This window comes from Anomaloglossus baeobatrachus, chromosome 2, assembly GCF_048569485.1.
Source record: "Anomaloglossus baeobatrachus isolate aAnoBae1 chromosome 2, aAnoBae1.hap1, whole genome shotgun sequence".
Taxonomy (NCBI): domain Eukaryota; kingdom Metazoa; phylum Chordata; class Amphibia; order Anura; family Aromobatidae; genus Anomaloglossus; species Anomaloglossus baeobatrachus.
The window spans coordinates 452260770-452404948 of NC_134354.1; the positions used below are offsets into that span (position 1 = coordinate 452260770).

At 45.5% G+C, this 144179-nt stretch overlaps 1 protein-coding gene across 1 annotated transcript; it reads left to right on the forward strand.

Annotated features, from left to right (window-relative positions):
* Positions 1-54710: 54710 nt before the first annotated feature.
* LIAT1 (ligand of ATE1) lies at positions 54711-103479 on the forward strand. Its single transcript, XM_075333760.1, has 2 exons — positions 54711-54891; positions 103121-103479. Exons 1-2 carry the CDS (start codon positions 54711-54713, stop codon positions 103477-103479), a joined length of 540 nt encoding a protein of 179 aa, XP_075189875.1.
* Positions 103480-144179: the final 40700 nt, after the last annotated feature.

Below are 144179 nucleotides of genomic sequence, written 5' to 3' on the forward strand. Positions count from 1 at the left end.
AACTGTCATTACTCCATAATGGCAGCCCCCAGTGTTTCAGTATTCAGTAAAACTAGAATTAGGCGGGCTTTGCACGTTGCGGCATCACAAGCCGATGCTGCGATGTTGCACGCGATAGTCCCCGCTCCCTTTGCAGGTACGATATCTTGTGATAGCTGGCGTAGCAAAAATTATCGCTACGCCAGCTTCACATGCACTCACCTGCCCTGCGACCATCGCTCTGGCCGGCGACCCGCCTCCTTCCAAAGGAGGCGGGTCGTGCGGCGTCACAGCGACGTCACACGGCAAAAGAATCATTCTTTAGAACACTTAATTACGAGATTCAGCTACCACGTTTTTCCAAAAATAAGACACTGTCTTATATTTTTTTTCCTCCCAAAAAAGCACTAGGGCTTATTTTTGGAGGAGGTCTTATTCTTGGAGAAACACGGTTTGGGGGTAAGTTTACTCCCAAAAAAGCAGACCCCCCACTTCCCAGGAGACTCATACTCACTAGACCCGGAGGTCTGCGTGGCTTCCAGGTCCTTCTGTGATCTCCAGTGGTTGCTGCACGCCGTTCTCCCTTGCTGCTGGCTGACACGCTGACACACACAGCAAATCACACACACTGCAGATTGCAGACACACATAGCAAATCACACACAGCAGATCCCAGACACATACAGCAAATCACACACAGCAGATCCCAGACACACACAGCAAATCACACATACAGCCGATCGCAGACACACACAGCAAACCACACACACAGCAGATTCCAGACACACACAGCAAATCACACACAGCCGATCGCAGACACACACAGCCGATCGCAGACACACACAGCCGATCGCAGACACACACAGCCGATCGCAGACACACACAGCCGATCGCAGACACACACAGCCGATCGCAGACACACACAGCAGATCGCAGACACACACAGCAGATCGCAGACACACACAGCCGATCGCAGACACACACAGCCGATCGCAGACACACACAGCCGATCGCAGACACACAGTCGATCGCAGACACATACAGCCGATCGCAGACAGCAGATCACAGACACACATAGCCGATCTCGCACACACACACACACAACCGATCGCACACACACGCACACACACAGCCGATCGCACACACACACACAGCCGATCGCGCACACACACAGAGCCGATTGCACACACAGCCAATCGCACACACACACAGCCGATCACACACACACACACAGCCAATCGCACACACACGCACACATCACATCCAGCTCTTCTGGCCGCAGGGAATGATAAGAGCAAGTCCCGTGTCTGGCCGCAGGTCCTGTTCTGCGGGTTGTTGCGCTCCACCGCACAGCCTCTCAGGATTCTGTCGGCGAGAAAAGATCGGTGTCACTGGATGAGGTAAGTGTGTATGCGATCCGATCTGTGTGTGATCCAATGTTTGTATGTGCGATCTGTTTGTGTGTGAGATCGGATGTTTGTGCAGGGCTGTATTTTGCCTTCGTGCTGCCCTAGGCACTTTAAGTGGTCGCGCCCCTTAGTGACAACATAACACTGAGTTTTCGCACACGACATCTGTTTAAGGCAGATCTACTCTGTAAAACACTTGAAAAAGTATCAATGAGAAACGAAGGGCACTAACCCCCTCCCCCCCCATGGGGATCACCACAGGCACATCAAACGAGAAAGCTGTGGAAAGAAAGCGCATATAGGGTCTTACCCCAGTATGTGAGGGGTGGGAGGAGGGTGAAACTACTCACCAGATATCGTTGTGAAAGTCACAACCACTGTAATCGCATGTAGAGTTTGATCAAAGGCTGCAGCCACCCAAAACGGCAGATAACAGAGAGAAAAAGAAAGGAGTGTTCAATACTGCGCCAAAAGATCACTGGGACAGATGTTGTTGTGGATGTTTGTCTTTCCTGACGGTCCTGAGGAAGGGGGCAGTGGCTCCGGAAACGCGTAGACCTGGATGAAAATAAAGATACATTAATCTAAACATCTGTCCCAGTAATCTTTTGGCGCAGTATTGAACACCCCTCTCTTTTGCTCTCTGTCACAGGCACATCAAAACATAGCATGAGTATAAAATATTCCCACCACACCATCCACACTTATATACTGTGACTGTCACACTGCCCCTAATAAACTACACACTGCCCTCCCTTATAAATTATACCCACCACACCTTCCTCAATTATGAAATATGATCTGCACATTGACCTCACATCATGCTGCCCCCTCCTCACAATGTCCCATGCATGCTGCCCCCTCCTCACAATGTCCCATGCATGCTGCCCCCTCCTCACAATGTCCCATGCATGCTGCCCACTCCTCACAATGTCCCATGCATTCTGCCCCCTCCTCCCAATGTCCAATGCATGCTGCCCCTTCCTCACAGTGTCCCATGCATGCTGCCCCCTCCTCACCATGTCCCATGCATGCTGCCCCCTCCTCACAGTGTCCCATGCATGCTGCCCCCTCCTCACAATGTCCCATGCATGCTGCCTCCTCCTCACAATGTCCCATGCATTCTGCCCCCTCCTCCCAATGTCCCATGTATGCTGCCCCCTCCTCACAGTGTCCCAAGCATGCTGCTCCCTCCTCACAATGTCCCATGCATGCTGCCCCCTCCTCACAATGTCCCATGCATGCTGCCCCCTCCTCACAGTGTCCCATGCATGCTGCTCCCTCCTCACAATGTCCCATGCATGCTGTCCCCCCTCACAATGTCCCATGCATGCTGCCCCTCCTCCCAATGTCCCATTCATGCTGCTCCCTTCTCACAGTTTCCCATGCATGCTGCCCCCTCCTCACAATGTCCCATGCGTGCTGCCCCCTCCTCACAATGTCCCATGCATGCTTCCCCGTCCTCACAATGTCCCATGCATGCTGCCCCCTCCTCACAATGTTCCATGCATGCTGCCCCCTCCTCAAAATGTCCCATGCATGCTGCCCCCTCCTCACAATGTGCCATGCATGCTGCCCCCTCCTCACAATGTCCCATGCATGCTGCCACCTCCTCACAGTGTCCCATGCATGCTGCCCCCTCCTCAAAATGTCCCATGCATGCTGCCCCCTCCTCACAATGTCCCATGCATGCTTCCCCCTCCTCACAATGTCCCATGCATGCTTCCCCCTCCTCACAGTGTCCCATGCATGCTGCTCCCTCCTCACAATGTCCCATGCATGCTGCCCCCTCCTCACAATGTCCCATGCATGCTGCCCCCTCCTCACAGTGTCCCATGCATGCTGCTCCCTCCTCACAATGTCCCATGCATGCTGTCCCCCCTCACAATGTCCCATGCATGCTTCCCCTCCTCACAATGTCCCATGCATGCTACTCCCTCCTCACAGTTTCCCATGCATGCTGTTCCCTCCTCACAATGTCCCATGCATGCTGCCCCTCTCCATGAGCTCCTAATGCTGCCTTCCACTTTTCCATAATGACACCTCCATGCTGCCCCATTCATCATACTAAGACCACCACACTAACGCTTATGCTGAGACACCCCTCCCACACACACACACTACCCCACTCTTGATATTGACTCCCCTACATTGCTCCACTCCATACTGAGCCCACACATGCTGCCCCTTCTCCATAATGAGCTCTCAATGCTGCCCCCCTCTCATTCTGAGTCCTTACAGTCCCCCCCCATCGATTTTGTCATTGCACTATCCCTCAGCCCTTGTCCTCTGTCTCTTGGATTGGCCCCTCTCTCCCATTCCCCCAGCAGCAGCCGCTCTCTCCCGGCTTCACCAGCAGCCTCTCCCCCAGCATCAGCCTCTCTCCCCCCAGCATCAACCTCTCTCCCCCCAGCGTCCCTCCAGCATCAGCCTCTCTCCTGCCAGCCTCCCCCAGCTTCAGCCTCTCTCCCCCCAGCCTCCCCCAGCTTCAGCCTCTCTCCCCCAGCTTCCCCCAGCATCAGCCTCTCTTCCCCAGCTTCCCCCAGCATCAGCCTCTCTCCCCCAGCTTCCCCCAGCATCAGCCTCTCTCCCCCAGCTTCCCCCAGCATCAGCCTCTCTCCCCCAGCTTCCCCCAGCATCAGCCTCTCTGCCCCCAGCATCAGCCTCTCTGCCCCAGCATCAGCCTCTCTGCCCCCAGCCTCCCCCAGCATCAGCCTCACTCCTCCTAGCCTCCCCCAGCATCAGCCCCCCCAGCATCAGCCTCTCTCCTCCCAGCCTCCCCCAGCATCAGCCTCCCTCAGCATCAGCCTCTCTCCTCCGAGCCTCCCGCAGCATCAGCCTCTCCCAGCATCAGCCTCCCTCAGCATCAGCCTCTTTCCTCCCAGCCTCCCCCAGCATCAGCCTCTCTCCTCCCAGCCTCTCCCAGCATCAGCCTCTCTTCTACCAGCCTTCCACAGCATCAGCCTCCCTCCTCCCAGCCTCCCCTAGCATCAGCCTCTCTCCTGCCAGCCTCCCCCCTCCCAGCCTCCCTCAGCATCAGCCTCCCTCCTCCCAGCCTCCCCCAGCATCAGCCTCCCTCCTCCCAGCCTCCCCCAGCATCAGCCTCCCCCAGCACCAGCCTCCCCCAGCATCAGCCTCCCTCAGAATCAGCCTCCCTCCTCCCAGCCTCCCCCAGCATCAGCCTCCCCCCTCCTAGCCTCCCCCAGCATCAGCCTCTCTCCTCCCAGCCTCCCTCAGCATCAGCCTCTCTCCTCCGAGCCTCCCGCAGCATTAGCCTCTCCCAGCATCAGCCTCCCTCAGCATCAGCCTCTCTCCTCCCAGCCTCCCCCAGCATCAGTCTCCCTCAGCATCAGCCTCCCTCCTCCCAGCCTCCCCACAGCATCAGCCTCTCTCCTCCCAGCCTCCCCCAGCATCATCCTCCCCCAGCATCAGCCTCCCCCAGCATCAGCCTCTCTCCTCCCAGCCTCCCCCAGCATCAGCCTCCCTCAGCATCAGCCTCCCTCCTCCCAGCCTCCCCCAGCATCAGCCTCCCTCAGCATCAGCCTCCCCCAGCATCAGCCTCCCCCCTCCTAGACTCCCCCCTCCTAGCCTCCCCCAGCATCAGTCTCCCCCCTCCCAGCCTCCTCCAGCATCAGCCTCCCCCCTCCCAGCCTCCCCCAGTATCAGCCTCCCTCCTCCTAGCCTCCCCCAGCACCAGCCTCCCTCCTCCCAGCCTCCCCCAGCATCAGCCTCCCCCAGCATCAGCCTCTCTCTTCCCAACCTCCCCCAGCATCAGCCTCCCTCAGCATCAGCCTCCCTCCTCCCAGCCTCCCCCAGCGTCAGCCTCCCCCCTCCCAGCCTTCCGCAACATCAGCCTCCCCCAGCATTAGACTCTCTCCTCCCACCCCATACGCAGATCTCCAGTCTGCATTAGAGACACCCCCACGCTCCTTATGAATCTTCAGCTCTGCGAGCACTTACCTGCTCCAGGGCCCGCCGTCATCTTCCTGGCTCACGTGAGTATCCTCTTCTGACACCAGCTTCCATCGCGGTGTCCTCTGCGGCGTCCTGCTGTGAGCTCTGCATGTGAAATCCACACAGCATTGGACGCAGCACAGAGGAAGGAGCTGATTGGCGCGCCTGTGACCCCGGAAGTGCAGGCGCCGGCAGTTTCGGGGTCAATCAGCTCTCTGTGCCCGGCCGCCACAGTTTGTCTGCATTCACGTCTTAATTGACGCGGATACAAATAAATAAAGGTGCCTTTTTACTGTTAGAAGGTGCCGCCCTCCTGCTGCCCCAGGCACGGGACCACGGGTGCCTAATGGTAAATACGGCCCTGTTTGTGTGTGAGATCTGGTGTGTGTGTGTGTGTCTGTGTGTCTGTGTGTCTGTGTGTCTGTGTGTGTGTGTGTGTGTGTGTGTGTGAGATCGGATGTTTGTATGTGAGATCTGATTGTGTGTGTGTGTGCAATCACTGCAGACCCTCTGCTCGGCATCTGGTCAGTGTGATTTCGAGGTGCCGCTGTCTACAGTCATAGCCAAAAGTTTTGAGAATGACACCAAAATTATATTTTCACATGATCTGTTGCCTTCTGGTTTTTAATTGTGTTTGTCTGATGTTGACATCACATACAGAAATATAATTGCAATCATATTATGAGTACCAAAAGGTTATATTGACAGTTAGAAGGAGTTAATGCAGCAAGTCAATATTTGCAGTGTTGACCCTTCTTCTTTAGGACCTCTGCAATTCTCCCTGGCATGCGCTCAATCAACTTCTGGATCAAATCCTGACTGATAGCTGTCCATTCTTGCATAAGCAATGCTTGCATTTTGCCAGAATTTGTTGGTTTTTGTTTGTCCACCCGTCTCTTGATGATTGCCCACAAGTTCTCAATGGGATTAAGATCTGGGGAGTTACCAGGCCATGGACCCAAAATCTCTATGTTTTGTTCCATGAGCCATTTAGTGATCACCTTTGCTTTATGGTAAGGTGCTCCATCATGCTGGAAAAGGCATTGTTGGGCGCCAAACTGCTCTTGGACAGTTGGGAGAAGTTGCTCTTGGAGGACATTCTGGTACCATTCTTTATTCATAGCTGTGTTTTAGGCAAGACTGTGAGTGAGCCGATTCCCTTGGCTGAGAAGCAACCCCACACATGAATCGTTTCAGGATGCTTAACAGTTGGCATGAGACAAGACTGGTGGTAGCGCTCACCTCTTCTTCTCCTAATAAGCTGTTTTCCAGATGTCCCAAACAATCGAAAAGGGGATTCATCTGAGAAAATGACTTTACCCCAGTCCTCAGCAGTCCACTCCCTGTACCTTTTGCAGAATATCAGTCGGTCTCTGATGTTTTTTCTGGACAGAAGTGGCTTCTTTGCTGCCCTCCTTGAAACCAGGCCTTGCTCAAGCAGTCTCCGCCTCACAGTGCGTGCAGAAGCACTCACACCAGCCTGCTGCCATTGCTGAGCTAGCTCGGCACTTCTGGTAGTCCGATCCCGCAGCTGAAACAGTTTTAAGATACGGTCCTGGCGCTTGCTGGTCCTTCTTGGGAGCCCTGGAGCCTTTTTGGCAACAATGGAAGCTCTCTCCTTGAAGTTCTTGATGATGCGATAGATTGTTGACTGAGGTGCAATCTTTGTAGCTGCGATACTCTTCCCTGTTAGGCCATTTTTGTGCAGAGCAATGATGGCTGCACGTGTTTCTTTAGAGATAACCATGGTTAACTAAAGAGAAACAATGATTCCAAGCACCAGCCTCCTTTTAAAGTGTCCAGTGGTGACATTCTTACTTAATCATGACTGATCGCCAGCCCTGTCCTCAACACCCACACCTGTGTTAATGGAACAATCACTTAAACAATGTTAGCTGCTCCTTTTAAGGCAGGAATGCAATGATGTTGAAATGTGTTTTGGGGGTTAAAGTTCATTTTCTTAGCCAATATTGACTTTGCAAGTAATTGCTGTTAAGCTGATCACTCTTTATGACATTCTGGAGTATATGCAAATTGCCATTAGAAAAACTTAAGCAGTTGACTTTGTAAAAATTAGTGTGTTTGTAGCATTCTCAAAATTTTTGGCCATGACTGTATAATGAAGTGTCTTGCAGTATCTGTATCTTTTTTAGCTGAACAGACACTTCATTATTGAATCGCGACTAGGGCTTATTTTCTGGGGAGGGCTTATATTTAAGCCTTGCTCCGAAAATGCTGAAAATCCCTGCTAGGGCTTAATTTTGGGGGAGGGCTTATTTTTGGAAAAACACGGTACTATAAATGCATACTAAAGCTGGCTATACACATGAGAACTTTCAGCCGTACTTTTGTTTGGCCAAGAGCTATCTTTTACAAATCCTCCATACACATGATTTTCAGCTCTGTTATGGGGTGTTAGGCTTGTGAGGTGAACACAGTATTAGTGGGTCCACTTGCCCTGTGAGAACAAAGTGGACTGGCCACTGAGTCTTCACTACTGCCACCAAAGGTGGCAGCAGGTAAGCAGAGGGAAGCCCCTGGGGATCTGCGGTACCACAGCAGATTGTGCCACAGACACAGTACAGTCTTTGGTAGAAGCGGCAGCAGCAGTCAGGGTAGTGGATCCATCTGGGACGGATGAGTACGGCAGCAGCGACCGGCGTGGATACTTGCAGCAGTTTGCATTGTAGCAGACAGACGCCGAAGGTGATTGTAGCAGCAGCAAATAAGGAGTGCACTGAAACAGAGGGACAAATCCACAGCAGAAGGTAGCACAATATCAGCAACAGCAGCACTGAGGAACTGAGAACTAGCAACGCAATTAACTCATAGCCCAGGCGCCTCCCTTCAGGGGAAGGTGTCTTAAATACCTGAAACCTCTCAGCTGACCTGAGAGGCACTTCTGGGTTAGAGTGCGCTGGCCCTTTAAGAAAAGGGACGTGGCCACACGCACACTCTTTGGGCAGAATCAGGAAGCCTGTAAGGTGTACACAGGCTCTGGGACACAACAGCATTGACCATGAACAGGGCAGCTACGGCAGGACAGCCGAGCAGGTGAGAGAACTGATGTCTTTGTCGAAGGAGGAAGGCAGGACAGTGCAGAGATGCCACGATGGGCATTAGACATGGTCATGAAAACAATTGGTTTAGCTGTTGAAATTTCACCAGACTTATGCCCCTCTACCATGACATCAGATACGTGGGAGGTCTCCAAGTACATCTGATTGTTCTTCTAATGCAGAGGTCTCAAACACGCGTCCTGAGGGCCGCATGGGGCCCTTCAGGCTGCTTCTTGCGGCCCACAGACATGTGAGCCTCTTGACAATCACGGCTGGTGCAGGGGCTGCATCCATCACTGCTCACTGCTTTATTTCAGATGACCGTTTTATTGGCGCTGCGCAGAATCAAGGACTCTCTGCACTATTCCAATGGCAGCCACTGTCCAAACAGAGGCAAGCAGCTGATGCATATGACATCACCTGCTTGCCTCTGAATAGTACAGAAAGAGGGGAAAAACATTCATCTGAACGTTAGATGAAGCGCTGACAACAGCCGTGATCTTCAAGGGGGGCTCGTGCCTGTGGGCCACAAGAAACAGGGTAGACAATGCTGAGAGAACAGACGACAGGTGAGAAGAATCTGTGAGAAAAATGTGTGTGTGTTTGTTCAATGGCACAATAGGGGATCAGGAGGGGACATTGCTTGTGTGTGAGTGTTTGTGTTTAATGGCACAATAGGGGACCAGGATGGGGCTTGCTAGTGTGTGTGTGGTTAATGGCACAATAGGGGACAAGGATGGGGCATTGCTAATGTGTGTGTGTGTAGGGGGTTTAATGGCACAATAGGGACCAGGATGTGACATTAACGTGTGTGTGTGTGTGTGTGTGTGTGTGTGTGTGTGTAGAATGGCACAATAGTGTCACCGCGACTTCTGCTTCGGTCACCAGGTGCCGCCATATTCCTGCTGTGGATGGTGTTGGTAATAGGAGAGGAGTCGGTGCCAGTGGCTCTGGTGCGTGCAGGCTCCGCCCATCCACTAGACTGGGTTTCCCTGGGACCTGCAGTACCACTGACTGACTATGGTGGTGTATGTCTTCCAGCTTAAGCTTCCACCTTTCAGCTACAGCCAATGGGAAGACACCACACCCTTCTAATTCCTCCTCTTGTCTGCTGGTCACTGCCAGATATAGTTTTGTATTCCTGCTTGTTCCTGGTTTTCACTCTGTTCTAAATATTGATCCCTGTGTTTTGACCCCTGCCTCCTCTCTGACTACTCTCCTGCCTGCCATTTTTGTACCTCGCTGCAGTCTCCGGTTTTGACCTTATCCTAATTTCCTCACTACGCTCTTATCTGCCGATGTTCGCTCTTTTCTGTATTTCCTGGTTTTACCCTGCCTGATGACTACTCTCCTCTGAACTCAGCCTTCTACAGGTAGCCATCTCCAGAGCCCTGTAGTAGTTCCAAATCCCTGTATAGGGGTTAAAGGGTTTTGAGGTTCTTGGGATCCTGCTTTCCTCTAGCCTGTCCGTGACAGCCATTCTGAGATTGTGGTTCCAGCAGGGCTATGGAGTCGGAGTCGTGGAGTCGGAGCTCATTTTGGTGGAGTCGGTATAAAATGCACCGACTCCGACTTCTAAAATATATAATAAATTGGGGACAGTAGTGCAATGCAGAGTGTGATGAATATTTTTTCATAGGAATTTGGGAAACTTATGAAATGTCCTATAAATGTCTGTTCTATTCATGATCTAAGGCTGCATTCACACACAGCATTTTTGCTTCATTTTTTGAGGATCCGTTTTTCAGCTGCAAAAGCAGATCAGCTTTTTAAAAAAACCACATCACCTGAAAAGTTTTTGAGCTCATAAATAATGCTTTCAATAGCAAAAGCAGATTAGAAAAACACCACAAACTGACATGCTCATTCTTTGTGAGGATCCTCACAAAGCGCTGTGTCTGAATGTCCTATCTTGAAACCCATTGCCTTTGCTGTGATGCCAGAGTCACTGCATTTCACTGAATTATTTTGGCATCAATGTTCAATATGTTTGTGACAAGAAAGAAATTGACACTGGCAGTAAAAGATAGTAAAGCTCATCACATCAGCCAGTTTCTCCAGGCCTTAGTGGAAAAAGTTCTACAAGATTACAAACGCAAAAAAGAACAGGTTCTTGCCATTGTAATGAACAATGCGCCAAACATAAGTACAATTAATCTGATGAATGAGAGTAATGAACAACAGCTAGAAGAAAATTTAGGATTTAGTATGTGTGGGATGGAAGGCCACAGTGCTGTTCATGTAACTGAGGAACAAACAGATATTACAAGAGAAGAACAGCAAAATGATGCTTTGGGATTAGATGATCTTGTTGAAGCTGCTTCAAAACACTTCCATATTCATCGTATGCGCTGTGTTGTGCACATGCTGCAGCTGGCAATAAGAGATAGTCTGCAAGAGGGACCCCAGTTTCACACATCCGTCATTTTGCCGATTTGGCGGATGCGGCGCACTCCAGTACAGTGTATACAGTACAGTGGCAGTGCGACAAAAGACGGTCACATGCTTTCATGTGACCGGAAGTTGTGGCGCTGCCACTGTACTGTATCGCACTGTGCTGGCGTACGCCCCATCCGCCAAACCGGCGAAAAGCCGTATGTGTGAAACTGGGCGGACATGCTGGAAATCTGATTGGAAAAGTGAGAAAGTTGGTTATTGCCACCAGAACCCCTAAAATTGATTCCATCTTGAAGAGACGTGCTGGGAAAGGGGTAATTGTTGATCAAGCCACTCGGTGAGGCAGCACTTATTTAATGACTGAGCGATTGCTTGAACTAAAATCATTTCAATAGATATGGTGATCCCTCAAGTAACCTTATATGAAGGTCAATGGACACAGGTGGCTGAATTGAAGGAATAGCTTAATCACCCATTTACCGTGACTAAAAAATTACAAGCTGAGGATTTAACTCCTTGCATTTTCAAAAGGGAGTGGAAGAACTTGCAATTTTGCCTGTCTCAAAGAGGAGGTTTAATTGCAGATGGCATTTCTGCTTCAATGATACGGAGAGAGACACCGCTATTGGAAAATAAAATTCTTCTGGCAGCTGTTTATGTGGACCTAAGTCATCATATACTGCTTGATGATCAACAGCTTACTAAAGGAAAAGAAGCTTTGAGTGAGGTAGCAGTTAGGATGAGTGGCTACAGGACTGACAGGCGGAAGAGGACTTGGGGCCTGACAGTGCTACTGCTGCCATATCTTCACCTCATCAGATAAGGAGTTTAACTTTGACAAGTATTTGGATGACATGGAGCAGCAAAGTGTTGCCGCAAGGAAAAAGATTTCACTTCGTCTCCTATAGCAACAGATTGACCATATTTCAGTAAAAAATTTTACTTGCTCTCAAAGAAATAGAAAAATTCAACTGTTCATCAAAACTGATTGTGCATGAGGCAATACCTTTATACCCGGAAATTGTTAGAGATGTTGCCCATGTAGTTACGGCTTTGCCTCCAACCCAAGTTACTGTAGGGTGGTTGTTCTCTAGCCTTAAAATTATTAGGTCAGATTTGAGGTAATCTGCGAAGGAGGATCTGATGGAGGCAATTCTATTTCTTACAACAAATTCATAGACTGCGCAAATGTTATTTACTATGTTTTTGTTGAAAACTGTTTTTTGCCACTTACATAGTGTATTACATAGTGTTTTTATATATATATATATATATATATATATAACATACTAAATAATAACATTTAGTATATTGCTTAAATTTAAGTGAAAAATGTATTGTAGTACAATGTGAACATCAGACATTTAATCATTTTTATGATACAATAGTCAAGATATTTAGATAGAACATAAAATATATTTATTGGAATACAACTTTAGAACACAAAAAACTGTAATAAATTGTAGATATGTTATACAATATGTAACATACAGTAGATTACATATATATCCTGTGTGTGCATGTATAATATATATGTATGTATATATATATATATATATATATATATATATATATATATATATATATATATATATATACACAGTATATATATATATATAATATATATACAGTCATATGAAAAAGTTTGGGCACCCCTATCACTGTTAACCTTTTTTCTTTATAACAATTTGGGTTTTTGCAACAGCTATTTCAGTTTCATATAGCTAATAACTGATAGATTGAGTAATATTTCTGGATTGAAATGATGTTTATTGTACTAACAGAAAATGTGCAATCCGCATTTAAATGAAATTTGACCGGTGCAAAAGTATGGGCACCCTTATCAATTTCTTGATTTGAACACTCCTAACTACTTTTTACTGACTTACTAAACCACTAAATTGGTTTGGTAACCTCATTGAGCTTTGAACTTCATAGGCAGGTGTTATAAGCTTAAACCTATGTACGGTACCTTTAGAACATAACAATATGTAATTACTTTCTAGGTTCCCAAAATAAGAACAAATGAGAATAAGAGGGAAAATATGCACAAAACTAATAAAGGCAAAGCAAATCCTTAAATATAAAAGTTGGAATAGGTGTGTTAATCTATAAATTATATGTTAAGGGAAGAATAGAAGCATCTTTAGAGCCCTGTACAAAAAAATTCATGGTATTATTCTAACCTGGAGTCCAATAGAGCATTTCTTCATGGAACAGGTACAGTCATATGAAAAAGTTTGGGCACCCCTATTAATGTTAACCTTTTTTCTTTATAACAATTTGGGTTTTTGTACCAGCTATTTCAGTTTCATATATCTAATAACTGATGGACTCAGTAATATTTCTGGATTGAAATGAGGTTTATTGTACTAACAGAAAATGTGCAATCCGCATTTAAACAAAATTTGAGCGGTGCAAAAGTATGGGCACTCTTATCAATTTCTTGATTTAAACACTCCTAACTAGTTGTTACTGACTTACTAAAGCACTTAATTGGTTTTGTAACCTCATTGAGCTTTATACTTCATAGGCAGGTGTATCCAATCATGAGAAAAGGTATTTATGGTGGCCACTTGCAAGTTGTTCTCCTATTTGAATCTCCTATGAAGAGTGGCATCATGGGCTCCTCAAAACAACTCTGAATGATCTGAAAACAAAGATTATTCAACATAGTTGTTCAGGGGAAGGATACAAAAAGTTTTCTCAGAGATTTAAACTGTCAGTTTCCACTGTGAGGAACATAGTAAGGAAATGGAAGAACACAGGTACAGTTCTTGTTAAGCCCAGAAGTGTCAGGCCAAGAAAAAAATCAGAAAGGCAGAGAAGAAGAATGGTGAGAACAGTCAAGGACAATCCACAGACCACCTCCAAAGACCTGCAGCATCATCTTGCTGCAGATGGTGTCAATGTGCATCGGTCAACAATACAGCGCACGTTGTACAAGGAGAAGCTGTATGGGAGAGTGATGCAAAAGTTACCGTTTCTGCAAGCACGCCACAAACAGAGTTGCCTGAGGTATGCAAAAGCACATTTGGACAAGCCAATTACATCTTGGAAGAAGGTCATGTGGACTGATGAAACAAAGATTGAGTTGTTTGGTCATACAAAAAGGCGTCATGCATGGAGGCAAAAAAACACGGCATTCCAAGAAAAGCACTCGCTACCCACAGTAAAATTTAGTGGAGGTTCCATCATGCTTTGGGGCTGTGTTGCCAATGCCAGCACTGGGAATCTTGTTAAAGTTGAGGGTCTCATGGATTCAACTCAGTATCAGCAGATTCTTGACAATAATGTGCAAAAATCAGTGACGAAGTTGAAGTTACGCAGGGGATGGATATTTCAGCAAGACAATGATCCAAAACACCACTCCAAATCTACTCAGGCATTCATGCAGAGGAACAATTACAATGTTCTGGAATGGCCATCCCAGTCCACAGACCTGAATATCATTGAAAATCTGTGGGATGACTTGAAGCATGCTGTCCATGCTCGGCGACCATCAAACTTTACTGAACTGGAATTGTTTTGTAAACAGCCATGGTCAAATATACCTTCATCCAGGATCCAGGAACTCATTAAAAGCTACAGGAAGCGACTAGAGGCTGTTATTTTTGCAAACTGAGGATCTACAAAATATTAATGTCACTTTTATGTTGAGGTGCCCATACTTTTACACCAGTCAAATTTTGTTTAAATGCGGATTGCACATTTTCTGTTAGTACAATAAACCTCATTTCAATCCAGAAATATTACTCAGTCCATCAGTTATTAGATATATGAAACTGAAATAGCTGTTGCAAAAACCCAAATTGTTATAAAGAAAAAAGGTTAACATTAATAGGGGTGCCCAAACTTTTTCATATGACTGTATATATATATAAAATTACATATTGTATTACATATTTACAGCATATTACAGTTTTTTGTGTTCTAAAGTTGTATTCCAATAAATATATTTTATGTTCTATCTAAACATCTTGATTATTGTATCATAAAATGATTAAGGGATACTTTGCACGCTGCGACATCGCTACTGCGATATCGTCGGGGTCAAATCGAAAGTGACGCACATCCGGTGCCGGTAACGACGTTGCAACGTGTAAAGCCTACATGCGCCGATAAACGATCGCAAAAGTGTCGAAAATCGGTGATTTGTGTAGCGTCGGTCATTTTCATAATGTCACACCAATAGGAGATACGATGTTGTTCCTCGTTCCTGCGGCAGCACACATCGCTGTGTGTGAAGCCGCAGGAGCGAGGAAAATCTCCTTACCTGCCTTCACCGGCTATGCGGAAGGAAGGAGGTAGGCGGAATGTTTACGTCCCGCTCATCTCCGCCCCTCTGCTTCTATTGGCCACCTGCTGTGTGACGTTGCTGTGATGCCGCACGACCCACCCCCTTAGGAAGGAGGCGGGTCGCCGGACAGAGCGACGTCGCAGGGCAGGTAAGTGCGTGTGAAGCTGCCGTAGCGATAATGTTCGCTACGGCAGCTATCACAAGATATCGCATTTGCGATGAGGGCGGGTACTATCGCGCTCGGCATCGCTAGCCAATGCTAGCGATGTCGCAACGTGCAAAGTACCCCTAAATGTCTGATGTTCACATTGTACTACAATAAATTTTTCACTTAACTATAAGCAATATATGTGGGAGTCGGAGTCGTCGAGTCGGAGTCGGTGCAAGGGAAATTGAGGAGTCGGAGTCGAAGGTTTGGCTTACTGACTCCACAGCCCTGGGTTCCAGGCAGGTGTTATAAATAGGAGACCAGGATGGGACATTGCTACAAGAAGAGTATCAGTAAAGGGGACATTACTACAAGAAAAGAACCTGCATGAGCACATTAGTAAAAGGGGACAAGAATAGGCACATTACTACAGGATGGGGCACGTTACTACAGAATGGGGACAAGGATGGAGCACATTTGTAAAAAAGGACAATAATTTAGCACATTACTACAGGATAGGCACATTACTATTGGATGGGGACATAGATGGGGCACATTTGTAAAAGGGGACAAGGATGGGCACATTACAGGATGGGACGAGGATGGGGACATTACTAAAAGATGTTGGCCAAAATTAATAGATTTTGACACACCCCTATCGACACCCCAAGCCACACCCAGTTGGCAGTGAGAGATGTTCAGCAGATGCCCCGGACTGTCCCTTATTTCATAGTTGTAGTAGCCAGAACGTTCTCATCTTTATGTAGATTCATTAAATGACATGTTGCTTTAATTTATGTCTGTAAGGCCGTGTTCACACATTGCTGAAATCAGGTGGTTTTTGTTTTCTTCTACTGTTCGCACCAAATTATACAATAACAATCTTCCCTGATTATTGCAGTTGTGCTGCATTTTTTATGCCTTTTTCCGATTATTTCATACTGTTTTGGTGCAGATGTTAATCTGCGTTTTTAAGTTTTAATAGTGCAGAAAAGTTTTGATTCTGCCCTTACAACAGTAACTGCAGCTTTTTCAATGCATTTTTTTAAGCTCCACATAGAAGCCTCTAGAGAAAAATAAACCACCAAAACCGCAGAGTTCAGTGGCCTCTTTTCATGAAATCACTTCCATTTTGCTTGGACAAATAAACACAGCAGAATTATATTTTTGTCTTTTTTTTCTTATTTTTTTATAATAGTTTTATAGTGACAAAAGTATCTGACTTTTTCCTTCACCTACATAGAGATACAGTATACATCTATCTACTGTATATCTCTATGTAGCTGAATATTCTGCTTCTGGCTTCTCTACCTACACTACAGGTCAAAATTACCAAATCCTCCTATGCCTCTCAGTACATACAGTGGCTCAATGGTAGAGCTGGTACGTGTGGACAAATAACTCACATGCATGAGTTCTGGTCCTGTCCTGGGGAACCAGAGCTGATGAGAATTTAATTTATGCACTGCACTGAGTTAATGTATTCACTGAGAGGAGGAGGAGTCAGGATGAGCAGTGAACAGCAAGACTGTGAGAGTGAGCCCTCAAATCGGGACAGTCCTGCTGAATCCTGGACGGTTGGGAGGTATGTAGTTTAACACAAGAGCATACCTTGTAATTTGGTGTTTTCTTTACTAGTTTTCCATTGTTGTCATGCTGTATTCTGTACTGTTTATCTCCACTTAGTATGTGCTCCATGGACAATGTTACCAGGTGTGCATCTACTGAGATGTATGCATGCCTTGAACAGACATTTGAAGGTGAATATGTCTGCACTCAATGTCAGAATGTTACATAGTTGGAACCACAGGTAATGGATCTAAATATGCAGCTTGCAACACTCAGGATTGCAACCCTGGAAGAGGTCACTGAGCTTGCTCTGGCTGGGGCCAGTAATATGGAGGAGGGTGGAGGTGGGGAAGGTCAGGACCCAGAGGTAGGTAGCTGGATAATAGTTAGAATAGAAGGGGTAGGGGTCTGATGTGGCACAACCTGGTAAATATGCCTGATTGGCTGATATTAGGAATGAAGGCCCAGGACCAGGATCACTACAGCAGGATGTTGCTCCTATCAACGAGGAAAATTACTGCTGTATGAAGAGGCAGATAGGAGAGCAAGAAAGACCAGACAGATAGATGTTAGTGGTAGGAGACTCCATAATTTTTCAGATTGACACGGTTGTCTGCCGCTGAGAGTTGTTGCTGATACAGTCATATGAAAAAGTTTGGGCACCCCTTTTAATGTTAACCTTTTTTCTTTATAACAATTTGGATTTTTGTAACAGCTATTTCAGTTTCATATATCTAATAACTGATGGACTGAGTAATATTTCTGGATTGAAATGAGGTTTATTGTACTAGCAGAAAATGTGCAATCCGCATTTAAACAAAATTTTACAGGTGCAAAAGTATGGGCACCTCAACATAAAAGTGACATTAATATTTTGTAGATCCTCCTTTTGCAAAAATAACAGCCTCTAGTCGCTTCCTGTAGCTTTTAATGAGTTCCTGGATGAAGGTATATTTGACCATTCCTGTTTACAATTTGTTTTGCAATTTCTCCTGAGAATGCCAATACCCCATATCTGATCAAAAACTACTTATGAGGCACAGCGCAAAGTGAAGGAGGGAATGTGCACCATATTGGAGTACAGATTGGATTGGTTTACAGGTGCCATGTCACACTGGCAAAGCCCCATAACAGCAGAAACCCCCCACAAGGGACCCCATTGTACAACCTGCATCCCTCAATGAATTCATCCAGGAGTGCAGTGAGCATATTGACCACAGGTGTGTCACAACATTTTATACTATGGGATGATGAAGAAAAAATAATTGGATTTTTACCACTAAAATGTTGTTTTAACCCCAGATTTCCAATTTTCACAAGGGGAATAGGAAAAAAGGCCCCATAATATGTTACACAATTTCTCTAGAATGTAGCAATACCCCACATGTGACTGTACAGTACTGTTAGACCTCACTGCAGAGCTTGAGAGTAAAGAAACGGCATTTGATTTTTGATGCACAGAGTTTCCTAGGATAGTTTGCGAACTCCATTTGCAGAGACTCTAAATTACCGGAACAACATAAACCCTCTCAACTGACCACATTTTGTAAATTACGCCCCTCTGAGAATTAATCTATGGGTGTAATGATGATATAGTCTTTGGAAACCACCCATTGAGTCAAATGCAGTGAATGTTGCAAAATTGTGCCCAGTACAATGTAGTGCCCATACATTGTGCCCAGCTTGTGCTTCTTGAGACCTGCACCCCAAAAATTATGCATGCTCTCCTCACTATAACAGTATCAAACATGTGGAAGCTAACTGTGGTTTAGGCACATTGTGGGGCTTAGAAGGGAGGGGGGCATTTGGATTTGGGAGTTCAGATTTTGGTGGGAGCCATGGTGTTTTTCCAGAACCTTTTTGCTATCAGTAATGTGGAAGCCCCCTATATTTCTGCTAACAGATGACAAACCTGAGTGGGGACTTCGGTTTTTGTGGGTGGGATTGATTGCTATTTGGCTATTTGTACAAAATTTTATAAACCTTTATTAATAAACAATACACTAAAAACATTACAAGGAACACCACACAGAAGGCACACAATAGCAGCGTTGTAATGGGTATTATTTGACCCCTTGTACACATACACTATTGCCTATGGAAAAGATTCATTAAAACATGCAATCATCATATCCTATTTAATATAGTGCAAACTCCTCTATTTAGAAAAATTCTATAATTATATAAGTCATTTAGTTAGTTCAAATGAATACTAATTTCAAGAATAGAAAAATAGCACAACCTAAGTGGCAGAGAGGAAAGTGTGCTTTACACGCTGCGACATCGCTAACGATTGCTAGTGATGTCGCGAGCGATAGCACCCTCCCCCGTCGTTCTTGCGATATGTGGTTATCACTGCCGTAGCGAACAATATGGCTACGGCAGCATCACACACACATGCCTGCTTAGCAACGTCACTGTTGCTGCCGAACAATCCCTCCTTCAAGAGGGAGGTGCGTTCAGCGTCACAGCGATGTCACAGTGACGTCACTTAGCGGCCACCCAATAGCAGAGGAGGGGTGGAGATGAGCGTCCGGAACATACCGCCCACCTCCTTCCTTCCTCATTGCCGGTGGACGAAGGTAAGGAAATGTTCGTTGTTCCTGCGGTGTCACACATAGCGATGTGTGATGCTGCAGGAACGACGAACAACCAGCGGCATGCACCACCAACGATATTATGAAAAGGAGCGACGTGTCAACGATCAACGATTTTTGACGTTTTTGCGATCGTTGATCGTCGCTCTTAAGTGTCACACGCTGCGATGTCGCTAACGACGCCGGATGTGCATCACTAACGACGTGACCCCGACGATATATCGTTAGCGATGTCGTAGCGTGTAAAGCACCCTGAAGAGTATTTTGGTGTAAAAAATAAATTTACAAACCAAAATTAGAACAGAATCGCAAATCATTCACAGACATCACCCAAAATAAGGGGAAAAGGAGAAGTTGAAAAAGACAAAACAATGCAAGTGCATTCAAAAAGCAATCAGTTAAAGATCAATCTGTTGACCATAGAAAAACTTTTCACAAACGACTCCCCTGTACAAATATCATACACGTAAGCACTCAGCGTAGATCACAGGATAAATATGAGCCACAACGTACTGTGATCTTTGGGAGGCAAAAATTAACATTTCAACAGCAGTTGAAGAATTTGCTTTATTTATTTATTTTTTACACTGTACATTATTTGGTATAAATGATTAAGCAATCCCAAATTCATATAGTTTTTTTTACGTTTGGCTACTATCACTTTAAAAAACATTTTTTCCCATGGCTCAGGTCTTGGTTAGCGGTGCTTTGTCCTTCTCCTTTGCCATACGAGATGGGACCAGACACCTATCCCCCCTACTTTACGTGATTGTTATGGAACACTTGGTAAATGCCCTTAGGAAAAATGACAGTATCCAGGTGTTCGGATTGGCTCTGTGCATCACAAAGCCATGCTTATGCGGATGATCACTTACTTTACGTCTCCCAGCCCCAAATTTCCTTACAATTCTTAACGAAGGTTTGGTCATCTTAGTAATTTTAAGGTGAATTATTCAAAATCTGAAGCCTTAAACATTTCCCTACCCCAGTCAGATTTTAACCAGATTATATCCAATTTTCCTTTTAAGTGTAAATCTGACGCAGTAAAATACCTTGGGGTCCTTATCCCGGTGGACTTAACTAAATTGTTTGCACTCAACTATCAGTCTCTATTAGGGGTACTTTGCACACTACGACATCGCAGCTGCGATGTTGGTGGGGTCAAATCGAAAGTGACGCACATCCGGCATCGTTGTCGATATCGTAGTGTGTAAATCCTTTTTGATACGATTAACGAGCGCAAAAGCGTCGTAATCGTATCATCGGTGTAGTGTCCGACATTTTCATAATGCTGGTGCAGCGACAGGTACACGATGTTGTTCCTCGTTCCTGCGGCAGCACACATCACTGTGTATGAAGCCGCAGGAGCGAGGAACATCAGCTTACCTGCATCACCGTGGCTCACGCCGGCTATGCGGAAGGACGGAGGTGAGCGGGATGTTTACGGCCGCTCATCTCCGCCCCTTCGCTTCTATTGGCCGCCTGCCGTGTGACGTCGCTGTCACGCTGCACAACCCGCCCCCGCCCCTGTAAGGAGGCGGTTCGCCGGCCAGAGCAACGTCGCAGGGCAGGTAAGTGTGTGTGAAGCTGCCGTAGCGATAATGTTCGCTACAGCAGCTATAACACAATATCGTATGTGCGACGGGGGCGGGGACTATCGCGCTCGGCATCGCTAGCATCGGCTTGCGATGTCGTAGTGTGCAAAGTACCCCTTAGACTACACGATCAAAAATTTTACGTCCTGCGGCAGGCTGAAATTATCATGGTTTGGTAGGATGAACATTATTAAAATGGATATCTTACCCTGTTTTTTGTACATTTTCCAGGTCGTCTCCATCTCTTCCCCAATAGTGTTTTTTTTTAAACCTCCAATTGGTGTTCAATTGTTTTGTATGGGGAGAGTGAGACCGAGAATTGGTCTGCACACCTTGACCCTTCCGAAAGATTATGGGGGAGCTGGACTCCCAAGGATTAAAGTCTACTTTCAAGCCTCAGCCCTGGTCAGTGTATTAGATTGGCATTTTCAGGGCAACACCAAAGAATGGGTACAGACAGAGCAGTAGGGACTTTCTGTCCTCTTGAAACATCGCCCCTGGATACCACCGTCGGACCTGCCAGTTGTGTGCCATCTCCCAGAATTCACTAAAGGAACACTTAATGTACGGCATACACTTTCGAGCAAATTTGCTCCACCAAACACTATGGGTCCCGTATCACCTCTTTTCTCCTGTCCGTCCTTTTGTTCTGGATACCTTAAGGGTTCCTTTTTTGGCTAGAGGGCAACGGAAGACACTCGAATAGGAAACATTGTTCTTAATGGTAGGTTACCTGTTTTTCACAATGTACGGTAGCGCCCTCGTCCAGAGGCACACAGTGGTTTGAGTGCTTAAAGTCTTACATTTATGCTCGGGAAGCAGACAGACTAGTCCGTGGAAATCCCACTCCCTTAGAGGAGCTGTTTCTACAAGATGACTCACCAGATCACACAATCTTTCTTTTGTATGGCATTTTCATTAGATTGGGGGCTACCTAGAAAAGAAACTATCAGCTGGCTTGGGAGCGGGAACTTGGGGAGATAATTCCACAGCTGGAATGGGCGAAAGGATTCCTGTTTGCTCATAAAATGTCAACTGCTTGTTCCACCCAGGAAAAGAAATTTAAATCCTAACGAGATGGTACCAATACCCGTTTAAGCTTCATGCTCTATTTCCAATGGTCTCAGGGCTTTGCCGGAGGTGTAATCTAGAGACAGGTACTATGCTACACATACCATTGGAATGCAGGGCGATTCAACCCTTTTGGAGAAGGGTTTTTTGAAAATTATTGCCTTATTACGGGAAAGAAGGTGGTGAATTGCCCTACAATTGCTCTCCTTTCCATTCTGCCACATTCCATAACCTACCATAAACGGGACATTCTCAGATTCTGCTTAACAGCTGCACGCTGTGTGATGCCAAGACCCTGGAAAACTACCATGTCCCCATTTATTAATGAGTGGTACTCTGAAATGATTGACATCTATAGAATGGAGGAAATCTCCGCTGACTTCACTGGGTGTAGCGATTACGTTCTGTAGGACGTGGAGTGAGTAAATCCTTTTCCATGACTCCCCCGACTTTCACAAGATCTTTCAGTAGGCCTCGGGGCTCCGGGATAGCGCTGTGGACCGCGTAGGCTCTTGGAGTTGAATCAGCATCTGGGGGCACCACCAGTCCCTTTCCCCCCTGGTGCACTTGCTCCCATTTTCCCCTCCCTACTCTTACCCTCTCCCTTTTTTTTCATTTATATTTTCTTTCTTTTCCTCCTTCTTTTTCTGCCTTCTCTGGAAGGTGTGTTATTCAATATGTGAGATGCTAGGTAATTGTTATTTCCATTCTCACTGCCCAACTAATCTATGTTGGCCCTGCTGAGGGGTCCCACTTCTTGGGATACGATTTGTTCTATTTGTAAATCTGTATTATCATCATATTCTTATATTATCATCATATTCTTATATTATCATCATATTCATTGTTTGGGTCCGCTGGACCTCCTTTTGTTATACTTAATCCTGCTGTCCTTCTAATACTTGAATAAAAATAGATTGAACATAAAAACGCCTTTTTACAAAATAAATGTGTTTTTGCATCACCGTATTTTGAAGGCTATAGTTTTTTACTTTTCTGCCAACAGAGTCATGTGAAGGCTTGTTTTTTGCTGGATTAGTTGGAGTTTTTATTCATACCATTTTGGGCCACATAATTTCTATTCTGTCTTTTGTGAGGCAGAAGCATGACGAAATAGCATTTCAGGAATTGTTTATTGGTTGATTTTTTTACGCCATTCACTGTGCTGTAAAAGTGATGACAGTTTATTCTTCGAGTCAGTACGATTACAGTGATACCACATTTATATTGGTTTTTTTTATGTTTTGCCGCTTTTACACCATAAAAACTATTTTGTAAAAAAAAAAATGTTGCATTGCTGTACTCTGAGATCTATAGTTTTTTTTTTTATTTTTTTCTCTTGATGGAGCTGTATAATGGCTTGTTTTTTGTGGCACAAGATGATATTTTCAGCAGTACCATTTTTATAAATTGTTATATATGACTTTTTGATCACGTTTTATTCCACTTTTTTTGTCAGCTATATGATGAAAAGTTATAGTTTTTGCTACGTTCCTCTTATTTATTTTTTTTACCGTGTTCACTGAAGTGGTTCAACTATTGTGACAATTTTATAGATCGGGTTGTTACACATGTGAAGATACCAAATATGTGTATTTTTTTTGTTTACTTATTTTTTTTTACATAAATTTACATAGTTAAATAGTAGTTACACACCGTATTTTTCGGACTATAAGACGCACCGGACTATAAGACGCACCCTGGTTTTAGAGGAGGAAAATGGGAAAATAAAACTTTAAGCAAAAAATGTGGTCATGACACACTGTTATGGGGCGAGGATCTGCTGCTGACACTGTTATGGGGGTAATGTCCCCAAATTCTCTACTAAGGTACCCCATCCTGGTAATGATCCTCCTGCCTCGTATATGATCCTGCTATAAACCCCCATCCTGCTCCTATACCAGCATCCTGTTCATATTCCCCCATCCTGCTCATATACTCCCATCCTGTTCATATACCCCATCCTGTTCATATACCCCGATCCTATTGATATACCCCCATCCTATTGGTATACCCCCATCCATCCTGCTCATATTCCCCCATCCATCCTGTTCATATACTCCCATCCTGTTCATATACCCCCATCCTGTTCATATACCCCGATCCTGCCTGCTCATATACTCCCATCCTGTTCATACACCCCCATCCTGCCTGCTCATATACTCCCATCCTGTTCATATACCCCCATCCTGTTCAAATACCCCCATCCTGTTCATATACCCCCATCCTGTTCATATACCCCATTTCGTCTTTGAGTGGTTCCTACCTGTTTGTAATTCTTTCATGTGCCTCACCCCTGCTGGTCAGCTGATGTTCATCTGGGTCAATGAAACATGTATATAAGTACTGCACTAGGTCTATGACTGTGGTATGTGTGCGTGCCTCTGGATAAGTGCCTCATAAGGGTCAGAAATATACCAGAAATGAACCAGACATGACAAGAAGGTAAACTTCAGCTCTTTCTAACCAAGTTTGCCACTGACACAACTTACTTGTTAAATCACATACTTACCACACTACTCCCACCATGTTCACCTATGCCCTCACAGTCTTTGCCCCTCTCCTCCTCACTCTCCTTCGCTATCCCCACACCCCAGCACCCTCCAAACAAATATTCATCTCCCCCTCCCTCCTGCCTTCTCATCTGTCCTCATCTACTGACCTACTCCTGAACCTCAGATCGCTCCTAATATCACGCAGACCATGCCGTCCACTCTCCTTCTCCCACCTGCTCTCCCTTTCTCTACTCCTTCTCACTGCTGGTGACATAGCCCCCAATCCTAGCCCCCCATGGATGGTACACCCCTCTTTATCACCCACCCACCACTCTCCACATAATAGTAACTACCGCAATCTATCCAACATAAAAACTATTCCCCTCTCACCGACTCCGCCGCCCCCTCTCTCAGGAGCGCTCTGGAATGCCCGTTCAGTGTGTAATAAACTGCACATCATTCATGATCTCTTTACCTCCAGCAACCTATCCTTTCTGGGCATCACTGAAACATGGCTGACACCATCCAACTCTGCCTCCCCAGCTGCACTATGCTACGGTGGCCTGCACTTCTCCCACACTCCTCGCCCTGGCAATAGACAAGGTGGAGGAGTGGGCCTCCTTCTTTCTAACAACTACAACTTCATCACAATCCCACCTCTACCCTCCCTTGTCCTGCCTTCCTTTGAAGTGCACTCTGTCCGAATCTATTCTCCCTCCAACCTCCAAGTGGCTGTCATATACAGACCCCCGGGCGCCACCACTGCCTTCCTCGACCACTTCTCTGCCTGGCTTCTACACTTTCTCTCTGCTGACATTCCCACCATCATCATGGGTGACTTCAACATCCCCACTGACACTCGCCAACAAGCTGCTTCCAAACTCCTCTCCCTTGCTTCGTCTTTTGGCTTAACTCAGTGGTCCACCTCTGCCACCCACAAAGATGGACACACACTAGACCTTATCTTCACCCGCCTCTGTCCCCTTTCTGACTTCACAACTTCCCCCCTCCCCCTATCTGACCATCATCTTCTGACCTTTTCAGCCCTGTCCTCCTCACCTACCCCCCCTGTCCAGCACCTAGCACATCCCCGCAGAAACCTTGCACACCTCAACATGCACACCCTCGCCGACTCTATCCTCCCACTGTCCTCCATATCGTCCCTCCACGACACAGACAGTGCCACCACTTTCTACAACACCACCCTCACATCAGCTATTGATTCAGTCGCTCCCCTTGTGCATGGCAGAGTGAGACGACTCAATAGACAGCCCTGGCACAACAGCCTCACTAAAAAACTTCGGCAAAGGTCTAGGGCTGCAGAGCGGCGGTGGAAGAAAACGCACTCCCAGCAAGACTTCACCACATTCAAAAATGCAATTCACACATTTCGTTCAGTCCTCACCTCCGCTAAACACGATTACTTCAGAAACCTCATATCCTCTCTAACACACAACCCCAAACAGTTATTCAACACTTTCAACTCCCTCCTTCGCCCACCACTGCCCCCTCCAACCTCCCTCATTTCTGCAGAAGACTTTGCCACCTATTTCCAAGAAAAAATCGACCTAATAAGGCAAGTCTTCTCTGCTCAGCCACCACAACCCCTTCATGTAACTGACCACTGCCCCTCTCCCATAAACTTCCTCCCCACCATCACCGAAGGAGAGCTTGCACATCTTCTCTCAAAAGCGCACCTCACCACCTGCGCACTTGACCCCATGCCATCCCACCTCCTTCCCAACCTCACCACCATCCTTATTCCAGCCTTAACCCACCTCTTCAACCTATCTTTAATGACTGGAACCTTCCCCTCTGCCTTTAAACATGCAACAGTCACACCTATCCTAAAGAAACCTTCCCTCGATCCAACCTCTACTACCAGCTATCGCCCCATATCACTACTCCCACTTGCCTCAAAACTCCTGGAACAGCATGTCCATGCTGAACTTTCCTCCCATCTCTCCTCTAACGCTCTCTTTGACAACCTACAGACCGGCTTCCGTCCACATCACTCTACCGAAACTGCCCTGACTAAAATCACAAATGACTTGCTTACTGCCAAAGCGAACAAGCACTTCTCTATACTCCTACTTCTAGACCTGTCCTCAGCCTTCGATACCGTTGACCACTCCCTCCTATTACAGACCCTCTCTTCCCTTGGTGTCAAAGATCTTGCCCTCTCTTGGATCTCTTCATACCTCTCAAATCGCACTTTCAGTGTCTCCCACTCTCACACAACCTCTTCCCACCATCTCTCTGTTGGCGTCCCTCAAGGCTCTGTCCTAGGACCCTTACTTTTCTCTATCTACACATTTGGCCTGGGACAACTCATAAACTCCCATGGCTTCCAATACCACCTATATGCCGACGACACCCAGATCTACCTCTCTGGCCCAGATGCCACATCTCTGCTGTCCAAAATCCCGAAATGTCTATCTGCTATATCCTCCTTCTTCTCCTCTCGCTTCCTAAAGCTCAATGTGGCCAAAACTGAACTAATCATCTTTCCTCCGTCTCACCTACACTCTCCACCTGATCTATCTATTACAATAAATAACACCATGCTCTCGCCAGTACCCAAAGTTCGCTGCCTCGGAGTGACCTTTGACTCTGCCTTATCCTTCATACCACACATCCAATCCATCACCACCTCCTGCCGTCTTCAACTCAAAAATATTTCCAGAATCCGCCCTTTCCTCAACTTGCAATCTGCTAAAATGCTAGTGCATGCCCTCATAATCTCCCGCCTCGACTACTGTAACATCCTCCTCTGTGGCCTCCCTGCCAACACGCTCGCCCCTCTCCAGTCCATCCTTAACTCTGCTGCCCGACTGATCCACCTCTCTCCTCAATACCACCCCGCTTCTGCCCTCTGCATGTCCCTCCACTGGCTTCCAATCTTCCACCGTATCCAATTCAAACTACTAACACTGACCTACAAAGCTGTGCATAATCTTTCCCCTCCGTACATCTCCGAACTACTCTCCCACTACACTCCAACACGTCACCTTCGGTCCTCCCAAGATCTCCTTCTCTCCTCCTCTCTCATTCGCTCCTCACGCAACCGACTCCAAGACTTCTCCCGAGCATCCCCAGTCTCCTGGAACTCGCTGCCTCAACACGTCAGACTATCCCCTACCCTTGCAAACTTCAAACGGAACCTGAAAACGCACCTGTTCAGAAATGCCTACAATCTACAATGAACTCGCTGCCGCCCGACCACCATGCGGAGCTGCCGCCCGACCACCATGCGGAGCTGCCGCCCGACCACCGTGCGGAGCTGCCGCCTGACCTACACCCCACCTATTGTCTCCTCCTCATAATCGTATAGAATGTAAGCCCGCAAGGGTAGGGCCCTCTTCCCTCTGTACTAGTCTGTCTACTGTAACTTGTATACGTATTTTGTATGTAACCCCCTTCTCATGTACAGCACCATGGAATTAATGGTGCTCTATAAATAAATAATAATAATAATAATAATAATAATCCTGTTCATATACCCCCCATCCTGTTCACATACCCCCCATCCTGTTCATATACCCCCATCCTGCCTGCTCATATACTCCCATCCTGCTATATGCCCCCATCGTGCTCATATACCATCCTGGTATATGGCCTGTATCCTATAGCACAGAGAAAAAAATAAACGTTTATACTCACCTTTTCCTCACTCCCTCCAGCACCGATCATCTTCCTCTCTGCGCCACTGACCTGTGTGTGTGGAGCCGTTCCCCTGCTGCATCGCGATGTCTTCCTGTCTGTGCCGATCAGCTGACCAGCTCAGCACAGATCAGCTGACCGGCACAGACAGGAAGACATCGCGTGCAGCAGGGGGGCGGCTCCACACACAGGGACGGGTGAGTGTACTGATTCACTGCACCCCGCGCTGGTAATGACGCGCGGGGGGCAGTGAATACAGCCGCACATGATCACTCCAGGCTGTAATTGCCAGGGGTGATCATGCGGCCGGCTCTTTGCTATGCGCGCATCCCCGCTCGTCCTCCCGCCCACCTGTCAGCGCCGGCTTCTGCACTGAGAGATGGGCGGGAGGATGGGCGTGCATATGTAATGAGCGGGCCCACGTGGTCACGGCAGGCGCTGCTGCTGCCTGCTCGTGCCCCCGATGACCCGCAGCACCCTCATTCCCAGCCGCAGCCCTATAGTCAGACCATAAGACGCACCCCCAACTTTCCCCCAACATTTGGGGGAAAAAAGTGTGTCTTATGGTCCGAAAAATACGGTAGTTACTAAGGTTGAAAAAAGACCTAGGTCCATCTAGTTCAACCTTCCTCCACCAGTTCTACATTTGGTCATTAAGTCATTTATAACCAACAATGTTTTGTGTACTGAGGAAATCATCCAGCCCTTTTTTAAAAGCTGTTATAGTATCTGCCATTACTACCTCTTGTGGTAGGGCATTCCACAGTCTGACTGCTCTAACTGTAAAGAACCATTTCCTATTTAGCTGTCGGAATCTCTTTTCTTCCACTCGCAGTGAGTGCCCCCTGGTCCTTAGTATTGTCTTTGGAAGGAATAAGTCATGCGCCAGTCTTTTATATTGACCACACATGTATTTATACATATAAATGAGATCTCCTCTGAGACGTCTTTTTTCTAAGCTAAACATATCTAACTTTTTCAACCTGTCATCATATGGGAGGCCTTCCATTCCTTGTAGTAGTCTAGTCGCCCGCCTTTGAACTGACTAACTTTTGAATGTCCTTTTTAAAATGTGGAGCCCAAAACTGGATCCCATATTCGAGATGTGGCCTTACAAGTGATTTATAGAGGGGTAACAATACGTTGGGATCACCGGATCTAATCTCTCTTTTTATACACCCTAGAATCTTGTTTGCTTTAGCAGCTGCTGCTTGACATTGAGTGCTGCCGCTCAGCTAATTTGTAATGAGAATACCCAAGTCCTTCTCCTGTTCTGTAGTCCAGAGTTTACTTCCATTTAATGTATATGCATCTATAGGATTACTCCGTCCTAAGTGCATTACTTTACATTTATCAACATTAAATCTCATTTGCCAAGTATCTGCCCATTCTGACATCTTATCCAGATCTTTTTGTAATATTGTACTATCAAGGTCAGTTTTTAATATCCTACATAGTTTGGTGTCATCAGCAAAGACTGACACTTTACTATCAATCCCATCCACAAGGTCATTAATAAAGAGATTAAAAAGAATTGGTCCTAGCACAGATCCCTGCGGCACCCCACTGCTGACTATAGCCCATTTAGAGAACGTACATTTATGACTACTCTTTGTTTCCTATCTTTTAGCCAATTCCTTACCCAGTTGCATATAGTTTCCCCTAGTCCTTTCTTCTGGAGCTTTAGTATAAGGCTATTATGTGGTACAGTATCAAATGCCTTTGCAAAGTCCAAATAAATCACATCAGCTGCATTACCAATATCCAGGTTTGCACTTACCCCCTCATAGAACCCCAATAGGTTGGTTAGACACGACTTATCTTTCATGAATCCATGCTGTCTGTCAGTTATTATATTATTTTCTGCAAAATATTTTTGCATATCATCCCTTAAAATGCCCTCAAAAACTTTGCATACTACTGATGTCAGGCTTACTGGACGGTAGTTGCCTGGATCGGTACCACATCAGCAATCCTCCAATCCTGAGGCACCAACCCTGTTACAAGCAAGTCTAAAAAGATGAGATACAGTGGTCTGTCAATTACGGAGCTCAATTCCCTCAACATTCGTGGATGAATGCCATCTGGCCCTGGGGATTTGTCAATGTTTAATTTACTCAGACGTAGGCGTACTTCTTCTTGTGTTAAATAATTATATTAGGTGGTGAACTTTGATTTTTCACTTGTTGAATGATCCCTGGTACAGTCAGTTCCTTGGTGAACACAGATGAGAAATGCCTATTTAATATCTCAGTCTTTTGTTTGTCCTCTATAACTAACTTGTTATTATATTTTAAGGGGCCAATACTATCCTTTGTTTTCCTTTTGGCATTAATGTATTTATAAAAGATTTTGGGATTTATTTTAATGTCATTGGCGATTTTTGTTTCAGTAGCTAGTTTTGCTTGTTTGATTTCTTTTTTGCATTTCCTATTGATATCTTTATACTGCTGAAATGCTATTTCTGTATTCTCAGCCTTCAATATTTTAAACGCCCTTTGTTTTTGTTTTATTATACTTTGTACAGTCTTATTTATCCATAGTGGTTTCTTTTTATTCCGGGACATTTTATTACCAGAGGGTAAGGAGGCTTATAGCAAACTCCAATTAACATTTTTCCATTATTCCCCTCCCCATGTACATTTACCCATACTGCCTCTACATTGTTGCAGTTTCCCCCAATGTCATCATTCAACACAGGTTTTAGGTTAGATTTGATAAATATGCACAACCCACCACCTTTTTTGTCTTTCCTGTCCTTCCTAAATGTACTATAACCCGGTATGTTTGTCACCCAGTCATGGCTTTCATCCAGCCAGGTTTCCGTAATGCCCACCACATCATAATCCATGGTTGATATAAGAGTCTCCAATTAATTCATTTTGTTTGTAAGACTTCTTGCATTTGCCAGTAGACATTTAATCCTATTAACACCTTTATTACTCCTAGACTCCCTATGTTCCTTGCATGTCCCATCCCCCCTAATCCTTCATTGACCCCTACCATCTCACTGTCTATATCTGCTCTATCTATCCCCTTTTTTGCTCCACTACCCTCCCTCCCCCCAGATCCTAGTTTAAAAGCTCCTCCATTCATCTGACCATTTTCTCACCCAGCACAGCTGCACCTTCCCCATTGAGGTGCAGCCCGTCCCTACTGTAGAACCTGTAGCCGACTGAGAAGTCAGCCCAGTTCTCCATGAACCCAAACCCTTCCTTCCTGCACCAATTTCTAAGCCACATATTTATCTACCTAAGCTCCCACTGTCTTTCTAGTGACGCTCGTGGCACCGGTAGTATTTCTGAAAACACCACCTTGGAGGTCCTGTACTTCAGCTTTTCTCCTAGTTCCCTGTAATCATTTTTAAGGACCTTCCACCTGCCTCTAACTTTGTCATTAGTACCAATGTGCACCATGACCGCTGGGTTTTCCCCAGCCCCACCCAGCAATCTGTCTATCCGATCCGCAATATGCCGAACCCGAGCACCCGGCAGACAACACACTGTTCGGTATTCATGGTCTCGGTGACAGATTCCTTTGTCTGTCCGCCTAATTATAGAGCCCCCTACCACCAACATCTGTCTGGGCTTTGCTGCACTCCTATTTCCCTCCTTCCTACAGCAGTTGTTTTCCTAGTTGCTAGGAGCAATGTCCTGCTGTAGTGACCCTAGTCCTGGCCCTTCATTCCTAATATCAGCCAAACAGGCATATTTACTAGGTTATGCCAGGTCAGGAATAGGCTCCCTGACACTTTTCCTCCTACCTCTTCTTCTAACTGTTACCCAACTACCTACCTCTGGGTCCTGATCTTCTCCACCTCCATCCTCCTCCATATCACTGGCCCCAGGCAGAGAAAGCTCAGTGAGCTCTAAACTCCTCTCCAGGTTTGCAATGCCCCTGAGTGTTGCAAGCTGCTTATTTAGATCAGTTACCTTGGCTTCCAAATACGCAACATGCTTGCATCGAGTGCAGACATATTCACCCTCGAACGGCTGCTTAAGGCATGCATACATCTGACAAGATACACACCTGGTAGCATTGTCCATGGAGCACCTATTAAATGGGGATAAACGTTAAAGTAGAAAAACAAGAAAAAAAAAAAACAATGGGAAACGTATAAGGATAAATTCAAACTATGTTCTTGTGTCAAACTATGAAATTGTGTTTAAACTATGCTACACTTATCTTCAATCCCCGCACACTTTGCTTCAGTACCTCACACGCTCAGCACCTCGCTTGCTCTGGCTGGTTTATATAGTTCTACAAGGACTTCCAGAAGCTGCCAGAAGCTTCTAGAAACAGGTGTGACTAATACTACTGATTAAATCCCAAGACAAACTTTTTTTTTTAACAGTATCACAGACACACAGACAAACAATTCCCTAATGAAATTAAACAATTACAGTTATCACCACTATGACATTGTGTTTAAACTATGCCACACTTATCTTTCATCCCCGCACACTTTGCTTCAGTACCTCGCAGTACGTTTGTTTTTTTGTTCTTTATTTTCAGATTTTTTTTATATTTTTACCATTTTTTTTACAACTTTTTTTTTTACTTTTTTACTTAGTCCTTTTATGGGACACTAACTGTTAGTGATTTAATCACTGATATAATTCATTGCAGTGCTTGATCACTGCAGTAGATGATATCTGTCAGTGCTGCACTCACCATGCATCTGCATGGTGTGTGATTCTCTCTGTAGCAGGGTGACCCGGGGTCATCATGGTGACAACCCGGGGTCATCATGGTGACAACCCAGGGTTGCCATGGCAGTGAACGGGTCCCTGGGATCACATTACAAGGACCCGATCGTTTGGGAACGAAGCGCAATACTCTCCCTAGCACCTGAATGCTGCAATCACTTTTGATTGCGGAATTGAGGAGGTAAAACTGCTCCAGGCAGTGACAGCTGGGCCTCAGCTGTAACATCAGTGATTGCAGGGTAGAGGACCTGGAGCCACGCAATCGCCATGACGTAGTGGGTACATCATTCATCAGGAAGGCACCGACTTTCATTACATACCCATTACGTCCATTGTCACAAAGAGGATAACATGGCAAGTTTCATAATAATATTGCAAAAAAACATTTCAAAGGGGAAATTCAAAAGCCTGGAACTTTAGGAACAAGATGATTTTAACAAATTAAGGGAAGAGCTTAATCTTGTAGACTGGGAACTTGTCATGATAACTGGGAATACCACACATAAATGGGGCATGTTTTAGGATGCCCCATTTACTAGAATCTTGTAGAAAACGTATACCCTCTGGTAATAAAATGACCACCGATAAAAAGAAACCATTATTAATAAATAAGACAGTACAAAGTATAATAAGACATAAACAAAGAGCATTCAATTTCATGAAGGCTGAGAACTGAGAAATTGCTTTTCAGGAGTATAAAAATGACAATAGGAAATGTAAAAAAGAAATCAAGCTAGTAAAGTTAGCTACTGAAAAACAAACCACCAGTGCCGTTTAAAATAAATCCTAAATTTTTTTAGAAATACTTCAATGCCAGAAAGAAAAAAAATTAATTGTATCAGCCCCTTAAAAGATAATAACAAGATAAATATAAAGGACAAAGGAAAGAGATAAAACAGACACTTTTTATCCATGTTCAGCAATTAATTGACTGTTCCAGGGGTCATTCCACAAGGCAAAAGTCAAAGCTCACCACCTGATATAACTAATTTAGCATAAGAAGTATACCTGTGTATCATGAGGATAATGTACCGCCCCCGTGCCAGCGGCCGAGCCGCTCGGATCTGGAACCGCAGTGGCTCGAGAGGTCTCCGGACCCAGGGGTTCGTGCAGACACTCAAGTTTGAAAAGGGGATTATGAACAGGGGAGTTAGAAGTTGGTGACGCCACCCACGGTGCGTGGTAAGGTGGGATACCACCGCTGCTGTTGGGGAAAGGGGGAGCCCCTTGGTGATGGTGCGGCATCAAGGTGTTTAACCCCTCCGTGGGTAGGGGGTTTCTGCCCCGGGGCCCGGTGTTGGTAGTGCAGGAGCTGGGTGCTGTTGGGAAGAGGAAGAGTTTCTGCGTACTCAGTCCAAGAATACTGACACTGACAGCTTGTAAACCAGAATTCTGAGCACCGCTGCAGCAAGGAGGGAGCACGCTTGGGTCCGTGCCCTTGGTGTTGCTTGTTAGCCTGTGACCTTTTCCGTGGCACCTTGTTCACTGTTTGGACCCTGTAGTGTGGAACTAGTCGGGTCCCGCTCACCCGTATGGCTAACGGAGTGAGCTTAATCTCAGGGTTCATGCTTGGGATTTGGTGGACTGTGTCTGGTGGACTGTGTCAGGGAAAGTCCTATCCCATCGGTGTGCTAGTACCCTGATTTTGGAGTGGGTGAGGGATGAATCTTGAATGCTTCCCCCCCGTTGGGTAAATTACCAGGATGCTTGAAGCTACTTCCCGGCCTAGGGTCCGTGTACCCCATCGTGCCATGGCCCCTGCCCGGAGATGGCTCAAGGCCGCCGGCTGCCCTCCTCGGCAATCCGTGCCCCTTGACATGATCCCCTGCGACCGGGGTTCCAGCTCCTACCAGGCCCAGACCAACGTCTACCACCTAGTACTCAAGGAGCCCTGCTCCAACCCGGTGGCCTCTCCCTCTCAGAGAGTCACCACATTACCTCCTACTCCTTCCACTCTTTTCTCAGTTATCCTTTCACTTTTTCACCATCCCCTACCAACCCCCCCCAGTGGGCGGCCCTATTCCCTTCAGGCCCCCAATGGTGTGTCTGGTGGGTATGATGTAAAGTGTTTCTATGCTTTTGACTGGCTAAGCTCTTAGCAACACCAAAGGACCAGGACCCGTAACCAAGGAGGATTGGATACTGTGCAGAAGGGCAGATTGCACAATACCCTGTGACGACCTGATAGGCCAGGGTGTCACAATAACATAGTAACTGGAAACAGGAGCTCCTAAACTGGCCCTCAGGCTAAGGGGCTCTAACTGTCCCTTATTCCAAAGATAGTTGAAGAGGTATGAACTGCCAGCATACCCCTGACTCCTGATCAGCCCTAGGACTAATACCCACTCACCCTCAAACCAGAAGAGGGCAGGGACTGGAGTGGTAAATCCCACATAAAAAGACAGACTGTGGAAACACAAACACAAACTCACAGCAATCAATCACAAATGGTACAGGCAAAACATGCTCAGGAGGAAATAAAGAAAAGGAAGGAAATAATCAAACAACAAGAGTATTTCGACAACAATCCAGAATAGCATACAGTAGTTCACCAGAAGATGGATAACCATGCACATAGACTGGAATCGCAAAAGCTTTTGGCATGGAGAAGATTCCACCATCTTTTAAAAGGCTGAGATCGCCATGAAAGGTTTCCACATACCCATGACCCTCGCAGAAATTCACAGGCCAGTAGTAAGCACACAACAGATCAATGGCCGGCTTTAAGTGAGCAACTCAAAAGCACCAGGTGCTGTGTCAGATTCTGCAGTGTGAATAGGGTCAGAAGGCATCATGATACCTGGTGAGTTTAGAGCTGTACACCGTGTGACAGTGTCTGAGCAAATTAAACATTGACAAATCCCCTGGGACAGATGGTAATTGACAGATTGCTGTTTCTCATCTTCTTAAGGCTGCTTTACAAGTTACAATTTATCGTGCGATCGCATTTGGGATTGCACCCGCCCCCATCGTTTGTGCGGCACGGGCAATTTCTTGCCCGTGTCGCACAATGTTGTAACCCCCCCGTCACACGTACTTACCTTCCAAACAACCTCGCTGTGGGCGGCGAACATCCACTTCCTGAAGGGGGAGGGACGTTCAGCGTCACAGCGATGTCACACAGCAGCCGGCCAATAGAAGCGGAGGGGCGGAGATGAGCGGGACGTAAAGATCCCACCCACCCCTTCCTTCAGCATTGCCGGCGGCCGCAGGTAAGCTGCAGTTCATCGTTCCCGGGGTGTCACACGGAGCGATGTGTGCTGCCTCGGGAACAATGAACAACCGGACATTCGATTTTTAGAAAATGAGCGACGTGTCAACGATGAACGAGAAGGTGAGCATTTCTGCTCGTTCATAGCTGTCACACGCTACGATATCACTAACTATGCCGGATGTACGTCACTTACGACGTGACCCCGCCGACATCTCGTTAGATATATCGTAGCATGTAAAGCCCGCTTTAGAATCTCTTGTAACAGGGTTGGTGCCACAGAAATGGATGGTGGCTAACGTGGTATCATTTAAAAAAGGTAAGAAGGTGGAGGCAGGCAATTGCCGTTGGTAAGTCTGACATCAGTAGTGTGCAAAGTTTTTGAAGGCATTTTAAGACATAACATGCAAAAATATATCACAGAGAATAATACAATAACTGACAACTATCATGGATTCATGAAAGATAGCACAAATCTAACCAATATGTTGGGTTTCTATGAGGAAGAAAGTGCAAATTTGGATGTTTGTAATGTGGTTGATGTAATTTTTCTGGCCTTTACAAAGTTATTTGGTATTGTACCATATACCAGCCTTATAATGAAGTTCCCAAGCAGGGACTAGGGTAAACTATATGCAGGTTGGTAAGGAATTGGCTAAAAGACAGATAACAAAGAGTCATTAAAAATGGTTCTGTAAATAGGAAAGGGTTCTTTACAGGTAGAGCAGTCAGACTGTGGAATGCCCTACCACCATAGGTAGTAATGGCGACACAATAACACCTTTTAAAAAAGGGCTGGATGATTTCCTCAGTACACACAACATTGTGAGTTCTAGATAATTTGGTGACAAAAAATATATAATTAATGGAGAAAAGTGAAACTTGATAGGTTGAAAAAAGACATAGGTCAATGTAACTATGTACTGTGTGATGGGGAAAAAAGAAAGGGAAAAATCATCCGGTCGGGAAAGGGTTAATCTGACTGAAACTAGTTGTGATGCCCCTCCAGCTTACTCGAGTGATACACATTTGAGCTGTCGCAGCATCTTACCTAATAGATTCACAACTCTAATGTCATAGCAGTTCATGATATAAAAACCCATCTGTGACATCACAGCCTTACAAGTTAGAAGAAAGCTTTTATGTCACAAAAGATTTCCTGACTGAAAGTGCTACCCCCCCTCCTTGCAGGCAAGACTCCTGGGCATAGGTTGCACATATGTATGTTTGCCTTGGCTAGATTGTATGTCTGGGTGGTCGGTATTTGAACCTACTGGTATTTGCAATGGATGTCTGGAATAATTTGAGTTATACTTTTCGCCATAGGCCGAAGGCGTGTAACTCTCGTGAGTCTCGTATCCCCTCACCCGGAACAGCCGCACACTCTCCTGACAAGAGTCCATCTGCTGCATGTATTTCTATGCAGCTAAGTTGCTCCTGTCCAGCATGGCCGCTCTGGGTGAGGAGATACAAGACTCGCATGAGTCAATCACAAGTGTGACTTTGGCCTTATAGTGTACAAGTTAATAATATGGGAATAGAAGAAACATAGAAAGGGTTCTAAGAGGAAAACACTGATTGGGTCAGAAATGAAATAAGTTACTAAGTAATAACATGCCCATTGAGTGGTAAGAGGTTTAGATACCTTTATGTAGCACAGCCCCTGACTTCTATCTATTGCTTCTATAAACTACTGGTTTTGATTTTTTTAAAACATTTTTACAATGGAAAATTCATTCTAGGAGCCTCAGCTATGACGGTTCATCTGCCTGCATGCTTCAAAATATGACATTAGATGAGCGGTTGTCATAGCAACTCTCATTCATGACTGAAGAGTCGATATGCTTTTAATTGCTATGACGCCATTTATGTTTCCAGAGACAAGAATTGATAATAAAAGCATTTATCCCACACCCACATGGATAGTGCTTGATTCTTTATTAGGCACAATGTAAGTCAGGAAAAGGATATTATTATAATTAGAAGTGTAGTACTGATCATCTTCATATCTTTGAAGATGATCTGGCAAAATATACAACATTCTGTATCTGAGAATCGGAGGTGATGTACGGTCAAGGTCAGAAAATAGAGAGCTGCTAGACCCTTACTGCATTCATCTGGTTCTTAACCCTATAATGGCCAGAATATTTCAGTACTCAAAAAACAGACATTCTGGGGGAAATTCATCATCCCTGGTGTATTAGATGTGAGTCTTAAGGGGGCTTTACACGGTACGACCGATTGTGCAATTTCACAATCGATCGTACCAGCCCCCGTCCTTTTTGCGTCACGGGCAAATCGCTGCCCGTGTCGCACAAAGTCAGTAAGCCCCGTCACACATACTTACCTCTCGTGCGACCTCGCTGTGGGCGGCGAACGTCCACTTCCTGGAGTGGGAGGGACGTTCAGCGTCACAGCGACGTCACACGGCCGCCGGCCAATGGAAGCGGAGGGGCGGAGATGAGCGGGACGTAAACATCCCGCCCACCTCCTTCCTTCACATAGCTGGTGGCGGCCGCGTGACGCAGGTGAGCTGCTGTTCATCGTTCCAGGGGTGTCACACGGAGCGGCGTGTGCTACCCCGGAAACGATGAACAACTAAAATAAACGATATTATGGAACCTAGCGAGCAGTACACGACTCACGATTTGTGAGCAATACTGCATCGCTAGGAGGTGTCACATAGGCCGGCATCGCCAGCGATGCCGGATGTGCGTCACAAAAACTGTGACCCTGACGATCTATCGCACGATAGATTGTCTGGTGTAAAGCAGCCTTTACTCAAAAATCTGATGGAGTAAGATGCGCCAAATTTATTAAGGCTACACTCCCATGATGAGCTTTTGGTAACTTTTTGACGTTGCAGAATATTTGCATAATTTCTGCAGCTATTATGTAAATTAGGTTTCTTGCCTATTTTTTACATGCATTTCTTTTACATGCATTTTTATGGTGTTTTTGACACTGCTTTTTTGTCTCTTTTTGCCATGTCGTGTTTTAAACAAAGTTGCTTTGTTTTTGATATAACCCGGTATTTGTGTTTGGCAAAACTGTACTGATATATTCTTGTGCAGATTACATGCATTTTTTATGCATTTCTGCCTTGGAAATACATTAAAAACATGTGCATTTGGGAAAAATCTGCACATAAAACGTGATGTACCCTCAAGATAAATTGACTTATTCTGTATATTTGAAACACACATCGCAGACCAGTTTATGCTGAGTAAAAAAGAAGCAAAGTGGGCAGAAGATTTCAATAAATCCACTTTGCTGGAAGAGTAAAGGCTGCTTTACACGCAGCGACATCGCTAGCCATGTTGCTCGTGAAAGCACCCGCCCCCGTCGTTTGTGCGTCACGGACAAAACGCTGCCCATGGCGCACAATATCGTTAGGGAACAGCTTCTTTTCTAAGGGGATGGTTCGTGCGGCGTCACAGCGACGTCACACGGAAGGCATCCAATAGAAGCGGAGAGGCAGAGAGCAGGTGCGATGTCGGTGGGGTCAAATCGAAATCGGCAGCACACATCGCTGTGTGAGAAGCAGCAGGAGCGAGGAACATCTCCTACCTGCGTCACCGCGGCTCACGCAGGCTATGCGGAAGGACGGAAGTGGGCGGGATGTTTACGTCCCGCTCATCTCTGCCTCTATGCTTCTATTGACCGCCTGCCGTGTAACGTCGCTGTGACGCCGAACGACCCGCCCCCTTAGTAAGGAGGCGGTTTTCTGGCCAGAGCGACGTCGCAGGGCAGGTGAGTGCATGTGAAGCAGCCGCAGCGATAATGTTCGCTACGGCAGCAATCACAAGATATCGCTGCTGCGACAGGGGCGGGTGCTATCGCGCTCGGCATCGCAAGCATCGGCTTGCGATGTCGTAGTGTGCAAAGTACCCCTAAGAGGTGGATACCACTAAATGTGCTAAATCAGAAAAAACTTAGATCTAATTTTAAAGGAATAGTCCTTGCCAAAAAATGGTTCAGATCCTTATTTTGACTATGATACAAGTAAAATATATCTTTGTACCGTGTTAGCCAGTAGAGATAAAAAAAATTGTTTAAAAGAACTGAGAGTCCTCACAGTTCTTTTAAACAATTTTTTTATTTTGACTATGATAATTTATATAGTTTAAACATTGTCTATGATTCTGCTGTAGTGCCAGAAACTAAAACCTTCTTTTGTTTTATGTAGTCTTCCCTTCCTTAGGGCAGGTAAAGATGGCCATTTATTCTCTCTTCCAAGAGAATGGGGTCAGTTATGCAATTAACACTGATCAAACTCTGATCAGAGTTTGAGCAGAGTCAGTGACATGCCCACACTGGGGCCTGGGGGTACTCCTTACTGGACCGTCTCTGTTCTGCTCGGAGGGTGTCATGGTGACAGGGCCCGGTTCCGTTACCCCGGCGGTGTCATTATTTAAATGGTGGGGATTATTTACAGGCGGTGATATTGTAGCACCACCTGTGATATGCGGCAACATGGGTGCCGCCACTGCTATTCAGTTACCCTTGGGGGTTCATGGTGATGCAGCTGAGTTGGTATAGCTCTCCACAGGTAGATTTGAGTCCCCAGGGCTGAAGGTAGTGTTGAGGTGTAATGGCGGGATGCAGGGCCGGAGGCGCAGGGAATAACAGGGCAACACAGGAATGCTGTCACAGGGTCTTTACTCACAGTTCAGAGTTCCAGGTTACTACAACTAGTCAGAGGCTGCCCTCAGAGTGCTGCGTTCTGCTGTGATGGGCCCCAGCCGATCCCCGGATAGTTTGGAGACACAACCCGGTACACCCTTCAGTGTCCTTTCCTTGTCATCTTCCTGCACTGACCTCTCCCACCTGTCCTTCGCCTGCACACACAGAGACCTGAGCCGGTGTCCGCGGACCCTGTTGGGTGGCTTGAAGCTCTATCTCTTGGCCCTAAGTGGTCACCTTTTCACTGGATGTGTGTGGATGTAGCTCCAGTACTTGCAGTAGCCTTAGCCTCCAGTTTGCTAGCTGAGTCTTGAAGTTCTCCACTAGTTAAGGGGCCGGTCTCCTATGCGGCCAAGTCCCTCCACACCTGTATGCCAATGTGGAAAAGATTCCACGGGTGTTTTGGCGCTCTTCTCGTGGCCCTAGGACCCCTTCTTTCCCACGATCCTCAGACGAGCTGATCCAGCCCTCGTCCCCAGGACCCTTTCCTCCTCTTCCAACTGGCTCATGTTCTACATTCTGCTCCCACTAGACTCCTCCCCCAGGCTGGCTTCGGACTGTGGGTTCCTACGGTGCTATCAAAGGTGCAACTTGCTTTAACCACAGTCTAGTGGACTTTTGCTAAATAAGAGTGTCTGTGTTTGTGTATACTGATTTATGACCTCCTCCTTACCCGGGAATGGAATACCACACCTCTGGCTGAGGTGCAATACCTCTGTGGTGACTGGAGGCTCATGGGCGCCACATCAGCATAGTTTACTCTGATTCTCTTGGATGAGGAGAAGATGGAGAACAACATTTCTCCATCTTCTCTATTGTTTCAGTTCACGAAATACAAACTGCATTTTGATGTCGTCCGAGTGTGGTCCAATGATTCCCGAGCGATCGAATATCGGATCAAACTCAAATATGCAGCAATTTTTTTTCCTTGGACAGAAAGAGTCCTAGGAAAAATCTTCCATGTGCACAAAATCCAAAGACTAAACAAAAATACGGGCATCTGCAGCTTTACATTCATCTTTTCAACATGAGTGGTACTCATTCAGGTGCAATTTTTTGTGGCAGCATAAGATCAAATACAGGTGGGGCGAATAATAAAATAATTGGCATTCCAATGCTGTCCCCAGCATACAGAATGTTTACAAGCAGACGTTTGCTGCATTTACCATATTTTTCGGATTATTAGATGCACTTTTTGTCCCAAACATTTGGGAAGAAATTGAAGTGTGCGTCTTATAATATGAATGCTATTTACTGAGTATGGTGGAGAGGGGTTGCAGGAGTAGTGCCATTGGCACTGTGATGTGCTGGGGCTGCGGTCGCTGTGCTGGAGCTGCAGGTGCCATCCTGAAAATGTTGGTGATGCGGACTTCGAAATAATGGTTCTTGGCTTAAGATCTCATCTGCACAAGTGCCACCTCCAGGCACCATTTTCCTTATGTCCGCTGCTGGGAGAGCAATGGGCTTGAGGCGGCACGTGCACAGATGAGATCATGAGCCGAGAGCTCCATCTGCGCATGCGCCAGCTCTGGGCACCATTATTTGAAGTCCGCACAGCTGACATTTTCAGGATGGCACCCGCAGCCCCAGCACAGCACAGCTCCCTCTGCCTGCAGCCCCAGCACATCACCCACAGCTCCAGCACAGTGCCTACAGCCCCAGCACAGCCCACGCAGCATCGCCCTATTCCACCGCATCGCTCCACCACCACTGCTGCCCACTCCTGATAAGACACCATTGGATTGTAAGACAGACTCCATTTTTTTTAACCTTTTTTCCCCTCTAAATTTGGGGTATGTCTTATAAACCAAAAAATATGGTACTTTTTTTTACTTATTGGTCACAATGGTAAAAATCTATTGCATATATTAACAATTAACAAATTAACAATGAAGTCACTGTACAAGGTTTTCAAATCGAGGTTTTCAATTCGAGGTCACGCTGTCTTGCCTTTCATCTCCTCTCCTTCACCTTTGCTGCCACAAACCACCACCTGTATGTGACCTTAACAACCGACTGACTATATGCATATATTCCTCCAGAATGAGCCGTCACTTTCTCTTTCATTTGACCCCTCCCATGGTGGGCTAGCCCCAACACTTAACTTTTACTGACCCTACAGTCCGGCAACTTCCAAAACAAGTGCTATACAATACTTACTGTTCACTATACCTTACATCATATTATACAGGAACACATTACAGCACATTACAATTCACATGACATAATACACACATGGTCAAAAATGTTGGTACCCCTTGTTTAATGAAAGAAAAACCCACCGAAATAACTTGAATCTGAGAAAAGTAATAATAAATAAAAAAAAAAACTATGAAAATGAACAAAGGAAAGTCAGACATTACTTTTCAACCATGCTTCCACAGAATTTTTAAAAAAATAAAACTCATGAAATAGGCGTGGACAGAAATGATGGTACACTTAACTTTAATATTTTGTTGCACAACATTTTGAGGCAATCAGTGCAATCAAACGATTCCTGTAACTGTCAATGAGACTTCTGCACCTCTCGACAGGTATTTTGGCCCACTGCACAAGAGCAAACTGCTCCAGTTGTCTTGTGTTTGAAAGTTGTCTTTTCCAGACGGCATATTTCAGCTCTTTCCAAAGATGCTCAATAGGATTTAGGACAGGGATCATATAAGGCCACTTCAGAATAGTCCAATGTTTTCTTCTTAGCCATTCTTGGGTGTTTTTAGCTGTGTGTTTTGGGTCATTATCCTGTTGCAAGACCCATGACCTGAGACTGAGACCAAGCTTTCTGACACTGGGCAGCACATTTCTCTCTAGAATCCCTTGATAGTCTTGAGATTTCATTGTACCCTGCACAGATTCAATACATCCTGGGCCAGATGCAGCAAAGCAGCCCCACAACATAACAGAGCCTCCTCCATGTTTCACAGTAGGGACAGTGTTCTTTTCTTCATATGCTTGATTTTTCCATCTGTGAACATAGAGCTGATGTGCCTTGCCAAAAAGTTCCATTTTTGTTTCATCTGTCCATAGGACATTCTCCCAGAAGCTTTGTGGCTTGTCAACATGTAGTTTGGCAATTTTCATCTGTTTTTTTATGATTTTTTTTTTTTCAACAATGGTGTCATCCTTGGTCGTCTCCCATGAAGTCCACTTTGGCTCAAACAACGATGGATGATGCAATCTGACACTGATGTTCCTTGAGCTTGAAGTTCACCTTTAATCTCTTTAAAAGTTTGTCTGGGTTCTTTTGTTACCATTCGTATTATCCATCTCTTTGATTTGTCATCAATTTTTCTCCTGTGGCCATGTCCAGGGAGGTTGGCTACAGTCCCATGGATCTTAAATTTCCGAAATACGTAAGCGGGGCTGGATGTCCGGGATATGCACTTTTAAAGAAGGATTTTAAATTGTCAATAAAGTCTTGAAGAATTTCATGAGGAATGGTGTGCAAGATTCCTTCATCATTATCTTGCAAAGGAAAGTGTAGCTCACCATAAATGTCCAATGGATCCACAAGTGCACGCATCTTGGTGGCATCCATACTCCCAATGCAGAAATAGGGAAGTAGCTCTCCGTTCTTCAGTAAAATATCTTAATTAGAGCATTAAAAATCAAACAATAAAATGCATGTTTCTGGGCCAATCCAGCCCTGCCTTACTTTTCAGAGCCAGGTATAGTATGCCTTATTTAAACATGAGTGCTTTTTCACTTACGCAAAAAATATTTGTTTGTCAGTATGTCAGTTTTTACAATCAGGTTCCTTTTATCTCAGTGTCCATTGAAAGACCTTGTTTTGACAGTCTAAGGGGTACTTTGAACGCTGCGACATCGCAAGCTGATGCTTCGATGTCGAGCGCAATAGTCCCCGCCCCCGTCGCAGCAGCGATATCTTGTGATTGCTAGCGTAGCGAACATTATCACAACGCCAGCTTCACATGCACTCACCTGCCCTGCGACGTTGCTCTGGCCGGCGATCCGTCTCCTTCCTAAGGGGGCGGGTCGTGCGGCGTCACAGCGACGTCACACGGCAGGTGGCCAATAGCAGTGGAGGGGCGGAGATGAGCAGGATGTAAACATCCCGCCCACCTCCTTCCTTCCGCATTGCAGGCGGCACGCAGGTAGGAGATGTTCCTCGCTCCTGCGGCTTCACACACAGCGGTGTGTGCTGCCGCAGGAACGAGGAACTACATCGTACCTGTTGCTGCACCGGCATTATGGAAATGTCGGACCCTACACCGATGATACGATAACGACGCTTTTGCGTTTGTTGATCGTATCAAAAAGGATTTGCACACTACGATATCGACTGCGACGCCGGATGTGCGGCACTTTCGATTTGACCCCACCGACATCGCACCTGCGATGTCGTAGTGTGCAAAGCCCGCCTAAGGTTAAGTTTTCTTGTTGTTTTTAATGCTGCATATTTTTGCTGTGCAAACTGAATTGGATTTATAAAAATGTCATGCTCGCTGTGTTGGGTTTTTTTTTTACGGAGTGTAAAGTCACCTGTGGCACACGTTTTGAAACCCACAAATATGTCAATTTCTCTTGATGAGTTCTATGTGCAGATTTTTACCATAGACTTTGAAAAAGGTCTGCAGGTAAAAAATGCAGATGCTGTGGAAACGCACTTAAAACGCATGTAATCTGCACACGACTGTATCAATAATGATTTGTCAGAGCCACATACCAAGTATCAAAAGCACAGCAGCTGTATTTAAAATATCATACTGAAAGACACAAAAAAATGCATTTAACCAGGCCCGGAATCATACTCTGCTAAAGCGGGCAAATACCCGCTGGTCCGGTGGCTCTGATCTACAAAGTGGGTTGCTGGCCATTTAAAACTAGTGCACAGAGGCCCTGTGTGCTCTCGCACTGATAGCAGGTGCCGCGGCGCGCATGGTGTCCTTTCTGTCTGACGCTGGATAATACCAGCATCAGAAAGTCTTTTTGTCAATGGAGCTTGTGCTATGCTCCCCAGTCCCCGTCTTCTGATAGTGGCTGCAGCTGGGTACTGTACATACACCTCCTATTGATCTGAATGGGAGGCGAATGTGTAGTTCCTGGCATCGCCCTCTATCAGAAGATTGAGCAGCTCTGGAACTTAGCATTTCCGGATCCTGCTCGTCTGCATGCCTGATGCCAACACCTGATAATTGACACTGGGACATGCTGCAGCTCTTCATTCTTTCCCCATCTCGGGGCTCTTCAGGGATCTGGGTGAGTCCCAAGTTGGAAACTTTTTTTTTATGTATATCCAGCAGTGGCAGTATCACCTGTAGTATAGACTGCTGTATGTATAATATACAGGTGATACTGTCACTGCTATATATGCATAAAAAAAGCACTGGCACATATCTACACTATATACACAGATCCTCTCCATATTCCTTAAGGCTGCTTTCACACATCCGGGTTTAGCAGAGCCGGCCAATCCGGCTCTAAAACCTATGCAACGGATGCGGCGACAATACCGTATCCTTTGCATAAGTTTTTGACATGCGGCCCGTTCGCTTTTTGCCGCTTGCGGCAGGCTACTGAGCATGCACAGTGAAAAAAAAAACGCATGCGGCGGCCGGATGCGGTGTTTGCCGCAGGACGCCGCATGGCGTCCATAGGCATGCATTGCAAATCGGCCGGATGCGTCGCGATGCATTTTTTTTTGCCGGACAAAAAAAACGTTCCAGGCAACGTTCCATCCGGCCGCCGCATCGGCTAAATCTGCTGCATGCAGCAAAAACCGGACCGAACGCAAGCCCATGCAGCACAATACGGCACTAATGTAAGTCTATGCAAAAAAAACGTAACCGGCGGCAAAACAAAACGGTTGCGGTTTATCTGCAAAGGGCCAGATTGTGCCGCACAGGAAAAACCGGATGTGTGAAAGCAGCCTAACACATATATACACATGTATATAATGTGGAGCTGTCTCTATAATTGATTGTGGCATATATTGCAGAGCAGGAATACTCTGTATAGGTTTTATAGCTCCCCTGTATAATATACGTGCTGTAATTATCAGTACCTGCTCTAATTTTATATATATAGTTGAAATCAGACGTTTACATACACTATCTAAAAAGAGACATATACATAGTTTTCTCACTATCTGACATGAAATCAAAATAAACCTTTCCTGTTTTCGGTCGATTAGGATTACCAAAATTATTTACAGTATATTTGTCAAATGCCAGAATAATGAGAGAGAATGTTTTAAGGCATTTTTATTACCTTCTGTAAAGTCAAAAGTTTACATACATTTCATTAGTATTTGGTACCATTACCCTTAAACTGTATGACCTAGGTGAAACATTATGGATATCCTTCCACAAGCTTCTTATAATAGTAGGTAGGAATTTGGGCCCATTCCTCATGACAGAACTGGTGTAACTGAGCCATGTTTGTAGGTCGACTTGCTCATACCTGCCTTTTAGCTTTCCCTCTAAATTTTCAAGAGGATTGAGATCAGGGTTTCGTGATGGCCACTCCAAAACATTGCCTTTGTTATCCTTAAGTCACTTTGTAACCAGTTTGGCAGTATACTTCAGGACATTCTCCATTTGGAAAACCCATTTCCGTCCAAGCTTTAAGTTTCTGGCTGATGTCTTGAGATATTGCTTCAGTATTGCCACATAATCTTTTTTTCCTCATGATGCCATTTATTTTGTGAAGTGCACCAGTCCCTCCTGCAGCAAAACAACCCCCAACATGATGCTTCCACCCCCATGTTTCACAGCTAGGATAGTTTTCTTAGGCTTCAAAGCTTCTCCATTTTTACTCCAAAGGTAATGATGGTCATTATGGCTAAATAGTTCAATTTTAGTTTGGTCAGACCACAGGACATGTCTCCAAAAATTAAAGTATTTGTTACTATGTGCATTTGAAAATATGAATCTGGCTTTTTTATGTTTCCTTTGGAGTAATGGCTTCTTCCTGGCAGAGTGGCATTTCAGCCCATGTTGTTACAGTACTCATTTCACTGTGGATAATGAACAATTTTACCAGCTTCCGCTAGCATCTTCACAAGGTTTTTTGCTTTTGTCCTTGGGTTCATATGCATATATGTGACCAAAGCACATTCATCTCTGGTACACAGAAGCCATATCCTTCCTGAGCAGTATGATGGATGGGCATTCCCATTTTGTTTGTACTTGTGTATAATTGTTTGTACAGATGAACAAGGCACCTGCAGGAAACTGGAAATTTCACCAATGCATGAATCAGACTTGTGCAAGTCCACAATTCTCTTCCTAAGATCTTGGATGATTTTTTTTTTTTACTTTCCCATGATGCTACACAAAGAAACAGTGTGTTTCAGGTGTGCATTAAAATGCATCCACATATACAGTTGAAAACAGAGGTTTACATACACTATCTAAAAAAAATTCATATGCATGTTTTTCTCACATGAAGTCAGAATAAACCTTTTCATTTTCGGTCAATTAGAATTACCAAAATTATTTATTTTTACCAAATGCCAGAATAATGACAGAGAGAGAGAATGTTTTAAGGCATTTTTATTACTTTGTGAAAAGTCAAAAGTTTACATACATTTCATTAATATTTGGTACCATTGCCCTAAAACTGTATGACTTGGGTCAAACGTTTTACATATCCTTCCACGAGCTTCTCACAATAGTTGGTAGGAATTTGGGCCCATTTCTCCTAAAAGAACTGGTGTAACTGAGCCATGTGGGTAGGTCGCCTTGCTCGCACCTGCCTTTTCAGCTTTGCCCATAAATTTTTGATAGGATTAAGATCAGGGCTTTCTGATGGCCACTCCAAAACATTGACTTTGTTGTCATTAAAGGGGTTGTCCACTACTTTTACATCGATGACCTATCCTTAAGCTATGCTTCAATAAAGGAAATTCATTTTAAGAAGAGGAGAGATTTTTCTAATCTGTGCATATGCTGGATAATTTATCTTACCCTTTGCCTTGTCTTCACTTGGGAAACCGGCCCATAGACTGGTCCGTTAATTGCTGAACATGAGTCTTGGATATATCCACCTGGCTGTGATGAGCCAATCAATAAAAATCTAACCTCTTTTCTCTCTAACAGGTACGAGCACCCTCGTACCTTGAAATATGTCATTTTGATATTGTACACAACGTTTGGATATATGGAATAAAAGCATCTAATGGAATTACGTGAGTGCCTCCTTTTTCCTGGAATATGGTTGGGAGAGCCATTCTATGATATGAGCACCCCGACTTTACAAGGAGTGCCTACCACAACGTCATTTATTAAAAAAAACATGAGATACTAAAAACAGACAAAAATACAATAAAAATGTAAGTATTTAAGGGGTAAGTTTTCTTGTTGTGAAGAGCGACATGCTAGGTCTGGTATGCCACTATGAAGAGACTTAAACAACTTGCAATGCTACCCTGTGAAATAAATATGCAAATTGCCTTTTCAATGAGCAAGAGGACTTAAACTCTAATGACACCTATTGGAAGTAGAAAAAATTGCTGAAAAGACAGGAGGCGCAATATGGGGTGTTTTCCTTATGGGATAGAAGGATGACAAACAGGGAATTGCTCACCTTGGTGGGTTGTTATCAGTCACAACCACAATATTAGCTTGAAAAAAACAACAACTCCGTCGCAGCAGTTCCTGTGGAGTAGATTTAGCGTGGATGGAGAAGTGAAGGGGTTAACACCGCGCTGCCAAGTTCATGGATCAGATAGAAATTATTGAGGTTGATCTTATTCTACACATTTTGGAGGCTATGCCTCCTTCTTTAGGACAAAATATATAATATAAATATATGCGATCTGATCCATGAACTTGGCAGCACGGTGTTAACCCCTCTCACTTTACAATCCACGCTATACCTATTGGAAGTAGCAATTCTAAAAGTCAATATCGACCTTCTAACAAGACTTGCCATATGACTTAGAATATATAAGCCAAACCAGAATCTCAATTTGCAGACACCATGTTTCAGGGTATTGCCCCTTATCAGTGCATAGTATGAGATCTGGTTTGGGTAGGTGAGAGGCTAAGGGGTACTTTACACGCTGCAACATCGCTAGCACCCGCCCCCGTCGTGTGTGCGATATTGTGTGATCGCTGCCGTAGCGAACATCATCGCTACGGCAGTGTCACAAGCACATACCTTGACAGCAACGTCGCTATGACCGCCGAACAATCCCTCCTTCAAGGGGGAGGGGCGTTCGGCGTCATAGCGACGTCACCGCCGTGTCACTAAGCGGCCGGCCAATAGACGTGGAGGGGCGGAGATGAGCAGGACGTAACATCCCGCCCACCTACTTTCTTCCGCATTGCCGGTGGACGCAGGTAAGGAGATGTTCGTCGCACATAGCGATGTGTGCTGCCGCAGGAGCGACAAACAACATCATACCGGTGGCAGCAGCGATATTAAGGAAATGAACGACGTGTCAACAATCACCGTTTTGGAACGATTTTGCGATCGTTGATCGTCGCTCATTAGTGTTACACGCCGCAATGCCGCTACCGGCGCCGGATGTCCATCACTAACGGCGCGACCCCGACGATATATCGGTAGCGATGTCGCAGCGTGTAAATTACCCCTTAGACTGGTATCTAAGGAGAAAGTTTTCTCACACGATGAGCATGCACGGTGTTTAAATCTCATACTGGCATGCCAGATCTGGTGTGTCACTCGCCACAAGGAGAAAACTTACCTCTTAGATCCTAGTCTTAGCATCTCACTTAGCCAAATCAACCTTCACACTTGGCACTGATGAGTGTCAATACCCCAAAACACGGTGTCTGCAAATTGAGATTCTGATTTAGCTTATGTATCCTAAGTCATATGGCAAGGCTCGTTAAAGGGTTGATATTGAATTTTAAGACTGTTACAGTGGTAGAAATAAGTATTTGATCCCTTGCTGATTTTGTAAGTGTGCCCAGTGACAAAGACATAAACAGTATATAATTTTAATGGTAGGTTAATTTTAACAGTGAGATGGAATATCCACAATAAAATCCAGAAAATCACTTTGTATAAATTATATAAATTTATTTGCATTTTGCAGAGAAAAATAAGTATTTGATCCCTCTGGAAAACAAGACCAAATACTTGGTGGCAAAACCCTTGTTGGCAAGCACAGCAGTCAGACTGTTTTGTAGTTGATGATGAGGTTTGGGCACATGTCAGGAGGAATTTTGCTCCTCTCCTCTTTGCAGATTATCTCTAAGCCATTAAGATTTTGAGGCTGTCACCTGGCAACTTGGTGCGTCAGCTCCATGACCTTAATGTGCTTCTTTTTGAGCAACTCCTTTGTTGCTTTGGCTGTGTGTTTTGGGTCATTGTCGTGATGGAAGACTCAGCCATGACACATTTTTAATGTACTGGCGGAGGAAAGGAGGTTGTCACTCAGGATTTTATGGTACATGGCGCCATCCATTGTCCCATTGATGCGGTGAAGTAGTCCTGTGCCCTTAGCAGAGAAACACCCCCAAAACATAATGCTTCCACTTCCATGCTTGACAGTGGGATGGTGTTCTTTATACCATAGCCAGCATTTCTCTTCCTCCAAACATGGCGAGTTAATGCCAAAGAGCTCAATTTTTGCCTCATCTGACCACACAGCACCTTTTCCCAAACACTCGCAGAATCATCCAGATGTTCATTGGCAAACTTCAGATGGGCCTGCACATGTGCCTTCTTGAGCAGTGCGACTTTGCGGGCACTGCAGAATTTTAAGTCATTACGGTGTAATATGTTACCAATTTTTTTTTTTTTGGTGACGGTTGTCCCAGCTGCCTTGAGATCATTAACAAGTTCCCCCCATGTAGTTTTAGGCTGATCTCTCACCTTCCTCATGATCCTGGATACCCCATGGGGTGAGATTTTGCATGGAGCCTCAGATCGATGTCGATTGACAGTCATTTTGTAATACTTCCATTTTCTTACTATTGCACCAACACTTGTCTCCTTCTCACCCAGCGTCTTACTTATGGTTCTATAGCCCATTCCAGCCTTGTGCAGGTCTATGAGCTTGTCACTGACATGCTTAAGGCCCCTTTACACACTGAGACTTTCTAGCGATCCCACCAGCGATCCCGACCTGGCCGGGATCACTGGAAAGTCTCTAAACAGTTGCTGGTGAGCTGTCAAACAGGCAGATCTGGCCAACAGCGTAGCAGCATTTAGCGACTTTCCAGCGATCCCGGACCTGCAGAACGACCTCGCTGGTAGGGAATGCTATAGCACGCCTACGGACTGGGTTCTAAAAGTCGCTAACGATGTTGTTGTAACGGTGTCAAACACATCGATGCATGCTGCGCAGCGGGAAACAAAGGACCAAAAAATGTTCCTGAAAGATTTGTAGCGATCAGCGACCTCACAGCGGGGACCAGGTCGCTGTTGTGTGGCACACACTGCAATGTCGCTGGGGAGGTCGCTATTACGTCACAAAACCGGTGACGTTACAGCGATATCTCTAGCGATGTTGCTGTGTGTAAAGGGGCCTTTAGAATGCTCTTTGGTCTTGCCCAGGTTGTAGAGGTTAGAATCTGACTGATTGTGTGTGCGGACAGGAGTCTTTTATACAGGTCACAATTTAACACAGCTATCTTTAATGCAGGTAACGAGTTGATTACTTGCATCTAAGTGGTCTGTAGGAACCAGAACTATTAATGGTTGGTAGGGGATCAAATACTTATTTCTCTCTGCAAAATACAAATACATTTTTATAATTTATACAATATGATTTTTCTGGGCTTTATTTTGTATATTTTATCTCTCACTGTTAAAATTTACCTACCCATAAAATTATAGACTGTTCATGTCTTTGTCAGTGGGCAAACTTACAAAATCAGCAAGGGATCAAATACTTATTTCCCCCACTGTACTTCCAATAGGTGGCACTAGAGTTCATGTCCTCTTCCTCACCAAAGAGGTAATTTGTATCTAAAAATGTAAGTAACGTAAATTATATAATAGGTGCATAAAAAATGGTGCAGAAATTCTGCAACATCAAAAACTCACCAAAAGCTTATCATGGGAATGTGAGTTAATCACGTGCACACATTCAGTATTTAGTGAGTTTTTTACCTCCGGTATTTGAAAACCAAAACCAGGAGTGGGTAATGAATGCAGGAGTGGTTCATGTTTTTCTATTATACATTTCCTCTTATTGTTCCATTGCTGGTTTTGGCTTCCAAATACTGAGGTAAAAAACTCACCAAATACTCAACATGTGTACATGGCATAAAAGTAAAGCAGTGCAAATTTTGTAATGAAACCCAATTGCAAAAATGATATTTAGCCTCAAAAACACTCACACCTTGGACATACTGGTACGTCCAAGGTTGCGGTGAGCCCAAATGTTTCCCTACACATTTCGGCTGATCTGACCAGCCAACGTGTGCAGCTAACGGGCAAAAGAGGATTGGAGATCTACCAACATCTGTTAGCTAGTTAAATCCCGCTGTCAGTCTCTGACAGCGAGATTTAAAGTGAGCAGGCAGGGAGGGAGTCATGCCTGGCCGCCATCGGCGACCCTGTGGGATGGTCATGACAACCGGGGATTAGCTGATGACCACTGTCATGATAAACCACCTCTGAACGTCGGTAGAGAGCTTGCATTCACAGGAGATCAGCATTTCTGCTGTACAGAGCGATGCTGAGGCATTTCTGCTGATTAGAGGGATGTTGAAGCATTGCTCTTAAGAGAAGAAGGGATTGGAATGTATGAACTTGAAATCTTCTAAGAAGAGTAGTAAAAACAATAAAACGTAAAAAAAAAGTGAAAAAATGAAACATTTAAAAATACACATTTTTAGTATCACAGCTTTCAGAAATGACTGATCTATCAAAATATAAAATAAATCTGATCAGTAAACGGTGTAGCTAGAAAAAAAAAACCTCCAGAATTATGTTTTTTTAGTCAACACAACATTGCAATAAAATTCAATAACAAGCGATCAAACCGCATCTACCAAAAAATGATATCATTAAAAACCAGCTCAGGATACAAGAAATAAGCCATCAATGAGCCCCAGATCCCAAAATATTTGAACGCTACGGGTCTCAGAAAATGGTGACAAAAGTGCAATTCTTTTTTTGACAAGTTTCTCAAATTTTTTTTCACTACTTAAATAAAAACAAACTATACATGTGTGGTATCTACGAACTCGTACTGACCTGGGGAATCATAATGCCAGATCAGTTTTACCCTATAGTGAACATGTTAAAAAAACAAAAAAAAAATCAATCGTGGAATTGCACTTTTTTTTTTTGCAATTTCATTGTACTTGGAATTTTTTCCTGTTTTCCAGTACAATCTGGGGCAGAATGAATTGTGTCATTCAAAAGTACAACTCGTCCTGCAGAAAACAAGTCCTCATATGGTTATATTGATAGAATAATAAAAAAGGTATGGCTCTTGGAAGAAGAGGAAGGAAAAAACAAAAATGAAAAATGGAAAATTGCCAAGTGAGGAAAAAATAAATTGTCTGCAAACGTCTCCCACCACTATAAAAAAAATCATAATACAGGATTATGAAGCAATTTGTCTTAACCTTTATGGACAGAAGCAGCAATTAAAAATATACTAATAATATATAATATTACTAATAATAATACATACTAATAATAATAATACATAATTAAATGTAGCACATATTGGGGCCCTTGTTCTAGGTGTGCCCTGTCCATCGAACTGCTTTGCTGGTGTTCATTCCTCTCCCTGGAGATTGTGGACTGTCAGCCTACCCATTGTACAGTGGGCTGCCCACACCCTGCCCTTTATTACTGTCAGGCCCTGCCCTGTTACCTAGGAGACGCGTCATACTACTCCATGTGCTCCATTTACTGCAGTAATCACACAGCATGGAGAGGACGAGCTCCAGCCAGTGAGGGCTGAACACTATGGAGGAAGCCAGCAGCAAGCAGGGAACCAGAGCAAAGCAGAGGAGTCAGCAAGGAAAGCAATCTTCTAGGCTGTCTGCTGAAAGGAGCAAACTCCCCAAGAAGAAGGAGAAGCTCCTCACTAAAACTAGCAAGAAGAGAGGACATGTCTCCAGCACTCCATCCACTGCAGACGAGGGGGGTGAGGTGCTGCTACTTATCATCAGCTCTGCTGTTTCTCTATAATGTTATTATCATGGGATTATACTATATTCCTATATGCACTATAAGGGCCAGTATCAGCTTTTTATTACATCAGTCATTAGTTTGAAAAAAGCATTATCACTAGTGGTGAGCGAGCACTATAATCCTCGGGGGTTCAGTACTTATAATGAGTAATGATGAGTGAGCACTACGATGCTCGGGGGCTTGGTACTTGTAACTAGTGATGAGCGAGCACTACCATGCCCGTGGCTTGGTACAAGTGACTAGCAATGAGCGAACACTACCATACCCAGGGACTTGGTACAAGTAACTAGTGATGAGCGAGCACTACCATAGTCCGGGGGCTTGGTACAAGTAATTAGTGATGAGCGAGCAGCATCATGCCCGGGTGCTCGGTACAAGTAACTAGTGATGAACGAGCACTACCATGCCCGGGTGCTCGGTACAAGAAATTAGTGATGAGTGAGCACTACCATGCTTGGATGCTCGGTACTGGTAACTGCTGATGAGTGAGCACTACCATGGACGGGTGCTCAGTACAAATAACTAGCGAGGAGCGAGCACTACAGTGCTTAGGTGCTTGGTACTAGTAAATGGTGATGAGCTAGCACTACCATGCTCGGGGGCTCAGTACTTGTAACTAGTGATGAGCAAGCACTACCATGCTCGATACTCGTCACTAGTGATGAGCAAGCACTACCATGCTCGATACTCGTCACTAGTGATGAGCGAGCACTACCATGCCCGGGACTTGGTACAACTAACTAGCAATGAGCGAACACTACCATACCCGTGGACATGGTACAAGTAACTAGTGATTAGCGAGCACTTCTATACCCGGGGGCTTGGTACAAGTAACTAGTGATGAGTGAGCAGCATCATGCCCGGGTGCTCGGTACAAGAAGTTAGTGATGAGCGAGCACTACCATGCTTGGATGCTCGGTACTGGGAACTAATGATGAGCGAGCACTACCATGCCCGGGTGCTCGGTACAAGAAATTAGTGATGAGCAAGCACTACAATGCTTAGGTGCTTTGTAAAAGTAAATAGTGATGAGCTAGCACTACAATGCTCGGGTGCTTGGTAATCGTAAACTAGTGTGCTCAGTACTCGTAACTAGTGATGAGCAAGCACTACCTTACCTTGGTGCTTGGTACTCGTAAATAGTGATGAGCTAGCACTACCATGCTCAGGTGCTCAGTACTCGTAACTAGTGATGAGCGAGCGCTACCACGCTTGGTATGCTTGGTATTCGTGACGAGCAGTTGATAGTCGGATGGACGTGACTCGTGTACCGAGTATAAGGGAAGTCAACAGGGAACTTGAATATTGTTCCTGAAGCTCTTCCAGAAAGATGCTCGAGTTTCCCATTGACTTCAATTATACTCTGTACACGAGTCGAGCCCTTCGGTTACGAGCACCAAGCATTTTAGTGCTTGCTCATCACTACACATTATAAGTACCGAGCACCCGAGCATGGTAGTGCTCACTCATCACTAGTTACGAATATCGAGCACCCAAGCATGGTAGTGCTCGCTCATCACTAGTTACGAGTATCGAGCACCCAAGCATGGTAGTGCTCGCTCATCACTAGTTACGAGTATCGAGCATGGTTGTGCTCGGTCATCACTAATTATCACCAGTTTCAACTACTCTCCTAATATTAATCCTACCAATAAGGATATATATTTTATCTGACCCCTACATAATTTACTATATAAAATGGAAAACTCACTTGATTTAAAATTCATCCATTACATAACAGAAAAACTTGACATAGGTCTTGATAGTATTGTTCATGGTAGCACAAGGCATAGTTAAATAACCATTTACATTAATAAATTAAATAACTATCTAAATAAATAAATAGACACAGACAGAGTGTGGATGAAAAGTGGCCGTGATGGTTTATTAAGAGTAACCAATACAATCCAAATAATCATCAAACATACCAACAAACCTATAAATATATTTTAAACATAAATGCATAATGTTACACCATCATGCAACCAAAAATAACCATTACCAAGCAAATCTACCCAGGCGACCTGGGTGATTTTTCCCTCTAATAAAACATCACGACATAAGCAACAACCCTATGTAAGAAAAAGGGGGCGGGCGGGCGGGTGTTTCTTCAATCTTCATCAGCTGGACTGTCAGCTGACCAGTTAGTCACTCATATATATACCAATATTCTCCCGCACAAATACCATAACCACCAATCATATTAAAGTAAAAAAGGTGCGCAACAGCTGGTTCAAACCAGTTTACTCAGCTGTCCGCGTTACGTCACCTCACCTCACCATTATCTAATACGTTAACTCTTTCTTTACCAGCTTACTCCTTCACTGAACTTTTACCATGCCTGTGCGACCATGGCAACCCCTCGTTATCGGCTATAGGGTTTTTTCATTCTAACAAGTAATAGTAGTGCCAGGTATCCTCCAAAATATGGAATAAAGTATAAAATCACCGAAGAGTATAAAATGGGGAAAATAAATACAATATAATAATTGTATATAAAATGACTAGGAAAAAAAATGAAAATACTGTACCATGCAATTCACCTAAGGTGTCAGCATATCCAAATTGTGTGCTGCCAAAGGAATCTGGACACCATCTGCAAACCTGAGCCCTAGTCCTGACACACATCATGAGCCCTCTGGAGAAAGTGGACAAGGTTGTTCAGGGTGAAATTGGCACCAAAATCTGATGTGTTTGGCCGTTTTTACAGAGATGGCACAATTAGCTAATCTATATTATTGGTCCTATCTATAGGATAGGTCAATCATGTACAGAGACACCATTGCTGCAACTTGGGCAGTCACAGAAGGGTCCAGGAGCTAAGGGGGCCCATTTCAACCTCCAAAACAGGTGGAATTGTGCATTTTAATGAGCTATTAGACTGCAAAGGGCCCATATACTATTCTTGTAGAGGAGCCCTTTTCTGTTTGTGTCTGCTCTTGAGGTCAGGATTGTTTGTTCGTTAGGTCTCTAAAGTCCCCCATTCTCTTTCAATATCTGGTGACAGAACGACTATAAGGCTAGGTTCGCACACTGTGTCTTTTTGACGCTGCGTTTTTGTGCGTTTTTGGCCGCTAAAAACGCACAAAAACGCACCTGCGTCGAAAAAACGCATAAAAAAACGCATGCGTTTTTGCCGCGATTTGGTGCGTTTTTTGCTGCGTTTTTGATCTCTGCGTTTTGCTGCGTTTTTTACAATGCATTGCATGGGGGGAAAACGCAGAAAAACGCAGGAAAGAACTGACATGTCCATTTTTTTTTTTACTCAAAAACGCAGGTAAAAAAACAGATGTGTGCGGACAGCAAAAATGAAAACTCATAGACTTTGCTGGGGAAGCAAAGTTCTGCAGTTTTGAGGCCAAAAACGCACCCGAAAAACGTGCAAAAACGCCGCAAAAAACGCACTGTGCGCACATAGCCTAACTCAACTATCTTAGCAGTTATCTCACTTGACTCTCCCATACACAGAAGCACTTTCTCTGCTGAGCGCTCCTGCATTCGATATGAGAGAGCCACCCACTGTTAGACTCCTATGGTGGTCATATTACCTATATAAGGCCTCTCATAGGTCTGAAATGGATTCCAGTATATTAAATAACAACCTATAAGGAATTCAGGAATCATACACTATAATATTGAAGCATTAAATTTTTATTTATATAAAGTGCTCGTGCAAAAAATACATAAAAATTTCATCATACATAGGATAACATTTTTGGAATATGGGGAGGGATGTCAAGCCGCACTTATAAGGAGTGGCACAATACTACAGTAGCTGCATCTGCCCGTATGGTAACGGCCAGTATTGATTATAAATGGACATATATGTATATCATATGTTCACAGGGGCGGACCAGAAGGGATGTGGTTTACATAGATATAATGCTAGATGACATAATTTTGACGTTATAAAGATATAAAGATATAGGCATCCTGCTGCCCGATGCTGGGGGACGCAGTGGCTGCGTGCGCTGTGCACTTCCTGTGCGTGACTCGCCGACAGAGAGAGTTGGCATGGAGACCGGAAGATACATCCGGTCTCTATACCTGCTCCGTGTCATGTGGCCGCTGACTGCAGAGTTGCGGTCATGTGGCGCGTGACGCGCTCGATAGGCGACTCGCACCCAGGGTGCGCATCATGCAGACATGTGCGTCCACATACCCGATCGGGAATGTGCACCTGGACCCAATCATGAACCCTTTATAAAGGGTATATGCTATAGATTGCACATACCTCCTGATGAAACCGGCAGTGCGGTGAAACGTGCGTCGAGGTTGGAGTGGGTGCAATTTGCGGTGCTGCTGAGGACACATATCTTTTACTAATGGCAACAGGTAATTTGACTGACTTGTAGGGCTAATAGATAGGTGGGGGCAGTGCTATAGGCACATGTTCACTATTCCAATTCCTCATACTATGTGAATCATGGTGCCCCTTAGCCAATCTACATAGTGGTTGATGATATGCCTATATCTTTATATCTTTATAACGTCAAAATTATGTCATCTAGCACTATATCTATGTAAACCACATCCCTTCTGGTCCGCCCGTGTGAACATATGATATACATATATGTCCATTTATAATCTATACTGGCCGTTACCATACGGGCAGATGCAGCTACTGTAGTATTGTGCCACTCCTTATAAGTGCGGCTTGACATCCCTCCCCATATTCCAAAAATGTTATCCTATGTATGATGACATTTTTATGTATTTTTTGCACGAGCACTTTATATAAATAAAAATTTAATGCTTCAATATTATAGTGTATGATTCCTGAATTCCTTATAGGTTGTTGTTCCTATGGTGGTCATGTTGGATCCTTATCCTCATGTTACAGATGATGTTAGACTGTCAGCCTAACCCATCGACTTTGGCAATTCAGCCAACATAAGACTGTGTATTGGAGACCGTTTATTACATGATTGACCAATTTATTTGAGAACTGTATAATTATTCATTTCCCTAGTTGGTGATGTAGGTAATAGAATATTTAGATGAGACAATAACTGGAGGCCCATCCCCAATTGTCAGCCCATGTAAACTTGCCAATGAGCAAAACATTTATTTGTCTGGTGATCTGATACTTAATATCAACATAAAAATCATCATCGTTATCTGCAATGCATTGACCTTTCACACCAATGCTGCATGGGGACAGAATGATCATAGTACCGATCATTCCCTTCCCATCAATTTCCGTTGGCCCGTGTAAACAGTCTGGTAAACACACACCGAATGACTTGTGTATAGCTCCTAGAAATGGGCCTGAAATTAATGGCTTTATTGTTTTATTTGAGGATAAGAACTTACAGGCAAGTAGTTGCTGACTACCTTCTTATTCTGCCCGATGCCGATCTATAGAGCGGTCACGCACAACTCCTGCTATCGATTCCGCTGCTTCTTTTGACCTCCCATCAACAGAGCAGCTCTTCATATTCCGATCTGCTCTGTCAACAGGGTGTCACTGCTGATTTATAGCCATCTCCCTACACTTAGGGGTACTTCACACACAGCGAGATCGCTACTGAGATCGCTGCTGAGTCACGTTTTTTGTGACCTCATTAGCGATCTCGCTGTGTGTGACACTGAGCAGCGATCTGGCCCCTGCTGTGAGATCGCTGCTCGTTACACACAGCCCTGGTTCGTTTTTTATTGTTGCTCTCCCGCTGATAAGCACACATCGCTGTGTGTGACAGCGAGAGAGCAACAATCCTGAATGTCCAGGGAGCAGGAGCCGGCGTCTGACAGCCTGCGGTAAGCTGTAACCAAGGTAAACATCGGGTAACCAAGGTGGTTACCCGATATTTACCTTCGTTACCAGCCTCCGCAGCTCTCACGCTGCCAGTGCCGGCTCCTGCTCCCTGCACACGCTAAGCGAAGCGGTGTGCGCTGGTAACTAAGGTAAACATCGGGTAACCATACCCGATGTTTACCTTAGTTACCAGTGTCCGCAGCTTCCAGACGCCGGCTCCGTGCAAGCGCAGCGTCGCTTGTACGTCGCTGCTGGCTGGGGGCTGGTCACTGGTCGCTGGTGAGACGCAGCAGACGTGTAGTGACGCAGCAGCGATCCTGACCAGGTCAGATCGCTGGTGGGATCGCTGCTGCGTCGCTAAAGTGTGAAGGTACCCTTAGGCAACAAGAAGCTGGCTGTCAATCAGCATGACATCAGCAAAGAGGCAATGTTAAAAGAGCTGAGTAAAAGAGAAGCAGCTCTCTCAACGTGACATTACTGGAAGCCGCAAAATCATTGGCAGAAGCAGTCCTTGACCATTCTGAGCCATCAGTAATGGGCGCCAGGCAGAACAGACAAGTAGTTGCTAAGTTTTTAGCCCCATATCAAAAAATAAGAATAGACCTGGATAACCTTTTTTAAACACTTGTATCTTGTCCCCCTCATTCAGATTACAGCTGACTGATTGTGATATCAATAGTGGGAAACCTTGAAAGTCAGTTTACTGTTTAGAACCTGAACAATAAACTGTCTAATTTTATTTGATAATGAAATGTTAACGGATGCCAAACTTACAGCCCCAGTCCCAAATCCTAGCACCTTCAATGTCGCTTCATCTTTAAAGGGGTTATACGCTACTTGGACAATCCCTTCTCATTCCCCATATTTGACCCCATTAAAATAAAAAAGCTTTTATTCCTCTACTGTGCCGGCGTGGTTCATATGATGCAGGCGCTCAATCTCCTGGGGCTCACGTGAGGTTGTGACTTCACGCAAGCCCCGCATGCAATCACCACTGGCTTATTTCTGCCCATCTTTTGATGTATAAGTAATCAACAGTAAGTGAGAGCTGTGACTGGCCGCTCACGTCCTGTTGATTACTCATCTGTCCATACGTAGGAAGAGAAAAGCTGGCGGTGACTTCAGCCAGGGCTCACATGACATAATAACCTCATGTGAGGCCCGGGAGAGCGAGCTTCTGAACTGTGCCTGGCCGGGAAAAGAGCATAAACTTTTTTTTTTTAATTTAATACAGTCAAACGGGGAGAATGAGAATGGGTTGTCTTAGGAGTGGACAACCCCTTCAACATAAAAGAAATATTCTTGTTTCCTTTCTGTGAGTGTGTGCTTACATGGCACTGACTATCAAACTCATTTTCATAGCTAAACCAGCCTCCTTTTCTGTTGTGAATGATACAGAGAAAGAGGCTATTGAAATGAGCTTGACATCCACCCCTTTGCAAATACATCAACAACACAGCGAGGGCGATATATGCAACGGTTCTAGTCTATCCATTGATCACGATCGTGAAACCAACTGTGCCAGGGCTAAGCTGATCTAGCCAATACAGTACTCGCAGAGCACCTGTTACCAGGTCAAATAGTAACATTTCCTGCTGTGCCCCTGATTTTTCTGGTTCTTTTTATTTCTTTTTTTTTTTTAACCCTAGAACGCGCAAGCAATTCAATCTACCATAGAAAACAAATTACCTAGCAGGCCTGCGAGGCCCCAGGTATGCGTTCTAGGGTTAAATCTACCATGCTATTCCACAGATATTGTCCTTTTTATTTAGTGTGGCCAATATTCATGGTCTTTGTGAAGGTGGAGTAGCTCACAGAATTCTCATGGTATGTGTCATTCGGCTGCTCTGTATATTTACCTGACGAGCAAAGCCCTCTTGTAAAGACCATGGAAACTGGCATATTTGGTGTACTAAATTAAATAAATTAATCTACCACTGTTTATGTAACATATCAGAAGGGTACGCTTTGTTAATTGGATGGTAAGGGGAGTGCTTGCTCTCTTAATAACCACATATTAATGACATATATTAAAAACGGCTGTATCTAATTATTTTGAAAATTTTAGGATTTTTTTTCAGAACTGACCTAGCTTTTCTCAATAGGGTTTTGGCGATCACATTTATATGTTGGTCATGGTTTCCAGTAGAAGTCGTAAGGGATAAACAGTAGTGTGAGACAATCCCTACACTGTAATTATGTCGTAAATTAGCCGCTATCATCAGAGTGTCAGCAGAATGAATGGACAAGCAAAGCTTGTGATTTCACTCAACTGTATCTGCCCACTGACTTCTAAAGTCATGAGCCAGAAGAAGTGGCATCAGTTGCAATGCAAACAATTCGTTCCACAACTTGTTAAATGTCCCATCCTGGTCCTCTATTGTGCCATTCCACACACGTTCAAACACACACAAACATGCACAAACACAGATTATGCTCACCTTACCTTCCATTCCCTCGCTGGTCTCCTGGAACTTGCAGTTTGCCCGTACAAGACGTGTATCGGGTATCCAAGGCGACCGATGCCGGACCTTCCGCAAGAGCCGCTTACCTCTGATTGGCCAGTGCGCTGCCTTTGAGTAGCGCCTGACAGGGGAAGTTCCTCCCTCGTCGCGATGGTTACCCAATACACATCCTGTGGAGGGAGGACCTTCCCCTGTCAGCCGCTACTCAAAGGCAGCGCGCTGGACAATCAGAGGCAAGCGGCTCTTGCCTTTTGACGTCAGAGCGCCTTGGTTACCCGATACATGCAAGTTCCAGGAAGCCGGCGAGGGAGCGGAAGGTAAGGTGAGCATAATATGTGTGTGTGCGTGCGTGCATGTTTGTGTGGACTGCAAGAGCGGGTTAGAGCGCGGTGGATGTGAGGAACCGGAAATGTGTGCGGTGAGTATTTTGCTCGTACAGCAAGGCTTTCTCGTAAACTGAGTTACAAATTTACAAAAAGCTTTGCTCGAATGGCGAAATACAGATATATATATATATATATATATATATATATATATATATATATATATATATATATATATATATATATATATATATATATCTACACATGCACAGTGGGGAAAATAAGTATTTCATAAACTGCATATTTTGCCACCTACAACGAATGGAGAGGTCTGTTATTGATATCATAGGTACACTTCAACTGTGACATGCAAAAAAAAATCCAGAAAATCACATTGTATGATTTTTAAATAGTTAATTTGCATTTTATTGCATGAAATAAGTATTTGATCACTTACTAGCCAGCAAGAATTCTGGCTCTCACAGACCTGTTATTTTTTCTTTAAGAAGCCCTCCTACCTGCACCCATTACCTGTATTAATTGCACCTGTTTGAACCTTTATCTGTATAAAAGACACCTGTCCACACACTCAATCAATCACACTCCAACCTCTGCATCATGGCCAAGACTTAAAAGTAGTCTAAGTACAGCAGGAACAAAATTGTAGACCTGCACAAGTTGGGGTGGACTACAGGTCAATAGGCATGCAATAAAATGCAAATTAATTATTTAAAAATCATACAATGTGATTTTTGGATTTTTGGGGGGGATTCTATCTGTCACAGTTGAAGTGTTCCCACGATAAAAATTACAGACCTCTTCATTCTTTCTACGTAGGAAGACTTGTAAAATCGGCAGTGTATCAAATACTTATTTTCCTCATTGTATATACAGTATATGTTACCGGCAATGTGTAAAAAGAGACATTCTATAAAATACCTAAGCAATATATACAATGCTGGAAATGGGTCTTCAAAGTATGAAATACATCAGATGTTCATACATTTCCTAGTCATTCTATAGAATACCTAAATGACAAACAGGCGGAGTGTAGAATACTACAGGGGTGATTCGTCCAAAAGTAGGTGGACAGAGCAGGCAGCAGCAGATCTGTGAAACTGGCTCAGTTGCCCTTAGCATTAGCAACCAATCAGATTCCACCTTTCATTTTCCAAAGAGTCTGTGAGGAATGAAAAGTGGAATCTGATTGGTTGCTAAGGGCAACTGAGCCAGTTTCACACATCTGCTGCCTGTCCACCAACTACTTTTGGACGGACGACCCTGTATGCTTTCTGGAATGAAGTAGTGTGCTTGCTGTGCTGTAGCAGAAGACTTCCATTTACTGTTTTGGGTGAACTGCGGCTCCAGAAGCTGTCCCATATTGTGTTGTGTGAAGGTGTAAGTTGGAAGAAGAGAGCAATGTACGAGCAAAAATCAAGATATTCTGACATGCGACAATGGTTCGACAAAGAACTGACTGACATGCGAGCCAATGCTGCTAAAAATTGTGTTTTCCTGACAGAATCCACGTACGAAAAGCTAGTGAATGATGTGACAAAGGCTAAAATGACTACACTAAGAAGGACCCATGGGACTATTGGCTGCTGAAACGTTACGATGGTATGATAGTAGAAACCAAAAGTAAGATAATTTATCCTGTTAAAAAGGGCATCAGTGCTATCCAGTTTTACCTCAGAGATTCAGAACTATGTGATATAATTCACTATGCTCATTTGGCCATTGGCCATGGAGGACAGGACAGAATGTTGGAAGACCTTGCAACCAAATACAAGAACATTACCCGTCATGATGTTGAACTGCCTGAGTAGTTCTTGTCATTCTTTATGATACCTAGACATTTTATGTAATGGCTAACTTTTCCAATCTGGGCACCTAGACATTTTATGTAATGGCTAACTTTTCCAATCTGGGCATTATATCAGACTTTGCCCTCAACAGTTCTTGTCATTCTTTATAATACCTAGGCATTTTATGTAATGCCTAGGAAAAGTATAGAACAACACAGATATTTCATACCTTGCCTGAAAACTATAGGGTTGCATACATTGCCTAGGTATTCTATAGAATGCCAGGTTTTCATTTATTGCCTGTAACACATACTGTGTGTATATATATATATGATTTAATACATTAAAAAATTCATGTTAGGTCTGACAAAAGATCTGTAAAGTAGTTCACACAGCAATCAAAGTAATGAGTGACTGATCACATGAATACCTTCATCCGTTCCTGGTACAAACCAAACTATTTTTTTTTTCCATTCAAAAGCACATTAATAAACTTGATAAAAAACCCTTTGATACCTTTAAAGCTACGGTAGTACTAGAGATAGTTATATACACAAAAGTTATCTAATGGTTATGGACAACATAAATCTAAGCTGAAACATTAAGATAGCTATTTGTTTGTTCTAGAAATATGAGAACATTAGGAGATCACTTTCCATTTGTGTTTATACATATATAAGTCATTAGAGATAGTTGATTATTAAATTACAACTATAGAAATTATGTGTACTGTTTGTTTACAAATAATATTTAAAAAGATTATAACCCACTGAGAAGTTTTTCAAAAGTAACATAATAAGCAATCTCTTAATAGCTGGTTGTGGTGCAGTTTCGAACTTTACCTAGTTTATTAGGCTTTGTTAATTGTCTCTTCAGAAAGGAAGAGGACTTGAACTCTAGTGCCACCCATAAGTGCCTCCCATTCCCAGCGCAGCATTGCATGGCTTATAAGACTCCTTACGCCGGTTTGGCACTCTCCACAAAGAAAGAAGTTACCCTTTAGACCAACCTCAGAGGTCTCTCATCCAGTCAAATCAGACATCTTGTTTTGCACCTCCCAAAAATGAGTCAGTCTGGTTTGGCTTCTTATCCTAAGTCATGTGGCAAGGCTCATAAAAAGTATCCATTGAATGTTAGGATTCTTACTTCCAACAGGTGGCACTAGAATTCCAAACCATGACATTGCCACCATCATGTTTCACTGTAGGTGTTTGATACCTTACACCATTACATTTTCCAGTGCTTGCCATCACTAGCAAACAGATTGAACTTGGATTCATCTGACCACAACACCTTAGACCAATCTGTCTCTTTACACTGGCTGTATTCTTTGGCAAACTCAAGTTGGACCTTCTGTTTTTTGCAGAGATGAAAGGCTTCTTGACTGGAACTCATACATTGAAGCCTACTGCTCTTAATAGTTGCACCACAGTTTGGTAACTCACTTTGACCTAACATTCATCTTTCATTTTGGGTGAAATCTGTACAGCACTTTTATGGACATCAGATACAGACTTATTAATAATGTGATCAACTTTGGATGAAGTTTTCTGTAGTCGTCCACTTCTAGGTTTGTTACTTGTTCCATAATATTATTTTTCTTTGTTATACATGACATTTGACTCTGAGAACAGTTGAATTCCATAGCTGCCTCAAAATAGTAAGCTTCTTCACATCTGATGATAAATTTGTCTTTGTTTTTTTTTTGCCATGTTTTATCCAAAAAACACACAAACCCCAAAACAGTTTTCAGGCAAATACTACCCATGACAAAATATGCAAAACATTTGGCCCTGCAAATGTGGAAAACTAACACATAAAGGGTTAAAACAATGTGAAACACAATTTTCGTCCTTATTGCTGAGAAACATTTGCTTCATGTTTACTAAAATCACCTGGAAAATGGCATCACAACGACCAGACAGAAGTAATCATGCTTTAAAAAAATGTAAAACGTTTTATCGCTATTGTGTATGTGAATATATATATACGGTGTGTATATTATATATATATATATATATATATATATATATATATATATATATATATATATATATGTATATATATATATATATATATTATTTTATTTTTTTTTGAAGATTTATTTTACAACTTTTTTTATTGGAAATGAATTCTTGCGCGCCTTTTCCTTTTCTCTTCCGAGCTTCTCTTGAAACATTTTCTCTTATAGAAGGTCTGCGGATCTAGCTATTTCATTGTGTCTCGGATATTCTTGTGTACATAGCTGGAACATTGCAACATAAACACAAATTTCATTAATCAAAAAGTATTCCTCTGACGGCGGGCTCATATTTGCTTTGCCAATGAGTATCAAACGGATAAATCAATGGCTTGTTGGGACAATCACTTAGCACTCAATATCTCAGACAAGCTTAGGTAGATGAATCACCTTTAGCTATCACATAGTCTCCTATACAAGACATTTCATTCCTTTACAATTTGTATTCACAATAGTCAGGAACAAAGAGGTGCAGCTCATGATTTGGCAATCATAAACAAACTGGAACAGTGTGACTCGAAGGAGGTTTATGTATGATGTAACAGTGAGTCTCGTAGCTGAAACACAATCTTCCTAATCCTTTACAACCATGACCACGAAAGAAACTCTGTGACCAGGCTTTTACCACCTAGGTTGAGAGCAGCATAATGTAGAGACAGAGACCCTGATTCCAGCGATGTGTCACTTACTGGGCCGCTTGCTGTAGTTATGATAAAATCACTGAAGATTATCACTAGAAGACTAGTAAACCTGCTGCCGCGAAGCCCTCCATATTCATAAGCTCTGTATAACCCGCCCCCACCACCGATTGCCATCTTTTTGCCTATGCAGCCAATTGTCAATCAGTGGGGTGACAAGGTTATACAGAGCTTAGCATTCAGAGAACTGGTGGATCTACAGGAGATAAATCAAGGATTTTGTCAAAAAGGTTTAAGCTAGATGCCTGTGCAATTAAGAGATGAAAGAATAATTTTTAACCAGTTCAGTTTCAGTGATCGTGGAATGAAGAGAACTAGATTCCAAATAGTAGGGCAGACGGAGAGATGAATATTGGTTAAAAAAATATATATATACCACTCCGGCTGCCTTACTACTTGCATCGTGATCCTCTTGATTCCACCTTCACACACCGCATCTCCAAGACTTTCAACCATGCCAAGGCCACAGAGATCATGTCATAAGTTTGCGATGTTGAGGTCAGGATCTTTTGACATGCAGTAACCTCCAAGGCCTGAACATGGTCGGATGTTTTAGTCTATAGAGAAGTCTTGGAGATGAAAGAAGAGGACCAGAGGGCAGGCATTGAAGATGATGTTTATAGTGTCAGCATAGTGAAATATTGTTATGGTGACTGGTATGAAGGATTTCTAAAGCAGTGACATTTCTAAACTGCTCTACATTATTGAAAATGATCAGATCAAAGTATGGCCTCCTGTCAGGTCTTCAACGAGCTGGCCCATGAAATGATCCTGCAATTGACCTAAGGAATATTCTCACATTTTCAGTTGAAGCAGAACCACAACACCAGTCAGTACCTGTAAAGTGAAAATCTCTAATCACTACTGTATCAGCCTGTGTAGCCTGCGTCATCTCATTTTGCAGCTGAACATCCAACTCCATAGCAAGTTTGGGGGTTAATAGATTACATTAAAAATTACTTTATCAGTATCTACCTCCCCATTTAAAGTGAACCTGTCAGGGGCAATATGCCCCCAGAACCACGAGCAGTTCTAGGTGCCTATTGCTAATCCTTGCCTAACTGTCCCAGTATCTAATAGCATAGATAAAGAGATCTTTAGAAAAAGTATTTCTAAAAATCTTTTGTAGCACCCAGGGATATGGGGGTACTCTGTTCCGGGCAGTGTACGTCTTCAGAATGTCATGGTGGTGGCCGTTACCCATTTCTGTGCCCTGGGCCCTTTTTGTAATGGGGATATTTACAGAGGATTGTTGAATAAAGTTTATACGTGACGCCACTTGCGGTGTTGCAGCTAGGTGCAGGGAGCCGCCACTGCAAAATGTCTCCACAGGGGCTTGTAGTAATGGCAGCTAGAATGGTAGTCCCTCAGCAAGTAGGGTTTTGCCCCAGCGGGTGTATGGTGCAGTGGGCGTCAGAAGAAGGTAGTCCACACGGGTATTCAGTGCAACTGGTTTACTCACTTTCTTGAGATGTTAATTGGTGGCCCGAGGCTGGCTGGTTTTGACTCCAGGTACCCTTCGTCCCAGTGCCAGTCTGATTCTCTGGTACCTTCTTACCCATGCACCTGTCTCTGGTAAGTGGGTCCCCATGGTATAGAACACTGGGGGTCCCCATTCTGTGGCTTGTCCACTTCTGTCCGCCTGATGGTAGCGTGAACCCTGTGGGGTTGGAGTCTCTGGTCCTGTCCCTGGTTCTTCCTTTGCTACTGAGTCTTTGGATTCTTTAGGGTCAGCAAGGTCCTTGATGGTCTCCATGCTGTGCAGGTGTTAACAGATCAGCTTGAAGCTCTTTCATGTCCTAGGGTTCTGTACCCCGTTGGTGTGTAATTCTGGGAGTACTCCCTCGTACTCCACCCGCAACCCCTTTTCCTGGGTACCAGGTCACTGTTAACCCGAGTCAGGGTGTCACTTCGCTTCCACCTTCACTCTCCTGCTGTCTGACACTTTGAACAGTCACCGCAGTTTTGACTACCGTCTTCCCGACTACTCTCCACAGTCTGCCCCTCCCACCTGGTCAATTAGTGGACTGGAGTGGCTCCACCTCTAGGCAGCCATCCATTGGTCCCACCCTAGCTGTGTACCATTGTATGGGAGGTTGTTGGGGAAAACTGGGATTATCTGGGTTTTTGTTGGTACCGGCACTGGGGTTCTGGGTCCCTAGGGGGGTAGGCCCTGCATCCTTGTGGGAATGCTGAACCTTGTAGAACCCTGATGGTTTCAGGGGCGCTACACTTTTATCATATGCTAATGAGGCCAGCGACTAATCACAAAGGCGTTAATTCCTTTGTCTAGTTGGCCCCCCTGGCATGTAAGTACGCCTCTGTGGGCATGCTAATATGCTAATGAATGCACAGCATTAGAGGATGGTTGCTGTTCGCGCTCACCTCTCTGATGCCATCGCGTCCGAGTCCTGAATTTCAGTTCAGTGTGCATGATCCCGGACTTTCGGTCATGTACACTATGAAGTCGGGTGTATGAGTTTTGGCTTCAAACCCATGTAGTTCATATGACTGAAAGTCCAGCATCATATACACTGAGCCAAAATTCAGGACTCGAATATGATGGCAGTAGAGAGGTGGCCATGTTAGTACGCACACAGGGGTGTGCTTACAAGCTAAGGGGGCCGACTAACCAGGAGAACTAACGCCCTTGCGACTAGTTGCTGTCCTGATTAGCATACGATAAAAGATCTTTAGAAATACTTTTTATAAAGATCTCTTTACCTATGCTAGTGTATACAGGGACTGTTAGGCAGGGAATAGCAATATGCACCCAGAACTGCTCGTGGTTTTGGGTGCATAATGCACCTGACAGGTTCCCTTTACTTCCACCCTCAAGGTTTCAATTAGTACCTTCCTTCTTTATTCCACTGAGCACCTCTTTGAAGTATTTTGCTGTGCTGAATGGCATCGTTATTTTTCCATAGTTTAAGTAGTATTTATTACTTTTTAACCTAAAGGCGGTATGTGCCATGTTGTGATAGTGCTTAGCCTGGGCTAAGTTTGGAAATTTTCATTCAGATGCTGAAAGCAGTGACAGTGCATAATGTATAAATTATTTTTCAGGTTTCGATAGGTTTTTCTTATCTGCCTACTATGTGACACTGTCAACTTTCTTTATGACGCTATTTGTTTGCCATACACACTTTACAAATATAATAAACTATTAAAGTTTGCTGATTACTTGTAATGGTAAGTTAAAGGTTCCACATTCTGACACTGGGTGGAGGGACTGTCAGTCCCCACCTCTTCAATGAGGTACATCAGCTTTTTGATAATATAGAGTTTAGCTGAATGGTTAGGTTGACAACAAAACTACAAGCAGACATTGTAGGCAATTTGTTTTAAATAACAAATCACCCATAAAATCACAACCTCTGAAATGAAAAGCATTGATTTCGGTCCACCGCAGATCCTCCATGTGTTCCATCGTAGGTCCTTCCACTCTACCGCACTGCATCCCGGATTCCCCTGCCAACCGGAAGCAATAGGTATCACCGGCTGGTGTGTGTGTGTGTGTGTGTGTGTGTTCCACCGCAGGTCACCAATGCGTTCCATCGCAAGCCCTCCCATTCGGGGTCTGGTGAGTATGATTGTGGGGTCTTCATTCTTCTCTCTTTTGGGGCTGTCTGCTTTCTATCATGAAGTGTCCTACAGTATTCTTCAACTTTTTTAGCTGCATTGACATTTCATTATTGGCTCTGGAATAAGGAGAGGAAAAAAACGAAAGCGCAAAAACTAAAAATCGCCCAGTCCTTAAGGGGTTAACCTCATAAAAGATCTTTGATCTGTTGGAGAATAAATTATCTAATTAAAAATACATTAAAAATCATGTGCAAAAAAATGAAATATGTCATAAAAGGTAATAAGTCCTTACCAGAAAATAAAATACAGTGGAACCTTGCTTAACAAGAACAATACGTTCTGGGACTGTGCTTGTTAACCAAGTTACTTGTTCAGCAGAGCAAGATTTCCCATAGGAAATAATGCAAGCTCAGACAATTCATTGCACAACTAGTTAAATGTCCCATCCTGGTCCCCTATTCTGTCATTCCACACATGCACAAACGCGCACAAACACACACAAACACAAACAAACACATGCACGTAAACGCACATATTATATGCTCACCTTACCTTCCGTTCCATCGCCGGTCTCCTGGGACTTGCTGTTCTCCGGTGCGGGCCGTGTATCGGGTTACCATAACGACGAGGGAGGAACTTCCTTCCAGAGCGCTGACGTCAAAGGCAGAGCCGCTTGCCTCTGATTGGCCAGCGCGCTGCCTTTGAGTAGCGGCGACAGGAAGTTCCTTCTTCGTCGTTATGGATGCCGATGCACAGCCTGGAGTGGAGTGGAGCAGCGAACTACAGGACCCAGGAGGCCGGCGATGAAATGGAAGGTACACATATTATATGCTCACCTTACCTTCCGTTCCACCGCCGACCTCATGGTACTTGTAGTTCGCCGCAAGCACGTCGAGATGTACCCGGGAACTACAAGAACCATGAGACCGGCGGTGGAACGGAAGGTAAGATGAGAATAATACTGTATGTGTGCATGCGTGTGTTTGTGCGTACATGTGTGTGTTTGTGTGGACTGCAAGTGCAGGTCAGAGTGCGGTGGATGGACGGAACCGGAAGTGTGTGTGGTGAGGATTTTGCTCGCACAGCAAAGCTTTCTCGTAAACCGGGTTACAAATTTACAGAAAGCTTTGCTTGTTAAGCGAAATTCTCGTTAAGTGGGTTACTCGTTAAGCGAGGTTCCACTGTACTTATTAGGCTATGTACCCATGGGGAAAGTGTCCTGCGGATATATCCGCAAGAGCTCCCAGAAATCCGCAGCACAACTTTGTCTGTTTCCATGCTACGGTTTATTTGCGGAATGTTCTGCGGATATGCTGCGGGCATTCTGCATTGAGGATACAGTACCATGGCTTCGGCACTGCATCCTCAATGCAGAACAAGTGCTGGAGTGATTGGGACGTTCATACTTACCTCCATCACGCAGCACTTCACTTTCCGGCCGTGTCTTTCTGCACTCTGCAGGAGAAGGTGGGCGGGCCTGAACTAGCTCCGGCTGTCACATGACCTGAGCTCGTGCAGGCCCCGCCCACCTCCTGCTTCCTGCTCCTGGCTCCACTGCGCACCTCCTGGTGTCTTCTATCCAGGCAGATAAGTATGGGATCGTGCGGAAAAATCCACAGGAATAATTGACATGCTGCAGATTTTTCCGCAAGGAAATCCACATTATGTCCGCTGCGGGAAAAAACGCATTAAGGGCACAGCAGTTCCAAAATGCCATAGAAATGGCTGGGGACTCGCTGTACTGCGGATTTTTGAATCCGGGGAATTTCCGCAAAATTTCCGCAGCGTGGGCACATAGTCTTAGGCTGGGGCCACACACGGGGACTACTGCGATCCTCGCATGACACTCGACTCACCCTGGCAGCACAGCAGGAGCCGAGTGTCATGCAAGTGTCATTGCGACTGAGGTCCGATCATGCAATCGGACCACAGCTGCGGAGGGGAGGGCCGGCGCTGAGGAGGGGAGGGCCAGCGCTGTGGAGGAGAGGGAAAGATTTATCTCCCCCTCTCCTCTGTTGCCGGCTACTGCCATTCTCGCTCTGCACTCACATTACACCGGTGTAATGCGAGTGCAGTGCGATTTTTCTCTCGCCCCATAGACTTGAATGGGTGCGAGAGTAACAAGGATCGCATTACAGTCGCAGCATGCTGCGATTGTTTTCTCGGTCCGATTAAGGCTGAGAAAATAATCGCTCCTGGGTGCTGGCACATAGAGTAATATTGGTCCGAGTGGAATGCGATGTTTTATCGATGATTTTCATGCCGTGTGGCTTAGGCCATACAGATATGTAAAAAAAAATTTAAAAAATCTTCAAATATTAGATGTCAACACGGCCACAGTAACCTGGAGATTTCATTCAACAAGTTATGTGGTGCTAAATATGATTAGTAAAAAAATATTAACAATAAAAATCAACCTTTTTTCAGCATTTACATTGCAAAAAATATATATGTTACACAATAATTTATATGTACTGCAAAGCAGCTCTAAAAAGTAATACAATTTAACCTGTTTTGGTTCCCTGGCCTATCCCCAAGCAGCAGAAGGTTTATTAGTTAAAAAACTGCATGAGAGAACACACACAAGCTAGGGACCCCAACGTAGAGAAATACTTTGGCGTAGTGTTGGGGCTCTATTGCATTGATCAATTCAGTAGCTAAATTTCTCTTGATTGATATGTTCATGGCAGTAATGCAGGTTCCATTTTTCCCATTTTCATTCTTACATATAGCTGTTGGATTTTTCAAGTCAGTATTCACACAGCAGTTTCTGCTATTTCATGTATTCCCCTTACATAGTCACTGGTGTGCATACCTTATCTCCCCATAGTGATATTTTTTAGGTTTTTGCACCCAGTTCAGACTTAGAATGGTGTTCCAAACATTATTCCTTATTTGTTAGTAGTTTTTCGTTTGTGAACCCTCCCCAACCACACCTATTGCCAATCCATATCATACGCATAAATAGCCTGGGTCTCAGCTTCCCATACACGGTAAGTTTTTTAACTGCATGAGAGGACACACACAAGCTAGGGACCCCAACGTAGAGAAATACTTTGGCGTAGTGTTGGGGCTCTATTGCATTGATCAATTCAGTAGCTAAATTTCTCTTGATTCATATGTTCATGGCAGTAATGCAGATTCCATTTTTCACATTTTCATTCTTGTATATAGCGATTGGATTTTTCAAGTCAGTATTCACACAGCAGTTTCTGCTATTTCATGTATTCCCCTTACATAGTCACTGGTGTGCATACCTTATCTCCCCATAGTAAATCCCCCAAACCAACCACCCCTTTCACTCACGGGCGAGGGGCGCCGCTCGAGTGCCCGGATCCGGCCCACCGCTCGAGCCACCAAGCAGCCGCAGCAGCGCCGGACCCGAGCGTTGGCGAGCGACCAGCAGCGGCGGCGTCCTCCCCACCCGCGACAACTTGGCGTCACGAACAGGATTGAACCCATCTACTTACCAGTAGAAGTGCGCCTTGTGATCTCCGCCGGCGGTGTCCGGCCGAAAATTTTGAAGCGCCGCCATCTTGGCGCGAAAATCTCCCTCTCAAGCGTCTTCTCCGAGCAGGGAAGGCGCGAAAGCGAAGCCCCGCCCCCAACAAACGGAAGTGCTGAAGAGAACCAAGGGGGGCGGGTGTGTGTCTGCCTAATGTAGCCGAGGCTATAAAAGCAGGGACGCCAGGACTCTGCAAACAACTGGTTCCTGGAACACGGCCATGCACGATGTCCCATCTGTTCGGCACCGCGGAAATCCCCGAGCCCACGCCAGGAACAGCGGCGTGGGTGGAAGCCTGAACCGCACAGATGTGCTGCCACCTTCAAGCCCAGGTTCGGTTCTTGATGGAGCGCTGGGTGGCCGAGATGGAGGAAGTGGCGGCGGCCGTGCAGAGATGCGAGGTGGAGGCAGAGTTGGAGGAGCGGGTAAGCGACCGACGCCCCTGTGTCCGAGAAGGTGCAGCTGAGGGGCCCGGTCTGCGCCCGCTCACCCTCCTGCCTCCCCCGCCATCCGTACCGGTTGCTGTTGCCCCTCCGCTCGGTCCGCTACCACCAACACCGGTGGCGGAGTCCAGCCTGTCCGCCCTAGAGGACCGGCCTGGGGGCGTTGTTCGGGAACGGCCTGTGTCCCTCCCGCTACCATGGAAGGCCCCGCGGGAAGTAGCCATCCGCAACGAGAAGCCGTCGGCCCCGGAAGTGGCTGCACCCGAGACCGTCCCGGGTCAAGCAGTCCGCCGGCCGTGGAAGAACCGGCCGCTGCTGGCCCGAAGGCCCAACCAGTGAGGCGAACTGACCCTGAATCCCCCGCCTCGGCTGAGGCTGCGCCAGGCCGCCACTGCAAAGCAGCAGTACAGGCCACGTCACCGCAGGACCCCCACAAAAGAGTACCGGTAGTGGCCGGTGTGGGAGCGGTCCAGCGGGGCCCGACCCGGGCGCAGGAGCCTGCCAACGCCCCTTATTGGGATAGGGAACCAAACCCGTTGGGCCGGGAGATTGCAGCCAGAGAGCAGCAGAGGGCCGAAGTAATGGCGAGGGTGATTAAAGAGAAAAATGCACTCCGCCACGCCACTTTTCGAGTGCGGGGCCCGGTGTACGAGGGCCAAGTCCGTCAGTTTGACCAGCGGAGAGGGTTCGGCTTCATCTTCGAGCCGGGCCTGGAGGCTGAAGTATTTGTGGCCCACCGCGATGTAAATTCGCACCTCCCCACGGGTCATCCAGGTCGTGATCTGTTGCCGGGCGACCTGGTGACTTACACCCGCCACTGCGGGGAGTGGGGCTGGTTCGCCCTGGACGTTAAGCAGAGGAAGAGCCGCGGTGAGCAGATGCGGCCCCAGCCCCCTCCTCCTCCACCAAGCCATCCGGATGTGGAGCTAGAAGAGGTCCTGGAGGAGTACAACCTCAAGTAGTGGCAGCGGTCCACCGTTGCAAGCAGTTGTCCCCGTTGGGACCCTCAGCAGTTTAAGTGAATGACCTTAACCAACCGTGATCTTCATCTGATTGTCCACTTGATTATTCCGGCCGTTGCTGGCAAGTTGTCCCCGGAGGGAATTTCTGAGTTTTACCACCTGCATGAGAGACTACTCATGGACATGGCCGAGAACTGGCAGGCCACCCACGAACTGGTGGGCTTGTAAATAGTTTTATGGGATGGAAACCTTTGCCGCCTCCAGAGAGGCAGATTGGAGGAAGGGCCCGCAGCAGAGGAGGCTGGGGTCCGGCCACCACCAGGACCGGTGGCCATCCTCTGGGGGTCAGGGGTCCCCCTAGATGTGGGGTCCCCTGAAGTGACAGTCGGGTGCGAGTAACCGTACCCGTTCCTGCTCGGGCAGCCTGAACCTGGACTGGGGTCAAGTGGTGCTGCCCACTTCTTAGGGGCAGCATCAGGGCTAGGTTGTTTGGGTGGGAGAGCAGAAGACATCCGTCCGTTGGTCTGTTATTATTAAAAATATGTTTTATATGTGTAACGTTTGAAGTGTCCTAACAAAAATGCTTATATGTTTGAAAAGTTTACATGTTATTTATATTTTTACAGTTTTTGAAAAAAAACAAAAAACCAATGATAGACAGGCAGCCCGCGGACGGTCTGCATTTCACCAAGGGGGAATGTGGCGTCCTGGACTAGCCAGGTCGTCACAGATAACACACAAACACCCCCACCCCCATTAGACAGTGACACCAGACAAACAAAACCCTTGTTGCCTCCCTCCAGGGTCTGATGTCCACACCAGGTGGGGTGGAGCCAAGCGGTTGGCCCCCACCCACCAAGGAGCTCACAGGCCTGGGTGCGGGAAAAGTGGGAGAGTAGTTTTGGAGTTTGAAAAGTGAGGAGTAAACACTGGGGTGTCTGGGTTTGTGGCCCAGGCACTGACAGCAAGGTTGGCAGACGGTGGTGGCCGTCTGCAGGAGTGGTGAAGCAACGCGGAACCGTAGGACCGGGGTCGGGCGTTGGCCCGCTGGTACCGACCGGGGAGCGAAGTGAAGCCAGCACACACAGGCAGGGCCATTGGACCCCGACCAGGCTTGGAGCCGCCGACAATAGTCAAATCCGAGTGTGACCGGAACCCCAGGGGTTTCCTAACAGCCAAAGACCCAATAGAAGGCAACTGCCCACACTGTGAGGGTATACAGCTACCGCATAAGGCTAGAGACCCAAGGGCCAGCGCCTGCGGGCAAACAGGCTCCTCCGGCATCCATCCACCGGGGAGCGGACTACCGTTGGGGATCCATAGTAGTCAAACAAGTACATCAAGGTGCAGGGAAAGACAGCCGCCATCACCTGTCCGAGGAGAGACACTGCAGCCGGCTGCGGGACCCGTCCATCCAGCCGTTTGGTTTACCGAGGACTTTGTGCATCTCTTACTGAGTGAGTACACCCGTGCCATCCGGCACCGCGCCGCGCTGTCCCTGCAACCCTGCACCTCACCAAGCCTGCCTCCCCGTCACACCACCGGGACCACCGACCCCTACCCACGGAGGGGGAAAACAACATACCAGCTGCTCCGTACCATCGCTCCAGGGATCCCCGTCACCAGCAGCGGTGGTGCCCACCTTCACCACAACCCATTGGTGGCGTCACGGACTAAATCCCCCAAACCAACCACTCCTTTCACTCACGGGCGAGGGGCACCGCTCGAGTCCCCTGATCCGGCCCACCGCTCGAGCCACCGAGCAGCCGCAGCAGCGCCGGACCCGGCGAGCGACCAGCAGCGGCGGCGTCCTCCACGCCCGCGACACATGCACCTAGGGCTAAGCCCGTCCCGTGGCGTAGTGGGTCCACTCCCACCAGCATGACAGATCAGGCCATGGACCCCACTGACGAGTTGGGACCCAGGGACTCCAAGTTTAGTGTACAAGTACTGTATGAGCAGGTCCGCTCTCAGACCGCGCCCCCACCCTGTGAGACAGCGTGTCTGACTGCTTGCAATCACAGGCGCTGTGTGTCCCTATCCTTGTGGGACCTTGTGTAGATTACGTTGGAACGGAGTGTTAATAAAGGGGAAAAAGATGGTCTTTTTTTTGTATTTAATTTCAAATAAAGTATTTTTCTGTGTTTTGTGTTTTATTAGTTTTCACTTACAGATTAGTAATGGGGGTCTCATAGATGCCTCCCATTACTAATTTAGGGCTTAGAGGCAGCTGTGAGCTGTCATTAACCCCATATTACCCCAATTGCCAACGCACCAGGACAATGGGGATGACCCAATAAAGTTACAGGATAGTCGCATCTAATGGATACGACAATCCTGGGTGGCTGCAGGCTGCTGTTTTTAGGTTGTGCGGGGATCAATAACCATGGGTCTCCCCTAAGAATACCAGCCCCCAGCTGTTTGCTTTATCATGGCTGGGTATTAAAATTGGGGGGACCGCACGAACATGTTTTTAATTATTTAGTTAAATAATTAAAAAGCCACATGCGGTTCCTCTTTTCTTGATACACAACCAAGATAGGCACACAGCTCTGGGCTGCAACCTGTAACCGTATGCATTTTCTGTGCTGGGTATCATAATATGGAGGGCCTACACCAATTTTTTTTATTTTTACACCAATATAGATATGCACATATTGTCTGTGATTGCAAGCAGTCACACAGGACTCAATCTGTCAGGAGGATTCATGGCCCATTACAAAATCTGAGGAGTCATTCCAGAGACTCACCAGGCCTCTGATCCTACATGGATATTGGGACAATAAAACTCTCACACCACTAATCAAAGCTAATTAAGGATTCACTTTCTAAGCTCAGTGTTTGTTTATTTAAATGTCTTTTATTATGCCATCCCTCTGCTCTGTTTGTGCATATATTTGTGTTTCTTCAGATATTTTGTCATGCCATGCCTGATGAAGGGACCTGAGATGTCTCGAAAGCTTGCTTTCTAACATCACTTCATTTTATTTTAGTTAGCCATTAAAAGGTATCACAAGATTATAATTTTGTTCCTCTCACTGAGAACATTCAATAATTTTTCAACTGGCTAGCACGGTACCAAAACCTTTTCACTTGCAAGCAGTCAGACACGCTGTCAGACAGAGTAGGGGTGCGGTCTGACTGTAACCATTCACAGATGCTGGAACTGCCAGTGAGTGGGGGAAGCAGTGCATATGCATGAGGGATAATGAGCGGCACCAGAAGTAGTATGAATGGCCCCGGAAGCAGTGTTACAGCTTTGCGGGACACTGGTAAGTATAACGTGCCAGCTTTTCCCTTTTTTTTCCTATCTTTTTTCTTTATTTTTTTTAATAACCTGGGTGGCCAGATCTGGTAAAGTACCCGGATTTCACTAAGAACTCTGGGCCCAGGGTCGGTGCATGGGTACTTTTGAACCCACACGGATCCAAACTTTTCCTAGTAACGATTGTACAGTAATCCCCTTTTGGAAATCCCCCAAATACATTATAGTAGCTCATCTGAGCTTTTAGGGATCTGTTGGACTATTACCTTGATCAGGGAAGATCTGGTAGTCCAGTATAGATAATTTGATGTTACTTAAAGCTCTTTCACACGAGCGTATAAATCATAGAAGTGCAATCCGATAAAAAAGGGATCAATGTTATTCAATGAGGCAGTGCAAATCTGCATTTTTTTTCTCACCTGTATTCAGAATGAGAAAAAAAAATCAAACCAAAAACCATGCTGCAATTTTATTTAAAAATCAGTACAATTGTAGAAAAAAAAAAATCAAATGCCATATGGACCATCAGTACGGCATCCAATTTTTAGGGATACATCACAGTTCTGTAAGATGTAAATATTAATAGGTGCTGAGTAAAAAAACAGATTGCATACGGACCGCAAACGGATGACAAGTGAGAAAAAATCCTTCCACTTTTTTGGATGAGACTGGTAATTCCCAACATTATTTGTCAGGGGTGGTTCAGGAGACATCCATATATATTATATGGTCGCCTGCAATTTGAAGGTTCAGCCAACTTGCATTTTAACAATGGGTACTTTCGCTTTGTAATCCATATCCTTCAAAACATCAGAGAATCTCTGGGACTTGCCGCATGCTGCTCATAGACAATATAAAGGCGATGCCTCCATTGTTGATGTTTGTTGATATGCTGACATGCCCGCCCCAGGGCCAGGGGACTCAGAACCGGGCCGGACTAGTCCGGGGACGTCAGCCATGGCGGGGTCCGGGTCCGTGACCCTGGCGGTGTCTTTTGTAGTAAATAAAAGGGGTAGTAAATAAAAGAAAATAAAATAAAAAGAGTTTTTGTCGACTACGCCACTTGCGGTATGCGGCCAGGTTATAAGGGGAGGCCGTCGCTGCAGGTTTCTGCTGGGGATGATGGAGTGATGCAGCTTGGATGGTTAGAGCCCTCTGCAAGCAGGGACAGGCCCCAGCAGTAGATGATGGGGGTTGTAGAGGGGAACAGTCTTATGTGAGTGCACGTCGTCAAGAAAACAGTCCACACCAGTATTCTAGTTTAACTTGCCTTGTTTATTTTTCTGTGGTGGTACCTGAACACGCGGGTGCCAGTCCCAGGTGTATCCGCTCCCCTTGTTTTCCGTGCCAGCTGTGAACTGGGATCGCTGTCCTCCGTGCACACTTGTTGTTGATGGGCTCCCGTGGCCTAGCGCTACTTGGGAACCCCTCTGTTTCTCTTGGTCCTATTGCAGGCATCCTGGACTATTTAAGGGGTTCAGTCCCCGGTCCCCTCTTTGCTGCTGATGCTTCAGACTCTTTTGGTGGTGAAGAACCCTGGAGATTCCTTCACCTAGTAGAATTGACAATGTCCATAAAGGGTCTCACTGTCCTAGGGATCTGCACCATGCCTTGTGCTGAGGTCTGTGAGCTCGGTTCCGTCCTTCCATGGACACGCTGCGGTTCCTCGAGTCTCGTACTTCCACAGGGGGCCCACAGGTCCTGGAGTTCACGTTTCCTCACCTCACGGTCCTCTCTCCTTTTCACAGTTCTCTGTTCTCACTGCAGGTCTTTTTCTGTCTTTTACTTTCTACTCCTTCCAACTACTACTCCTCTCCTCCCCTCCTTTACTTCCTTCTTCACCTCATTCTCTGACTGACGTTCACAGTCTCTCTCCTCAGACTCTCCTGACAGACTGCTTCCTTCAACTCTCCCCACCTGACTGCACACCACTTCCTCCCGCCTTTTCCAACTAACCACTAGCCCCTCCCCCTCGCTGGGTCTCTCCCTACAGGCTGGGTAGTACTATCCAATCAGTGCCCTCCCCTTTTACCTGTTACTAGGCATCTCCCAGTCTGGTGTTGGGGTTGTGTGTGTGGCCTGAAGGTGCTGGTGCGTTTGCTCTGGCACGGATATGCCGGGGTTTTATTTCCACGGGTTACATTTGTGGCACCTGGTACCTCAGGGGTGCTACAATGCAAATTATGAAGATTACAAGTCACATATTTAGGGCTCATGCACACTGCAGTATTACAGCTCTATACAACATGGTTATAGCAATCATAAAAATGTAGAGTTTCCGTGTAATTGTATTTGTATCCGATATAGGGGCATACGGAAGTTTTTTCTCTTGGATTGCATCCTGTGGCTGCTATGCACTAAAAATAATTATATTATCAGTTCAATACTAAGGAAATTTTGTAAGGGCTGTAACACACTTCTGTGCCGCCGGTACGTGTTTGTGACGTTTTTACACGTACCGGCAGCACGAGCACACGTGCACCAATGTTACCCTATGGTAACAGGCACACACACGTAAAGCCACACGGACCGCGTGGAGCATACTTGTGCCCGTGTGCTCCACACGTTGACATGTCCGTTTTTCTCCGGCATCACGGGTGTCACACGGAACGCAAACGGACCACATGGATGTGTTCCGTGTGACACGCACCGGAGAAAACACACATGTCTGAGAAAAAACTAAAAAACTTTACTCACCTTTTCCAGCCCTGCTGTCTCTGCCACTGCTGTCACTTGATTCCGACCGCCGCTCATTATGCTCATTACATATTCACTTCACTGCGGGCCGGAAGCAGCAGCAGCGGGGAGTCGGCAGGACCGGAGACCAAAGATCAGCAGCACGGACAGCAACGCCAGGGACAGGTGAGCAGGAGTTCCCGTTCTCTGTGTGTTATCACGGATAACACACGGAGAACACACGCCATAAATACGGCTCACAGAGGGCAATATGCACCTTGACACGTCCGTGAAAAACGTGCGTGATTTTCACGGACGTGTGACAGAGGCCTAAAGGTGTATTTGAGGACCGTCTTTCTTCCTCTGATGCCCCCAAAAATGCGCTAGCACTTGAAATGCGTTTTGTGCTTTGTATTCAGGCGTGGACTGTATGGTGCAGCTACAGAAAATGACCACAAAGGAACAAATGCGTTTGATGTAATCTTGTCGATTTACCTGCCAACTTGTGTGCTTGCTCACCCCTGTAGATAACTCTTCCACCGAATGCAATAAGATGCCAAAATTACTACTAGAAGTCTCCCACATATGAGTCCATAACAGAATTGTTGATCATACAGTCAAGCCCCTCGAAAAAAATATGGTAACATACAACATGTGTATAGGACATGCATCTAATAAAGAAGAACCTGTTCGTTTGAGCCGGATCTCCCTTCTTTTACTGCTACTTTATTTTTTCTACTATACTATAGAATTTCCTTCAAAACTATGGAATATACTGTATAAGTCTAATTCTACGAAATTGTTGGGGATGTTTCTTTCTAAGTCCAGCAGGTGGCACTCACATCATTTCTATCATTATAAGTGATTTTTTTTTTCTTTTCTGTGAATTTACCATAATGGATTGCACTTCATTAATAATTTCATCAATGCAAGAGAAATTTCTCAGTTTAGCATTTTTCAAAAATACTTAATACTGTACTTCAAAGGAACGTTGTCATGCTTCAATGATGCTTACCGAGTATATCCAATTTTTTTTTTATTTCTCCTTTTTTTACTTTGGAATGAAATGTTCTACAAAACCAACTTTCTAGCTAGAAGTTGTACATAAGCACAACAAAAAACACAATAAAAAAGGAAAATACAAATCTCTAAACAAAATCAAAAGAATCGGCTGTACTTAGCCCAGGCTGGTCTAGAGTTGCCTCCATGCTACTCCCCAAAAGTTGTTGACACGGAAGGAGCGGTGACATCAAGGCTACAGCGTGTTCCTTCAGCTACCAATTATGGGACTCAGCAGGCATACCAATGGTCACTTCTGAGCCAAGTGATTGGCTGCAGCAGCCATGTGATCTAATCATGTAATTATTTCTGCAGCAGCCATGTGATGTAATCATGACATCACTTCTGCTGCAAAGACAGCAACCAAGAGGCAGCGCTACGACCACTGATTGTCAACAATCTTAACTTTGCTATTTTTGTACATAGGATGCCTTTGCCATAACAAAATGGACATGTAACGCCCTTTAAACTTCTTCCCATCAAAGCTAATGTAGTTTTCCACACTTGTATTATTCTCCTTCCATTCTTCTAAAACCTATAACTATTGTATTTTTTCATATTCATTGCCGTATAAGGACAGGACAAGTTTTCCTTAAGAATGACTTTTTTTTTTTTTTACTTTATCATGTTAATAATTAGTGAAACAAAAGTCAAGAAATTCCATATTGAATGAGCTGGTGAAAATAAAAAAACACATTTGCAACTTCACCATTTGTTTTTTTCTGTATTTTGTTGTTACGGTGCTCCTTGTGCATGACCTGGCAATGCGATTTGTAGGTCACTACAGCTTGATGATATCAAACTTGTATAGTTTTTTTTTGTATTTTGGTTGTTAACCTTTTTTAACTTTGTTCTTTTTTATTTTTCCATTAATGGAGCAGTGTGATGGAATATTTTCATTGGTACAATTTTTGGATATACTGTATATAATGTTTGCATTGCTTGCATGGTCTACTGTTCCATGACTAGTCTTCTACTCTTGGATACTTTCACTTTAAAATAATAGCATTAGGGTTTATCAGAGCTCCTTATGACACTTTTTTAACACCTTGCTTGTCAAGGTAGCATGGCTTTGTGGAGAAGAGCTCAACTTAATATGTGCTGCTGTTTGACCAAATTTTGGTGCAATATTAAAGTCATCTAATAGGTGGACAGTGGACTTAACCTGGACAGTCAATTAATGTAGCAAATTTATTAAAGAAGTTGTCCAATATTCGGACATCTTCTAAATCAGAGTATTTGGTTATATTAAAATAAAAATACTTATATTCCCCTCCTGTGCTAGCTCCATTTTATCGGTGTCGGCTCTCGCTCTCACGGGGATTAAATGATGTCTTCTCACATGAGCCCTGCACCCAATCAGCACTGGTTTCACTCTCCTCGCCTTGGACGTATCAAATATCAAGAGGAATTGAGAGAACAGCCATCACTCCGACCTCCTCTAGATGTTTGATTTGCATAACAACATCACGTGAGCCTTGTGATAGCAAGTGCCAAGACTTGTGGAATGGCACCGGCACCGGTATTTTAACGGGGACAAACTGTCTGATTGAGAAGGGGTTGTCCGAGTAGTGGACAACCCCTTAAACCATGAGCCACTATGATAAAGTTGGCGCATTTTAATCTGAGTTTACACTGTCTTAAAATTAGGCAGTTTAAGGGGAGTCTGCTAGCCAAAATATACACTTAAATAGTGTAGGACTGAGGTGGCATAGGCCCAGCAATAATAATAACTCTGGGGGGCCCACTATTCAGCTGCATGCAAATATTATATGACCCTTATTCACAAATGTATATAATAATACACTGGGTAGTTTGTAAAATGAATGATGAATGCTGCTTCTGTCTTTACATATTGAATCAAGAAAATTGGGCCAATTATTGCTCATATTAGGGAGTGAGTGACCCGTTCCTATACAGAGGCCCACCGGGGCATAGACCTGTTTACCTGTGATCCAGTCCAAACCTACACTTAATGATAACCACATAACCTTGTAGCGGATGGAGTAACAATAAAAATCATTCTTTTAGTTTTCAAATGGATTTCTCAATTGTCCCCAAAAAAATAACTTTATTTCAGTACACAAATTAAGCTACTTAGTGCACCTCGAGCATGGCTAAATGCCTTGGTGCACCTTTCCCCACACTTTTTTAGCAAGTATTCTATATTGGTTGACAGTGCTGGCTGTCGTGCAGTGTCTGCATGCAGGAGCGAGGGCACACATCTTTGTTGGCATTACTCGCTACACGCTGATGTGGCTGTATTGTGAGCAGTGTCAGAAGAGAGAGGAGAGATGTGCCATTAAAGAGACAGTGCTCGCATGCCGGAGGTTCATCTTCAGACAGCACTGGCTTTAGGCAAACCAGCGCTATCAGTCAAAATAGAAGGATTCAGCCTTAAGTGGGTGGAATAGTGCACTGAGATGTTTAGCGATTCCAAGGGTCCATCAAGCACCCTAATTTGAATGGATTTGAAATCGAAAAGAATTAATTTACTTGTCATCCCTTCATCTACAAGCCTATGCAACCTATAGATTTGAACCCCATTTTTCATGTTTTTGATACTTTCTCTACAAGTAGTTCCTCTGTTAGTAAGAAATCTGCATTTGAATTGATATGTAAATGAGGCTGAGGTGCTTTGGATTCAAAGTCACAAAGTCACAAAGTCTTCCTCCCAGTGCAGCCTTCTCCTCTTGGACTGACAGCTTCTTTGTTTACAGTCACACAGCAAAGGAGCTCTTCTGCAATAAGGAGAGAGTTATGAATGTATTCATATTATGGAGGTGATATGTGCCGCCCCTGCAGCGGTCGAACCGCTCGGATCCTGGGGTGGTGATTACTCGTGGCTTGAGGGTCTCTGGACCCGGGGGCTAGGGGCCACACTCAAATGAAAAAGGGGGTATTTACAGGGGAGGTACTCACTCAGCAATAAAGCAGATGCTGACAACAGGGTAAACCAAGTTTCTGACTGCCGCTGTCTCTTGAGGGGAGCTCGTCCGGGTCCCGTCCCCTGCAGCACTGCCTGGTGGTCCTGGCACAAATTTAGAGTGTCCTTTATGGCCCCTCAGCTTGGAGCTTTCCGGGCCCCGCTCCCCACTGTGGCTAAGTAGAAGAGCTTGCTCTCAGGGGCTCACGCTTGGGATTTCAGTGAGCCACTTGTTTGAAAAGCCCTATCCCCCTCGTTGCGCTAGTGCCCCTGATCTCTGAGCTTTGTGGGAACAGTCCGTAGAGGTCCTGTCCTCTGCATGTTAATTCCCGGGTTGCCTAAAGCTTCCCCCCGACCTAGGGTCCGTGTACCCCGTTGTGCCTTCGGTCCCGGACCGGTGATTAGGCCCAGGCTGCTGACCGTCCTCCAAGACAGGTCCCAGGCACCTAGCCTCAATCCCCGGCGATCGGGGGTCCGACTCCTTTGGGTCCAGACCACCGTCTACGATCTAGTCTGCTTCTCCCCTGGGAACTACAACTCCCAGCTTCCTCAGAGCTCCTCACAGCTCGAGGGCTACCACTCAACTAACTTGACACCTCCCACCTCCCTGCCTGACCACTAGGTGGGCGGCCCTATTCCTGCTTAAGCAGCCCACTGGTATGCCTGACAGGTGTGGTGCAAGGTGTATCTAGGATTTGTGAATGCTGTTGGAGGCAGTACTGCAGGATGGAGACCCAGAACCATGGGGGGTTGAATCCTGCACTGAAGAGAAAGAGAGGGCATTACCCTGTGACGACCTGAATAGTCCAGGGGCGTCACAGATACGGCTGGGTATACTGTATATTTACATTACACGAGGTACAGAGCAAGTGACTCGCCCACCCCAGGGCTTTGGGACACCCGGTGTCGGGCCGGACTATTCTGGGGATAGTCAGTGGTGGCGGGGCCCGACTCTGTGACCCTGGCGGGGTCTACTAATATGGCAGTTGTAGGGATAGTAATCAATAATAAAGTTTGTGGATTGCGGCTATGGAGCCGCCGCTGCTGAATGGGACTTTCGGGGCTGATGGATTAGCAGCTGGGATGGTTCTGCTCCCCACAGGTGGAGCGGTACCCGGGGGCAACCATTGGTGCTTATTAAAGTCTATGGTGTTTGTGTGGGTGGTGCAGTGCAGGTGGAATAATGGAGGCAACACCAGAGGGTGCAATTTCAAGGTTTTACTCACTGGTTCATGGCTGCTGCGAACTGGTCACCCACTGGTGTGCGGGAATTCCCTGTCAGGGACCTCCGCCGATCCCGGGTAGTTCTGGGAGTAAATGCCGGTGCACCCTGTAGTTGTGTCTCTTCTAGAGTTGAGCGCGGTTCGCGGTTCGAGGTTCTCCAGTTCTAGGCTCGAGTGATTTTGGGGCCTGTTCTAGATCGAACTAGAACTCGAGCTTTTTGCAAAAGCTCGATAGTTCTAGATACGTTCGAGAACGGTTCTAGCAGCAAAAAACCAGCTAATTCCTAGCTGGCTTTCCGCTGTAATAGTGTAAGTCACTCTGTGACTCACACTATTATGAAATTTCAGTGTATAGTGTGCGGGAACAGCGCCTTCAGATCACTGCTGTATGGATAATGGCGATCGCCATTTTTTTTTTTTTCTTGTCTTCCTTCCCTAAGCGCGCGCGTGTAGTGGGGAGGGCCAGCATGTCAGCCAATCCCAGACACACACACAGCTAAGTGGACTTTCAGCCAGAGAAGCAACGGCATGTGTGATAGGATAAAAAACAAAAAGCCAGCACCAAATGTGCACTACAGCACTAAACATTCCAAACTGTACTTATTATAAAAAAAAAATTTTTATAAAAAAAAAATTTTTTGAGATTTTTGGCAAAAAATTGCAATTTCTTGAGCTGCTTCGCCACGTCACGGCAAATCTCATTTGAAGCAGTCCTACACTAAAATATTTTTATAAAATGTGCCATACGGCCTCACATATGAATAGTAGAACTGCTCTTAGCAGCACTCACCTGGTCTATTTCAATCCCGTACCCATGACTGAGTCATGGCTGTGGGCGGGACAGGTCCAAGCAAATGCTGCATGAAGTAAATAGCCTGTGGACAAAGCCTGATGACTTAATGTGAACAGTCACCAACCGCCAAAATCCAGACAGATGGAATACATCCCAAATTGGGGTGCATAGCAAGGTGGAGGTCAACCACCGACCAATTCAATGAAGAAAAAACAAAAAGCCAGCACCAAATGTGCACTACAGCACTAAACATTCCAAACTGTACTTATTATAAAAAAAATTTTTGAGATTTTTGGCAAAAAATTGCAATTTCTTGAGCTGCTTCGCCACGTCACGGCAAATCTCATTTGAAGCAGTCCTACACTAAAATATTTTTATAAAATGTGCCATACGGCCTCACATATGAATAGTAGAACTGCTCTTAGCAGCACTCACCTGGTCTATTTCAATCCCGTACCCATGACTGAGTCATGGCTGTGGGCGGGACAGGTCCAAGCAAATGCTGCATGAAGTAAATAGCCTGTGGACAAAGCCTGATGACTTAATGTGAACAGTCACCAACCGCCAAAATCCAGACAGATGGAATACATCCCAAATTGGGGTGCATAGCAAGGTGGAGGTCAACCACCGACCAATTCAATGAAGAAAAAACAAAAAGCCAGCACCAAATGTGCACTACAGCACTAAACATTCCAAACTGTACTTATTATAAAAAAAAAATTTTTGAGATTTTTGGCAAAAAATTGCAATTTCTTGAGCTGCTTCGCCACGTCACGGCAAATCTCATTTGAAGCAGTCCTACACTAAAATATTTTTATAAAATGTGCCATACGGCCTCACATATGAATAGTAGAACTGCTCTTAGCAGCACTCACCTGGTTTATTTCAATCCCGTACCCATGACTGAGTCATGGCTGTGGGCGGGACAGGTCCAAGCAAATGCTGCATGAAGTAAATAGCCTGTGGACAAAGCCTGATGACTTAATGTGAACAGTCACCAACCGCCAAAATCCAGACAGATGGAATACATCCCAAATTGGGGTGCATAGCAAGGTGGAGGTCAACCACCGACCAATTCAATGAAGAAAAAACAAAAAGCCAGCACCAAATGTGCACTACAGCACTAAACATTCCAAACTGTACTTATTATAAAAAAAATTTTTGAGATTTTTGGCAAAAAATTGCAATTTCTTGAGCTGCTTCGCCACGTCACGGCAAATCTCATTTGAAGCAGTCCTACACTAAAATATTTTTATAAAATGTGCCATACGGCCTCACATATGAATAGTAGAACTGCTCTTAGCAGCACTCACCTGGTCTATTTCAATCCCGTACCCATGACTGAGTCATGGCTGTGGGCGGGACAGGTCCAAGCAAATGCTGCATGAAGTAAATAGCCTGTGGACAAAGCCTGATGACTTAATGTGAACAGTCACCAACCGCCAAAATCCAGACAGATGGAATACATCCCAAATTGGGGTGCATAGCAAGGTGGAGGTCAACCACCGACCAATTCAATGAAGAAAAAACAAAAAGCCAGCACCAAATGTGCACTACAGCACTAAACATTCCAAACTGTACTTATTATAAAAAAAATTTTTGAGATTTTTGGCAAAAAATTGCAATTTCTTGAGCTGCTTCGCCACGTCACGGCAAATCTCATTTGAAGCAGTCCTACACTAAAATATTTTTATAAAATGTGCCATACGGCCTCACATATGAATAGTAGAACTGCTCTTAGCAGCACTCACCTGGTCTATTTCAATCCCGTACCCATGACTGAGTCATGGCTGTGGGCGGGACAGGTCCAAGCAAATGCTGCATGAAGTAAATAGCCTGTGGACAAAGCCTGATGACTTAATGTGAACAGTCACCAACCGCCAAAATCCAGACAGATGGAATACATCCCAAATTGGGGTGCATAGCAAGGTGGAGGTCAACCACCGACCAATTCAATGAAGAAAAAACAAAAAGCCAGCACCAAATGTGCACTACAGCACTAAACATTCCAAACTGTACTTATTATAAAAAATTTTTTTGAGATTTTTGGCAAAAAATTGCAATTTCTTGAGCTGCTTCGCCACGTCACGGCAAATCTCATTTGAAGCAGTCCTACACTAAAATATTTTTATAAAATGTGCCATACGGCCTCACATATGAATAGTAGAACTGCTCTTAGCAGCACTCACCTGGTCTATTTCAATCCCGTACCCATGACTGAGTCATGGCTGTGGGCGGGACAGGTCCAAGCAAATGCTGCATGAAGTAAATAGCCTGTGGACAAAGCCTGATGACTTAATGTGAACAGTCACCAACCGCCAAAATCCAGACAGATGGAATACATCCCAAATTGGGGTGCATAGCAAGGTGGAGGTCAACCACCGACCAATTCAATGAAGAAAAAACAAAAAGCCAGCACCAAATGTGCACTACAGCACTAAACATGCATGTGTGATAGGATGTCCATGTCACATGTCCCTGCATGTCCCTGCATTATAAAAACGAGTATCTGCCCGTCCGGACGCCATTATCTCTTCTGCGTCCTTGGTGTCAGACATCACTGGCGCAGCTCCGTCCTTTGTCCTATCGCCGATACTGCTGTATGCGCTCCATACACAGCGCTGGACAGCTTAGGGATAGCACTTTCTATTAGTCCTTTTAAGGGCTCGTACCGGCAGGGTCAGAGCCATAGGTGACAGGTCCTGAAAACAGAGACAGCGTCTGTGTAGCTAAGGTCAGGGATTTCCTCGCTGCATTTCCCCATTAGGAGGGAATAGAAAGGCAGGCTTCCTTTCCTCTACCCAGAGCCCCACAATCCTGGCACTGTACCCTCCTGTCCTCTGCACACTCCAACTCATTATAACTAAGCCATTATACTAGCAAACACTGAGTGTACCTAGTGGCATCCTAAACGTGGCTATTGGACTTCTGTATAGTCCCAGTAGTGCACAGATATTTGCAGCATGTCTGCCTGCATTGCACACTCAAACTGATACTTACTAAGCCATTATACTAGCTAACACTGAGTGAACTTAGTGTCATCCTAAACGTGGCTGTTGGACTTCTGTATAGTCTCAGTAGTGCACAGATATTTGCAGCATGTCTGCCTGCATTGCACACTCAAACTGATAGTTACTAAGCCATTATACTAGCAAACACTGAGTGTACCTAGTGGCATCCTAAACGTGGCTGTTGGACTTCTGTATAGTCCCAGTAGTGCACAGATATTTGCAGCACGTTTGCCTGCATTGCACACTCCAACTCATTATAACTAAGCCATTATACTAGCAAACACTGAGTGTACCTAGTGTCATCCTAAACGTGGCTGTTGGACTTCTGTATAATCCCAGTAGTGCACAGATATTTGCAGCACGTCTGCCTGCATTGCACACTCAAACTGATAGTTACTAAGCCATTATACTAGCAAACACTGAGTGTACCTAGTGGCATCCTAAACGTGGCTGTTGGACTTCTGTATAGTCCCAGTAGTGCACAGATATTTGCAGCTCGTCTGCCTGTATTGCACACTCAAACTGATAGTTACTAAGCCATTATACTAGCAAACACTGAGTGTACCTAGTGGCATCCTAAACGTGGCTGTTGGACTTCTGTATAGTCCCAGTAGTGCACAGATATTTGCAGCACGTCTGCCTGCATTGCACACTCAAACTGATAGTTACTAAGCCATTATACTAGCAAACACTGAGTGTACCTAGTGTCATCCTAAATGTGGCTGTTGGACTTCTGTATAGTCCCAGTAGTGCACAGATATTTGCAGCACGTCTGCCTGCATTGCACACTCAAACTCATTATAACTAAGCCATTATACTAGCAATTTATGCTGCCAGTTTAAGGGCCGTAGTTGCATTGTCAGGGATATTTATTCTTTATTATTCTGCTGTTAATAAAGCTAGACCACCGCTGCAATCTACACCACCTCTAAATTTTTACTACCACATTTTCAGTGCACAATCTTGTCGCAATCAACATGAGTGGCAAAATGACAGATGCTGGTGGAAAGGGGAAGAGGCGTGCTGGAAAAGAAAAAAAGGGTTTGTCCGTGGGGAAGGTGGCAAAGCTCCATTATCATCTGCTGAAGATAGACCATCTACCAGCAAAAGTAAGATGTCTACTACTTACTGTGGACAATCCAATGTTTTCCCTTTTTTACGGACACGAACAACAGGAACAAAGGTAGATGATGGCCAAAAAAGGAAAATGCTTGAATGGATCTCAAGTGGTCCAACAAGTGCCCTCTCAGCCACTTCAAGTACCGCATCCAAAAAACACCAGTCCTCTGAGTTGTCATCCCAATCAAACTTGCTTTCTCCCAGCTCTGAAGTCTCCATCAGCCCTGCACAGTATGGTGGAACTGAGATGGCTGAGTCTGCAGAGCTGTTCAGTAATATATTGGATCCCAAGCACTCAAATTAGGACAAAGAGAATAAATGCAAAAAAGTGTTATTTTATTGGACTATTTGCAAAAAAGAAAACGCCACCACAATATAGCAAAAGCCGACGTTTCGGCCTGTTAGGCCTTTTTCAAGGTTTTTGCCTATGAGAAATGATAGAAAGTATATTACACACCACAAAGTGTCAAAAAAACCAAAAAAGTTTCACAAACATATATATGTACACACGCATATTTATATACAAGGTATTTACACGTAGGAGGACTTAGACGTCACGGGATTGTACCATGTGGCGTTTGCTTTGCTTTGCAAGGGTACGTCACTGAATAGAGTAGAAAGCAATTAATTAGCACCAAAAAAAGGGAGATGTCATAGTCATTGGTGCTAATTAATTGCTTTCTACTCTATTCAGTGACGTACCCTTGCAAAGCAAAGCAAACTCCACATGGTACAATCCCGTGACGTCTAATTCGTCCTATCCACCCTCCCACTATACGTACGTGTAAGTACCTTCTCTTTGTCCTAATTTGAGTGCTTGGGATCCAATATATTACTTAGCGCTTTCTTTCCCTTAAGCACCTTCCTCCTTAGGCGGTTGAGCCCAGCTCTACCCATAATTTTTTGCAGAGCTGTTCAGTCACACTATAGCCTGGGAATCAGAGGTCTGCTCCCAAGCTACAGTGAGTACAGAACAGGAAATGGTCTGCAGTGATGCCCAGAACCTTTGTGACTCAGATTCAGGCCGTGAGGACCAAGTTTCTGAGCATAATGTTGACCCTTTGTCACAAACTGTAACACCTGTGGTTATAGACAATGAGGAACATACTGATGAAGATGAGACGCAGATACCCGATTGGGATGACAACTTAAATATTCGGTCAGGGCAAGAAGAGGCTCGGTCTGAGGGGGAGGGGAGTGCAAACACAACAATTGATGATGAAGTTCTAGATCCCACCTACTGTCAACCCACAGTCAGGCACTCGAGGAGGTCAACAGAGGTGGTGGAGGAGGATGCAACTGATGACGAAGTTACCTTGCGCCTTCCTGGACAGAGTCGGAGTACTGGTAGCACGTCTACAACTGCATCCTCAGCCACCACTCTGCCTCTGAGCACTAGTCGGGGTGGATCAACAGGTCGCATGCCCTCTAAGCCTTGCCTAGCCTGGTCCTTTTTTGACATAGCAAAAGATCGCCCAAATTATGTGATCTGTAAAATTTGTCATGGTTCTCTTAGTAGAGGTCAAAACCTCAGCAGTTTGACAACTTCTTCCATGAATCGTCACATGAATAAATATCATATGTCCCGGTGGGAAGCTCACCGTGCTGCAATGCGGCCTAGCGGAGCGAACCATCCAACGCCTGCCCCTTCCAGTGCATCCGCGCGCTCTTCATCTTCTAGGACTGTGGGGACAGCTGTAACACACCTGTTTTTCCACGCACAACTTCCACCACTGTAACCGCAACAGGCACTTTGCTTGGTAGGTCGTCAGTTGGTTTGGAAGGGGAAACAAGTGAGTGTGTACAGATCTCTCAGACATCGATAGAACCAACGTTAAATGAAGGCAACATCATGTCTCCGCCTGCACTTTCCTCACAAACCTGCATTTTTCCAGGGACACCCTACTCAACACCATCTACACACAGCAGCCAGAGCTCTGTCCCTCAGATGTGGTCAAATAAAAGGCCATTTCCTGCGACCCATGACAAAGCTAAGAGGTTGACTCTATCCCTCTGTAAGCTCTTGGCTACCGAAATGCTGCCTTTCCGCCTAGTGGACACACAGGATTTTAGAGACCTTATGTCTGTCGCTGTGCCCCAGTACCAGATGCCTAGTCGCCACTACTTCTCTAAGAAAGGTGTGCCCGCGCTACACCAGCATGTCGCACAAAACATCACCGCTTCCTTGAGAAACTCTGTGTGTGAACGGGTGCATTTCACCACCGATACTTGGACCAGTAAGCATGGACAGGGACGTTACATGTCGCTGACTGGGCACTGGGTAACTATGGTGATAGATGGTGAAGGGTCTGCTGCACAAGTCTTGCCGTCCCCATGACTTGTGTGTCAATCCTCTGTCTGTCCAAGTTCCGCCACTGCTTCTGCCTCCTCAACCTCATCTGGGTCCTCCACCTCTGCCCCAAGCCTGCCTGGTCAGGCCACCAGCATTCTCACTGCGCAGAAGGAATCACGCACCCCTCATTACTATGCTGGCAGCAGAGCGCAACGGCATCAGGCGGTCTTTAGCTTGACATGTCTTGGGAATAAGAGACACACAGCTGAGGAGTTGTGGTCAGCTCTGCGGTCCGAGTTTAATAAATGGTTGTCTCCACTCAACCTGCAGCCTGGTAAGGCCATGTGCGACAATGCTGCAAACCTGGGTGCGGTCCTTCGCCTGGGCAAGGTGACACACGTACCTTGTATGGCTCACGTGTTGAACCTTGTCGTCCAGCAATTTTTAACACACTATCCCGGCCTAGATGGCCTTCTGACCAGGGCACGAAAACTGTCTGCTCACTTCCGCCGTTCAAGCGCCGCAGCTGAGCGACTTGCATCGCTCCAGAAGTCTTTCAGCCTGCCGGTTCATCGCCTGAAATGCGATGTGGCGACACACTGGAATTCAACTCTCCACATGTTACAGCGACTGTGGCAGCACCGCCGAGCCCTGGTGCAATACGTCATGACGTATAGCCTGGGCCAACGAGATGCAGAGGTGGGGAAGATCACCCTGATGGAGTGGTCTCAGATCAAGGACCTATGCACCCTTCTGCACAGTTTCGACATGGCAACGAATATGTTTAGCGCTGACAATGCCATTAACAGCATGACAATTCCAGTCATTTACATGCTGGAGCACACGCTAAACACTATTCGGAGTCAGGGGGTGGGACAACAGGAAGGGGAGGAACTACAGGAGGATTCATATGCGCAAGGGACAACAACATCACCAAGGTCCAGACGTTCATCATCACCAACGCAGAAGGCATGGGACCATGGGGGACAGGGATCAACAAGGGCGCATACTAGCAGGCTAAATGTTGAGGAAGGTGCAGGAGAACATGAAGAAATGGAGGACGAACTGTCCATGGACATGGAAGACTCAGCAGATGAGGGAGACCTTGGTCAAATTTCTGTTGAAAGAGGTTGGGGGGAGATGTCAGGAAGAAATAACGGTTAGCACCTCTATGCCACAAACACAGCGTGGACTTGGTCCGCATGGCTACGCAAGACACATGAGTGCCTTCTTGTTGCACTACCTCCAACATGACCCTCGTATTGTCAAAATTAGAAGTGATGATGACTACTGGATTGCCACACTATTAGATCCCCGGTAGTGATGAGCGAGTATGCTTGTTACTACTCGGTACTCGCACGAGTATCACTGTACTCGGGCTACTCGGCGGGTACCGAGTAATTTTGCAATACTCGTGCTTTACTCGTGGTCTTCATTTCTGCATGTTGGCGCTCTTTTGAGAGCCAGCCCTCATGCAGGGATTGGCTGGCAGACCACTGCAATGCCACAGCCCTGTTAGTTGTGGAATTGCAGTGATTGGCCGGCCTGCACAGCGTGACCGAGCCTTTATATCGGCCGGCGCGCTGTGCTCTGTACACAGCCATCTCATATTCCCTGCTTTCCACGCCCACAGGCGCCTATGATTGGTTGCAGTGAGACACGCCCCCACGCTGAGTGACAGGTGTCACACTGCACCCAATCACAGCAGCCGGTGGGCGGGTCTATACTGTGCAGTAAAATAAATAAATAAATAATTAAAAAAAACGGCGTGCGGTCCCCCCCAATTTTAATACCAGCCAGAAAAAGCCATACAGCTGAAGGCTGGTATTCTCAGGATGGGGAGCTCCACGTTATGGGGAGCCCCCCACCCTAACAATATCAGTCAGCAGCTGCCCAGAATTGCCGCATACATTAGATGCGACAGTTCTGGGGCTGTACCCGGCTCTTCCCGATTTACCCTAGTGCGTTGGCAAATCGGGGTAATAAGGAGTTAATGGCAGCCCATAGCTGCCACTAAATCCTAGATTAATCATGTCAGGCGTCTCCCCGAGATTCCTTCCATGATTAATCTGTAAATTACAGTTAAAAAACACACACACCCGAAAAATCCTTTATTAGAAATAAAAAACACTAACAAAGTCCCTCATTACCAATTTATTAACCCCGACAAACCCTCCATGTCCGGCGTACTCCACGGACTCCGGCGTCGCGTCCAGCTCTGCTGCATGGAAGTGACAGGAGCTGCAGAAGACACCGCCGCTCCGGTCACCTCCACGCAGCTAATGAAGGGAATAGCGCGATCAGCTGCTGTCAGTCAGGTAACTCCCGGCCACCGCTGGATCCAGCGGTGGCCGCGATTAACCTCAGTGACAGCAGCTGATCGCTATACTCACCTCAGTTGGTGCATGGAGCTGACTGGAGCGGCGGTGAGTAGCGCGATCAGCTGAGCTGTCACTGAGGTTACCCGCGGCCACCGCTGCATCCACCGCTGGATCCAGGTAACCTCAGTGACAGCTCAGCTGATCGCTATACTCATCTCATTAGCTGCGTGGAGGTGACCGGAGCGGCGGTGTATTCTGCAGCTCCTGTCACTTCCATGCAGCAGAGCTGGACGCGACGCTGGAGGACTGTGGAGTACGCCGGACATGGAGGGTTTGTCGGGGTTAATAAATTGGTAATGAGGGACTTTGTTAGTGTTTTTTATTTCTAATAAAGGATTTTTCGGGTGTGTGTGTTTTTTAACTGTAATTTACAGATTAATCATGGAAGGAATCTCGGGGAGACACCTGACATGATTAATCTAGGATTTAGTGGCAGCTATGGGCTGCCATTAACTCCTTATTACCCCGATTTGCCAACGCACTAGGGTAAATCGGGAAGAGCCGGGTACAGCCCCAGAACTGTCGCATCTAATGTATGCGGCAATTCTGGGCGGCTGCTGACTGATGTTGTTAGGGTGGGGGGCTCCCCATAACGTGGGGCTCCCCATCCTGAGAATACCAGCCTTCAGCCGTATGGCTTTATCTGGCTGGTATTAAAATTGGGGGGACCGCACGCCGTTTTTTTTAATTATTTAATTATTTATTTCACTGCACAGTATACACACACCGGCTGCTGTGATTGGGTGCAGTGAGACAGCTGTCACTCAGTGTGGGAGCGTGTCTCACTGCAACCAATCATAGGCGCTGAAAAGCAGGAAAGCAGGGAATAGGAGATTGATTAATGAGCGGCCGGCTTTTTCAAAAGAGGAAAAGCCACCGGAGTTTGAACAGCTGTGCAGCGCCGCGGCAGTGATCGGGGAACGGTAAGTAAGAGAGAGGGGGGGGAACTGACCGACAGACTGTGAGAGGGGGACAGACAAGACAGAGAGAGACAGACCGACGGACTGAGGGAGATAGAATAAAAAAAAAAAAATGACCGACATCGCTAGTAAAAAGCACAAAACGTGCGTTTTGGACATCGGAGTGCCACACAAGGTTTTCATGAAAAATCTTTCATGTATTAATCTCAAAAAGTAACATACACCAGCTCTATCTCACTATTGGGTATGTGCCCTTAACATTTCCGCCATGAAAATTCATTTTGGTGTCATTTTGGAAGGTTTTCTGGTGAGTCCGTAAAAATGGCGTAAAACTTGGACAAAATTGTTCACAGCTGTGACTTTTGAGTGATAAATGCTTCAAGGGGTCTTCCCCATGCTGATGCCATGTCATTTGAGCACTCTTCTGAGACTTTTGTGCCATTTTTAGGGTTTCTACATGCTGCCGGGGGGTCATTTCACAAAAATACTCGGGTCTCCCATAGGATAACATTGGGCTCGGTGCTCGGGCCGAGTACACGAGTATCTTGGGAGGCTCGGCCCGAGCTTCGAGCACCCAAGCTTTTTAGTACTCGCTCATCACTAATCCCCGGTACAAGTCCAAATTTTGTGACATAATTCCAGCCATAGAAAGGGACGCACGTATGCAGGAGTATCAGCAGAAGCTGTTACTCGATCTTAGCTCGGCTTTTCCACCAAACAACCGTGCAGGTGCAGGGAGTGATTCTCCCAGTTGTAACTTGACAAACATGGGACGGTCTCATCATCTTCAACAGTCTACCCGTACCAGTAGGACCGTATCTGGTGCTGGTAACAGCAATTTTATGGAATCTTTTCATAATTTTTTTAGACCCTCCTTTGCAAGGCCACCAGTGACAACAAGTCTGACACATAGTCAACGGCTGGAGAGGATGATACAGGAGTATCTCCAAATGAACATCGATGCCATGACTTTGCAAATGGAGCCTTGCTCCTTTTGGGCTTCAAATCTAGAAAAATGGCCAGAGCTCGCAACTTACGCCTTGGAGATTTTGTCGTGTCCAGCTGCCAGCGTTGTCTCTGAACGTGTCTTCAGTGCTGCTGGGTGTGTGCTGACAGATAAGCGCACGTGTCTGTCCAGTGACAATGTGGACAGACTGACGTTCATCAAAATGAACAAGTCATGGATCCAGAAGGAATTTACTACCCCTGTGTCATCCTGGGGAGAGTAAATGCTTGTGGATTTGGAATGTGCTTGATGCAAATCAAAACAGCTGGGATCAGGAAAGACTTTGCTACCAACCCCGATGTCATCCTGGGGACGGTTAAGAATAGCGTATTTTTGAATGTGCTTGATGCAAATCAAAACATCCTGTTTGCAACTAGGGCACAAGTGCTGCCACTGATAAGGTGTCTGTGTGGGGCCCAATTTTTGGAAAAAAAGGGAGACTCCGCTTGGAGTAACCCTTGCTTGCTGTGTTTTTTAAAAATGATCCAAGATGAACAGAGCTGGGATCAGGAAAGACTTTGCTACCTACCCCGGTGTCATCCTGGGGACGGTTAAGAATAGCGTATTTTTGAATGTGCTTGATGCAAATCAAAACATCCTGTTTGCAACTAGGGCACAAGTGCTGCCACTGATAAGGTGTCTGTGTGGGGCCCAATTTTTGGAAAAAAAGGGAGACTCCGCTTGGAGTAACCCTTGCTTACTGTGTTTTTTAAAAATGATCCAAGATGAACAGAGCTGAGATCAGGAAAGACTTTGCTACCTACCCCGGTGTCATCCTGGGGACGGTTAAGAATAGCGTATTTTTGAATGTGCTTGATGCAAATCAAAACATCCTGTTTGCAACTAGGGCACAAGTGCTGCCACTGATAAGGTGTCTGTGTGGGGCCCAATTTTTGGAAAAAAAGGGAGACTCCGCTTGGAGTAACCCTTGCTTGCTGTGTTTTTTAAAAATGATCCAAGATGAACAGAGCTGGGATCAGAAAAGACTTTGCTACCAACCCCGGTGTCATCCTGGGGACGGTTAAGAATAGCGTATTTTTTAATGTGCTTGATGCAAATCAAAACATCCTGTTTGCAACTAGGGCACAAGTGCTGCCACTGATAAGGTGTCTGTGTGGGGCCCAATTTTTGGAAAAAAAGGGAGACTCCGCTTGGAGTAACCCTTGCTTGCTGTGTTTTTTAAAAATGATCCAAGATGAACAGAGCTGGGATCAGGAAAGACTTTGCTACCTACCCCGGTGTCATCCTGGGGACGGTTAAGAATAGCGTATTTTTGAATGTGCTTGATGCAAATCAAAACATCCTTTTTGCAACCAGGGCACAAGTGCTGCCACTGATAAGGTGTCTGTGTGGGGCCCAATTTTTGGAAAAAAAGGGAGACTCCGCTTGGAGTAACCCTTGCTTACTGTGTTTTTTAAAAATGATCCAAGATGAACAGAGCTGAGATCAGGAAAGACTTTGCTACCTACCCCGGTGTCATCCTGGGGACGGTTAAGAATAGCGTATTTTTGAATGTGCTTGATGCAAATCAAAACATCCTGTTTGCAACTAGGGCACAAGTGCTGCCACTGATAAGGTGTCTGTGTGGGGCCCAATTTTTGGAAAAAAAGGGAGACTCCGCTTGGAGTAACCCTTGCTTACTGTGTTTTTTAAAAATGATCCAAGATGAACAGAGCTGAGATCAGGAAAGACTTTGCTACCTACCCCGGTGTCATCCTGGGGACGGTTAAGAATAGCGTATTTTTGAATGTGCTTGATGCAAATCAAAACATCCTGTTTGCAACTAGGGCACAAGTGCTGCCACTGATAAGGTGTCTGTGTGGGGCCCAATTTTTGGAAAAAAAGGGAGACTCCGCTTGGAGTAACCCTTGCTTGCTGTGTTTTTTAAAAATGATCCAAGATGAACAGAGCTGGGATCAGAAAAGACTTTGCTACCAACCCCGGTGTCATCCTGGGGACGGTTAAGAATAGCGTATTTTTTAATGTGCTTGATGCAAATCAAAACATCCTGTTTGCAACTAGGGCACAAGTGCTGCCACTGATAAGGTGTCTGTGTGGGGCCCAATTTTTGGAAAAAAAAGGGAGACTCCGCTTGGAGTAACCCTTGCTTGCTGTGTTTTTTAAAAATGATCCAAGATGAACAGAGCTGGGATCAGGAAAGACTTTGCTACCAACCCCGGTGTCATCCTGGGGATGGTTAAGAATAGCGTATTTTTGAATGTGCTTGATGCAAATCTAGCTGTGAAGTGTACAACTAGGGCACAAGTACTGCCACTGAATGGGTGGGTGTGTGTGGGGCCCAATTTTTGGAAAAAAAGGGAGACTCCGCTTGGAGTCACCTTGCGGTGTTTTACATGATTTTAGAAGGGCGTGCCATAACTATATCTGTGTGTCCTCCTCTTTTTCCTTGTCCAGCTCTTTTGTTTTCGCATGAGTATATGTCCTTGTCACTTTCCCATGTGTTTGTGTTGTGTTGTGAGTTGTTTGTCACCTTTTGGACACCTTTGAGGGTGTTTTCTAGGTGTTTTTATGTGTTTGTGATTGCCTGCCATTGTTTCCTATGCAGTTCGAGTTCGGTTCGTCGAAGTTCGACGAGCCGAACTCGAACAGGACGTCCATTCGGCGAACCGACCTCGAGCCGAACCGTGACCGGTTCGCTCATCTCTAGTCTCTTCCCTCGGCTGTCTTCAAAGCCTTGACTTTTCTGGATAAACCTGTCTTGGCCTCCACTATAGGTTCTGGACAAGAAGGCTTGCCTGGATGGAACTTCGCCCTCTTCCCAGGGGTTCTTTGGTGGGATGTGGCCCGCGGCGCTTGCAACCACCCTGGGCATTCGGTGTTTACGTTGGAAATGTCTCTCTTTCCTTGGATTCTAGGGACCGTCCCTGTATGCAGCCTGATCCCTCCACCCGATGACTTAGTGGAACAGGCCACAAGCTTGAAAGCCTTTCAGTGGCCCTGGAATCCTTTCTGTAGTTCACTGCTGTGGTGTCACCTGGACCTAGCTGGGCCCCAGGGTCTCCACCAGGAAGCTTCACTTTCTGTTGCTGTTCTGAGGTATCAACCTTTCTCTCTCCTTCTAACTCCTCTCTTTAACGCCAACTTTCGACCTACTGCCTTCACCAACTCATTTCAACTAACTGCCCTTGAACTTCCTGTATCTGCTCTTTCTTCCTGTTGGCTCCTCCCACTTTCCCAGTTGCTAGGCCCCACTCTATGGGAGAAGGGATGGGTCTTACGGCCCTCCCAGCATGCAGCATGGGGGGGTAGCTGCCACTATCCCCGGTCCCAAAATATGCCTAACAATGGGTGTAGTGTGAATTTGCATGTGGACCGGCGTTTACTTCTTTCCTTACCCAGAAGGGGACATCACACCTCTGGCTGAGGTGCAATGTCTCTGTGGCGACGGAAGCCTCAGGGGCGCCACACAAGGTATATATAGTGTTTGTATGTATGTGTGTGTGTATATGTATATATATATATATATATATATATATATATATATATATATATATATACTGTGTCTGCAGGGAGAGCTGTGTCTGCAGCAACATGCCCAGGATCGGTGTAAGCTCTGCTAAATGCAGGCATGCTCTTCCACACAGAAAGCCCAGCATAGCCACACATTAGTCATGCTCACCCATGAGATTTCAGAGCCAGGAGCTCAGGGAGAATCTGACGTGACGTCCCAAGAAGTCGTATCATTCTCAGACAGCAATCATATGACCAGGAGAGCATCTCAGGTTACAGAAGGATTTTGGAAAGCAAGGTATTTAGTAAAGTGGTTATATATAGTTTTCACACGTAAGGAACTTGTAAAGTAGTGGTCAACCCCTTTAAGGTGTAATATATTATATTCTTCAGTAGATAACACTGAGTTTGTAAATTGTGTCAAACATTTTTATTAAGCTTTATATTTTTAATCTGAATATTACTTTTCCAGAAAATATTAAGAATCAGCCAATCATCCTTGCATCATCGGAGCTGCAAATTACTACCATAAGTGACTCAAAGGACAAATCAGATGGATCAAAAACCAAGGAAGAGACTGAACCTACATGTCTAGCTACAGTAGCCCAGGAAGACGAAGTAAATGAGAGTTTGAGATGGGAAGGAGTTCTTGAAGATCCTGTAGCAGAAGAAAAGAGGATCTGCCAGTATAAAATCAACAGACGGAAACGATATTTGTTAGTTGCCCAGAAATCCTCCTCTGTACTTTCAACAGATCCTGAAGAACCCGTCCATATAATCCAAAATCAAGTTCCTTGCATAAAAGCGAACAGTAGAAATGAATGCACATAAAAGAATGATGCACAATGCAAAATTGCTCTAAAGCCGAGTTCTCATATGACACAGCTGCCATTGCTTAAAAACATATTGAAAAATGGTATTTAAATGTATGAAAAAGCTATCATGAGATAGGGTCAAATAACAAAGAGAGAAATAGAGGGAACCTGGATATATGGGGCTGAAAATATATAACTAGAAAACTAAGGCTATGTTCACACACTCATCTTTTGCTGTGTTTTTGGTGCATTTTTGAGGTCACAAAGGTGCACCTAAATGCATGCATTTCCTTCCCCCAGCAAAGTCTATGAGATTTCTATTTTTCTGTCTACACAGTGCTCTTTTTTTGGCTGCGTTTTTGAAGATGCAGCATGTCAATTCTTATTACGTTTTTGCCATCGTTTTTGAGCCCTTCCAGTTAAAAGATTTAACTTAAAAAACACATTCGGCAAAATGCTGTAGAACGCGTTTTTTGGGGGGCCAAAAACGCTGCATCTTTGTGGTTAAGAAAAGATGCGTGTGTGAATATAGCCTAAAGAGGACAAACCAAACTTTTGGTGCATGTAAATGGAATGAACAGACTTGACTAAAGGCCCATTTACACACAGCGACATCACTAGCGATGTCGCTGCCGATCGCACCCGCCCCTGTCGTTTGTGCGTCACGGGCAAACCGCTGACCACGGCGCACAACATCACACATACCTGCCTAGCGACGTTGCTGTGGCCGGCAAACTGCCCCTTTTCTAAGGGGGCGGTTCGTGCGGCGTCACAGCGACGTCACACGGCAAGCGGCCAATAGAAGCGGAGGGGCGGAGAGCAGCACAAGGAAAGACACGCACACCTCGTTGCCGGAGGACGCAGGTACGGTGGTGTTCGTCGTTCCTGGGGTGTCACACGTAGCGATGTGTGCTGCCCCAGGAACGGCGAAGAACCTGCGTCCAGCACGAGCAACGATATTATGAAAATGAACGACGTGTCAACGATCAGCGATTAGGTGAGTATTTTTCATCGTTAGAGGTCACTCATACATGTCACACGCAACGACGTCACTAACGAGGCCGGATGTGCGTCACAAATTCCGTGAACCCAACGACATCTCGTTAGCGACGTAGTTGCGTGTAAATGGGCCTTTAGTATAAAATGTATGTGAGATAGAACCCTGTTCTCTATCATCTTTGGAATTACTGTGTGGCTACAATTATCAAGTATATATTTATAGTGTGTATCAGAAGTGTTGAAAATGTTTTTTTCATACATTATAAAACAATATAATTATGAGGGCGTTTAGAGCAGTTCAACAAAAAGTTACAAGGACATAAATAACATGAACAAATTAAAGGGAACCTGACAGCTGAACCAGTTGCCCCGGATTGACAGGTCTCTGCCTATACACACACGTTAATGATGAAGCTGAAAAGACAAGAGGCGCAACCCTGCCATGTTATTTGATGGAACCAGTGTAAGAGGGTGCAGGGATTCACTCACCTGGGTAAGTTGTGCAAGTCACAACTGTAGAGCTCTAGTTAGAGTGAAAAAATGTCTGCTGCAGCCCCACGAGGTAAAGCAAAGCAATGAAGCAGAAGAAAGGGGTTGTAATGTACATTGCTATTGTTGGTTCCTAAAGAAGGAGGTGTTGGCTCCGAAATGCGTAGAACTATGAACAATAAAACCTGCTGATTGTAGTGAAAATTCCTCTGAGTCTATCCGGCAGCGCGGCATTACAACCCCTTTCTGCAACTTCATTGATTTGTATACACACATGTGGGCAGAGAGTTGTCGGTTACTGACAGGGCACCCTCCAGTTTATGTAGTCTACAGCGCTGCTTGGTCCCGTGCAGCTAGATGAAATGCCGCAACATTTTAGAGTCAACCAGTCCTGGCTGGGATTATACATCCAGTAGCTGATACATGATACCCACGATTTGGTTAGCAAATATCAGCTGTCAGGTTCCTTTAAAGGAATCATATAATGCATAATGGATATAGCATTTAACTAAATCCTATAGTTACTCAAACAAGTGTTATATCTTGAAAGTATTTTTAACTTTTACATTTAAAGGGAATCTGTCAATTTTGTCACCCACCCGAGAGCAGCATAACATAGAGACCCTGATTCCAGTGATGTGTCACTTACAGGGGTGTTTTAAACCCTCTTTAAAGAAAGATCATGAACTTGTTTGACGTGTACAAGATTAATCTACCGTAATTTTAGGTGTCTAGTTCTAAATTATATGATACAACATGAGTAATTATATACTGGTGAAGAAAATACATATTGCATATTTTAATTGAATATGGCTAAGACATACCCCCTCTAAATAACAAATATACAACGAAATATTGTTTGTGTGAAATCAGTCCATTATTGTTGTTTGCTGTGTTTTGCAATAAAAGATGGAATAATTTATATAAAATCTTCATGTCTTTTTCCACTTAGTGTTTTATTCAGATCAAATGCCAAATGTGTTACTAAATATGGTTTTACAAAGCACAGCCAGATTTTTATATTGTGGTTTTAGCTAAGGATCCCAATTGTTTCTATCCTGTTTGTGCCTCCGCTTACCTGGACAGGCGTGCTGCTAAAACAGTTAGGCAACTTCTACAGTATCTCACTGTTCATTTGTCCTCAGGGCCTTCTTGAGTAAATACTGTATCAGACCTGAACGTGCTCATTGGGAAAAAGGGGAAAAAAAAGACACAAAGAGAATGCAAAAATCTGTTTAAAATATAATTCTGGATTTCTCATTAGGTTGCCTACTACTGAGACACAAATGGCATCATTCTTTGTTACACATTTTTACACATGTACACAGGAAATAAAATGTGGGCCTGCACTTCCAGATTTAGCTGATGGAATGTCTATTTCACAACAACAGTTCACAACAGTGCTGAAGATGGAATTTACTCAGTATTTGCCATCTTGTCAGCATCTTATTGCTGTTCAGGGGGGAAGCTTAAGTGCACGAATGCTGTAATAAAGAGAGTACCGCCAGCGGAGGCGCCTCTACACTGCCCTGGGTCTTCCCCCGGTAGAGAAACCATGGCTCTCACCTTCGCGACCGCTCTCCGGTTGCGTCTTCTTCTGATCTCACTGCTGATCCCTGCTCCCGGGGACTGCATCCATCGTTTAGGTCTCCTGGGAGTGCGCTTAGGTTGCGCGCACAAGTACAAGTGCATCTCAATAAATTAGAATTACATCAAAAAGTTAATTTATTTCAGTAATTCAATACAAGAAGGGAAACGCTTATATTATATAGTCATTACAGAGTGATCTATTTTTTTTATTTGTGTGGATGATTATGGCTTACAGCCAATGAAAACCCAAGAGTCATTAATTATCTCAAAAAATTAGAATAATTATCACAAAACACCTGCAAAGGCTTCCTAAGCATTTAAAATGGTCCCTTAGTCTGGTTCCGTAGGCTACACAATCAGACTGCTGACTTGCTTTTTTTTTTCCTGTGCAGATTTGCAGGAGAAAATAAACTGCAGCATGTCAATTCTTTCAGTGTTTCGTCAGCATTTTTCCACCCCAAATGCATGAAAAACACACATGCAAAAAACGCATTAAAAACACATGTTTTGTCTGCCTTGAGATGCAGATTTGGTGCAGAAATTTCTGCAACCAAATACTCTGAGTGCACATTAGAGTTCCCCTGCACGTCAGCATGTGTCCAGTGTCCTTATCCTGTTCCAGAAACCTGATCAGTAATCTGTACCCGTACACGTCCGGTGTCCTGTCTGTGTATCCGAACCCATCCAGTATCCAGTATATGTGGCGGCTGGGGAACCAGTACTGAGTGACGCAGAAGTTTCTAAAAAACCTCAGTGTCCATAAGCCTAAATGACAAATTTCCATGTCAAGCAGTCTGGAAATGTGCCCATTAAGTGAATGGGCCCGTGAATGGGTAGGTGGCTAGGAATTTACAGTTATGTTCCAAGGCCTTGACTGAGGCCAGCTGGGCGCCGCCATGGGACAATGAATTGGGTAACATTACTGATGATGCTTTCAAATGTGCAATGACAGGTGTATGGCAGAAGGTATCCGCCGGCGGCGTCCGGGCAAAAAATTTGAAGCGCCGCCATCTTTGGCGCGAAAATCTCCCGCTCAAGCGTCTTCCCCGAGCAGGGAAGGCGCGAAAGGGAAGCCCCGCCCCCAGAGAGAAAGAGTGCTAGAAAGTACCAAGGGGGGGCGGGCGAAGGCCTGCCTAATGTAGCCGAGGGCATAAAAAGCAGGGACGCCAGGACGCTGCAAGGATACCCGGTTCCTGGAAGCAGCTTGCAACATGTCCACACCACCTGAGAGGCCTGAGTCTCCGGAGCCTGCCCCGGGACGGCGGCGTGGCTGAAAACCCAAGTGATGCTGTTGTGCTGTCGTAACCGGGCCCAAGTGCGGGACCTGCTGGATCGCTGGACTGCTGAGATGGAGGAGCTGGCTGCGGTAGTGCGGGCGCATGAAATAGAGGACATGCTAGAGGAGCTGGTGAGTGACCCACGCCCTTGTGTCCCTGAAGGAACAGCTGCTGCGGCTGAAGGACTCGGTCTACCCCTGGCCCCAGCAGGGCCCGACCCATCGCCTGTGCTGACCGCCCATACAGCTCCGCTCAGGCCGCCGTCCCCGATGGAGGTGGCGGAGTCCGTTTTGCCCCGCCGGGGCCCGGAGGCCTGAGAGGACGGCAGCCAACCAATAGCTGGAGTGGCTGACGTAAAAGAACCGATGGCAGGCCTCAGTACGCCGACCACTGATGGGTCACTTGCCACTGAAGAGCCACGAGTCTGGGCTCAGCTAGAAACCGTTACTGTCCTGCCGGGTCCCACCGTTAGCCCCCTGGAGTCAGATGACAGCGGCTCGGGGGCTGACACAGAACCGGTCTTGGAGGCCGAGGCTACCTCAGAGGAAGAGGTTGAATAGGCAGTGGTCCTCCGTTGCACAACAGTTGTCCCCGTTGGAACCCTCAGCACCATTGAATGAATGACTAAAACCGTTTGTTCACCTAATTGTCTATTTGATTACCGTCCGTTTGAAGTACACTGTCCCCGGAGGGACCCTTTTGTGTTTCATTGCTGCATGAGAGACTACTCATGGACAAGGCCGAGAACTGGCAGGCCACCCACGAACTTGTGGGATTGTAAATAATATTTGGGCCGTTTTCCGTCCGTGCCGCCTCCGGAGAGGCAGATTGGAGGAGGGACCCACAGCGTACCAGGCTGGGGTCCGGCCACCACCTGGACCAGTGGCCATCCTCCGGTGGTCAGGGGTCCCCCTGGACGTGGGGTCCCCTGAAGTGACAGTCGGGTGCGAGTCACCGTACCCGTTCCCGCTCGGGCAGCCTGAACCTGGACTGGGGTAAAGGGGTGCTGCCCACTTCTTAGAGGCAGCACCAGGGCTAGGTTGCTTGGGTGGGAGAACGGAAGCCAACCGTCCGTATGTTAATAAAAATGTTTGCAACGTTAAAGCAATGCACCTCCCGTAAGGGAAGATTTCTGAAATATACGTATGTTTAATGTTATTTATATTTTACAGTTGTGAAAATAAAACCGGTGATGGACGGGCAGCCCGCGGACGGTCTGCGTTTTACCAAGGGGGAATGTGACGCTCTGGACTAGCCAGGGGTCACAGACTGCAACAACATACACACACCCCTACCCTAGGCAGTTACAGCAGTCAAACAAAAATCCTTGTTGCCTCCCTCCAGAGGCTGATGTCCACACCAGGTGGGGCGGAGCCAGGCGGTTGTCCCCGCCCACCGAGGAGTTCACAGGCCTGGAGGCGGGAAAACAGACAGTTCAGTTTAGGAGTGGAAGAGTGAGGAGTTTGGAGGTGAAAGTGGAAGGAGTAAACTACTGCGGTGTCTGGGTCGGAGCCCAGGCGCCTACAGCAAGGTTGGCAGACGGTGGTGGCCATCTGCAGGAGTGACGGATCTCCGCAGAACCGTAGGACCGGGGCTGGGCGGTGGCCCACCGGTACCGAACCGGGGACCGGAGTGAAGTTAAGCAAACAGGCAGGGCCATCGGACCCCGACCAGGCTTGGAGTCGCCAGCAACGGTCAAATACCAAGTGTGACCGGAACCCCAGGGGTTTCCTAACAACCCAAGTCCCGTTAGAAGGCAACCGCTCACACCTTGAGGATATACAGCCACCGCCACAGGCTAGAGATCCAAGGGCCAGCGCCTGCGGGCAAAAGGGCTCCTACGGTACCTATACACCGGGGAGCGGACTACCGTTTGGGGAACCATCGGAGTCAACTGAGTACACAGGTGCAGGGAAAGACAGCCACCATCAGCCGTCCGGGGAGAGCACAACATCAGCACTGCAGCCGGCTGCGGGACCCGTCCATCCGGCCGTTTGGTTTACCAGAGACTCTGTCATTGATTATCTGAGTGAGTACACCAGTGCCGTCCGGCACCGCGCCGCGCTGTCCCTGCCACCCTGCACCCCACCAGTCAAGCCTCCCCGTCTCACCATCGGGCCCCGGGAGCACCAACCCCCCTACCTCCGGAGGGGATAACATCCTCGCTGCCTCCTGTCATCTCTTCCGGGATCCCCGTCACCGGCAGCGGTGGTGCCACCGTCACCACAAACCGTGGGTGGCGTCACGGACAATCTCCCCAAATCGATCATCCCCCTTTCACTCATGGGCGAGGAGCGCCGCTCGAGTCCCTGGATCCGGCCCACCGCTCGAGCCACCGAGCAGCAGCAGCAGCCGCGCCGGACCCGAGCATTAGCGAGCGCAGCACCCCGCCGCCCGCGACAGTAGCACTAAAAATTCACGTAATCAACATAAGCATGGAGGGAGCTTTGAATGCGGCCTGTGAGACTCTGATTTGGCTCAAGTCTGTGATGAGTAAAATTATATAAGGAACACGCGATGGCCCTGTAAAACGTTGGACCATGATAACCCTGTTGATATGGTGTAGGAGAAGAAGGAGGAGGAGCAGGGCCGGCCTTAGCCTGAATGGTGCCCTGTACAAAACTGCCCTTTGGTGCCTCCACCCTACTAATGTTTTCACCCAATTTCCCAGAAACAAACAATCCTCCAGATTTATGCTGGAGAATCTGCATCTCAAATCCACAATAATGTCAGCACGTCTGACCTCGTTCTTATAGATCTCTTCTGATTGATTTCAACAATTTATGCAGTATCCCTGGATATTACATCATGGATGGTACATGCGGATCTCAGCAATGGGGCCCACATGTATCTGGAGAATGAAGCACTGCCGCTCTTCATGAGAGATGGTATAAATCTATGTACACTTGAATGCGAGTTCTGCGTCTCTGGACTGAGAGAGGCGCAGGTTGTGGCCCCATTGGTGGGATCAGCATCTACTATACAAATCCTGTGGATAAATGTACCAGATGATACCAGACAAAGCACCATAGAGCAGGCGGCCGATGCTGCGTTTACTCCGGACCAAAAAGTCCAAAATACAGATGTTAAAAGGGAATGTAAGAATTAGAAAAAAATCTCTGCTTTCCACATAATAGAGTCCTCAGGTTATATGTGTTCAGGGCCGGCGTCAGCACCCGGCAAGCCCGGACAAATGCCGGGGCCCTGGAGAGCCAGGGGGCCCACTCGGCCTTGTCAGTTCTCCTGTCCCTTGGCCGAGGCCCACTCGCCTTTACAGTTCTGCTGCCCCCGGCCGAGTTCCGGGGACCGCAGTCCTCGGCAGCAATCTGCGGCGCCATCACTTTAAGGCGCGCAGACATCCTGGTTTGAACTTCATCTGTGGGTGGAGCTACCACCTTCTCAGTCCCACAGATGAAGGAGGCAAGCTTCTGTCCGGCGCTGTGTGGGCCCCCTCTCCACCGTGACCTAATCGGGTAAGTGCCCTCCCCGCCTCCCCATTATGGGCCCCGGTGAGCTGCTTCCACCACCCCAGATGTATGCCCTGCCAATCCACCCCCCCGCCAATGCCGCGGGTGCTGGCCCCGCCAATGCCGCGGGTGCGGGCCCCGCCGTTGCCGTGGGTGTGGGCCCCGCCGAGCCGTGGGTGCTGTCCCCGCCGAGCCGCGGGTGCGGGCCCCGCCGAGCTGCGGGTGCAGGCCCCACAGAGCAGCAGAGTTGTGTGTGTTTGTCTGTATGTAGCAGAGTTGTGTGTGTCTGTATGTAGCAGACTTGTGTGTGTTTGTCTGTATGTAGCAGAGTTGTGTGTGTTTGTCTGTCTGTATGTAGCAGAGTTGTGTGTTTGTCTGCCTCTATGTAGCAGAGTTGTGTGTGTTTGTATGTAGCAGAGTTGTGTGTGTTTGTCTGTATGTAGCAGAGTTGTGTGTTTGTCTGTCTGTATGTAGCAGAGTTGTGTGTGTTTGTATGTAGCAGAGTTGTGTGAGTTTGTCTGTATGTAGCAGAGTTGTGTGTGTTTGTCTGTCTGTATGCAGCAGAGTTGTGTGTTTGTCTGTCTGTATGTAGCAGAGTTGTGTGTGTGTCTGTCTGTATGCAGCAGCCTTGTGTGTGTGTGTGTCTGTCTGTATGCAGCAGACTTGTGTGTGTGTGTGTGTGTGTGTGTCAGTCTGTATGCAGCAGACTTGTGTGTGTGTGTGTGTGTCTGTCTGTAAGTGTATATGACTGTATAGATTTGTCTGTTTATATGTATTTTTGTGAGTTTGTCTTTAAGTATGTATATGTACGTGTTCGTATCGGTGTCTGTGTGTGGATGAGGCCCACTGGGACTCTTCCGCCCGGGGCCCACAAAAACCTGGAGCCGGCCCTGTATGTGTTGCTGCCTCTCAGTTCCAATGACCTGAACAGACTGACGTGCAGTACGACATATACACAGCGCTCCCCATCCTTATGGTGTGTATGTTGCTGCTTCTCAGCTCCAATGAGCTGAACAGAGTAAGCTGCAGTACCACATACACACCATGAGGGAGGGGCACTGGGTATGGAAGAACTATGGCATATACAGTGTGTCCACCCATATCCTGTCCACCGCCATTAACTTGAGAACGGCGGCAGCTATAGGCATAGAAGTGGTGTCTACGTATAGTAAAGTAGCCATGTGCTATGCTATGCCGATAGCGCCACCTGGTGGAAAACAATGGAGTTAGCATTTTTATCTTTAAAACAGAATGCGATAGAGAAAAAAAGTGAATTACAAAGTTGTAGAGCATCATCAATTCACTACAAATCGACACCTTGCATACAGAAATTCTATTATATGAAACCCATGACCCCCCCCAAAACTTTGAATGCTGGTCACGCATATGGCGCTCATTTAACTTTGATGCTCAAAGTGGCCACCGTCAGCTGTAGGTTTGACATTCTGCATATTGACCGGCCGGATCTCCAAAGTGTATATGCTGTCAGTATTTTGTGACGCCCTGGACCCCAAATCCTTGTTGCCACCCTCCAGGCTTGATGTCCACACCAGGTGGGGCGGTTGACCCCGCCCACCGAGGAGTTCGCAGGAGGCGGGAAAAGTAGTCAGTTGAGTTGAGTTGAGTAGATTGTAGTAGAGAGTGGAAGTGAGAGGAGTAAAAACTGTGTGTGTCTGGGTTGGAGCCCAGGCACAATCAGCAAGGTCGGCAGACGGTGGTGGCCATCTGCAGAAGTTGGTGGAGGTCAGCGGAACCGTAGGACCGGGGTCAGGCAGTGGCCCGCCGGTACCGAACCGGGGAGCAGATTGAAGCCAAGCACCAAGGCAGGGTATTCAGACCCCGACCAGGCTGGGAGCCGCTGTAACGGTCAAATTCTCTGATTGCGGTCTGGACCTCAGGGGTTCATTCCCAACAAAGTCCCGTCAGAAGGCAACAGCCCAACCCGTCCAGATAAGCGCCACCGCCAAGGGCCAGAGATCCAAGGGCCAGCGCCTGCGGGCAAAACGGGCTCTCCCGACACGTACACGCCGGGTAGCGGACTACCCGTGGGAAGCCATAGGAGTCAGATACACATATACAGGTGCAGGAAACGACAGCCACCATCAACCCGACAGCCGTTTGGTTTACCAGAGACTCTGTCCTTCTGTGCCTGAGTGAGTACAACAGTGCCATCCGGCACCGCGCTGCACCGCAACATTGCACCCGCGCCCACGCTGCCTCCCCGCATCCGGCCCCTGCACCTGCACCTATACCTCCACTCCCAACCAGGCCCCGGGACCAACAGCCCCTACCCACGGAGGGGCCAACACCTTAGCTCCTCTTCGCCATCGCTCCCGGGATCCCCCGTCACCAGCAGCGGTGGTGCCCACCATCACCACAACCCGTGGGTGGCGTCACGACCGACATCCCCCAAACATCCCACCACAAACCTCCCCTTTTCACTCGTGGGCGAGAAGGTGCCGCTCGAGCCCCGGGTCCGGCCCCGTGCTCGAGCCACCGAGGAGCAGAAGCACCGGACCCGAGTGCCAGCAATTCCAGGCGTGCGGCGTTCCCGACTCTCCGCCCGCGACAATTTCATTTACCAATTTGAGTGGTTGTTTGATCGCTCACAAGTGATTTGCAGACTTTTTGTCATCAGCAGAATGACATCTCCTCCTGCTTCTCTCATTGTTATAATTTTCAATTTGAGAGAAACAGGAGGAGATATAATTTGGTAGATGACCACACATTGCAAATTGCATGTGAGCGATCAGATGACAGCTACTCAAATCAGTGAGTGAGATCCTAAAAGAGAGCATATTACACACCTTTAGGATATGGCAGGTCAATATTCAGAATTACATTACATTACACACTATACGTGACAGGTACAGGGCATATGTAGAGTGTATAATAAATATATATGTATCTATTACCCCCTACACATGCTCTGCACCCACTCTGGCCGCAGCTGATGTCATTAAACATGATGTCATTACACCTATCTGGGATCCACAGCTGCAGTGCAAGGGCGAAACTGAGCCAGTGGCCATCCACTCCTCAATGGTGTTCAACCATGCATCCAAGGAAATAGCAATGGCCACCATCACCCACAGGCACAGTCGTTTTGCCACTGTATATATTACACCATATACATGACACCAGGGCCGCCATCAGGGCATTACAACCTTGACTCCTGTAAGGGACCCCTTGAGCAGAAGCCAGGAGGGGGGCCCAGCCGCTGACAGCCCAGGCCCCTCCCCTTTCATCCCTCTGCTCACCGGGCTCCAGGAGGTGGGGGCACCATCAGGGCAATGTGGGGGGGCCACCATCGCTTATAGAGAGCTTCTAGCTGCTCTGCACTGATCTATGTGATCGGTGCAGAGCACGTCAGGAAATGTACTGGACCAGAATGGAGGCAGAGGTGAAGGAGCTGTCAGATCATTTGACTAATGATCTGCCTGATCACATGACCAGTGAACTGGCAGGTCCTGTTGTTCAGCTGCTGCAGCCTCCGTGCAGGTCCCAGTGGCTCATCTCCTGCTTTGCACCAATCAGGAACTGCAAGATGAGGTAATGTATAGTGTGTGTAACTGTGCATGTAGTCTGTCTCTGTCTGGACGTCTCTGTCTCTCTCTTTCCCTGTCAGTTTGTCTCATTCCCTGTCTGTCTCTCTCATTCCATGTCAATCTGTCTCTCTCTTTCCCTGTCTGTCTCTCTCATTTCCTGTAAGTACGTATACAATGAGGCAAAGTCAGGCAACAGAACAAAGTTGTTTCCCGCATCATGTCCAAGAAATAAGATTTAAAAACCAATTTTATTCCATTACTTACTTGTGCATATCTAGCAGGATATGTCTTAAGCCTGCTTTACACGTTGCAATTTCACATACGATATCATATGCGATTTGCAACGCCCCCATCGTATGTGCGGCATGTTCAATTTGTTGAACGTACCGCACAAACGATTAACCCCCGTCACACGTACTTACCCGTCCATACGACCTCCCTGTGGGCGGCGAACGTCCACTTCCTGGAGTGGGAGGGACATTCGGCATCACATCAACGTCACGTGGCAGCCGGACAATAGAAGCGGAGGGGCGGAGATGAGCGGGACGTAAACATCCCGCCCACCTCCTTCCTTCCGCATTGTCAGCCGGGAGCTGCAGGACGCAGGTAAGCTGCAGTTCATCGTTCCCGGGGTGTCACACACTGCGATGTGTGCTGCCTCGAGAACATTGAACAACCTGCCGTCCAATTTTAGAGAAAGGTATGATGTGTATGCGATGAACGGATTTTCGTTCAATCGCAATCGCACGTAGCTGTCACACACTACAATGTACCTTACAATGTCGGATGTGCGTCACTTACGACGTGACCCCGCCGACACATTGTAAGATATATTGCAGCGTGTAAAGCGGGCTTTAGACTAAGAACCTCTTTTAGGTGTGAAACGCGTCAGGTATTGTTTTATACTTCGTGGATGTCCATCCAACCTAGTGTTGGTTTTAACCTTATGGAATAAAATTGGTTTTTAACCTTATTTCTTGGACGTGATGCTGGAAACACTTCTGTCTATTGCCAAAGGCTCGAGGGGTAGTGGCGGAGCTGTAGTGGAGTCCGAAAGGGGCCCAAAAATTTTGGCAGTATGGGGCCCTGAAATTCCTGGTGGCAGCCCTGCATGACACACACATAGATACTATATAAAAGATAAATGAATGCAGGGTCCGACTGGGATGTCTGGGGTCCACAGGAGTTAAATCTAGAGGCCTCACTACAACTATATGCAAATACCTGCAGGAGCCCCCACACAGCCTATTATGCAGAGCAGGAGCCCCAACTTAGCCTCCTATGCAGAAAAGGAGCTCCCACACAGCCTCCTATGGACAGCAGGAGCCCCCCCACAGCCTCCTATACAAAGCAGGAGCCCCCACACAGCCTCCTATGCACAGCAGGAGCCCTCACACAGCCTACTATACACAGCAGGAGCCATCACACAGCCTCCTATACAAACCAGGAGCCTCACACAGCCTCCTATACACAGCAGGAGCCCTCACACAGCCTCCTATACACAGCAGGAGCCTCTACACAGGCTCCTATACATAGCAGTTGCCTCCTCATAGCCTCCTATATACAGCAGGGGCCCCCACATCGCCTCTTATGTACAACACGAGCCCCCACAGATCCCATATAGACATAAAAAAGAGTGGCCTCCACAGTGCCTTCTATATATAGCAGGGCCCCCCACATAGCCTCTTATATATAACAGGAGACGCCACAGATCCCATATAGAATTAAAAAAATATTATACTCCCCTAATCCTGATTCCCAGCACCGCAGCCTCCATCTCCTATGCTATGGCGTCCTCCACAGGCATCGCGATGCAATGATGTCACCGCTGCTAGGAGCAGTTCTACTATTCATATGTGAGGCCGAATGGCACATTTTATAAAAATATTTTAGTGTAGGACTGCTTCAAATGAGATTTGCCGTGACGTGGCGAAGCAGCTCAAGAAATTGCAATTTTTTGCCAAAAATCTCAAAATTTTTAAAATAAGTACAGTTTGGAATGTTTAGTGCTGTAGTGCACATTTGGTGCTGGCTTTTTGTTTTTTCTTCATTGAATTGGTCGGTGGTTGACCTCCACCTTGCTTTGCACCCCAATTTGGGATGTATTCCATCTGTCTAGATTTTGGCGGTTGGTGACTGTTCACATTAAGTCATCAGGCTTTGTCCACAGGCTATTTACTTCATGCAGCATTTGCTTGGACCTGTCCCGCCCACAGCCATGACTCAGTCATGGGTACGGGATTGAAATAGACCAGGTGAGTGCTGCTAAGAGCAGTTCTACTGTTCATATGTGAGGCCGTATGGCACATTTTATAAAAATATTTTAGTGTAGGACTGCTTCAAATGAGATTTGCCGTGACGTGGCGAAGCAGCTCAAGAAATTGCAATTTTTTGCCAAAAATCTCAAAATTTTTAAAATAAGTACAGTTTGGAATGTTTAGTGCTGTAGTGCACATTTGGTGCTGGCTTTTTGTTTTTTCTTCAATGATGTCACCGCGCTGCGCTCGTGGGCATACGGTCTCCTAAGCCACAGGCCTGAAGGGACCTGAGGTGTAGGAAACGGGCAGTGATAGAGCATGGAGCTCTGTGCTCTGTCACAGGATTCAACTGTATGAGGACAACGCAACACCCACAGTGCGATGCAGTGGTTGCAGAAGATTCCGGGCTTTGGGCAAGAAGTTCTGGGCTGGAGCCCCGCATCTTTGATGCCAGCGGCGCCCCTGCCGGCGGGTCCCCTCTATTTCCAGTTGGAGAGCCCACTGGGGCATTCACCAGTGTCTCAGTGTACCAGACCAAAGCTGTATAGATGATAGATAGACAAATACATATCAGACAGCTAGGTAGATAATAGATAGATAGATAGATAGACAAAAAGCTAGATGGATAGATATATAATAGAGAGATATATGGATAGACAGATAAATGATGGAGAGATACAGTAGATAGATATATACGGTAATAGTGAGACAGACAGACAGATATACCGTAATAGAGACATAGATGGATAGAGAGATATATAATTGAGAAATAGATAAAAAAGACAGATTAGATAGATAATAGATAGATACAGACAGATCATAGATATATAATAGAGACATAGATAGATCGAGAGAGATAAATAATAGATAGATAGATAATCTACAGATAGAGGCAGTGGCGTAACTACCGCGGTCGCGATCGCGACCGGACCCGGGAGGGTAGGGGCCCGGCGGCCGCCAGGCAGATCAGCAGCCAGCTCCTGTCAGTGTGAGAGGAGCTGCGCTGATCTGTCACAGACCTCGCGGCCGCTATTTGATCCGCTGCCGCCGTCGACACCAGGCCCCCCTGCCTGATGTCAGCGGCGGCACCGGGTCTCCCCCGTCACCGCGCACAGTAATGATGAAGCATAGCGTGGCCGGTGCCGCGCTATGCATCACCATTCTCCCCCTGTGCGATGACGTCACTCCCGAGCGACTGCTGTGCTGAGTGCACAGAGTGCAGGACAGGAGGACGCCGACCGCAGCACCGGGAGAACGAGCAGCGGGGAGGACAGCAGCGGTGGAAGGAAGAGAGAAGGTGAGTACTTTTTTTTTTTTTAATATAAGTGAGTAAATGGTGGCCAGAGGCTTGGGAAGGCAGTTCTGGGGAAGCTGCATTATTGTACATGGAAGCCTGGAGAGGCTGCTTTATACATGGAGGTCTGAGGAGGCTGCATTATATGTGGAGGTCTGGGGTAGCTGCATTATTATACATGGAGGCCTGGAGAGGCTGCTTTATACATGGAGGTATGAGGAGGCTGCATTATATATGGAGGCCTGGAGAGGCTGCTTTATACATGGAGGCCTGTAGAGGCTGCTTTATACATGGAGGCCTGGGGAGGCTGCATTACATATGGAGGTCTGGGGTGGCTGCATTATTATACATGGAGGCCTGGAGATACTGCATTATACATGGAGGCCTGGAGATACTGCATTATACATGGAGGCCTGAGGAGGCTGGGTGCATTGTTATACATGGAGGCCTGGAGAGGCTGGCTGCTATATTATACATGGAGGCCTGAGGAGGCTGGGTGCATTGTTATACATGGAGGTGGTCTGGAGAGACTGGGTGCTATATTATACATGGAGGCCTGAGGAGGCTGGCTGCATTATTATACATGGAGGCCTGGAGAGGCTGGCTGCATTATTATATATGGAGGTCTGGGAGGGCTGCATAATACAAAATGAAGGACACCTTATACATGGAATATAGGGGTGCCTTATGCATGGAGGAGTATGGGGCTGCATAATACAATATGAAGTTTTATGGGGTTGCGTTATAATACATATAGGACTATGGGGGCTACATTATAATATATGGAGGACTATGGAGGCTACCTTATACATGGACTATGGGGGTGCATTATAAAACATTGGGGACTATGTGGTGCAGTGTAATATATGGAGAACTATGGGGTGAATTATAATATATGGAGAACTATGTGAAATTCATTATAATAATTGGAGGGCTACTTTATACAAGGGGGACTATAGGGCTGCATTATAATATATGGAGGCCTATGTGGTGCAGTATAATACATGGAGAACTATGGGGTGAAATATAATACATAGAGAACTATGAGAAATTCAAGATAATAATTGAAGAGCTACTTTATACATGGAGGATTATGGGGGTGCATTATAATATATGGAGGACTATGTGGTGCAGTATTATATATTGAGTACTATGGGGTGAATTATAATGCATGGAGAACTATGGGAAATGCATTATAATACATGGAGGACTATGGAAGTGTATTCTAATATATGAAGGGTTATGTGGGACCCTTTATACTATTTGGAAGGCTATGTGGGGGCCATTATTGTATTTGGAGAACTATATACAAGGGGGGACAAAGATACAAGCAGGGGATGGGAACGTTTTGTGCTGAGGGAAAAAGGCTCTTTTCCCTCAGCACCCAGCTTTCCCATGCTCTGCTATACATCTCTCAGCACCCAGCTTTCCCATGCTGTGCTATACATCATGTCTCAGCACCCAGCTTTCCCATGCTCTGATATGGGAATGCTGGGTGCTGAGGGAAAGATGTATAGCAGAGCATGGGGAAGCAGTGTGCCGAGGACAAGATGGATATCAGAAAATAGGAAAGCTGGGTGCTGATAGAGGGATTTCAGATCATGGGAAATCTGGGTTCTATGGGTAAGAGCCAAGTGTCAGCATCATTATCCTGTACCCCGAGTGTCAGTGTCATTATCCTGTACCCTAAATGTCGATGTACGTGGAGAGGGGGCCCAGGTCTGAACTTTGCACCGGGGCCCATCAAACTCTAGTTACGCCCCTGGATAGAGGGATAGATGGATAATAGGTAGATAGATAGATAATGGATAGATAAAGGCCACGTCTCACTAAGCGACATCGCTGCGACATCGCTGCTGAGTCACGGTTTTTGTGACGCAACAGCGATCTCGCTAGCGATCTCGTTATGTGTGACATCCAGCAACGACCTGGCCCCTGCTGTGAGGTCACCGGTCATTGCTGCTAGGCAGGACACATCGCTGTGTTTGACACTGTGTGACAGGGTACCAGTGATAGCAGAGATCATTATACAGGTTGCTACTGCGACCTGTATCGTTACTGAGTCATTGGTAAGGTCTGACTGTGTGACATCTCACCGGCGACCTCCCAGCGACTTACCAGCGATCCTTATCAGGTCGCATCGTTTTCAGGATCGCTGGTAAGTCGCTAAATGTGACGGGGGCTTAATAGGTAGACAGATATACATAGACAGACAGATAGATAGATAATAGGTAGATAGATATATATAGACAGACAGACAGAATGGATGTATACACAGCTAGATATTGCACCTTATACAGGACACACATGTTATACATAACACACACAAACAGCACAGAATACATTACAGATATGACACACACAGCACAGTATACTCACATACAGTTACTTCCTGGGCTCCGAGATTTCAGTGGGTCTTTAGCAGCATCTCTGGTAGTGCAGGTGCATCTCCATCCTCTCTCTGGTAAAGATAGAGGACACCGAGCCCATAGGAGGGGAGGGCGCCCCCTGCTGTAGACAGTGGAGAGCGGGAGGAGACCAGACACAGGGCACAGAGGAGGGGGGGCGCTTCCTGCTGGAGCCTGTGCACCAAAGGAGCATCAAAGTGAAAGTGAATTGCTGCTCCCTGAGCGCCCCCTCTGCTGTCTGCCGGCTGGCGCCCTGAGCGACCGCACCACTCGTGTACCGCCCCGGGGCTCGGCCGGCTGCCGAGCCGCTCGGATCCGTGCTCGTCGTTGGGTAGCTCGAGCTCCTCACGGACCCGGGGGTCACGTCGCTCTGACGGGAGGTTGCTGGCGATGTACGGTGGGGTGGTCCACGGCCGGGGCCACGGTTGTTTGGGGGGTTTTAAGTTTGTGACGTCAATTGTGACGTGGTGAATAGATGGGCACCACCGCTGCCGTTGACTAGGCTCCCGGGGACGGTGTTGCGCAGCCTGGTGTTAACCCTTCCGTGGGTAGGGGGTGATGGTCCTGGGGCCCGTGGGATGCGAGGCTAGGGGAGTGCGTGACGTTGTGGTGTGGTGCAGTGCTGTGCGCGGCCCGAGGGCACTGTTGCACTCACTATGACAGACAGACTGGAGTCTCTGGTAAACCAAACAAGATGGTGGATGGTGCCCGCAGCCGGCTGCGCTTCTCCCCTTTTCAGGTTGGTGGTTTCCGCCTTTCTCCTGCACCTCGCTTTTAATGGAATAATGACTCCTATGCCTGAGCAACAGTAGTCTGCTCCCCAGCTTTGTGTGTGCCAGAAGAGCCCTTTTGCCCGCAGACGTTGGCCCGTGGGATCTCTATGCCTGGGCAGTGGCTTTCTATCCCTATGGTTGGGCTGTTGCCTTCAGTCGGGTTTTGGGTGGGAAAGGACCTAAGGTCCAGACCCCAATCAGTGAATTCGACTCGGTCCAGTGGCTTCTGGGCCTTGTACTGGGTCTGAGTACCCCTCCTGGTGCTCTGGTTTCCAATCGGTTCCTCGGTTCGGTACCGGCGGGCCACCACCCATCCCCAGTCCTTACGGTTCCATCGGCTGTAGTCCAAGCTCCTGCAGGCGGCCACCACCATCTGCCTTCTGGTCAAAAGGGAATCCGGGCTCCGACCCAGACCCCTAACAGACTTTACTCCTCTCTCCTTCACTCCTGTCACTCAACTCTCTGTTTTTCCCGCCTCAGGCTCTCCGAACTCCTCGGAGGGCGTGGCCACCCGCCTGGCTCCGCCCCCGGGTGTGAACGTCCAGTTCTGAGAGGGGTGACTCAGGGTTTTAAGATTGGCTGCTGGTACCTTTTTAGGGAAAGGTGTTTGTGTAAGGGACTACTTGTGACTACCTGGCTAGTCCAGGGCGTCACACTCGCACATAGGTAAAGCCGGCCATGAGGAGGAGGACAATAAAAATAAGAAATCATGAACCATGTACCCTTTTGGGGTGGGAAGGTTTGCATGGGAATACACCAGAAAAAAAAGAATATTTGAATTGGCTTTATGTTCTGCTGCTGTCATCGGCTGGGGTTGAGAAGTCGGGGCCAATCGAGGCCTTGTTCATTTTGAGAACAATCAGCATGTCAGCATTTTCAGCTGATAAATGATTGTGTCTATTAGTTATTATGCCACTGGCGGCATTAAAAACACACTGAATCAAGAGGAGAGCATTGACTGTAGTCTGCAAGCTTCAGCTTTGCCTCAACTCCATATAAAAAAAAATAATGAAGATGCATTCATACAGTGGGAGAAAGGCCCAAAAGCGCCTCTTGTGTAAATAAATGGACAAGGGAATTGTGGTGTTCTTTCCCTAGGATGGCTTGGAAAAGTTTCCCCCACATGGTTCATGAATCTTCATTTGCAAAGATCTCCGAGAAGAATGAAAAAAGTGTCTTGAAACCCCTGCTTCAATCTATTCGAAGCCTCAGGGTTGCCTGATGCCCTGAGCCTTAAAAAAAATACAGCTGCACTAAAACGCTAGAGTATGCAAATCTTGAATACAGGAATTTGTAGAAGCATTACTTCTAAGGAAATAAATGTAAAAATTTAAAACTTAGCACACACAAAATGCCAGTTTTATGTGAGCTCAGCAGCCAGCGTCAAGGCATATCTCTTTTAGATGCCCTGAGTCCACACATGAGAAATTTCCGCCCACCTTAGCTGAAGCAAAATCGGTGTCAGATGCCTGAAGGTCTTTGTTATGCTAAATGTACCCTGGATCGTGGCCTCGAGTCCGGGGCTCTCTGTTGTTGGCCACAGAAGTCCCACTCCTTCTAAAAGTAAATGTCTTCTGATCCCCTACTTTATGAAAAGTTCCAGCGTTTATTGGAGCGCCTCCTTGTCCTTTTTGGAACCCCTTGCACATAATGCATATGCTTTACCAGTCTGGGAGTCCCACTCTTTCCAAATGGGGGAAAATGTTGAGAAAGATAACATGGTGAAGTTTCGTGTTCTACACAGACCTTAAAGCTTGGCTGGATAACATATTCTTATTTAAATTTTCATGCAGGATACAATTAAACACAGTGAACCTAAGTTTGACTTTTATTTATTTCCCAATGATAAGGCCAGTACACTTTAGTAGGCTGAATAGGAGCAGAAGCGATAGACTAGTACAGAATAAAGGGAAACTGCATTTATTTTGTGGGCTCCAGGAGAGTCAAGGCATTATCTATGTGTGGCGCCTTGGACTAGCCAGGTCGTCACAGGTACTGCAACACACACCCCCACCCCGAGACAGGCACATCAGCGAGACACAAAATCCTTGTTGCCTCCCTCCAGGGGCTGATGTCCACACCAGGTGGGGTGGCGCCAGGCGGTTGTCCCCACCCACTGAGGAGTTCACAGTCCTGGAGGCGGGAAAAGGAAGTCAGATCAGAGTTGAGTTAGGGAAGTGAAGGAGGAAGGAGTGAAGTGGTAGTGGAGGAACAGACTGACCGTGTCTGGGTGTGTGGCCCGGGCACTAAGAGCAAGATTGGCAGACGGTGGTGGGCGTCTGCAGGAGAGGCAAATCGACGCGGAACCGTAGGACCGGGGTCGGGTGGTGGCCCGCCGGTACCGAACCGGGGAGCGAAGAGAAGCCAGCACATTTAGGCAGGGCCTGCGGACCCCGACCAGGCTTGGAGTCGCCGTTAAAGGTCAAATCCGTCAGTGACCGGAACACAGGGGTTTCCTAGCAACCGTCCAACCAGAAAAAGGAAATATAGCTACCGCCACAGCTAGAGTTCCAAGGGCCAGAGCCTGCGGGCAAAAGGGCTCCTCCGGCGCATCTATATGCTTGGGAGCGGGTTACTGGTGGGAACCCATCGTAACCGAACATACACACAGGTGCAGGGAAAGGCAGCCACCACCAACCGTCCGGGAGAAACTACAGCAGCCGGCTGCGGGACCCGTCCATCCAGCCGTTTGGTTTACCAGAGACTTTGCATACATTTGTGGCTGAGTACCACCGTGCCATAAGGCACCGCGCTGCGCTGCCCCCGCGACCCTGCACCTCACCAACCCTGCACCCCCGTCACCTCTATTGTCATTATACTTACGGGTCCCGCGACGCGTCCTGCAGACTCTGTCTCCCGCCGCTTCTCCTTCCGATCATCGCTGTGCCATCCCGGTAACCAGCACTGATGATAGGACTTTCTGTGACATCATAGCATGTGACAAGTCACGTGTGTATTATCTCATTGGCTACAGACTGGTCATATGGCTATGACGTCATGCTAGGTTCTGTCAGTGCATCTCACCAGTATGCGGTACTCGCCTGAGCATCTCCGTACTCAGTATACTCTGCAAGTGCCGTGTACCTGCGAGATGCTCGGGCAGATGCTTGGCTCCCCGTCTCTGCATGTCGGCGCTCTTTACAGAGTCAGCCCACATGCAGGGACTGGCTGCCATAGCCGGTGAATAGCGGCGACGGGAATCAGGTGATCGGAGATCACCGTTGCTATAGTAACCCGCCTGTCAGGTTACTATTGCAACGGTGGCAGCGGTGACGTCACCGCTTACCAACCCACAGCCTCTGCTCACTCATTGAGTGATTAGACTGCACGGGGAACAGCAGCGTTCTTCCTCCCATGCAGTGCTGTCTGATGTAGCAGAGCTGCATGGGTTGAAGGAGAAAGAAGACAGAAGACCAGGATCGTGGAGGGGTGAGGCTGCCGAGCCACTCAGATCCGTGCTTGTCGGTGGGTGGCTCGAGCTCCTCCCGGACCCGGGGGTCACGTTGTTCTGATAGGGGGTTGGCACTACGTGTAGGGATTTCGGTGGTGAAGGTTCACGGCCGAGGCCGTGGCGTTTAGTGATGTAAGTTGTGGTGAATGTGGACACCACCGCTGCCGTTAACTAGGCTCCCGGGGACGATGTTATGCAGCCTGGTGTTGACCCCTCCGTGGGCAGGGGGTGATGGTCCCGGGGCCCGGTGGTTGTGAGGCGCCGGCAAGATGGTGTGGTGCGGTGCGCGGCCCAAGGGCACTGTTGTACTAACTATGACAGATACACGGGAGTCTCTGGTAAACCAAAAAGGATGGTGGTCGGTGCCCGCAGCCGGTTGCGCTTTGCCCCTTTCTCAGGTTGGTGGTTCCCGCCTTTCTCCTGCACCTCTTTGTAGAACTTGACTGCCTATGCTTCAGCAACGGTAGGCTGCTCCCAGGCTTGATGTGTGTTGGGGAACCCGTTTGCCCGCAGGCGCTGGTCCGTGGGATCTCTCTGCCTGTGCGGTGGCTTTCTATCCCCCTCGGTGGGCTGTTGCCGTCTTTCGGGTCTTGGGACGGGAAAGGACCTAAGGTCCAGACCTCAATCAGTGAATTCGACGTGGTCCAGTGGCTTCTGGACCTTGTTCTGGGTCTGAGTAACCCTCCTGGTGCTCCGGCTTCCAGTTGGCTCCCCGATTCGGCCACTACCCTGTCCCGGTCCCTTTACGGTTCCACCAGATGTCTTCCCGGCTCCTGCAGGCGGCAACCACGGTCTGCCTCCTTGCCACGGTACCAGGGCTACGACCCCGGCACCGGTCAGTGTTGTTGCTGCAGACGTGACACCTCAGGCCTGCTGCACTTGAACTAGACCTCCACTCCACTTCACTGTACTTCAAACTGACTAACTAAACTGACTGTTTCCTGTCTCAGGCCCTCTGGACTCCTAGGTGGGCGTGGCCAACTGCCTGGCTCCGTCCCCTGGTATGACCAATGAACACTGAGAGAGAGGTGACAAGGGTTTGTAGGGTGGCTGCTGTCACCTTATTACTGGCTGGTGTTTGTGCAGGGGGTCTACCTGTGACTACCTGGCTAGTCCAGGGCGTCACATGAGAGGAAGTAATAAACATGGAGTCTCTAAGTGTGTCTGTGTATTTATTTCAAATAAAGTATTTTTTCTCTGCATGGTGTCTTTTTTTTAACCCTTTATTGGAGATTCTTAATGGCCTGGTCAAACTTGCCTGACATTAAGAATCTCTGGCTTAATTCTAGCTAGTAAAACAAAGCTAGTATTAACCCCTTATTACCCAGCATGCCACCTGTCACCAGGGCCACTGGATGAGTTGAATACACGCCATTTTCTGGGGTGGCTGCGGACTGCAATGGGCAGCGGGGGGGGTGTACCTGGGTGAACACAAAAATGGGGCGAAGCCCATGTTGGTTTTTATTAATTATTTCATGAAATGATTAAAAAAAGGGCTTCCCTATATTTTTGGTTCCCAGCCGGGTACAAATAGGCAGCTGGGAGTTGGGGGCAGCCCATACCTGCCTGCTGTACCTGGCTAGCATACAAAAATATTGCGAAGCCCACTGTTTTGGGTCGTGGGTCTGCTGGCCTTCATTCTTCCCCTTCTCCATCTGGCTCTGGCCTAAGGCGTTCTACTTGTCTACTTACTCTTTAGCGGCTGAGGCTTAGTCCAGAATTGTGGCTTTTGCGCATGCGTGAGTAGACAAGCTGATTTTGTTCTAAGTCAGCTTGGACCCGATCTGCGCATGCCTATCTCGTGGCAGCTGCTGATTGGCTGCGAGTGACGTCATCGCTGACGAGGGATCACATCACTATGACGCGCTGGATGCTGATTGGTCGCGGGTGACGTCACCGCCGACATTCACGACCGTGATTGATTGAGAGACGATTGTGCCATGGGCGCCTCCATCTTGTGGGAGGTACTTTGTCTATAAAGGACCCCGCAGCACGCTAGTCGGCGCTCAGTCGTTCTTGGTGCATGCATGGTGTAGTTGCCTCATGTGTGACCTCTCCTACTAACTAGTCTAATGCCTACAGTCACAAGCCAGTGTGCACCCTCTGGTTAAGCGCTCCTTACCTACTAGTGTACCGCTAGTGCCCGCTCTCTATGTTCGTCAGTGGAACTGGGCTTAGGCAGGGATTCTCACACTCACTGTACTATCAGGTGACTCTCTGGTTCTCTACTGTGCGGCAAGCACAGAGAGCTCCCTGATTCCCTACGGTGCGGCAAGCACAAAGGGCTTAGGCAGGGATTCATACACTCACTGGGCCACCAGGTGACTCGTTGGTTCTCTACTGTGCGGCTGGCATAGAGAGCTCCCTGGTTTATGTACGGTGCTCCGTACATTTGAGACTAAGCAGTACGGTTAGTATTGGTCTCACCCATACCTTAGGTACATGCTTCACCCTCTATGAAGTAATAGAAATTAGCGTCCAGGAATCTCCGTGACCTGTAGCGGATTCCCTATCTTACTATATTTGTTGTGTGAGCTTTAACACACGTGTTACTACATCTTACTTTACCTCTGTGAGGCAATAGGGGTGCTAGTTAGTGGACTACGGTTGGAGTAACCATCCGGATTCACTTAGTATTTTCTGTGAAGTAACAGGAACTGCAAGTCTATCTCTATTATTATTTAGGCACTAGCCATAAGCCTTTAAGAATTACCCTCATTTACACATATGCTAATTCGGTAGTCTCTGTGAGTTAACATAGAGTACCGCAGTTGGTCCTAGTGCCGCTGTGAGGTAATAGCGACAAGTACTGCTTTTGTGGTACAGATACTGCTGACCTTCTGTTATCACCAGCAGCAGGTTTTCTCTGCATGGTGGACCCTGACTGCCTGATAGCCTGCGTCCACCTTTTATTAGGCAGTTCTATAACACCCACGCCATTTTTTTTTTTTAGTTTTTTGGCAAAAAACTTAAAACAAAAAAATGCTTCCCTGGATTTTCCATTGCCAGTGAAGATAACACCAAGCAGTGGGGGTTAGCAGGCAGTACCTGCTTGGATTACCCTTAGCTAGCAATACAAAAAATGCAGTTTGGGAGCCCACACATTTTTTTTATTATTATTTATTTAAATAACTAAAAAAAATGGGCTTTATGTATTTTCATTGCCTGACATCACAGTACTGTAAAAATAAATAAATCATTAAAAAAATTACGTAGTGCTCCGCGATATTTTTGATTCTCAGCGGAGTTAAAGCGGACGGCTGTCACCCCCATCTGCCTGGCGTTACCTTGGCTGGCAATCAAAATACAGGGAAGCCCATTATTTTTTTTTTATTTAAAAAAATAATTAAAAAAAATGCGTGGACTCCCGCTGTATTTTGATCGCCAGTCAGGTTAAGCCAGGCAGCCGGGGACTGGGATTCTCTGCAGCCCGCAGCCGCCCCTGGAAATGGTGCATTGTTTCTTAGCGCCATTTCCAGGCGCTTTACCCGGCTCGTCCAGGGGCCGTAATGGCAGTGGCTCGCTGGGTAATAAAGGGGTTAATAGCAGCTTTGTATTCTCAGATGGTACTAAGCCCGAAATTCATGGTGGCACGCCAAAATAGACATAGACATCGCCACCATGAATTTCTAGGAAACAGTAGAAAAAAACACACCACAGAGATTTTTTTTTATTAGAAACAAAACAAAAAAACATTCAAAGACTCCACCTTTATTATAAAAAAAATCCTTAGTCTGACGTAATCCACTGAGACAGCAAAGTCAGCTTCATCTTGTGCACAGACAGTCTATACACAGTGAGAAGCAAAGAGCAAAGTCAGTTCTGCTTCATCACTTTGTATAGACTGCGTCTATACACAGTGAGAAGCATAGAGAGCCATGTCAAGTCTGCTACATCGCTCTGCACAGAGTGATGAAGCAGACATTGACAGTGAGGGTATGACTTGTGCAGTCTCGCACTACATGCCACTGCCATCGGGAGATTGTGCACCGTGATGTGATGACATTCGCATCACGGCGCACCAGGACCTTTGATGACGTCATACTCACGTGACCAGTCTGTAGCCAAGGTAATACAACATTCACACGTGACTGGTCACATGGGTATGACGTCACGGTCACGGCAGGTCCTTTTAGCTTGAGGTGCTTACCGGGGGGAACAGCAATGATCGGACAGACGCATTAACAGAAGCGCTGGGAGACAGAGTCTGCAGGACGTCGCAGGACCTGTAAGTATGATCATAATTGTTTTTTTAATAACGTGCTTTTTTAACAGCTCCTGGACCTGAACTGTAACACAAACGTCCCAGAAAGCTCGTGTTCAGTACAGACCCGAAACTTTACAGTTCGGGTTAGCCCATCCCTATTTATAAGCCCAAGGGCACACATTCTCTTTCTTCAGTGGCATCATGGCAAGCATACTGGGCTGGGTGTCCACATAACCCCTGATTCCTTTTATTCCTCTCCTCTTCTTAACCCCAAGATTTAATCATTCTCCCTGCATTAATCTCTTTCTCCCTGGTCTATTATCCCATCCTGCACCTCTTCGATATCCCTCTTCTTATAACCTCTGCATTAATCCCTTCATCTGCCCCCAGTCCTGCTATTGACCCATTATTTTATAGGGACAGTTAGTGCTAGGTGAGGAGGGTTGCTATAGTGTGTGTGTGTGTGTGTGTGTGTGTGTGTGTTAGGTAATTCTGTGTTTAATTGTGTACAATTACTGTCTTTTTTGTATATAGTTGAATACAAACTGAAGACAATTTGGGTGTGTATAATAGGTATTCTTTTAGTACATGGTTTCGTCTCTGTTTAATCGCTGTACTTACATATAGGAAAAATGAACAGAAAAATCATTTAATCCTGGCTATTAGTTACTAATAGTCAAAGTTGACATTAATCATTCATATTTGGAACTCCAAAGCTACCCTTTCACAGCATGCAACATCATTGTGCATATCATGATGTTGTAACCTTCCATGTGATTATTAAGAACCATGTCTGGACTTATCATAGCGGAAATCGAAGCCTAGCATGAAGAGATTCAGTTCTTCCGATGGCAATCAGGAAATGCAATGAGGAACAGATGGGTGATGATGAGGAGCGAATAGGGCTGGACACATGAGCAATGTGGTGGGTATATGTATATTTTTACATTTTTTATATCTTACTTTTATTCAGCTATTGGGTCTGTAGAGGCCTCATAGAAGATGGAACATTCAATTCAAGAAGAATAACTTCCTCTTCCTCTTCAACAATCCAATTAAAATATTACGTGATCCACTCATCTCTGGTTGTAAATTCACCCTAAACCTACAGGAAAATCCTCTCATTTGCATTGTATGTACTTTTCAGAACATAACCATTTGCTTTCATGGACAGATGGAATTAAGGACAGTAACGTTTCTGCATGAATTATATGTATATTGGATAACATTAGTTTTTTTGCTTCATGCAAAAATACTACTTTTGTGCAGCTATCTTTGATATTAAATATTACTTGAAGATCAGAAGTTATTCAGTGTAACAGTTCTGTAATTAAGGTGGTCTTCTTGAAAGAGGTAAATGCATCTTCACAGTGCTGTATTTCTCCTATAGGTTATTTAATTTTTCTTTTATGTTCACATGCTTGAAATATAATTACTTGAAAATTGCTTTTTAATAATGGTGAATATAGGTCCTAGCACAGCACTTTCAGTATATGAAGATAGTAAAACAATTTCTGCTTTAGTTTTATTTGAGAAGTGTATAATACATGTTATGTACACGGTATACTTTAGGGAATTTGATAACAGTGAACTAAAGTAATGCATAAATATATGTTTTTTAAAGATATGATTCATTTTTAAAGTATCATATTTGACTTGGAATAGTATACACATGGAAAAATTTGGCACAGATCATCATAGACACTGTAATTATTATAGGAATATTAAAAAGGTTTGTTTAAAAGAACTGAGAGTCCTCAGTGGTTGATACCTTTTAATGGCTAACTGAAAAGATGGTAATAATAGCAAGCTTTCGAGACTACGCAGGTCTCTTCTTCAGGCTCAATATAACAAAATATAGGAATATTAGAGCTGACTCACAACTTCATAATATTTATATCTTTATCTAAATGTTTAAATTAATTGTTTCACTATAACACACTCAGAAAATAATTGGTGTAATAGCATTTATATGGCTTTTCCAACCATCGCAATTAAAGGGTTATTGTTGGCATATGGCATCACTTGCGTATCACTCTGGATTTTCTGTTTACAAAATAAACAGAAATTAAAATGTGAAGGGACCGGATACAATTTCAGGAATCCAGCTCTTACCACCTAACTTTAAATTGAAGCTTAAACCATCCTCTCTGGACCACTGCCTTTGTCCTTAGTATTTTGCTGTATTGATCTGCTATCTGATTAACTAAATATTTAATACTTATAGCTTGAATTATTCAAGAAACTAAATAACTACATTTAAGAAAGAACTATCACTTTTTAGCATATCCACAGAATATGTAATTAAAGGGAACCTGTCAGGTGCAATATGCACCCAGGACCACGAGCAGTTCTGGGTGCATATTGCTAATCCCTGACTAACTGTCCCTGTATCTAGTAGCATACATAAAGAGATCTTTAGAAAACGTATTTCTAAAGGTCCTTTATAATATGCTAATGAGGCCAGCGATTAGTCGTGAGGGCGTTACTTCCCTTGCTAGTCTGCCCCCTTAGCATGTTAGCATGCCCCTGTGGGTGTGCTAAAATGCTAATGAATGTGCAGCATCAGAGGTTGATCTCACTCACCTCTCAGCTGCCATCACATCCGACTCCTGGATTTCGGCTCAGTGCACAGGATCCCGGACTTTCAGTCATGTGCACTATGAAGCCGGGTGCATGAGTCCTGGCTTCAAACCCATGTAGTGCGCATGACCAAAAGTCCAGGATCATACGCACTGAGCCAAAATCCAGGACTTGGATGCAATGGCAGCAGAGAAGTGAGTGTTACCACCCTCTGATGCTGCACATTCATTAGCATGTTAGAACACCCACAGGGGCGTACTAACATGCTAAGGGGGCCAACTAGCCAAGGCAAGTAATGCCATCATGACTAGTCCCTGGCCTCATTAGTATATCATATGGGATATTTAGAAATACTTTTTCTAAAGATCCCTTTATCTATGCTACTAGAAGCTGGGACAGTTATTCAGGGATTAGAGATATGCACCCAGAACTCATCGTGGTTCTGGGTGCAAATTGCACCTGACAGGTTCCCTTTAAGATAAGGTTCCATTCAGGGGCATACATAGAAATCATTGGGCCCCATAGCAGAAGTTGTAATTGGGTCCCCCCTCAAAAAAAAAAAAAAATAATTTTCAGACGGGTCACATAATAGTTAGTGGTGAGAGAGCACTAAAATGTTCGGGTGGTCATTAGTTGAATCAAGCACTATTGCTCAGATGCTCGACTTGAGTAACAAGTATAATGGAAGTCAATGGGAACCAATCATTTTTCCGAAAGACCCTCCCAACAAAATTCTGGGATGTATCAAGACAAGCATTGAATCTAGATCAAGAGAGGTAATTATTCCCCTATACTCTGACCTGGTCAGACCCCACCTGGAATACTGTGTACAGTTTTGGGCGACCCAATTCAAGAAAGACATCGATATATTGGAGCAAGTCCAAAGAAGAGCAACCAAGATAGTAGAAGGTCTGCAAACCATGTCATATGAAGAACGGCTAAAACAACTAGGGATCTTTAGTTTGAAAAAGAGAAGGCTGAGAGGAGACTTAATAGCGGTATACAAATAGCTGAAAGGTAGTCACAATGCAGAGGGAACTACCCTATTCTCATTAGCACAAGGAAGTACAAGAAGCAATGGGATGAAACTTAAAGGAAGGAGATTCAGATTAAATATTAGGGAAAACTTTGTGACAGTGAGGGCAGTCAGGGAGTGGAACAGGCTACCACGGGAGGTAGTGAGTTCTCCATCAATGGAAATTTTCAAGCGGAAACTGGATAAACATATAGCTGGGATAATTTAGGAAAGCCTGCACTCGTAGGTGGTTGGACCCGATGGCCCTTGAGGTCCCTTCCAACTTTACCATTCTATGATTCTATAATTCTGAGATCTGAGGGGGTAAGAAAATCACAGAAATTAATGAAAACAGCGTTTAAATGGTATGGAAACAGCATGGGGAACATGCCTCGATGCCTCTATGACTCCCATGTCATTGCTGGTAAGAATGTTAACAGAGTAAAACGTCACTTTTACAGAGTAACAATAAAACATTTAATACCAAAGATAAAATGGATTTTACAGGACAAAAATGTTAGGAAATATTCTTTCCTGTATAATGACATATAAGGCAAAAGAATAGAGTGAAGGCTGAAATTTTTCCCCGTTCGTCTTTGAAAAATTGCTTTAGCGGAGAGAGATTGGATGCTGGATGGAGGCATCTGTGAACAGCAATTTTCAAGTCTTGCCACAGATTCTCAATGGGATTTAGATCATGAACTTTGACTGGGCCATCCAAACACATGAACATACTTTGATCTATACTATTCCATTGTAGCTCTGGCAGTATGTTTAGGGCGTTGTCCTGCTGGAAGGTGAACCTATGCCCTAGTCTTTTGCAGCTTCTAAAAGGTTTTCCTCTGGGATGACCATGTATTTAACTACATCCATCTTCTTATCAATACTGGTGAGCTTTCTGTTCCCTTCTGAAGAAAAGCATTTCCACAGCCATGATGCTGCCACTACCATGTTTGATGGTGGGGATGGTGTTTTTAGGGTGATGCGCAGTGTTAGTTTTCCTCCAAACTAGTAATTTTAATTTAGCTTAAAAGTTCCATTTAGTCTTATCTGACCAGAGCACCTTCATGCTAGCTATGTACCCTACATGGATTTTTACAAACTGCAAACGGAACTGTAGTTGCTCCAGAGTGATCATAGGCCTCTTAGCTGCTTCTATGATTAGTGCTCCCTTACTTGGGATGTTCATTTTGGCGGACGGCCATGTCTTGGTAGGTTTGATGTTGTACCATACTCCTTCAATTTTTTGATGATGGATTGAACAGTTCTCCATTACATGTTCAAAGCTTGGACTATTTTTTATAGCCTAACCCTGCTTTCTCTTTTTCACGACTTAACCCTTAAGCTGTCTGGTGTGTTCCTTGGTTTTCATGATGCCTTCACAGAACAGTTGTAGTTATACTGAGCATAAATTACACACAGTTTAACTCAATTTACTAATTAGGTTATATCTGAATACAATTGGTCACTCAGGATTTTATTAAGTGGTATCAGACTACAGGGGTCTAAATTCAAATGCACATCACAATTTTTTCATTTATATTTTTAAAATATTTTTAAAAAAATAATTTATAGTTTCTTTTATACTTCACAAATACTTGTTACTTTGTAAAAATATATCACATAAAATTCCAATAAAATACATTTAAGTTTGTGGGTGTAACATGAAAACGTTCACAGGGTAAGAATACTATTAGAGTTGAGCGGACTGCAAATAATCCGGGTTCGGTGGATCCGTGTAGGGTTGAGAAAGAAGTCCAGATCCGATCCGGAATCTGGCCCCATATATGTCAATGGGGAGCGGAATCCGGGACGAGAGAGAGAGACCTAGTACTAGGTCAACTTAAGACCTAGTACTTGCCTTTACTTAAAGAAGACCTTTTGCCACTTTTACTATTTTAAACTAATCCCATCTTGAAATAATGGCTACAGAACTGAAGGTTTTTTATTTCTCATCTCTGTTGCAGAGATATTAGCTTGTAAAGTTCAGATTTTAATTTATACTAAGACCAATTAGGCGTTAGCAGAGATTCTTCTCTGGGAGTGGTTACTGTTTTCTCCTACATAACGTTGACCAATCATAAGCAGAAGACATCATGCAGGAATAAAAAAAAAAAAGAATACTCCTCTAAAAAAGCATAGAACAGGCTTTTTTATATGTTAGATGTGATGACACACAGTCCTGCTTTCCTCCATGATGTCTGCTGCTGTTTTGTAGAGTTTAGAAGAGTCATTATAAACACCTCTATTACCTTTCAATTCACAGTAGTCAGTTTGTGGGGCGGGACAGTAGAACAGAAGTATATGTCATTACAAACACTTCTTGCAGCTTTCATCTCAGGGCACTCTCAGCTTTGCTATATTCCCCTTGTTCCTACACTGACTGCCGTGGGTTGAAAGCATCTAGATGTCTTTGTAATGACATATACCGTACCTTACCGCTACTCTACACAGTAGGTGCAAGCAATGAAATCAGTAAACAGAGCAGGGCTGTGTGTTATTACATATATCACACAGGGAAAACCCTGTTCTAAGCTTTTCAGTGGGGCTGTTATTTTATTCTCCTGCATGATGCCTCCTGCTTATAATTGTCCACATCATGCAGCCATAAAAGTAGACGTCTCCAGAGAAGAATCCCTGCTAACGCCCTCTTGGTTTTATAATCTAAAATTTACAAACAAATATTTTCGAACGGGTGTAAGCTATTAAAAAAAAACAACATATGTTTTTTTTTCTTCTCTGCAGCTTCTATCCTATGATGTGGCCAGTTTAAGATGCTCAAACTGGTGAAAGGTGAAGTCTGTATATTTCATAACTATCTAAATGACAGACTGGAATCTAAAGTATGTAAAAGCATTCAAAGCTTGGAATAAAATCTGCAAAAATGTTTACCCTGACACTATGGACATTTCAATGCTTTTAACAAACACACCATCTTTTAAGTCATTACGGATTCTTACCTAGTATAGCTTTAACTCCTATTTTATGCCACTTTCGGATGAGCGTAATATAGGAGAATTGAAGCAACAAATTACATATACAATTTGCAGCCTGAATGTGGGACTAAGGACCTAAAATGACAATTTAGTAGAGCTCTATGAAAGCTGTCAGCCGGGGTCATTGGACCCTTCATCAGGTAGAAACATCTGCGTATAATACAGTTTACTGAGCTTATCTTACAGGTTTATCCTTTTTTGGTGGAGAATTTGAGGTTCCTAGTGGTCTCTTTAGTACTGTGGCTCTGTGAGACAATTTTGATTTGCTATTTTCAATTTGAAGAACCCCTAAAAGCCAGTTATCTATTTTTTTTTCAACACTTGTCATTACTAGAGATGATCGAATACCTCAAATATCTGGCTTTGCGAATATTTTCCGAATAGGTCGCCGCTATTCGACTATTCGCGAATATTCGATGCACAATGTAAGTCTATGAGAAACCCCAATAACAACTATTCTGAACTATTCGGGCTTCCCATAGACTTGCATTGCGCATCGAATAGTCGAATAGTGGCGACCTATTCAGAAAATATTCGCAAAGCCGAATATTTGAGGAATTCGATCATGCCTAGTCATTACATTTACCGGGTGTAGTAATGTAAAAGATGCCATAAAAGTAGCAGATCTAATCAGATTAACTTCAAGCAAGCTTTTACATGTTCTCACATTCTTTGTCCATTTAACTCCGAAAACAATGTCTCATCCATCTGCAGTATTCTACTCACTTTTCCTTTCTTTGTAGTCAAAATACAATATTCACCCAGTATATAATTATCTATCTAATCATCTATTAAAGCAAGATATGAAAATATTCATGTGTCACCCTTTCAACTTCATTTTTAATTGATGGGGATTCATTCATGGCATCCCACTGACAGATTCCCTTTAAAATGAGAATAATAACTAAACAATCCAAAATATACAAAAATATATTTGTGACATCTGGAAAAAAAATATCAGTGACCAATATAGTGGAGATGCCCTTTTTTTCAATAACAGTAATAAGCCTTCCATTTAAGCACATTGATGTATATAATGGAGAATATTTCTGCATAAAAATCATGGTTTTCTTGAAAGATACAGACTTTTTGGTGTTCCACAACTTGAAAAAAATATTTTTTTAAAACCTGGCAATAGGTTTGGGAGTTGATTTTGAGTCCATCTTCAGCCCGAAAAGGTCCAACTAACTCATGTTTAAAGGGTTATTCCCATCTCCAAGATCCTACCATAATATGTAGTACTTGTAATAATAATTACACAGGACTACAAAACAATATTTTTTGTAATCATCGCAGGTGACTTTGTACTTTTCTGAATCATCTTTTTGTCCTGATTTAAAAAATGTATATAGTTTTGCTGTAGCACCTATAGTTTCCATGGCGTAGCAACATTATTAAAAGGTATAGGAAATATACTGACGACATTAAGAAAACAGTAATCTACCTATCAGAAAAAAAAGCTTCACATTACAAAAGTTTTTATTGAACCAAAATAATTTCACATGCAAAATAGAAACCAAAATATGAGCAGAAAGTAAAAGTGCTTGCCATTAGACGGTCGTTGATTTTTCAAGGTTGTCCCTCGTAACATTCAACAGTAATCTGCCAACATTAAGTGATTCTAAAAAGCCTGGTAGCGGTGTTCCCTTTACTTTAATGTCCTGGTGAAACCGCTCACTTTGTTGATCGCTTCCATCCCCATGATTTTGAGGGAAAAAATTTAAATGTGAATGCGAAAAAGTGCATTTTCAGAGACATGCGACATCCAAGACCCTGGTATGCCTTTAGCATTTAAAGTGTTACTTCTGTTTTGGTAATAACATACTTTGACATCATCATGAAGAAGATTCTTCTGTTTCATCCTAGATGCAAGAAGTTCAGCTTTATCTTTTGACAATGAAACGTGTCTGATGACATCATTTAATTCATGTTGAGTAAAGCGTTCTGGCTGCTCGGCTGCTCCATCAGGTACATACTCATCTTGATTTGAGGGCTCCATGTCTTTGCCAGTAGCTTCAGCTCCATAGTCTTCTACTTCATTTTCATCCAATCCAGACAACGGTGGTACAGGAACTTGCAAGGTACCATCATGTGGAAATGGCCTAGTCACAGATTCATATTCAGGGCAATTAATCTTATGTTTGTTCTTTGTACAAAAGCCCTTCAGTTTGACAAAACAAAAGTAGCAGTCTCCAAATCATGGGAACAGCAAATGGCATAGCCACTTTCCTCATATTCCACCAGTCACGAAGACCATTTTAACAACTTAAGCATATCACATGAGCATGAGGGGCCCAGCTTTTGTCTTGGTCACCAAGAGGACACTTAAAGTATATCTGGTACATCTTTTTAATATCATGAGTGACTGTACGTACTTGGTCTATTGGTGTAAAAGAACCACACACATAGCAGAATCTGTCCGGATGACTGATACACTGTCGGGGCATTGTTATATTTTAAATCAGATCAAACAGTAGAGTAAATTCAGTTCAATAGTAATGGTGGTGACAAACTAAAAATAAATGCGATTAGCTGACCAACTATATAAAGATATTTCCCCAGAGATGACAGATGCCTTCCCTTCTATCTCCCTGTGGCAGGGCTCAGATCCCTGTAGAGGCCTGTCTTCTTTCAGAGTCTCACATACCAGTCTTTGCTGTGCCATCACCATCCTTTTCTGACTGACTTAACTCTTACACCTCATAACAGTTAGCTCCTCCCCATAACATGTGACTTTCCGAGAAGCAGTCATTGGTCGACTACATTGCCAATACTCCTTCCCATAAAACTCACTAAAACCTTTACTGATGTTGTCCCTGTAAGAAAATTCACAATTAAATAAGACAAGCAAAGAAATGGGAATAACATAGGAAAAACCACATACATTGAGAAAGCAGAAATAACGTAATAAAAATACTTCTATCTCAGAAACTTTATATGATAGAGCAAAACTAAGTATATTTTTGGAAATAGCATATCAAACTCCATAAAACAGATATATTACCTTTTGATGATTTTTTTTCTGCTGACTAGAGTGTAATATTAGCAAACACCTTAAATTAGAAATGTAGTATAGTTCTCCTGATTCACTATTTTGCTTACCTCATGTAGAGGGCATTGCAGGACCTTAGTTATCCATGCATATAGTCACAGCCAGTTAGTTAGTTGCTCGTCGTCATAACCATGGATACCTAAGGTCCTGCAATGCCCTTAACATGAAGTGAGTGACATAGTGAATCAGTAGAACTATACTACATTTCTAATTAGAGGGATTTGCTAATATTATTATTACACCTACTACATATTGGCATAGGATTTTGAGATGGGAATACCCCTTTAACCCCTTCAGTCCCCGGGCACTTTCCGTTTTTGCGTTTTTGTTTTTTGCTCCTTTTCTTCCGAGAGCCGTAACTTTTTATTATTCCGTCAATCTTGCCATATGAGGGCTTGTTTCTTGCGGGACGAGTTGTACTTTTAAACGAAACCATAGGTTTTACCATATATTGTACTGGAAAACAGCAACAAAATTCCAAGTGTGGAAAAACTGCAAAAAAAGTGTCATCGCACAATAGTTTTTGGGATGTTTTATTCACCGTGTTCACTATATGATCAAACTGATGTGTCTATGTGATGCCTCAGGTCGGTGCGAGTTTGTAGACACCAAACATGTATAGGTTTACTTGTATCTAAGGGGTTAAAAAAAATTCACACGTTTGTCCAATAAAAGTGGTGCACGTTTTGCACCATTTTCCGAAACACATAGCGTTCTTATTTTTTGGGATCTATGGCTCAGTGATGGCTTATTTTTTGCGTCTCAAGCTGACGTTTATAATGGTACCATTTTTGCGCAGATGCTACGTTTTGATCGCCTGTTATTGCATTTTGCGTAAAACTTGCGGCGACCAAAAAACGTAATTTTGGCGTTTGAAATTTTTTTGCCACTACGCCGTTTACCAATCAGATTAATTGATTTTATATTTTGATAGATCGGGCATTTCTGAACGCAGTGATACCAAATGTGCATATCATGATGTTGTAACCTTCCATGTGATTATGAAGAACCATGTCTGGACTTATCATAGCGGAAATCGAAGCCTAGCATGAAGAGATTCAGTTCTTCCGATGGCAATCAGGAAATGCAATGAGGAACAGATGGGTGATGATGAGGAGCGAATAGGGCTGGACACATGAGCAATGTGGTGGGTATATGTATATTTTTACATTTTTTATATCTTACTTTTATTCAGCTATTGGGTCTGTAGAGGCCTCATAGAAGATGGAACATTCAATTCAAGAAGAATAACTTCCTCTTCCTCTTCAACAAGCCAATTAAAATATTACGTGATCCACTCATCTCTGGTTGTAAATTCACCCTAAACCTACAGGAAAATCCTCTCATTTGCATTGTATGTACTTTTCAGAACATAACCATTTGCTTTCATGGACAGATGGAATTAAGGACAGTAACGTTTCTGCATGAATTATATGTATATTGGATAACATTAGTTTTTTTGCTTCATGCAAAAATACTACTTTTGTGCAGCTATCTTTGATATTAAATATTACTTGAAGATCAGAAGTTATTCAGTGTAACAGTTCTGTAATTAAGGTGGTCTTCTTGAAAGAGGTAAATGCATCTTCACAGTGCTGTATTTCTCTTATAGGTTATTTAATTTTTCTTTTATGTTCACATGCTTGAAATATAATTACTTGAAAATTGCTTTTTAATAATGGTGAATATAGGTCCTAGCACAGCACTTTCAATATATGAAGATAGTAAAACAATTTCTGCTTTAGTTTTATTTGAGAAGTGTATAATACATGTTATGTACACTGTATACTTTAGGGAATTTGATAACAGTGAACTGAAGTAATGCATAAATATATGTTTTTTAAAGATATGATTCATTTTTAAAGTATCATATTTGACTTGGAATAGTATACACATGGAAAAATTTTGCACAGATTATCATAGACACTGTAATTATTATAGGAATATTAAAAAGGTTTGTTTAAAAGAACTGAGAGTCCTCAGTGGTTGATACCTTTTAATGGGTAACTGAAAAGATGGTAATAATAGCAAGCTTTCCAGACCACTCAGGTCTCTTCATCAGGCTCAATATAACAAAATATAGGAATATTAGAGCTGACTCACAACTTCATAATATTTATATCTTTATCTAAATGTTTAAATTAATTGTTTCACTATAACACACTCAGAAAATAATTGGTGTAATAGCATTTATATGGCTTTTCCAACCATCGCAATTAAAGGGTTATTGTTGGCATATGGCATCACTTGCGTACCACTCTGGATTTTCTGTTTACAAAATAAACAGAAATTAAAATGTGAAGGGACCGGATACAATTTCAGGAATCCAGCTCTTACCATCTAACTTTAAATTGAAGCTTAAACCATCCTCTCTGGACCACTGCCTTTGTCCTTAGTATTTTGCTGTATTGATCTGCTATCTGATTAACTAAATATTTAATACTTATAGCTTGAATTATTCAAGAAACTAAATAACTACATTTAAGAAAGAACTATCACTTTTTAGCATATCCACAGAATATGTAATTAAAGGGAACCTGTCAGGTGCAATATGCACCCAGGACCACGAGCAGTTCTGGGTGCATATTGCTAATCCCTGACTAACTGTCCCTGTATCTAGTAGCATACATAAAGAGATCTTTAGAAAACGTATTTCTAAAGGTCCTTTATAATATGCTAATGCGGCCAGCGATTAGTCGTGAGGGCGTTACTTCCCTTGCTAGTCTGCCCCCTTAGCATGTTAGCATGCCCCTGTGGGTGTGCTAAAATGCTAATGAATGTGCAGCATCAGAGGTTGATCTCACTCACCTCTCAGCTGCCATCACATCCGACTCCTGGATTTCGGCTCAGTGTACAGGATCCCGGACTTTCAGTCATGTGCACTATGAAGCCGGGTGCATGAGTCCTGGCTTCAAACCCATGTAGTGCGCATGACCAAAAGTCCAGGATCATACGCACTGAGCCAAAATCCAGGACTTGGACGCAATGGCAGCAGAGAAGTGAGTGTTACCACCCTCTGATGCTGCACATTCATTAGCATGTTAGAACACCCACAGGGGCGTACTAACATTCTAAGGGGGCCAACTAGCCAAGGGAAGTAATGCCATCATGACTAGTCCCTGGCCTCATTAGTATATCATATGGGATATTTAGAAATACTTTTTCTAAAGATCCCTTTATCTATGCTACTAGAAGCTGGGACAGTTATTCAGGGATTAGAGATATGCACCCAGAACTCATCGTGGTTCTGGGTGCAAATTGCACCTGACAGGTTCCCTTTAAGATAAGGTTCCATTCAGGGGCATACATAGAAATCATTGGGCCCCATAGCAGAAGTTGTAATTGGGTCCCCCCTCAAAAAAAAAAAAAAAATAATTTTCAGACGGGTCACATAATAGTTAGTGGTGAGAGAGCACTAAAATGTTCGGGTGGTCATTAGTTGAATCAAGCACTATTGCTCAGATGCTCGACTTGAGTAACAAGTATAATGGAAGTCAATGGGAACCAATCATTTTTCCGAAAGACCCTCCCAACAAAATTCTGGGATGTATCAAGACAAGCATTGAATCTAGATCAAGAGAGGTAATTATTCCCCTATACTCTGACCTGGTCAGACCCCACCTGGAATACTGTGTACAGTTTTGGGTCGACCCAATTCAAGAAAGACATCGATATATTGGAGCAAGTCCAAAGAAGAGCAACCAAGATAGTAGAAGGTCTGCAAACCATGTCATATGAAGAACGGCTAAAACAACTAGGGATCTTTAGTTTGAAAAAGAGAAGGCTGAGAGGAGACTTAATAGCGGTATACAAATAGCTGAAAGGTAGTCACAATGCAGAGGGAACTACCCTATTCTCATTAGCACAAGGAAGTACAAGAAGCAATGGGATGAAACTTAAAGGAAGGAGATTCAGATTAAATATTAGGGAAAACTTTGTGACAGTGAGGGCAGTCAGGGAGTGGAACAGGCTACCACGGGAGGTAGTGAGTTCTCCATCAATGGAAATTTTCAAGCGGAAACTGGATAAACATATAGCTGGGATAATTTAGGAAAGCCTGGACTCGTAGGTGGTTGGACCCGATGGCCCTTGAGGTCCCTTCCAACCTTACCATTCTATGATTCTATAATTCTGAGATCTGAGGGGGTAAGAAAATCACAGAAATTAATGAAAACAGCGTTTAAATGGTATGGAAACAGCATGGGGAACATGCCTCGATGCCTCTATGACTCCCATGTCATTGCTGGTAAGAATGTTGACAGAGTAAAACGTCACTTTTACAGAGTAACAATAAAACATTTAATACCAAAGATAAAATGGATTTTACAGGACAAAAATGTTAGGAAATATTCTTTCCTGTATAATGACATATAAGGCAAAAGAATAGAGTGAAGGCTGAAATTTTTCCCCGTTCGTCTTTGAAAAATTGCTTTAGCTGAGAGAGATTGGATGCTGGATGGAGGCATCTGTGAACAGCAATTTTCAAGTCTTGCCACAGATTCTCAATGGGATTTAGATCATGAACTTTGACTGGGCCATCCAAACACATGAACATACTTTGATCTATACTATTCCATTGTAGCTCTGGCAGTATGTTTAGGGCGTTGTCCTGCTGGAAGGTGAACCTATGCCCTAGTCTTTTGCAGCTTCTAAAAGGTTTTCCTCTGGGATGACCATGTATTTAACTACATCCATCTTCTTATCAATACTGGTGAGCTTTCTGTTCCCTTCTGAAGAAAAGCATTTCCACAGCCATGATGCTGCCACTACCATGTTTGATGGTGGGGATGGTGTTTTTAGGGTGATGCGCAGTGTTAGTTTTCCTCCAAACTAGTAATTTTAATTTAGCTTAAAAGTTCCATTTAGTCTTATCTGACCAGAGCACCTTCATGCTAGCTATGTACCCTACATGGATTTTTACAAACTGCAAACGGAACTGTAGTTGCTCCAGAGTGATCATAGGCCTCTTAGCTGCTTCTATGATTAGTGCTCCCTTACTTGGGATGTTCATTTTGGCGGACGGCCATGTCTTGGTAGGTTTGATGTTGTACCATACTCCTTCAATTTTTTGATGATGGATTGAACAGTTCTCCATTACATGTTCAAAGCTTGGACTATTTTTTATAGCCTAACCCTGCTTTCTCTTTTTCACGACTTAACCCTTAAGCTGTCTGGTGAGTTCCTTGGTTTTCATGATGCCTTCACAGAACAGTTGTAGTTATACTGAGCATAAATTACACACAGTTTAACTCAATTTACTAATTAGGTTATATCTGAATACAATTGGTCACTCAGGATTTTATTAAGTG

Coding starts and splice junctions, on each gene's coding strand:
- LIAT1 (XM_075333760.1), top strand. CDS start 54,711: ATGGAGGAAGCCAGCAGCAAGCAGGGAACCAGAGCAAAGCAGAGGAGT. Junction 54,892..103,120: donor ATCCACTGCAGACGAGGGGG/GTGAGGTGCTGC, acceptor TTACTTTTCCAG/AAAATATTAAGAATCAGCCA.